General features: G+C 44.2%; 6 protein-coding genes and 1 non-coding gene across 11 annotated transcripts; 5 read left to right on the forward strand and 2 right to left on the reverse strand.

The window, feature by feature from the left end:
- The first annotated feature begins 19,011 nt into the window (after positions 1–19,011).
- Positions 19,012–25,543, forward strand: UXT (ubiquitously expressed prefoldin like chaperone). Its single transcript, XM_030851901.2, has 7 exons — positions 19,012–19,103; positions 19,281–19,387; positions 20,356–20,437; positions 20,573–20,640; positions 20,910–21,017; positions 25,147–25,210; positions 25,426–25,543. The coding sequence occupies exons 2-7, from the start codon at positions 19,290–19,292 to the stop codon at positions 25,474–25,476; spliced, it is 471 nt and encodes a 156-aa protein (XP_030707761.1). The 5' UTR covers positions 19,012–19,103; positions 19,281–19,289; the 3' UTR covers positions 25,477–25,543.
- A 1,113-nt stretch (positions 25,544–26,656) lies between these two features.
- Positions 26,657–40,797, forward strand: ELK1 (ETS transcription factor ELK1). Its single transcript, XM_030851902.3, has 6 exons — positions 26,657–26,826; positions 34,012–34,255; positions 36,917–37,366; positions 38,061–38,528; positions 39,211–39,312; positions 39,398–40,797. The coding sequence occupies exons 2-6, from the start codon at positions 34,046–34,048 to the stop codon at positions 39,494–39,496; spliced, it is 1,329 nt and encodes a 442-aa protein (XP_030707762.1). The 5' UTR covers positions 26,657–26,826; positions 34,012–34,045; the 3' UTR covers positions 39,497–40,797.
- Positions 40,798–44,980: 4,183 nt separating this feature from the next.
- CFP (complement factor properdin) lies at positions 44,981–51,786 on the forward strand. Of its 2 annotated transcripts, none has more exons than XM_070044652.1 (9): positions 44,981–46,424; positions 46,508–46,658; positions 47,841–48,016; positions 48,489–48,659; positions 48,797–48,988; positions 49,179–49,352; positions 49,586–49,795; positions 49,955–50,066; positions 51,482–51,786. In XM_070044652.1, exons 1-9 carry the CDS (start codon positions 46,349–46,351, stop codon positions 51,630–51,632), a joined length of 1,413 nt encoding a protein of 470 aa, XP_069900753.1. In that variant the 5' UTR covers positions 44,981–46,348; the 3' UTR covers positions 51,633–51,786. The 2 variants fall into 2 exon arrangements, with proteins under 2 accessions (XP_069900753.1, XP_030705682.1); XM_030849822.2 differs by having other exon boundaries at positions 49,604–49,795.
- A 3,930-nt stretch (positions 51,787–55,716) lies between these two features.
- On the forward strand, positions 55,717–98,995 carry SYN1 (synapsin I). Of its 2 annotated transcripts, none has more exons than XM_030849819.2 (13): positions 55,717–56,293; positions 67,193–67,250; positions 67,354–67,445; positions 69,336–69,492; positions 69,664–69,753; positions 92,985–93,047; positions 94,360–94,502; positions 94,600–94,674; positions 94,763–94,865; positions 96,180–96,326; positions 96,681–96,768; positions 96,867–97,458; positions 98,419–98,995. In XM_030849819.2, the coding sequence occupies exons 1-13, from the start codon at positions 55,917–55,919 to the stop codon at positions 98,552–98,554; spliced, it is 2,121 nt and encodes a 706-aa protein (XP_030705679.1). In that variant the 5' UTR covers positions 55,717–55,916; the 3' UTR covers positions 98,555–98,995. The 2 variants fall into 2 exon arrangements, with proteins under 2 accessions (XP_030705679.1, XP_060147860.1); XM_060291877.1 differs by having other exon boundaries at positions 55,718–56,293; positions 98,457–98,995.
- LOC115849013 (U6 spliceosomal RNA) lies at positions 70,039–70,145 on the forward strand. The gene has a single exon (XR_004037868.1). It is a non-coding gene; the product is annotated as a U6 spliceosomal RNA (small nuclear RNA).
- On the reverse strand, positions 85,078–88,688 carry TIMP1 (TIMP metallopeptidase inhibitor 1). Its single transcript, XM_030849818.3, has 6 exons — positions 88,530–88,688; positions 87,557–87,685; positions 86,725–86,804; positions 86,415–86,541; positions 86,041–86,165; positions 85,078–85,349 (listed from the first exon to the last, which is right to left on the reverse strand). Exons 1-6 carry the CDS (start codon positions 88,669–88,671, stop codon positions 85,179–85,181), a joined length of 774 nt encoding a protein of 257 aa, XP_030705678.1. The 5' UTR covers positions 88,672–88,688; the 3' UTR covers positions 85,078–85,178.
- A 478-nt stretch (positions 98,996–99,473) lies between the features above and the next one.
- Positions 99,474–109,896, reverse strand: ARAF (A-Raf proto-oncogene, serine/threonine kinase). Of its 3 annotated transcripts, none has more exons than XM_060291879.2 (16): positions 109,708–109,896; positions 108,217–108,371; positions 107,974–108,077; positions 107,110–107,212; positions 106,865–107,019; positions 106,654–106,752; positions 105,106–105,262; positions 104,974–105,001; positions 104,749–104,894; positions 104,452–104,654; positions 102,563–102,739; positions 102,414–102,460; positions 101,756–101,874; positions 101,386–101,517; positions 100,255–100,389; positions 99,474–100,049 (listed from the first exon to the last, which is right to left on the reverse strand). In XM_060291879.2, exons 2-16 carry the CDS (start codon positions 108,310–108,312, stop codon positions 99,915–99,917), a joined length of 1,836 nt encoding a protein of 611 aa, XP_060147862.1. In that variant the 5' UTR covers positions 108,313–108,371; positions 109,708–109,896; the 3' UTR covers positions 99,474–99,914. The 3 variants fall into 3 exon arrangements, with proteins under 3 accessions (XP_060147862.1, XP_030705675.1, XP_060147861.1); XM_030849815.2 differs by lacking the exon at positions 109,708–109,896 and adding an exon at positions 109,564–109,697 and having other exon boundaries at positions 105,106–105,247; XM_060291878.1 differs by lacking the exon at positions 109,708–109,896 and adding an exon at positions 109,564–109,697.
- Between the last annotated feature and the right edge of the window lie 32,539 nt (positions 109,897–142,435).

Below are 142,435 nucleotides of genomic sequence, written 5' to 3' on the forward strand. Positions count from 1 at the left end.
CCGCCTGAGATGTAAAGAGGCAGGGCAATGAGGGTCTAAAGAGTCCCCAAGCCAAAAATACGTTCTATTGTCATCCCTCTCTATATCCATACTAAAATCTAATCAAGATAAAAACATCAGACATATCCAGATTGGGGGACATTCTATAGAATACCTGGTCAATAGTCCTCAAGACTGTCAAGGTCATGAAAAACAAGGAGGGAGTGAGAAACTGTCATAGACTAGAAGAGATTGGAGAAACATGACAATTAAATGCAACGTGGTGCCTAGATTGGATTTTAGATCAGAAAAAGAACATTAATGGAAAAGACTGCTGAAATCCAAAAAAAGTTTGGAGTTTTACTTAACAGCAATGTATCACTGTTGGTTTATCTGTTTTTGACAAATAAACCATGGAAATGTAAAATCTTAATAATGGGGAAAATTGGGCGAGAGTTATACAGAAACTCTTCACACTATCTTTACAACCTTTCTGTAAATCTAAAATTATTCTGAATTAAAAGTTAAATTAAAAAAAACCCTCAGTTCAAATACTGGCAAAAGGTTGATACTTGTTGAAGCTGGGTGGTAAGTACAAGGTGAAGTCATTTTATTCTTTTCTTCACTTTAAAGTATGTATGAGAATATCCATAACAAAACTATTTTAGAGAAAAAAGCTCATTCTGATGCTTTGAAATATTTCATAAAGCAAACACGTCACAAAACGATTTAATAAAGAAAGGAGAGAAAAGGCATCCCAAATATAGACAACAGTCACTTTAAAAGACTTACAGAATATTGTAAACAATTATGCATTAATTCAAAACGTAGTTGATACTACCTGAATCTGCACACCAATCTTAGCATTATTAAAGGCAGGATGACAGACATTGTCAGTCAACAGGAGTATATGGCAATACAAAGTACACAACGTAGATAGCCTCATCCACCAGAGGGCACACAGCAAAAGCAAAAACTACAATCCTGCAGCCTGTGGAACAAAAACCACATTCACAGAAAGATAGACAAGATGAAAAGGCAGAGGGCTTTGTACCAGATGAAGGAACAAGATAAAACCCCAGAAAAACAACTAAATGAAGTGAAGATACTCAACCTTCCAGAAAAAAAATTCAGAATAATGATAGTGAAGATGATCCAGGACGTCAGAAAAAGAATGGTGGCAAAGATCGAGAAGATGCAAGAAATGTTTAAAAAGACCTAGAAGAATTAAAGAACAAACAAACAGAGATGGACAATACAATAACTGAAATGAAAAATACACTAGAAGGAATCAGTAGCAGAATAACTGAGGCAGAAGGATGGATAAGTGACCTGGAAGACAGAATGGTGGAATTCACTGCTGCAGAACAGAATAAAGAAAAAAGAATGAAAAGAAATGAAGACAGCCTAAGAGACCTCTGAGACAATATTAAATGCATTCGCATTATAGGGGTCTCAGAAGGAGAAGAGAGAGAGAAAGGACCCGAGAATATATTTGAAGAGATTATAGTCGAAAACTTACCTAACATGGGAAAGGAAATAGCCACCCAAGTCCAGGAATCACAGAGAGTCCCAGGCAGGATAAACCCAAGGAGAAACATTCAGAGACACATAGTAATCAAATTGACAAAAATTAAAGACAAAGAAAAATTATTGAAACCAAAAAGGGAAAAATGACAACATACAAGGGAACTCCCATAAGGTTAACAGCTGATTTCTCAGCAGAAACTCTACAAGACAGGAGGGAGTGGCATGATATACTTAAAGTGATGAAAGGGAAGAACCTACAACAAAGATTACTCTACCTGGCAAAGATCTCATTCAGATTCAATGGAGAAATCAAAAGCTTTACAGACAAGCAAAAGCTAAGAGAATTCAGCACCACCAAACCAGCTCCACAACAAATGCTAAAGGAACTTCTCTAAGTGGGAAACACAAGAGAAGAAAAGGACCTACAAAAACAAACCCATAACAATTAAGAAAATGGCAATAGGAACATACATATCGATAATTACCTTAAACATGAATGGATTAAATGCTCCAACCAAAAGACACAGGCTCATTGAATGGACACAAAAACAAGACCCATGTATATACTGTCAACAAGAGACCCACTTCAGACCTAGGGACACATACAGACTGAAAGTGAGGGGATGGAAAAAGATATTCCATACAAATGGAAATCAAAAGAAAGTTGGAGTAGCAATACTCATATCAGATAAAATAGACTTTAAAATAAAAAATGTTACAAGAGACGAGGAAGGACACTACATAATGATCAAGGGATCAATCCAAGAAGAAGATATAACAATTATAAATATATATGCACCCAACATAGGAGCACCTGAATATATAAGGCAACTGCTAACATCTATGAAAGAGGAAATCGACAGTAACACAATAACAGTGGGGGAATTTAACACCTCACTTACACCAATGGACAGATCATCCAAAGAGAAAATCAATAAGGAAACACAAGTTTTAAATGACACAATAGACCAGATAGATTAAATTGATATTTATAGGACATTCCATCCAAAAACAGCAGATTACACTTTCTTCTCAAGTGCGCATGGAACATTCTCCAGGATTGATCACATCTTGGGTCACAAATCAAGCCTTGGTAAATTTAAGAAAATTGAAATTGTATCAAGCATCTTTTCTAACCACAACGCTATGAGATTAGAAATCAATTACAGGGGAAAAAAACGTAAAAAACACAAACACATGGAGGCTAAACAATACGTTGCTAAATAACCAAGAGATCACTGAAGAAATCAAAGAGGAAATAAAAAAATACCTAGAGACAAATTCCAATGAAAACACAACAGTCCAAAACCTATGGGATGCAGCAAAAGCAGTTCTAAGAGGGAAGTTTATAGCAATACAATCCTACGTCAAGAAACAAGAAAAATCTCAAACAAACAATCTAACCTTACACCTAAAAGAACTAGAGAAAGAAGAACAAACAAAACCCGAAGTTAGTAGAAGGAAAGAAATCATAAAGTTCAGAGCAGAAATAAATGAAATAGAAACAAAGAAAACAATAGCAAAGATCAATAAAAGTAAAATCTGGCTCTTTGAGAAGATAAACAAAAATAGATAAACCATTAGCCAGACTCATCAAGAAAAAAAGGGAGAGGATATAAATCAATAAAATTAGAAATGAAAAAGGAGAAGTTACAACTGACACTGCAGAAATACAAAGCATCTTAAGAGACTACTACAAACAACTATATGCCAATAAAATGGACAACCACGAAGAAATGGACAAATTCTTAGAAAGGTATAACCTTCCAAGACTGAACCCGGAAGAAATAGAAAATATGAACAGACCAATCACAAGTAATGAAATTGAAACTGGATTAAAAATCTTCCAACAAACAAAAGTCCAGGACCAGATGGCTTCACAGGTGAATTCTACCAAACATTTAGAGAAGAGCTAACACCCATCCTTCTCAAACTCTTCCAAATAATTGCAGAGGAAGGAAGACTCCCAAACTCATTCTATGAGGCCACAATCACGTTGATACCAAAAACAGACAAAGACACTACAAAAAAAGAAAATTATAGACCAATATCACTGATTAATATAGATGCAAAAGTCCTCAAGAAAATACTAGCAATCAGAATCCAACAACACATTAAAAGGATCATACACAATGATCAAGTGGGATTTATCCCAGGGATGCAAGGATTCTTCAGTATACGCAAATCAATCAATAGGATACACCATATTAAAAATTGAAGGAGAAAATCCATATGATCATCTCAATAGATGCAGAAAAAGCTTTTGACAAAATTCAACACCCATTTATGATAAAAAACCTTCCAGAAAATGGGCATAGAGGGAACCTACCTCAACATAATAAAGTCCATACATGACAAACCCACAGCAAACATCACTCTCAATGGTGAAAAACTGAAAGCATTTCCTCTAAGATCAGGAACAAGACAAGGATGTCCACTCTCACTACTATTATTCAAAATAGTTTTGGAAGTCTTAGCCATGGTGATCAGAGAGAAAAAGAAATAACAGGAATATAAATTGGAAAAGAAGAAGTAAAACTGTCACTGTTTGCAGATGACATGATACTATACATAAAGAATCCTAAAGATGCTACCAGAAGACTACTAGAGTTAATCAATGAATTTGGTAAAGTTGCAGGATACAAAATTAATGCACAGAAATCTCTTGCATTCCTATACACTATGATGAAAAATCTGAAAGAGAAATTAAGGAAACACTCCCATTTACCATTGCAACAAAAAAAATTAAATACCTAGGAATAAACCTACCTAGAGAGACAAAAGACCTGTATGCAGAAAACTATAAGACACTGATGAAAGAAATTAAAGATGATACCAACAGATGGAGAGATATACCATGTTCTTGGATTGGAAGAATCAATATTGTGAAAATGACTATACTACTCAAAGCAATCTACAGGTCCAATGCAATCCCTATAAAATTACCAATGGCAGTTTTACAGAACTAGAACAAAAAATCTTAAAATTTGTATGGAGACACAAAAGACCCCGAATAGCCAAAGCAGTCTTGACAGGAAAAAATGGAGCTGGAGGAATCAGACTCCCTGACTTCATATTATGCTACAAAGTTACAGTAATCAAGATAATAGGGTACTGGCACAAAAACAGAAATATAGATCAATGGAAAAGGATAGAGAGCTTAGAGATAAACCCACACACCTATGGTCAACTAATCTATGACAAAGGAGGCAAGGATATACAATGGAGAAAAGACAGTCTCTTCAATAAGTGGTGGTGGGAAAACTGGACAGCTGCATGTAAAAGAATAAAATTAGAACACTCTCTAACACCATACACAAAAATAAAGTCAAAATAGATTAGAGACCTAAATGTAAGACTGGACACTATAAAACTCTTAGAGGAAAACGTAGGAAGAAGAACACTCTTTGACATAAATCACAGCAAGATCTTTTTTGATCCACCTCCTAGAGTAATGGAAATAAAAACAAAAATAAACAGATATGACTTAATGAAACTTAAAAGCTTTTACACAGCAAAGGAAACCATAAACAAGACAAAAAGACAACCCTCAGAATGGGAGAAAATATTTGCAAATGAATCAATGGAGAAAGGATGAATCTCCAAAATATATAAACAGCTCATGCAGCTCAATATTAAAGAAACAAACAACCCAATCCAAAAATGGGCAGAAGACCTAAATAGACATTTCTCCAAAGAAGACATACAGATGGCCAAGAAGCACATGAAAAGCTGCTCAACATCACTAATTATTAGAGAAATGCAAATCAAAACTACAATGAGGTATCACCCCACACCAGTTAGAATGGGCATCATCAGAAAATCTACAAACAACAAATGCTGGAGAGGGTGTGGAGAAAAGGGAACCCTCTTGCACTGTTGGTGGGAATGTATATTGATACAGTCACTATGGGGAAGAGTATGGAGGTTCCTTAAAAAACTAAAAATAAAATTACCATATGACCCAGCAATCCCACTACTGGGCATACCCAGAGAAAAGCATAATTCAAAAAGATACATGCACCCCGATGTTCATTGCAGCACTATTTACAATAGCCAGGTCATGGAAGCAACCTAAATGCCCATTGATAGACAAATGGATAAAGAAGATGTGGAAAAAAAAAAAAGATGTGGTACGTATATACAACGGTATATTACTCAGCCATAAAAAAGGAATGAAATTGGGTCATTTGTAGAGATGTGGATGAATCTAGAGCATATCATACAGAGTGAAATAAGTCAGAAAGAGAAAGATAAATATCATATATTAACGCATATATGTGGAACCTAGAAAAATGGTACAGATGAACCAGTTTGCTGGGCAGAAATAGAGACACAGATGTAGCGAACAAATGTATAGACACCAAGGGGGGAAGTGGCGGGGGGGTGTGATGAATGGGGAGATTGGGATTGACATATATACATCAATAAGTATAAAATAGATAACTAATAAGAACCTGCTGTATAAAAAAATAAATAGAAAAAGAAAGTACACAACACCCCTATGAAGCAAGACAAAAAAAAAAATTCAAGCTAAATCTAATCCAGCATCTAGATCTAGCTCATGTTTACAAGAAATACTACAAAGAATGGGAGAAAATTTAAAAGGCATTATGATGAAAATAGTCAGCTGAATCCAGGTTGTGAACCGTTGTACAGGGCAAATAATAATTCTCCACCAAATCGATTTCATTAAAGAAGTGAGAGGACTGCTATGACTTGAGACATAACAGCCAAATACAAGGTGTGAACCTTCTTCTATACCCCTGCCTTATTCCCTCCGGATTATTTTGAAGAAAATTGCAGACATACTATTATTTCTTCTTAAATATTTTTAATGTTACTTTCCTAAATAAGAATGCCTTTGAAAATAATTATTGTAATATCATTATCACATCTAAAAATCTGACAATTCCAGATTAATGGCAAGTATCCAGTGTTCAAATTTTCCCAGTTGTCTCATATATATTTTAATGAATTGTTTGAATCAGAAAGTACATATGGCTCATAGATTATAATTGGTTGATATATTTCTTAAATTTCTTCATCTATATGCTCTTCATTTACCTCTTTTATCCCTTCTTGCATGTATTTGTTGATTAAAAGAGATAGTCTTGAAGAAGTTCCAAATGAATGTATTTGGAATGAATTTCCAATTGCACTCCAGGGTGTTATTTTACATGTTCCTCTGTTCCCTATATTTCTGGTAAATCAGTGGTTAGGTCTAAAGTCATATCTTCAATATATCTTGAGTTCAGTTCCAGACCACCACAATAAAATGAATATCGCAATAAAGCGAGTCACCTGAATTTTTGGTTTCCCAGTGCATACAAAAATCATGTTTAGGGCTTCCCTGGTGGTGCAGTGGTTGAGAGTCCGCCTGCCGATGCAGGGGACACGGGTTCATGTCCCGGTCCGGGAAGACCCCACATGCCATGGAGCGGCTGGGCCCATGAGCCATGGCCGCTGAGCCTGCACATCCGGAGCCTGTGCTCCACAACGGGAGAGGCCACAACAGTGAGAGACCTGCATACCGCAAAAAAAAAAAAAAAAAAAAAAAAAAGAATATCCATGAAGAAAGATAATTATTTTTAAAGGTACCAAATGAAAATTTTGGAGTTGAAAAGTACAATAACTGAAATGAAAATTTCAGTATAGGATCTCAAAAGCAGATTTGACCTGGTAGAAAAAAGAATCAGTGAGTTGTAGATCAATAGAGGTTGTCTAACTTGAAGAACAGGAAAAAAAGAATGAAGAAAAATGAAGAGAGCCTCAGAGACCTATAGGACAACATTAAGTGTACAAACATACCTGTAATAGGAGTCTCAGAAAGAGAAGAGAATGAATAGGGAAAAAATATTTGAAAAATAATGTCCACTTACTTCCTAAATTTGATGAAAAACATTAACCTACTCATCCAACAAGCTCAACAAACTCTAAGAAGGGAAAACACAAACAGATCCACACCTAAACACACCATAGTTAAATTGTTGAAAGACAAAGAGAAAACCTAGAAACTGACAAGAAAAAAATCACACAAAAAAGGAATCACAATACAATTAAAGCTGACATGTCATCAGAAACAATGCAGGGCAGAAGGCAATAGAATAATATTTAAAGTGCTGAAAGAAAAACACTGTCAATCAATAACTCTATATCAAATATGTGCTTCAAAATGAAGGCAAACTATCTCTGCCCATTCATGTCATTGTAGTTTCAGAGGAGGCTGAATGGGAAGCCAAGATTTTCATTCTCACCCTGCAGTAATGAAGCTACACCCCTTGTGATGCCCCAGACACCTAGACACTCCATAAGGAACCTGGACTTCCACACCCAGCAGTAACAAAGATCTTACCCACTGGTGTCAATGGAGGCCATGTGGGAAGCAGCAATGAGACCCTGACCCCTTCCTAGCCAGGGCAGTGTCAGCAAAGGCCTAGTGGGTAGTATTAACTCCCACCTCTACCCAGCAATAATAAGGTACCCCCACCAGGGTATCAACAGAGGCTATGGGGGGAACTAGGACTTTGACCACTACCTGGCAGTAATGAGGCAATACTCCCTTTTTGCTGTCAGCACAGTACCTCATATCATAATACCCACAAGTGAAGGATGCAATGGAAAATCACTCGTAATACCAAGAATGAGGAAAATCCTATGTTGAATGAAAAAAACAAACAACAGATGCCAACACCAAGACAATACAGATGTTAGAATTATCTGACAAGGATTTTAAAGCAGCCATCATAAAAATGCTTCAGTTACGAACACACTTGAAACAAATGAAAAAACAGAGAATCTAAGCATAAGCAAAGAAACAAAAGATACAGAGAAAACCCAAACAGAAATTTTATAACTGAAAAATACAATAACTGAATTTAAAAAGCTCAATGGATGGGTTCAAAAACAGAATGGAGAGGACAGAGGAAAGAATCAGTGAACCCGAAAATAGAACAATAGAAAATACCTAATCTGAACATCAGAGAAAAAATAGATTGAAAACAATGAGTAGAGCCTCAGGGACCAGTAGAACATAAACTCCAACATTTGTGTCATCAAAGTCCTGGAAGGAGAGGCGAAAGAGGGCAGGGCTGGAAAAGTATTTGAAAAAGTAATGCCCGAAATTTTGCCATATTTGGTGAAAAATATAAACCTACAGATTCAAGAGGCTGAGCAAACTCTAAACAGAATAAATCTAAAGAAACCCATGCCTGGACATATCATTGTCAAACTTCTGAAAAACTAAACACAAAAATTCTTGAAAGCAAAGAGAGAGAAACAATACTTTATATGTGTGGGAAAACAATTTGGATGACAGTGAATCTCTCATCAGAAAACGTGGAGACCAGAAGGAATTGGCATAACATTTTTCAAGTGATGAAGTAAAAAAAATGTCAACCAAGAAGTCTTTAACCAGCAAAAATACGCTTTAGGAATAAAAGGGAAATCAAGGCATTCTCAGATGAAAATATCTTAGAGAATTTGTCACCTGCAGACCTACTTTGAAAGTATGGCTAAAGGAAATCCTTGTAACAGAAAAGTAATGAAAAAAGGAATCTTGGAGCACCAGAATGGAAGTCAGAACAACTGAAGGAGTAAAACAGGGGTAAATAAAATAGAGTTGATTTCTCTTGAGTTTTCTAAATCATGTTTGATGGTTGAAGCAAAAATTATAATATTGTTTGATGTGGTTTTCAATGTGTGTAGAGGAAATACTTAATATTATAAAAGGAGGAGGATAAAGGGACTTAAATGGATGTAAGGACTTTACATTTTACTCTACTGGCAAAATAGGGGAAAATGTGGTATATACACACAATGGAATATTATTCAGCCATAAAAAGGAATAAAATACAAATAAAATACAAATAAATGTTACATTAAAAGGAATAAAATACAAATAAATGTTAAATGAATGAACCTTGAAAACATCATGCTAAATGAAAGAAGCCAGATACAAAAGCTCGCATATTGTATGTTTCCATTTATATGAAATGTCTAGAATATGCATCTCTACAGAAACAGGAAATAAATTTGTGGTTGCTTAGGGCTGGAGTGGACTGAAGAATGGGCACATTCTTCGATTTGGGGTGATGAAAATGTTTGAAAATTAAATTGTGGTGATGTTGCACAACTCTGTGAATATACTAAAAACCATTGAATTGTACATTTCAAATGTGTGGATTTTATTGCATATGAATTATATCTCAATAAAGCTGTTTTTTAAAGCATCGTAAACTTAAGTGTAAAACATAACACTACAAAACTTTTAGAATAAAATATAGGAGAAAATCTTTGGGAGCTAGGCTTGTGAAGATATAACACCAAAAGCATGATCCAAAAAGAAAAATAATCAATAACTTAGACTCCAAAAATTAAAACCTTTTGCTCCACAGAAGACCCCATTAAGAGGACAAAAAGACAATTGGAGAAAATATTTGCAAACCATATGTATGACAAAGGATTTGTATCTAGAGTATGTAAAGAACTCTGAAAATTCAAAAGATTTTTTTAAAAAAAACAAAACCAAGCCAATTAGAAAATGAGCAAAGGATGTGAAAAGACATTTCACCAGAGAGAATATACGAATGACAAACAAGCACAGGAAAAGATGTTCCACATCTTCAGCTATCAGGGAAATGCAAACTAAGGCCACAATGAGATATCACTACACACCTATTAGAATGGCTAAAATTGTTAAAATAGTGACAACACCAAATGCTAGAGAGGATGCAGATAAACTGGGTCACTCATACATTGCTGGTGGGACTATAAAATATTACAGCCACTCTGGAAAATAGTTTGGCAGTTTCTTAAAGAAATTCAACATTACTACCATGCAACCCAACAATAGCATTCCTGGACATTTAACCTAGAGACATAAAAACTTAAATCCACACAAAAATATGTACACAATTGTTCATAGCAACCTTATTAGTAATAGCCAAAAATTGGACACAGATGTAAAGGACAAATGTATGGATACCGAGGGGGAAAGGGATGGGATGGGAGGAATTGGGAGACTGGGATTGACACATATACACTATTGATAATATGTATAAAATAGACAACTGAGGGGAACATACTGTATAGCACAGGGAACTCTACTTAATGCACTGTGGTGTCCTAAATAGGAGGGAAATCCAAAAGGGAGGGGATATATGTATATGTATATGTATGGCTGTGCAGTAGAAGCTAACACAACATTGTAAAGCAACTATACACCAATAAAAATTAATTTTAAAAAACAAAAACAAAAATTGGAAACAACCTAAATGTCCCTCAATAGGTGAATGGTTAAACACCCTGTAATACATCCATACCATGGAATACTACTCATCAACAAAAAGAAGGAGCTATTGATACCTGCAAAACTTGGATGGATCTCCAGGGCATTATGCTGAGAGAAAAAAAATAAAGCTCAAAAGGACACATACTGTATAATTCCATTTATAAAACATTCTCGAAATTATAGAAATGGAAAACAGATTAGTGGTTGCCAGGAGTTAAGAGATATTAGGGAGGGGTGGTGTGTGACTATGAAAGGGTAGCATGAGGCAGATAATTTCAGTGAGTGAATATTTTTGTATCCTGATTGTTGTAGAGGTTATTGAATCTGCACATGTAATAAAACAGCATAGAACTATCTATATACACACATCATACTGATGTCAGTTTCCTTTGTTCAATATTGTACTATAGTTATGTAAGATTTAACCATTGCAGGAAACTGGATAAACGTGCACAGGACCTCTCTGTGATATTTCTGCAAATTCTAGTGAAACTACAATTATTTTAAAATTTCAAAAATTTAATGAAGACAAAATACATTTCTAGAGAAACAAAGACTAAGAGAATTCTTTGCTGGGTGGTCTGTCTGGCTTACAAGAAATCGTAAAAGAAGTTTTAGCATTTTATTTGTAAACTTTATTATTTTGAGGCCATGTTGTTGGGTACATACAGGTCCTGGATTATAACTTTCTGGTGAATAGTTCATGTTCTCTTGTACAGATGTACCTTAATTAGACGCGTCCACCATTGATGGACATTTAGGTTGTTTCTAATATTTTGCTAATACACACGATGCTGCCATGCATGTTCTGGTTGTACTTCAATACATAATGGTGCTAATATACCTGTAGGATAAATTCCTAGAAGTGGAATTTCTGGATCAAAGAGTTAGGTGTACTTTAAACTAGTTAAAGATATTCTAGATGAAAAAGTTCTGGAAATGGATGGTGGTGATGGTTGCAGAACAGTGTGAATGTACTTAATGCTACTGAAGTACACTTAAAAATAGTTAAAATGGTAAATTTTATCTTAGGTATATTTTACAATAAACAAAATTTTAAAAATTCAAATATATATATATTCCTCTGTTTACGCCCCAAACAGCATGTAACAATATTTGCTTTCCCACATAGCTGTCAAGTGCGGCCAACGTGGAGATGAGCCTGTCAGACTCCTCTTCAAGAAAGGACTCATTGCCCAGCTTCAAGAGGTATGGTTACTTGAGAGTCTCCAGTTGTTAGCTCTGCTGCGGTTCACCTCAGCTTTAGTGCCAAGGTCCCACTATCCCCAGCCAATTACTGAGCAATGAGGTGGTTCAAAGTGTGAGGCAGGACTCCTCTAACAGGTAATCTTTGCTCTGGAGCTCCTCGTTCGGCTAGCTGCAAATTTGTCAGGCTGGCATCATGGTCTGACAGCTTCCAATCCTGCCCAATCTTCCTTCCCCCCTTTTTCTTTCACAGGTGTTACTGCCCAATAAACCTGCACTTCTAACTCCATCTCAGCATCTACTTCCCAGAGAACTTAAGCTGTGACACCAACAGTATATAGCTGACCCTTGAAGAACACAGGGTTTGGGGTGCTCCCCATAAGAATCCACGTATAACTTTTGACTTCCCTAAAACTTACCTACTAATAGCCTACTGTTGACCAGAAGCCTTACTGATAAGGCAAACAGTTGATAAACACATATTTTGTATGTTATATGTATTATATACTGTATCGTTACAATAAAGTAAGCTAGAGAAAAGAAAATGATATTAATAAAATCATAAGAAAGAGAAAATACATTTATAGTACTGTACTGTATTTATTGATAAGTTTAAATCATCTGTTTACAAGATGAATCGTCTGTCAGTACCTACATCAATATTGCCTTATATGATACAAAGCACTGTAGGGACTTCCCTGGTGGTCCAGTGGCTAAGACTGCACGCTCCCAATGCAGGGGGCCTGGGTTCGATCCCTAGTCAGGGAACTAGATCCCACGTGCTGCAACTAAAGATCCCGCACGCCACAACTAAGACCCGGTGCAGCCAAATAAATAAAGAAACATTAAAAACAGAACACTGTAGATGTTATCTGTATTACTAACACTAGACATCAAAAATGAAAAGATAATGTGAAAAAGATATTCATATTTATTTATAGTTATGTTTCATGCATTGATAGTGAAGAAGCACAATATGATTGCTTTATGATAGGCTAGTATAACTGATACAATTGTTTCACAGTAGCCTAGCCTATACACTAATAAATGAATCATTATAAAATTTTTATGGCATACAGTATTTGTCATATTCATAATACAATATTAGAAACACTGTTACTTTTTTATTTTTACTTTTTAAAAATTTTATAATTAATTTTTATTGGAGTATAGTTGATTTACAATGTTGTGTTAGTTTCTGCTGTACAGCAAAGTGAATCAGTTATACATATACATATATCCACTCTTTTTTAGATTCTATTCCCATATAGGCCATTACAGAGTATTGAGTAGAGTTCCCTGTGCTATACAGTAGGTTCTTATTAGTTATCTATTTTATATATAGTAGTGTGTATATGTCAATCCCAATCTCCCAATTTAGAAACAAGTTTACTGTTAAAAAACCAACAGTTACCTGTGATTATAGGCTGATACTCAGTTTCTCCAACTGAGAGAGAGAGAGAGAGGAGAGAGGAATACTGTATGGTAATGTTATTCTTTGAAAGCAAAGTTATAAAACAGTAAGAAAACTAACACTATTAATTTTATATTTATATCACTCATCTTATGCCTGTGTAGGGATAGACCAGTATCTACATATATTTTACACATTCATGATATACCTTTTTCTTAATTTTTTCAATATTTCTAGGCTACATGTTTCATCTGCAAGTTTTTTCAAATTGTCGCAAATCTCCAAAAAATTTTCCAATATATTTATTGGACCCATGCAGATCAAACCCTAATCCTGTCGTTCAAGGGTCAACTGTATTACAAATCTTTCTGGTCTTTTCCAACCTGATAGATGAAAAACAGCATTTCATATCTTTATCTTGCATTTCTCTTTTATGATTTAGGATGAACACATTTTCATGTATTTAAAAGTGATTTGTGGGACTTCCCTGGTGGTCTAGTGGCTAAGGCTCTGTGCTCCCAATTGCAGGGAGCTCAGGTTCAATCCCTGGTCAGGGAACTAGATCCCAAATGCATGCCGCAACTAAGAGTTTGCATGCCACAACTAAAGATCCTGCATGCTGCAACTAAAGGTCCCGCATGCTGCAACAAAGATTGAAGATCTCGTGTGCTGCAACTAAGACCCGGCACAGCCAAATAAATAAATAAATAAAATTATAAATAAATAAAAGTGATTTGTATATCTATGAATTGTCTCTGTCTAGTTCCTTTTAAATTATTGGCCTTTTATATTGATTTGTAAGAGCTCTTTATATATTAAGTAAACTAGCCATTGATTGTATCTCTTGCAAATTTTTCTTCACATTTGTCATTTGGCTTTAAGGCTTTTTAAGTTAATCATGCATACATTAATTTTATGCACACAATGTATCAATATATTCTCTCATGACTTGAGAATTTTATGTCATGATTAGAAAGGACTTCACTCTGAGAGAATAATAAAAGATTCTTCCATTTATTTCCTTCTAGCACACTCATAGTTTTATTTTTACATTTAAATCTTTAATCCATCTGGAATTCATTTTAGTGCAGGAAGTGAAGGAGAGTTCTAATTTTATAGTTTCCTGCTGAGTGCCATGAAATATTTCCTTCTGCTGATGAACTGGTATGCTTTTCCTTCATAAACAATACAAATCACATAACTGATGAAAGAAATTTTCACATTCTGACTTACTTCACTCTGTATGACAGACTCTAGGTCTATCCACCTCACTACAAATAACTCAATTTTGTTTCTTTTTATGGCCGAGTAATATTGCACTGTATATATGTGCCACATCTTCTTTATCCATTCATCTGTTGATGGACACTTAGTTTGCTTCCATGTCCTGGCTATTGTAAATAGTGCTGCAATGAACATTATGGTACACGTCTCTTTTTGAATTATGGTTTTAAGTCAGAAAGAGAAAAACAAATACCGTATGCTAACACATATATATGGAATCTAAAAAAAAAATGGTTCTGTTGAACCTAGGGGCAGGACAGGAATAAAGACGCAGAGGTAGAGAATGGACTTGAGGACACGGGGAGGGGGAAGGGTAAGCTGGGACAAAGTGAAAGAGTAGCATTGACATATATACACTACCAAATGTAAAATAGATAGCTAGTGGGAAGCAGCTGTATAGCACGGGGAGATCAGCTCCGTGCTTTCTGACCACCTAGAGGGGTGGGATAGGGAGTGTGGGAGGGAGACGCAAGAGGGAGGGGATGTGGGGATATATGTATACATATAGCTGATTCACTTTGTTATACAGCAGAAACTAACACAACATTGTAAAGCAATTATACTCCAATAAAGATGTTAAAAAAGAAAAAGAAATTTTCACATATTGAGGTATAGGGAAGTCATCCTGGCATATACATAAGTTAACTTGAATTTTATGCTAACTAAAACTGCCTGTGGCCTATCAAACTTATATTGTGCATCTGCTTTAATTATTAAGGAAAAGGGTGCATTGACCAGCAGTAAAAAATGTCCATGTTAAAGATAAAGATTAAATGCCTCCCCTCCTGGGTTGCCAATGGTTGTATTCCAATGTTTAAGACGCCCTTCCCAGGTGTCAAGGCTGTACTGACTCATTCTGTACGTGCTGATCTGTTTCTTTTTTTTTTAACTTTGAAGGAAGTATCCCTGACTTGTTTGATGTTCTTTCTTCTGACATGATATAAAACCAAGCTTCTCCGGAGCAGTTCCTCAGAGTTATCTGAGAGAGACTGCCTTCCGGGCTAGAGTCCTCAATTTGGCTCAAATAAAACTCTTTTCTATTCCTATTATATTTAGATTGTTTAATGATTATTTTCATCGACATAACTAACCCAATTTCCTTTTTGCTATGGCTGTGGGAAGATCAGAGAAAAATTCACAGCTATGCACAGATGTGAATTTCATACCTACTTCCCAATATTCTTTGATGTTAATCTTTTACTTGCTTTATATTTTCTGTGATCTTACCTTTACTTTTCAATTTAATGGGATGTATTTTTATCAGGTTCCAAATATCCAGTGGAAAATAAAGTAGGTAGTGAATGAACAAATGAGCTATAACTCACCTGGGCCTCAGTTATTTCTTACTCTTCTTGGGTAAAGGCAAAGGCAGAGATCTCTAAGTCAGAGCTGGGGGAGGTTAGGGAATAGGAGGTTGGACCGGAGGAAGAGAAAATATAAATAGAGATATAAGAGCCTCATATCTCCCAGAAGCCTTAAAACGCCCACCCATAAGCCAGTAAGAGGTCACAAGTTGAAGCCAGGGAGGCCCGTGTGCTTATTATAGTCCCAACCTATGTATTGGTGACTGACATGATTGTGTAGAGCTAGGATTGGCAAACTTTTTCTGTAACGGGCCAGATAGTAAATTCTTTAGAATTTTTAGGCCATATGGTCTCTTTGGCAACTACTCAACTCTGCCATTGTAGTGATGACAAATTGAAATTATAATGGAGTAATCACAGTTCAGACATACAAAAAATGGAGTCGGGCAGCTGTTGGGGATCTGGTCTCAGACACATCCCTGCACCACTGAGAACTTGAATTTTCTCTGAACTGTATCAAACTCAAGGACACCAGGGGCCCTTTTCAAAACAATATCTGCTAGCAGCTGCTAGTTGCAACCTTGTAGTTTCAAAGTCCCCCCTTGCCGAGTTTTATATCTTGTCAGAACAAAGAATATCAAACAGGTCAGGGTTACATTCCTTCAAAGTTAAAAAAAAAAAAAAACAGATCAGCACATGCAGAGCAAGTCAGTATGGCCTTAGCACCGGGAAAGGGAGTCCTATCACTGAAGGAGTACCAGCATTGGCATCCCAGGAAGGGAGGCATTTAATCTTTATCATTAACATGGATATTCTTTACTTCTGGTCAATGCGCCCTTTTCTTTAATAATTAAAACAGATGTACAGTGTAAGTTTGATAAGCCACAAACAGGCTGTTTTGTTTTAGTAAGCATAAAATTCAGGTTAACTCATGTATAAGCCAGAATGACTTCCCCATACCTCAATGTGTGAAAATTTCTTTCATCAAAGTAAATGAATGAGTGTGGCTATGTTTAAAACTTTACTACTGGACACTAAAATTTGAATTTCATATAATTTTCACATGTCACAAAATATTCTTCTTTTAACGTTTTTTCAAGCCTTTAAAAATTGTAAATAGTATTCTTAGCTTGCAGGAAGTAGGAAAACAAGGGTCAGCAAACTGGGGGCCACAGCGTGCTGACCTCGATGTAAAACTTGGATGAGGAAGTTTGTTATTGGGAGTAGGTGTACAATTGTCACTTAACACTTGCTTTACAATACAGTGACCTCCTTTAGATCAATAAATTACAGTCCTAGAAATTTGTCACAAGAAAATAAACATGGTTGCACACAAAATTTTGAAAGCAAAGACTGTTATCTTATCCTGGATTATAACAATGAAAAAAACTGGACACATCCAAACATCGAGGAACAGAAGACTGGATCAAAAATCTGAGGCCATCCAAAAGACAGAATGCTATGCAGCCATGTCAACAATTATTGCGTGGTCTGAAACGAGAGAAAGCAAATGCTATCAAATATTAACATTTGGTGAATCTAAGTGAAGGCTATATTGGTGTTCAGTGCCCACTTTTCTGTAGGTTTGAAATGTAAAAAATAAAGTTGGAAACATTTTTAAAAAGAAAAAAATGTTTTGGGGGGAATGTAAGTTAATAGACTTGCACAAACCCATCTCCAGCTCATCAGAACTCTGTGCTCTCCATGTTAAGTAAAGATAATAAATGTAACACCTTTTTTCACAAGAAAATGGTATAGCTTAACTCGATAATATTTGTCTAACTACCTAGTGTCTGTTTTGATCAAACTAAATGTAATTGTAACCATATGTAACATGAGAAGATTTACCAAAAAATTTTTTAACTCACAATACTTCCTTTGCAATCATCTTGTTCTAAGGGCAAAGAAAAGCTTGATTTGCTCAGGTTTTGAGTATTTGAAACAAAGCTTGCTTAAAAGACACGTAAACCCGCAAATTATCTGGGGAGACTTCCCTGATAGGGGTGGGTGCTCTAGGCCCTGAAGGTGGGAATATCATTTGGGGGATCCAGCATCCAGGTTCTCCTCCAGGCTCAGGCTTGGACTTACTGGGTTAGATGCTATTATTTGAAAATTTAACGTGGGAAATAAATCCATTCGGTAATTTGAGCGCTTAAAAATAAAGTAATAAAAAGCTTACACATTTAAATAAAAACATAGGAACTATTTCAGCTACAGGATAACCTGTCTTGGGCAGAGGACTTCAGCGACCCTCCATTTGACGCCCCTATTAAATGACGTGATTAGACATAGTGCATTGTCAATCTCTTCTTGAACCTCAGTTAGATTGCGGGCCATAGAGCTGGAGTCATCAAAGGTGCATTTTAGAAAAACTGTCTCCTTTTAAAAACGTTTTTTTAATGCTCACAGTCATTTCCATTATCGGGAGTCAAACCCAAACTTCCCGTGTGAAAAATCAAAATCCAGGGCGATACAAGGATGTACTTTCCTTTTTACAGACCAGATCCATGATCGATTCTAGCCCGTCTGCTTCTGAAGCTCGGACTTATTTATGTATTTATTTATTTATTTTCAACACCTTTATTGGAGTATAATTGCTTTACAATGGTGTGTTAGTTTCTGCTGTATAACAAAGTGAATCAGCTATAGATATACATATATCCCCATATCTCCTCCCTCTTGCGTCTCCCTCCCACCCCAATCCCACCCCTCTAGGTGGTCACAAAGCACCGAGTTGATCTCCCTGTGAAGCTCCTACTTTTAAATACTAAACGCTTTACTCTCTCTACTTCCACCTGTGCGTCCCGCTTCCTCTGGAACCCGCCAAATCCCATTAAACCTCACCCCCACCAACCACGCACTGTCCTCATAGGCTCCGCGCTCAGTCCCGGTTCCCACCCTCTGCGGCCTTCCTTAATCGCATCGGATTTTGTAAAGCCCCGCCCTTCTCTTCTCTCACGCGTTTTCTTCCGTTCAGGACCATCCCACACCACCTGGTTATTTGGTTGGCCAGCACCCTCGTTGTACGTCATTTACCCGCGCCACCCGGAAGCTAAGGTTCTTACCAACCCTTGTTTTTGCCGGCGGCTCTCAGGTAACGGCCGTGTTTGGGTGTGCCTGTGTGACCGGGTCCCAGAGTTGGGAGGGGCAGAAGGCTGAACCCCCAGTTTGAGCCGGATGACCCCACTCCTAACGTTGAGAGGGTGCAGATGTACTGTGCTTGAGAGCAAACTGAGTGGTTATCGTGGTCTTCCCCCTCCTCATTCCTCAGGAGCCCATCATGGCGACGCCCCCTAAACGGCGGGCGGTGGAGGCCACCGCGGAGAAAGTGCTGCGCTACGAGGCTTTCATCTCTGACGTACTGCAGCGGGACCTGAGGTGAGTGACAGAATAGGGGGCGGGGCGCTTGGAGCGGTGCACGTGGTGAGCGGGGCGTTCGAAGTCAGGGCGTATCCTTCTGATTGGTGGGTGAGGCGTTCGGAACCCGGCCCCGCGCGCCTTTCGAGGGGGTAGGAGGGGCGATATCCGGGGTGCGACGGTGGGCGGGAGAGGGAAGACATGGCGGTCTTAATGGAGGGTGTGTCCGCGCATGCGCGGGTTCAGATGGCGTTAAGGGTTACGAGCGAGTTTTCAGGTTCGAATCCTGACTTGGCCGTTTCGTTTTACGTGTGAACACGTTGTACCTCACCTCGAGTTTCTGTGCCTCAGTTTTCTCATCTGTGAAATGGGGAAGTTAATGCAACCTTCCTCATGTGGTGGTTTTGAGTTTTCAGCGTGTTCAGTCCTTGTAAAGGATTTAACTTGGATACTAGAGGCTCAATGAGTATGAAAAATTATTATTCCTATCATTATTAATCTGAGGAGGAAGTAGAGTTTTCAGGTCTAGGATTATGAGCATCCTAAAAGGGATGGAGGATTTTTTTCTAGGGTGAGAATAGGGTATCCTGATTGGAGGGAGGCATTGGGAGTAGAGTGAAATAATACTAATAAATAATAGCTAACACATATATAGAGCTTCTTGTTTGGCAGGCACTATTCTAAATGCTTTTTAGTAAACTCATTTAATCTTTCTAATGACTCTGTGAGGTAATACTCGTTATTCCTATTTTAAAGATGGGGAAATTGAGTTCCAAAAAGGTTACTCACTTGCCAAAGTCTCACAGCTAGTAAAATGGAAAGCCTGGATTCAAACCGAAGTAGTCTGACCCAGAGTTCAAATCTTGACTTCTGCACTAAAACACCTCTTTAGGACATGGTGACATGAGAGTCTCAGAGGGTCATGATATGAGGTATTCCAAGAGAGACAGGGTTTCCTCTTGGTCACCATTTTACTCTTGTCCCATTAGAAAGGTGCTGGACCATCGCGACAAGGTATATGAGCAGCTGGCCAAATACCTTCAACTGAGAAATGTCATTGAGCGACTCCAGGTAAAGGTGCCAGGGTTAGGTACCATCTTTTTGTGGGCAAAGGAGGGGGAAGAGAGGAGATACCCCAGACCAAAACCTGTCACCTAACCTAAAACTTGGCCACTGATCCCTACCTCTTTTTCCCCGGCCCCACAGGAAGCTAATCACTCGGAGTTATATATGCAGGTGGATTTGGGCTGTAACTTCTTCGTTGACACAGTGGTGTGAGTGTCTACCCACCCCTCTGAGCCCACAGGGTTCAGCTTCCCCTTTCCTTCATTCAACAAAAAAATTTTTTTGAGTATTTGCTATGTACCAGACACTGCTAGGTGCTGGAGATGTGACAGTAAATAAGATAGGACAAAATTCCTGCCCACCCAGAGCTTCAATTTGGGGAAGGTGGGGGAGAGGGGAGTAAAAAAAATCTCAAACTGTGTGGTGTGCTAAACAGTGATAAGAACTTCCCCGCTTCCTCTAACCACTGTTTCCTTAGCCCAGACACTTCACGGATCTATGTGGCCCTTGGATATGGTTTTTTCCTGGAGTTGACACTGGCAGAAGCTCTCAGGTTCATTGATCGTAAGAGCAGTCTCCTCACAGAGTAAGTCCATTGCATGAGGATAGTGCCTAAAAAGCACTACCATTTGCCACACCCTTCTTCCCCCTTTCCCCATGGCTGCCTGGGATGATACTTAGGAACCCATCTCCCCTCCCCCTCAGAGCTAGGGCTGAGGAAAGTGGGGATGCAAAGCTTAGTCCCAGGTGTAGAACATAATAAGCACTGATAAATGGTCTTTGTATTGTTCACTCACACAAAAATTTATTGGGCATCTGCTGTGTGCCAGGCTCTGTGCTTGGTGGTGGGGAGGCAGCAGGGAACAAGACAGAAGGGTTCCTTGAAGGCTTACCTTCTAGAAGGCTTACCTTCTAGAAGGACTAACTGTTACACATCAGCACAGTTTTGACCAGATCCTGGAGGTCTCAGCCTATAAATCAGAAACAATAAAACAAATTACCTCTGACTTCACCTGCTAATTTTCCTGCTCATCCACTGTGCTCTCACCACACTAACCTTCACAGGCTTCTTTAAACACCCTCAGAATGATCCCACCTCAGCGTGATTGCAGGGGCTCTTCTCTCTGCCTACAGCACTCTTTCCCCAGGTACCTGCATTGCTTCCTTTCTCCTTATTCAATTTAAGTCTTGCTTAAATGTCACTTCCTCAATGAGGCTTTCTATAACCTAACTTTAAAATTGCAACCCCTGGCACTCCTGATTCCCCTCCCTTGTTCTACTTTTTCTTTTTTTCCCTAGCACTTATGACCTCCTAATGTTTACTGTGTAATTTACTTCTTTACAATGTTCATTGCCTCCTCGCATTAGGATATAAGCTTTGCAAAGAGAGAGATTTTCTCTATATCCCAAGTCACTAGAATAGCACATAGCACATAGTAGGCACTCTGTTGAATGAATTTAAAAGCATATGCTGGAAATAGATTTAAGTGGGGATTGAAGCAGATCTCTGTTGGTGGTGATGGGGAGGTAATGTGGGGATAAAGGATGGGCTCCAGTTGAGTTTAAGGTTCTGTGCAGGGAACGGGAATTGGGAGTGTGGACGGGAGGTCTGAAATGTGGCTAGGGAAGGCCTCCCAGAGGAAGTGACATTTGAGTCACTTGGTTGAGTGAACAAGCCATAGGGCTCTCTGGGGAAGAGCATTCCTGGCAAGGCAACCAGTGTGCCTGCCATGTTAGGAGGAGCTGCCGAGAATGGTGAGCATTCACTCACTCAGAAGGAGTGAGTGAGGGGATGCTGAGCAAATACACTTAGATTAACAACATCTCACAAGTGTGAACCCCACCGATCTAAGATTCCTTCTAGGTTATATTTCTCTTTATTCCTACATTCATTTCTTCCAGAGTTGCCTCCCTTAGGTTTCAGTAATTCTTCTCTTTTCAAACCTTTTCAGGATTTCAGTGTCCGTAGACCCAAATGAGCCTCAGACCCACTGGGATTTCTAAGTCTTACTGATCAGGCCAGTTGGTGAATAGTTTGGTCGAGGGACCTGGTTTCATAGGCCAATGCAATTCTGAACTTGGTGGCCATTTAGACCAAATCCAATTTTTTATGACAAAGCTTTCCTTGTTATGACACAGGATTCCTGAGCCTTTCAAATAGGTTTTAATTTTATGAAACTTGATGTCTTTCCCCAAAATGAGGTATTTGTCATTGCCTGCCCCCTGTCTGGTCTTTCTGATTTACTGACCTGGTCTATTAGTGTGATGAGAAATGTGAATCTCTTACTACTTTATAATTAGTAGGACTCCATAGTAATTGAATCTTTCTAGGAGATGAAGATTTGAGTCTGTGTAGCTCGCTCTCTTCTTTAAAATACTTGGTTATTCTGGACACATTTTAAAGTAACTTTCTTTCAGGTTATTTTATGTAACCGAAATGGCCTATCAGTCCTTCCTGTTCTTAGTCTGTTTCTTTGAGGAGTGGGAGGATCAGGTCTCTGTGTACATTCTTTCTGATTACAGAGAAAGGAGTACACATCCATACCCATAAGCAGACATGATTATAGAAGAAACAGAATAACCATATGACTATTAACACTGCCTTATATACTAATCAGTAGCAATAAATTAAACATATCCCTTTTGTGTTACAACTAGCATTTGGTGAACTTTATACTTTTCTCCTCCTTTTTTATTTTAAGCATTGAAACCTTTCACAGACTAAGCTTGTACATTGAGTGCCTACTATGTGCCACATACTGTTTTTGTTCCTGAGGATACAGCGGGAAACAAGGCAGACCAAATCTCTGCCCTTACGCAGCTTACATTCTAGTCAGGGAAGACAGACAGTAAACAAATAAGTAAAGGATGTAGTATGTCACAGGTTGACAATGTTGCAGAGAACAACAAGGATTGGAGGTGAGAAACATTGCCTCCGAGGGAGCAGTTGCAATTTTAAATAGAATACTTGATTGGATGTGGGGTGTGAGAAAAAGAGAGGAGTCTAGGTTTTTGGCTGAGCAACTAGGAGGATGGAATTGCCATTTTATGAGATGGAGAAGATAAGGGAGGAGCAGATTTGGAGGGGAAGATCAGGAGTTCAGTCTAGGACCTGTTAAGTGTGAGGTGCTCGTTAAACACTGAAGTAGATTTTCTGAAGATGTAGTTAAAACTCCTCAACTCGGGAGAGAGGGCTGCATTGAAAATATAAATTTGGGAGATAGTGATATATAAATGGGTTCATACTATTTTTTCCCAATTTGACATCCTATGTTGTTGCCTTCTACTTTTCTTAACAGTATTTTGTTTCCTTAAAACACTCCTACACTGACAGATAGCTCAGCCAATAAAATCCACATTCCTATCATGATATCAAGACCCTGCATGATCTAGCCCCTTCCTACCTCTTGGATTTTATCCTGTGCTTCTTTCCTTCCACCATTCGCTTAATTTCTAACACTGGTCTCCTGACAGCTCCTCAAAAAGCTCTTTCCTGCCTCTTGGACTTTTTGTGGAAAAGACCGTCTTACTGTTTAACTCCTACTCATTCTTCAGAAAGGCCTTCCTTGATCCTTTGTATCAATTAGGATTCTTTTGGGTGAGACTGGTCCCAGTTGGCATAGATATAAGGAATTGACTAGTTCACATAACTCAACAGTCCAGAGCCAGAGTGGTTTCAGGCAGCTCCAGCTTCCCAGTTGCTTAGGCCTTGGTGTCTTTCTTAAGTCCTCTCTCTCATACCCAGCATCCTCCTTTGGTAAATCCTGTTGACTCTACCTTCAAAATATATCCCAAATCCAATCATTTCTCATCACCTCAACTGCTGCTGCTGTGGTGTGAGTCTGCATCTCTCACCTGGACTATTTCAATAGCCTCCTCACTGGGCTTCCTCTTCCACACTAGCTGTCCTTATCCCTAGTCAGTTCTCCGCACAGCAGCCAGATGGATCCTCTTAAACCCTAGTTGTTTCATATCCCTTCTCTGATCACAATCATCCCCTGGCTCCCATCTCACTTAGAGTAAAAGCCAGAGTCCTTACCATGGCCTGGCAGCTTTTACATGATCTGTCTCCCCCACTTCCCTCTGTGACCTTACCTCCTACACCCCACCTTCGCTTATTTTTCTCCACCCATGCTGGCCTCTTTGCTGTGCCTCAGACATGCCAGGTACACTCCCACCTCAGAGCCTCTGCATTTGCTGCCCCTTGTGTCTGGAACACTCATCCTCCGTGTATTCACATGATTCGCCTCTTCATTTTAAGTCTACTCAACTGCTTCTCAGTGAAGCCATCCCTAAGCACTCTAATTAGAATTACAGCCCCCATGCCTGCACTCCTTATCCTCTCTTATCATTTAATTTTTTTTATTGTACTTATAACCATCTGACATACTCCGTGTTTTATTCCATCACTGTCCTTCTTAATGAGAATTTGAGCTCCACGATGCTGAGATTTTTGTTTGTTGTGTTTGCTGCTGTCTCCCCAGTACCTAAAACGACCCGGCAGAGAGTAGACGTTCAATAAATGTCTCTGAATCTGTGCCGTCCAGATGGCAGCCAGGCATCTCTGCATAGGAGCAGGTCAGGTAATCGGATGTCCTACCACCTGCCGTGTGGAAGTCATCCATGATGTAGGTAGTTCCTGAAATGATGAGGAAGCATCATCCTCATGATCATAAGTGGGGCCCACTTTGCCCTTTCTTGTTTCTTTTCTCCAGGCTCAGCGACAGCCTCACCAAGGACTCCATGAATATCAAGGCCCATATCCACATGTTGCTAGAGGTGAGAGCAACTCACCCCATTCCCAGACACTATCTCCAAATGTTTAGGGCGGTGACCTGAGGAAGAGAGAGAGCCAGAGATGGGAAGTACCATCTTTCCCCCTAAACTGGAGTCAAATTGGAGCCAAGCTGGCTCGGAGGGAAGGGAGTTCTGAGCAAGCCTGGGGTGGGGCCTGGACCCAGGCTCCATTCAGTCTTTTCTGTTCTCTTTTTCAGGGGCTTAGAGAACTACAAGGCCTGCAGAATTTCCCGGAGCCTCACCATTGACTTCTTCCTACCTCCCCTGACATTAAAGAGCTTGAATGTCTTTGAGTCATATGGCCCTTCTTTCCCCCCTTAACCCTTGCTGTTTGCAAAAGTGCCCTGTTTCTAAAGCACAAAGTTACTAGGAGGCCCAGAGATCCAGTCTGTGTGGAACCTTTAAAAACCACTGAAGTCCCGTCTTCATCCTGTCCCCTGGCAGAATGTGCCACTTGACTTTCTGATTTGCCCTCTATACCATCGCCTTGACAATCTGGGCCCCCACCTGACCCTTCCATTTCTTTTCCTGTACAATACTCTCAATTACCTTAGAGAATGGGCCGATTCAGGGTGGAGGTTTGTTCCCCAAGGCAGCCTTTCACTCCTGGCCCTAGGGTTTACCCTTCTCCCACACCCCAATCGTTTCTCAGGTACCTTAAATTACACCCACACCCGTCTAGGCCCAACCTTGGCGTTGCCCCAGCTTCTAATTATCAATAGTTCCAGCTTCCAGCAATGGGCCTAGGGCTGGTCCAGCCCCTATTCTAGGTTGAGTCCAGCTTCCGCCAATCGATGCAGAGCCTGATTCCACTGCTTTATTACTGGCCGCAGCTCGACCCGCCCCCGTAGGCATTTAGTTTCCGCCACTCAACACTCCTTCGCTTGTCTGGCAGCTGCTCGGTTCTAAATTCGTCTTTTCTAGCCAATCACTACAGAGTTACCCTGCCCGCCTACGCAGAACCCTGGCCAGACCTCCTCCCTGCGGGCTGCTACGCCTGTGTACTTCTATACAAGTCCCGCTTCCGCTGAGCTGCGTAGAGTTTGGCACCTCCCCGTTAGGGGTTCTGGCAGCTAAGAGTCCCTCGGCCGCCAATCAGCAGAAAGCAGGGCCTAACCACCCCTATCCTCGGACGCTGGCTGTCTTCCATCAATCCTATATAGGCCAATCAGCGCGAGGCAGGCGTCCCCCGAACCTTGTCTGTCGCCCATGGCCTATCAATCTGTCTTGAACCAATCAGTGTGGAGCACCGGCGGGGCCGAGCACGCCCCCTCGGAACCCAGGCGGCCATCTGCGTTCCATCAGTTCCCCTCGGGCCAATCACAACATAGCTCTGTGGAGCAAGGCCCGCCTCCCCAGCCCTGGAAGCCGCACCGTTGATCCACGGTACTTTGGCCAATCAGCGAACAGCGGAACGTTCGGCTCCTCCTTCGTGGGCCCACGTGAGCAGTGGGGAAACGCAGGGGCGGCTTCTAGGTGCTGTCGCCGCCACCACCGCCACCACCGTCGCCTCGGAACCCGGGCCTGGGGGGCGGTGGGGCCGCGCATGGAGCCCCCGCCCCCCGGAGCTGCCAACACCGCCGCTGCGCTACACACAGGTGAGCCCGGGGCCTGGAGGGTGGAGGGCCCGGTCCGTGACCCTACGTATCCTTCCCGCCCCCGCACGGGGGGATGTGGCTTGGCCCGTGGCCTGCTGGTGTTCGACTCCCCACCACCACCACCTCGGCTGGTGGACCTACCTGTGCCATTGTCCCCTCCCTTTGGCCCTTTGCCCCGTAGCTTAACCCCCCTTCCTGTTTTATAATGGGTCGGTCTGCGTGCTTGAATTTCTCCCCACCCCACCTTACAGTAGACTCGGCCGTGGTCTTGCCCCAGATCCCCGCTTATAGGGAACCAGTCTCTGGCAATGTCCACCTCCTTGACAGTAGGTGCGTCTGAGTGTTTGTATTCTCCTGTCCTCAACTTTCAGGGGCCCCGTCTGTGGCCTTGTTTTTTCATCCCTACTGTTCCTGTAGTGAGTCAATCCGTAGCGTTGTACCCCCCCCGCAACAGTGAGTTAATCTGTGAATTTGTATTCCTGCCTCCAGTCCCCCAATGCATCAGTCTATGGCTTTATCAAACACACACACACACACACACACACACACACACACACCATTTTACAGTGGATCAGTCTAAATGCTTGTTTTCACGTCCTCCTGCTTATCAGCCCATTGCCCTGTCCTCCCTTTTTTGTAGACTGTCAGTCCAGTCCTTGGGCTTCTTCTCCCTTCCTTTTACTAGTGGGTCAGTTTAGTGCTTTATATCTCCCCATTTTCAGTAGCCCAGTCCATGGCCTTGTCCCCCTCTCCTTTTAATCAGTCTGTGGGGTGGCTTTTCTCCCTCTCCACTATTGTGCATGAGTCAATGTGCTTTTCTTCTCTCCTTGCCCCTAGTAAATAAGGTGAGCCTTTACACACACACACACACACACAACTTTGCAGTGGATCTGTTCATTGGCCTTCCTGCCACCCATGTGCTTGCATTCACACCCCTCCAGTATACCCTCCTGTGAGTCCAGTGCTTTGTAATCCCTCCAGGAGGGTCAGACTGTGCTTTTATTTCCCGCCTCCTTTCCTTGTGCTGCATCAGTCTGTGGCCTTCCCTGCCACCCTCCCTCCTTAATAGTGGATCAGCCTGTGTGCTTGTTGAACCCAGGACTTTTTTACTCTAGAACACACCCTCTCATATACACTCTTCACCACTAAGACATCTTGCCTCCCTCCAGTAAATGAATACATTAGTGATAGTGATAATGCCAATAGGAGCTAACACTTATTGAGCACCTACTGTGTACCAGGCAAAATACTGTATGTTAATGAGCTCATTTAATCCACCCTATGAGCTAGGTACTGAGGGAAGTTTGGCATAGGGAGGTTAAATACCTTACACAGAGGTGATCAGTAGGTACCAGGTTAGGTTACCCCTCAGAACATAGGATAACTTTTTTTTTTTTTTTTTGCGGTACGCGGGCCTCTCACTGTTGAGGCCTCTCCCGCTGCGGAGCACAGGCTCCGGCCGCGCAGGCTCAGTGACCATGGCTCACGGGCCCAGCCGCTCCACGGCATGTGGGATCTTCCAGGACCGGGGCACGAACCCGTGTCCCCTGCATCGGCAGGCGGACTCTCAACCACTGCGCCACCAGGGAAGCCCCCTAGGATAATTTTTGAGGCTTTCCTCTCTCACTACATCTCACCTCACGCGAGGCCCCACTCCTTAAAAACCAAATTAGTTCCCATCTCCATGCTTTTGTTTTTGCTGTTCCCTCTGCCTGCAGAGCTGTCTCCATTCCACACCTGTCTCAGCACCCATCCACCCCCGATCCCAGCAGCTATGTGACCTTAGTGGCTTAACCACTTTCTCTCTGCACCTCTCTCCTCACTGGTTAAATGGGGGAATCAGAACTAGAATACCCTCCAATGTAAATAAAGAATACCTGTGAGTTAATAAAACAAGTAACTTCTCTGGCCTTACCGCCTATGCGCCGCCCCCCCAACTCTGTTCCAGCCACACTGGCCTCCTAACTCATCCTCAAAAACACCAGGTGCGACCCAGCCTTGGGGCCTTTCCCTTGGCTATTTTTTCTGCCCAGAACACTCTACCCCCCTCTCTGTGTGGATCCTTTCAGGGCTCTGTTCAAATGTCAACCCGTCCCTGACCATCTGAACCTGCACAGCCAGCAGGACTTAGACCCCTTCTCTGCTTTAGTTGTGTCTTTGCCCTTTATCACTGTCAGGCACACTGTATATTTTACCAGTTTGTCATATTTATTGTCTTTCTCCGTTAGAATGGGAGTCCCATGAGGGACTCTTTTTGTCTGCTTATTTACTGCTGGGCCTCCAGCACCTAAAATTCTTATCCAGTACTTGATAAGAATTTATTGCATGAATGAATGGAAAAATATAATATCAGATAAATCAGGGTAGGGGGCAGATGGAGATGAAGAGGGCATAAGAGAGCTAGTTAAAAGAGGCTGGTTAGTTGGGACTATTCATTCAACAAACACTTACAGAGCACCTACAGAGCACCAGGCATTCTAGGTTCTGGGGATATGGGAGGGAACAAAACAGGCAGAAATTCCTGCCTTTGTGGAACAGACATTTGCTAAGAGTGCAGACTGTATAAATAAATAAGTCTAGTTAGTATGTTAGACAAGTGCTAAGGAGGAAAAGTGAAGTAGGGAAGGTAGGAATAGAGTATCAGGGTGGTTGAAATCTTAGGCACAGGGCAGGCCTCACTTAGAAGGTGCTTCTTGAATTAAGGCCTGAAGGAGTTCAGGAAGGGAGCCATAATGCCTAGGGAAAGAGTGTACCAGGCAGAAGGAACAGCCGGTGCAAAGGCCCTGAGGTGAGATTGTGCCTGGCATGTTCAAGGGCCATGAAGGAGGCCAGAGTGGAGGGAGAGGTAGGAGGCAAGGTCAGAAAGGTGGTGGGAGCCAGATGGTGAGGCCATGCTGATACATAAGATTGTGGGGGAGGGGCTGGGGAGGAAGAAGAGTGTCACGCCAGCTAATTGTAACATTTGAGTGTCTGCTATGTCCCAGAGATAACTTTTCTAAGTCCTTTACATACACTGACCTTTAATCCTCACAAAGGCCTTTGAGAGTAGGTGTATCTTGCAGATACTTTACTTTGAGGGTGACATATCCCCCATTTTACAGGTACAGAAGCAGAGCCAGAGAGGTTGAGTAACTCGCTCAAGGTCACACAGCTAGAACAGGACAGGAGTACGAGGCTGGAGACCCAGAGAGAAGAACACATTTGCAAGGACAGACAGGTTATTCGACACATTGGATCACACAGAGGAAGAATTAATTCTGCCTGGGAGATACCAGAACTTGATGATGTGTGTAATAAAGGGTTCATCATGTGTGGGGAAGGGGGAAGGGCACTCCTGGCAGGGAGAACAGCACATACATATTTTCAGAGATGGGAACTGGATTAACTCAGGGTGCCCATGCCAAGCTTGGGCCCACCTCAGAGCCTTTGTGCACACTGTTCCTGTGCTTGAAGCACCCTTCCCACAGATGTCAGCATGGCTTGCCATCTCCCCTCCTTCAGATCTCTGCTTAAATGTCACTTCCTCAGGGAAGCCCCCCCCCCCGCTCACCCTGTGTAAATTAGCATCCCTGTCCCCCTGTAGGACCTTACCCTTCTGTTTTGCTCTATAGAGAGCTGGTGGAGCAAGGTGTCCAGGATCACTGCCTAGTGCCAAACTGCCTGGGTTTGAACCCTGGCTCTGCTAAATTCCAGCTGTGTGACCTTAGCCAAGTTACTTTACTTCTCTGTGCCTCCATTTCCTCATCTGGAAAACGGGAGAGTAATAATAATGCCCACCCATAGTGTTGGTTTGAGGATTGAATGAGTTAAGTGACTAAAATGGTTTGCAGTACACAGTAAGGGCTCTGTGACTGGTTCCTATTTTTTAGATTAGTATTATTCCTGGCATACACGTAGGTATCTCACAGGGCCTCTGAGACTGACCATCTCCAAAACTGACCTCCTGATCTCCCCTCAAAACCTGCTCTCCCACAGTGCTGCCATCTCAGGTGATCAGGCCACAAACCTAGAATCACCTTTGGCACCTCTCTCACTCCATCCCACCCCCATCCTATCTGCCAACAAATCCTGTTCACTCTGTCTTCAGATTTTATCCAGAACTCAGCCACTTCTCACCAGTTCCACTGCTGCCACCACCATCTCTTACGTGGACTATTGCAGTGGCCTCTTCAGCCCGTACAGTTGGTTCTTCTTACAAGAGCCAGAGGGATCCTGTTAAAATCCAAATCACAGGCTGTCACCCCTCTATTCACAGCCTTCTCATGGCTCCTGTCTCACTCAGAGTCAATGTCAAAGCTCTTCCGGGGCCCGAAAAAGCCTTACTCAGTCTGGCCTCTGCTGCCCCTCTGTTCTCATCTCCTGCTACTTTCCCGTCACTGCCTTCTCTCCGACTACGCCAGACTCCTTTCCCTTCCTCTGACCTGACAGGCTCTCCAGCTTCAGGGCCTTTCACCCTGACTATTTCCTTTGCCTGGATGGCTGCTCCCCAGGTTGTCACAGACCTGACGCCTTCACCTCTCTTAGGTCTTTCCTCAAATATCACCTCCTCGTGACTACCCTCCCCTGACTACCCTTTCAAAAATAACAACTCCTTCCCTGCTTCGTTTTGTTTTTTTTTTCCCCCGGAGCTCTTATCACCATCTGACATATTCTTGTTTATCTTGTTTCTTGTCTGTCTTCCCCACTAAAATGTGAATTCCGCCAGAGCAGGGATTTTTGACTGTTGTATTCACTGCTGTATCCCCAGCACCTGGCCCACAGTAGGCCCTCCAAAAATGCTTGCTAAATGAATGAAATAAAGAGAAGTAAACACATCTGAGTGAGGCATATGACTAGAACTCTTATTAGGGGTCACATGGGAGATGTGATAATAAACAAAATACAAAACCCCATGTGCTGCTGAGGCTTGAAGCCAACCGTCAGGTTTCACCTTAAGTAAAAGATTCTGTGGCTGCTGAAAGAGGAACTGGTAAAATTGCCTGTTGTCGCCACCAGGAGTCACACTGGTCTCTTTGTGCCTCTGAAACAAACAGGCCTTCCAAATAAAAACCCAGCAAGGTCTCTGATGATGGGACTCTGATCTGGACACTTCGTGGCCTTGTGACTTACATAATTGCCTAAAATTGTGTCTGCAGAATGAACTTCAGAATGAATAGCTCAGACATAAGAGGATCAGACTGTATTTCATTACAGATTAAAGACTCAAGCTATAAATAATAGAGGGAGGTTCTTTGAAACCTTCCGATTTGGAAGGTCTTATTCTTAACCCAACAGTCCCAACAGCTGGGTGAACAGTTGATTGATGAAAGCTCATTCCTTAAGGAAAAGGAACTTCATGTTTATTTCCAATTCACACTCAGCAAAGGGAGCAGTTATGGGGTGGGTGGGGGCGCCAGGAGGGTCCTGTTCTCTGCTCGACATGCTGAGGGAGCAGTCAGTGCAAGGGGCAGTTTAGTCTAATGGTTGAAAAGATCAGACACCTGGAACTTGGCTGCCTGCGTCCAAATCCTGGCTCTGCCACTTAGGGCTGTGTGGCCTGTACATGTCATTTAGACATTTTGTGCCTCCGCTTCCTCATCTGTAAATTAGAGATAATAAGAGTACCTATTTCCCAAAGTTGTGATGAGAGAGAAATGAGTCAATAGCTATAAAAATAGCAATCCAGGTCTACATGCCCTTATCTAAAACCCTTGGGGCCAGATGTGTTTCACAATTTTGAATTTTTCAGATTTTAAAAAGGTGACAAGGTATACATACAAGATGTTACATAACACCCTTAGTGGGCTCTGTAATCAGCCACATTCAGATTTCTGCAGCAAGATAGATGTATGAACAGTCACACCAAGTGAGGATCAGTGAAGACCACAAAAGGCCTTATTTTGTTTCAGATCAGGTTTTGGCATAGCAGATAAGGAATTATGAACAAATTAGAAACTAATATTTCATAAGAGCTTATCATACCCCAGGCATAGTATATTTAATCTGTACGATAACCCTACGAGCTAGGTGGTATTATTATTATCCCTATTTTACAGATGGGAAAATTGAGCACAAGAGGTTAAAGAACATGCCCAGTGTCACACTGCTAATAAGTAGCAGAACCAGGATTCCAGCCCTGGCGGTCTGGCTCTGGAGGGGCTGATTGTCCAGTAGGCCATATTGCCTCTGATTGGTACAATGCCTGGCATGTATTTAGCACTCAGTAAATGTTCATTATTGCTGTTGTCAAGAAGGAGAACACAGAGGGACAGAGACAGGTCAGAGGAGCGTGGGATAGAGAGACAGAAGAGAGCAGACATTCAGTGTCAGGAATTTTCATAAAGGCAAGGCCCTTGGGGCTGGTAACTGAACAATGGAGAAGACTTCTAGGCAGAGGAAGGGAACCCAGCATGAAGTTAACAGCCTTTGCGAGGAGCTGGCAGAAGGAACCTCCTGGAAAACTTAATATTTGATGTGGTAGAAGATGCAAATGAAAATGTTCAGGTGAGGGGCCTTATTCTAGTTTTCTATTCGTGCTGTAACAAATTATAACAAACTTTTAACTGCTTAAAACACAAATTATTCTCTTAGAGTTCTGGAGGTCAGAAGGCCAGCACAGGTCTCACCAGGCTAAAATGCAGGTGTTGGCAGGGCTGTATTCCTTTCCAGAAGCTCCAGGGGATGATTCATTTCCTGTTCGTTTAGGTTGTTGGCAGAATTCAATTCCTTGAGGTTGTAGGATTTGTATAAAATAAATAGGCAACAAGGGTATATTGTAACCACAAAAAAAAGTTCATGTGATGAGATTGAGCTCACCCAAATAGTCTCTAGGTTAAGGCCCATAACCTTAAATTCACCTGTAAAGTTCTTTTTGCCAGGTAACATAATATACTCACAGGTTCCAGAAATTAGGATGTGGACATCTTTGGGTGAGGGGCATTATTCTGCGTATCACAGTCTGCCCTCTGGACCCCAGAGGTTCACATTTGTCCCACACGCAGAAGACATTCACGCTATCCTAGTATCCCCAGAAGTCTCATCGCATTACAGGAGTCGTCCAAAGCCAGGCTGAGGGCGTTCAGGGAATGGTGGTGGCAGTTGGAGACAGAGGTGGAGGCAAGATGGCAAGAAAGGAATCCACCTCCTGCTGACCTCTTCCCCTTCCTGTGTCTGCAACCTCTCAGCTCTGAGCTTTCTGCCCTCCAGGTACCCCTGGGATGGCGTGAGCGCTTGCGCAGCAATGGACCCTTCTGTGACGCTGTGGCAGTTTCTGCTGCAGCTGTTGAGAGAGCAAGGCAATGGCCACATTATCTCCTGGACCTCCCGGGATGGCGGTGAGTTCAAGCTGGTGGATGCTGAGGAGGTGGCCCGGCTCTGGGGGCTGCGCAAGAATAAGACCAACATGAATTATGACAAGCTCAGCCGGGCCTTGCGGTACTACTATGATAAGGTAAGGTGTTTGAGACTAGGGCCAGGAACCCCACCCACTCGCCTGTGCCAAACATTTAAATCAGTTATGTCATTTTCTTGCCTAAATTGATAGAGCTCTAACTTTGAAAACGATATTAAAATTTACCATTTCTTACCCCATCCTCTGGTACTCTTACACGAACATGGGGGCCCCTAAGCATTTATCTCAGTTGTTTTATTGTATTTTATTTTAGCTTCGACTAGAACCTTCATAGCACCATTAACACTGACCCCCTACTCACTCCACTCTCTCTGAGATACCCAAAGTCCTGCTGTCGCACTGTGCCCCACACGACATTTCATCTTCTCGCCTTATTCCTCTGGCCAAAACTTTTGAAAACTCTATTACTAATGACTCTTCCTCATCCTGGGCCAGTCCTGGGTTCCCCCAGTTATTTCATAATCTGCTCTTATCCCAGAATAAGAATTCTAGAATATCCTTATTCTTAGAATCAAAGCCTCCATGACAGCATTATACTAACCTTTCCTTACCTTATACTCCAGGACCCTCAACATTTTTATCAATTCTTTTTATCTCTCACTCTGTTAGCCAAGACCTCCAAAACAACATGTATAATGCCTGCTCCACACCCCATCCTCTTGTATTCCCAGAGCAACACTGGTCCACTCCAATATTTATATCAATTATTTTATCACCTTATTCCTATAGCTAAAATTATACATTTTCCTTATCTTATCCTTTCAGACTCCCAAACCAGTGCTAGATACCCCCCATATTTATACCAGTTATTTCAGTTTCTTATTTCTTTTTTAAAAAAATATTTGTTTATTTATTTCTTTTTAATAAACCTGCACCGGGTCTTAGTTGTGGCATGCAGGATCTTCGTTGCTGCGTGCAGGATCTTTAGCTGCAGCATGTGGGATCTTTAGTTGTGGCATGCGGGCTCTTAGTTGCGGCATGCGGGATCTAGTTCCCTGACCAGGGGTCGAACCTGGGCTCCCTGCATTGGGAGCGCGGAGTCTTAACCACTGGACCACCAGGGAAGTCCCGTCAGTTTCTTATTTCTTTACCTGAAACTTCCAAAACAGTATTTTTCATCTTCCAGTTTTATTGTGATATAATTGACATGCAGCACTGTATAAGTTTAAGGTGACAGCATAGTGATTTGACTTATATACAGCAAGAAATGTTCATCATGATAAGTTTAGTGAACGTCCATCATCTCATATAGATACAAAATAAAAGAAAAAGGAAGAAAAAATCTTGTGATGAGAACTCTTAGGATTTACCCTCTTAACAACTTTCATATGTAACATACAGCAGTGTGGATCATATTTATCATGTTGTACATTACATCCCTAGTACTTATTTTTCTTATAACTGAAAGTGTGTACCTTTTGACTGCCTTCATCCAATTCCCCTTCCTTTCAACCCCCTTTGAAACTTCCAAAACAATATTAATGAACTTCCCTTTTCATTCCTTTTCTGAGAAACACAAACCCACCCTGTGATATACATGAACAACACTTAAGATGTTCCCAGGGTGCTCTAGTGCCCTCCAGATACCTCTTGTCCCCCAGAACAGCCCTGGACCTGTGCTGCACACCCTTAACTCATTTATAGCATTTATTCCATTTTTATATTTTAATCCTTTAGCTCAAACCTCCAAAACAATATTAATAATGAGGCTGCCCCACTCTGTACTCTGAGACCACCAGAATATCCCTGAGACCCTCCAGACCTGTCCTGAAATACCCCAAACGTGCTCTGTGACCCACCCAAGCCAGCCTTAAGATTCTCCCAATATTTATACCAGTATTTTAAATTCTTGTTAGTTGCCATCAGTGACTTCATTTTCCAATTGCCTCAGCTTAAACCTCCCCAATAGCATTAAGAATGAGGCTCCTCATCCTGTCCTCCCTGATGACCTTGCCCTGTTCCACGTCTGTGTCAAGAGCTTTAAATAATCCTGTAATAATTCATGTTTATTAACAATTCATCACCACATTCTTCTACATTCATTTAGTCTCTTCCAACATTTATTATCAGTGACTTCATTTTCCTGTCTTACTGCATAAACTAGACTCCAAAACTGTCCTGGCAGCCAGCCCCAGGGCCTGGCCCTGTTAGCCCACAGACACTCCTGGTTTCTGGAGCCAGGAGGAAAGCCTGCTCCTGGATCTACTCCCCTACGTGGGCCCCAGTGTGGAGAGGAGCCTTGTGGGTGTGGCTTTGTGTATCTGAGGTGGGGGTGGGGGAATTGGACAGATAGAGATGAAGAGAGTGTGACAGAGGGAGACTTGGAGGGGGATGGACAGGAAGGAGATGTGGAGGGGAGAAGGGCATTAGACTAAAGGAAGGATTATGGGTGGGGGGGGACAGAAAAGGAGGAGAAGCTGGGGGAGAATACAGAGAGGGGAATCAGGTTGGGGGAGAGTGGTAGAAACTGGAAGAGAAGGGAGGAGACCCCAAATTAGATGAGTGAGCTGTGAAAGAAGCTGGGAGGGGGAACCTATGGGGAGGCAGACACTGAGGTGGGACGGTGTATATGTAAAAGGACAGGAGAGGGGCACGAGGAAAGAAAGGCACTATAGGAGACACACCCCTTCACCCCCTCACCATCCACACCCTCCCTGGCCCTTTCTTCTAAGACCCTCTATCCTGTCTCCCCCTTCCCAGAACATCATCCGCAAAGTGAGTGGCCAGAAGTTCGTCTACAAATTTGTGTCCTACCCCGAGGTCGCGGGGTGCTCCACTGAGGACTGCCCGCCCCAGCCTGAGGTGTCTGTCACCTCCACTGTGGCAAATGTGGGCACCACAGCTGTACACGCCATCCCCGGGGACACTGCCTCTGGGAAGCCAGGCACACCCAGGGGTGCAGGAGTGGCAGGCCCAGGCGGTTTGGCACGCAGCAGCCGGAATGATTACATGCGCTCGGGCCTCTATTCCACCTTCACCATCCAGTCCCTGCAGCCGCAGCCACAGCCACCCTCTCATCCTCGGCCTTCCACAGTGCTCCCCAACACCGCCCCTGCAGGAGCAGCAGTGCCCCCCTCGGGGGGTAGGAGCACCAGTCCAAGCCCCTTGGAGGCCTGCCTGGAGGCTGAGGAGGCTGGCCTGCCTCTGCAGGTAAGGACTAGAGTATGGAAAGTCAGCAAGAGGAGGGAGGTACAATTCCCAAGTGAGGAGGGGGCTGGGAGGAGGGGAGACATAAACGTCCTATTAAAGGAGATATAGTGGAAGGAGGGACACAGAAGTCCCCTTGGAGAAAGGGATGGGGAGGAAAGCTATGCAAAGCCTTGGAAGGAAGAAGGAAATTAAGCACACGACAATTAGTAGTACACCCAACATGTAGCAGGTGTCCTGAATGTGTCTGCTTAATGCACTGGTTCTCACACTTTTAGCACTCATCAGAAAGCACCTGGAGGGCTTTTTAAGCCACAGATTTCGGGGGGCCACCCCCCAGAATGTCTGTTTATGTGGGTCTGTGGATGGGTCTGAGAGTTTGCACTTTTAACAAGTTTCCAGATGAGGCGTATGCTGCTGGTCCATAAAGCAAATTTCTGAGAATTTCTGCTTTCGTGAATGGGGGCAGTATCTCCTGGTGTCCCGCCCCTAAGCTGTGCCGCTGTCAAGTGTCTCACCCCTCCCCTGCCCCCAGATAGGAGGACCTACTCCAGAAGGAGCCCCACTTCCTTGGCAAAGTCCCACGTCTTGTTGGAGGACCTGCTCCCACTACCAGGTCCTGCTTTCCAAGGGAAATAATTGGCTTCACTACCCCAGCAATCTTTAGGCACCCCCTCTGCACTTGTTCCTCTTCCAGGTCATCCTGACCCCACCCGAGGCCCCAAACCTTAAATCCGAAGAGCCAAATATGGAGCCTGGGTTGGGCCGACCACTGCCCCCAGAAGTCAAAGTGGAAGAGCCCAAGGAAGAGTTAGAAGCTGCAGCCACTGGGGAGGCGGGGTTTGTCCTGGAAGCCGTCAAGGCGGAGCCCTTTGAGCCCAAGGCCGAGCCAGAAGCCCCTCCCGCGGAGGGCGTGCCAGCCCGGCTGCCTGCGGTCGTTATGGAAACTGCGGCGCCGGTGGGCGGCCTTGCGGCTTCCACAACTTCCAGCACGGAGAACGCCCAGCCTCAGAAGGGTCGGAAGCCCCGGGACCTGGAGCTTCCACTCAGCCCGAGCTTGCTGGGTGGGCCGGGACCCGAACGGACTCCAGGATCGGGAACTGGTTCCGGTCTGCAGGCGCCAGGCCCAGCGCTGACGCCTTCCCTGCTACCTACGCACACATTGGTGAGAGCCTTTGAAGGGGCGGGGCTGGCACCTGGAATGAATGGGATTGGGGCCGGGTGGTGGTGGGAGGAGTTAGACTGCGAGGGCCAATACGGTTACCTCTGAGTGAGTGGGAGGGTGGAGCCTTCGAGTGGGGTTGGCTGCGCGGAGAGACGGGGCTTGATTGCTACAAGGCGAACGAGCCTGCAATGCCGAGGGGTCGGGTCCCCAAAAGAAGGCAGATCTGGGGAGTTCTGTGGTCAGGGACTGGGGGGCCCGAGAGGCTTTCTGCAGGAACTGTTTCTGGGTTGGAACATAGCTTGAGGAACCTAAGCGGGGCTTTGGGGTCTGGGATTTGCTTAGCGGGTTTCCTGTGAGGTATGCAGGTGGGGGATAAGAGTTGGAAGTTGACCCTGAGCTACTGGGATGGTGAGGTTTGAAAGCGGCATGTGGGTGGGGTCTTGTAGGTGGTCTTGCCCAATGAGGCTGGGATGGGCCCTCAGGAGTTAGGAGGGGTTGTCTGTGTAAAGCTGGAGAGCTGTCACGGGCATGGCCTTGGTAGTTATGGTCTAGGCCTGTGCTCTTCTGAGGAGTGATCTCATAAGTATGAGTGGGAAATCTGGCGGGGCTGGAACCAAGTTCCTTTGGTTTTCCCACACCTGCCCTCTTGCTCACTTGCGCCCTGACCACCCCTTCCCCACAGACCCCGGTGCTGCTGACGCCCAGCTCGCTGCCCCCCAGCATTCATTTCTGGAGCACCCTGAGTCCCATTGCACCCCGTAGCCCGGCCAAGCTCTCCTTCCAGGTAGGATCAGCTCCCCCCATCTCGGAAAGGGTGAGAGACCCTAGCACGGTCCCAATCCATGACCTCTCCCTATTTTTGTCCCCAGTTTCCGTCCAGTGGCAGCGCCCAGGTGCACATCCCTTCCATCAGCGTGGATGGCCTCTCAACCCCCGTGGTGCTCTCCCCAGGGCCCCAGAAGCCATGACTATCACCACCACCACCACCACCCCTTTCTGGGGTCACTCCATCCATGCCCTGAACTTCTCTCCAGCCAGCCGTCTCAAGGAGAAACGTAGTTCAGCTGACAGACTCGTGCTGTGGTCGTGGTTGGGTGGGGATTCTTAGGAAAAAGGATCTCTCAGTAACCCTTCCACAGAAAACATACAACTTCTCTTTTCTTGGTCAGTCCCCCAGTGGCCGCTCTTACACGTCTCCTACTGCAGTGGTGGGGACGGTTTATTTATTTATTTTTTGAAGGCCACTGGGAAGAGCCTGGCCCAACTCTTTTGTTGGGGGGGGGCGGTTGGCGAGGGCATCTCCCCCATCTCCACATTTTTTCCCCAAGGTGAGATAGTCAGGGTCTGGCTTGAGAAGGAACTTTCTTTATTTATTTCTCAGGCTGCCCTTGGGGAGCTGAGGGAGCCCTGTCTCCATTTTGGGGTGTGGGTAGAAGAGCTAGATTGCTGTAGTTTATTATTCCTGGCCCTCCCCAAGGGTCCAGGAAGAATTTTTGCTGTTTAACATTTTGGGAGTTTTGGCCAAGGAAGACTCACACCCTTGGGAATGGGAATTTCCACCTCCCCGGCCTTTCTCAGACAGCTTGTCCTTTTTCAGCCACCTTTTTTGGCCGGGGAGGAATGCCCCTTTTGTTGTTCTTCCCCTGAGAAGCCATTCCTGTGTCTGCCAAACTCCTGGGGTCCTGCCTGTTACCTCCCAATGGAGGGTTTTTTTGGGGAGTGGTTCCCGTCTGGGGGGCCCCCTCCAACCAGTACTCCAGGTCTCCCTGTCCCCCACCCCCTGCCATTTTGATAGTATAATCTATTTTTAAACAGGGCTTTTCAATAGGGGAGAGGGAGGCATCTCTTCCTATATCTGAGATAGGGTGGGTGGGAAGGAAGGGATTTGGGGGGGGTCTTCCTGCCACCCCCAAGTGTTTATTTTTGATACCAAACATGTATTTTCAGCTCCCTCCCAGCCCCCCAATTTCCTGCGGGCGGGTACAAAGGACCCTTTAAGTGTCCCTGGAGTTGGGAGGGAGGAATGAGGGACATAAAGCCTGTCCTGTGTGAATTCCAGGCTGGAGAAGGGCGGGTTCAAAGGACTCCTGGGTTCACTTCCCGTCAGCACCGGCCCAGCCTGGGCCTGGGGACCTGGGGGTTGGTGATTTGGGGGACGGTGCTACACCTGTCTCCACTGTTTGTTTTACTTCCCCAAAAATGGATCTTTTTTTCTAAGAGTCCCAGAGAATGGGGAATTGTTCCTGTAAATATATATTTTTAAAGGTGATGCTGGAGACTGCTAGCATTTTTTTTTCCCCTAAAGCCGTTGGGAGTAACTGTGTGCAAAGGCGTGACTATGTGAAAGGCGGTGAGGGTGTGAGATTGATCGTGAGAGCGAGAGAGCATAGTGGTGTGTGTCCGAAACAGTGGTAGAGACTGTAGATTGGCAACCAGGTGTGTGAAAAAGAGAAAACTCTGGAAAGCTGTGATTGCGCACGTTCGTTTGTGAAGCCATGTGTTGAGAGAGTGGAAGTTGTAACCACAAACTTGACATTGTGCCTATGTGAGAAATCATGGCTGGGTGGCAGAAAACCACTGTAAGACTGAATGTGAGTGATTAAGGTACTATACGAGAAACTGGTGGTGTGTGTGAAATAATGTTTATGAGAAGGAAGTGGGGACTGCGCATCAGTCACTGTTGAACAGGCTGATGGTGAGCAAAACAGACTGAGTAACCAAAACGTGTGAGAGCCGGTATGAGCACGAAAGTGCCATAGAGATCTTCAGGGACCGTGCCGTAGGTAAGGAACTTCACTGTAAGTAAGCGGGTGACTCAGCGTTTGGGAGATGGCTTGTGCATGAAACTGTTCATGCAAGGCTGTTGGATCAACTAAAGTAATGGAAGTGCATGTGTGAGAGGCTGATGGTATGAGAGAAAATGTCTGTGAGGCCAGATGGGTGCCTGAGATGAAAGACACCAGAATACGCAATTGTGTGTATGAAAACCATTCCTGTGAGACTAAACTAGCAAAGACTGCGTGAGAGACTGAGAAAATGTGGCTGCGACTGGAAGAGCGTGAGAGGCTGTAATTTGTGTGTGTGTGTGTACGTGTGTGGGTGTATACCTGAGCCTAGTGGCAGATTGATTTGCAGTTACTACTCCAGTCTAGCCCACAGGTTCAGGGACTCTGTAAGAGAAAATGATGGTGAGACTGAGTGAGTGAAAGTAAGCTAGAGACCACCTCACTGTGAGTGAGAGGCGATGAGTAAAAAAGAAGGAAGTCAGTGCCGCTGGAGAGAAAACTGATGACTGAGCAGCATGTGAGAGTGTGAAAGGTTTCATGAGAGACTGTAAACCAGAGACTACATGCTGGTGAAAGAGAGAAAATGGAACAGTAAATGAGACATAGAGACCATGTGATCAGTATGTGTGGGAAACCGATGAGGCTGTAATTGTGTCTGAGGGTACACAATACGCTGGCTGGATGCAGCAGATGATGGTGTAAACGACTAAGACGGGCCATGAAAGGCTCTGTGTGTGAGACTTACCGAGAGCCTAGTAACATTGGTGAATTAGTGACAACAGGATGTCAGAGGCTGAGTGAGGGCAAGTGACCGTGACACTGATTAGGTGACTGAGAGTGAGAAAACGAGTGACTGAGAGTGTCTGAGAAACTGTGTGGGTCTATAAAACTGCAAGAGACTTTATTAAAGGATGTAGAGCAAGGACTGGACATGTTGGAAGCTGCTTGCAAAGAAATGTGAGACGAGGCGACTAAGACAGTGTCTGAGACGCTGTGCGATTGTGTATGTGTGTGAAACTCTTACCATAGTGACTCTGGGTGTGCAGAATGGGTGTGAGTGTGAAGAGGGGAGAAAGAGTGATTGTGGGTGTGGGTGTGTGCACGAGAAACTTCCAGAGAGACCAGTGGTGGCTATAAATCACTAACCATTTGTGTATGTGAGAAAATGACGGCCCGAGTGAGCGGTGGAAACATCCTATCAAAAGGCGTGACTCCGGGGGCTTCCCTGGTGGCGCAGTGGTTGAGAGTCTGCCTGCCGATGCAGGGGACACGGGTTCGTGCCCCAGTCCGGGAAGATCCCCCATGCCGCGGAGCGGCTGGGCCCGTGAGCCATGGCCGCTGAGCCTGCGCGTCTGGAGCCTGTGCTCCGCAACGGGAGAGGCCTGCATACCGCAAAAAAAAAAAAAAAAAGGCGTGACTCTGTGTGGATGTGCAAAACTGACCCGTAAGGGTAACTGTGGTCTTGGCCGAAGGAGATCATAGTAAGACTGGGGGCCAATGACAGTAAACAACTCCCTGAGTGGCTGGGAGAGGCTGTGCATTTGAGTATGTATGTAAGCTTGTTCGTAAGAGACTATAGTAGAGAGAGACTGTAAATTCAGAAGTGTGTGTGTAAATATGTAAAAAAAAGAAAAAGAGAAAATGACTGAGGCTGAATTCGTGTGTGAGAGCCCATGGATGGAATGTGCCAGGCCTAGGGGAAAGCCCTCTTCCATCTGTCCTCTTCCTCCTCAGGCCCCTGGGCTGGCTTCTCCCAGTTCTCCAAAACGTGAAATGCTGGAGTTTGCCGGGGCTTTGCCTGGGCTTCCCTTCCTTCTCACAAGCCAAGCCCTCTCCAGGTGGTCTGGTCCAGTCCCGGCACTTGAGACACTACTTCTCCCTGCCGTGATGCTCGCATTTTTACCTCCAATCCAGATTATTCATCTTCACGCTTATCAGAATCTCTAAAGCTCTGTTTATTGCATTTATTTACTCATTCAGCAGAGGTTTATTGAGCACTTACTGTTTGCTGGTGCCCATCCAGGACCTCCAGACACAGCAGTTAACAAAACCAAACACAAATCCCTGCCTTTGTGGAGCTGGCATTTTAGTGAGGACAACAGACAAACAAATACATCATATTAGGTGGTGTTGCAATGATTACATGAGATACGACTCAGTCTTTGTTTAAATAAGAACTCTGCAGTGATTTTATTGCCCAAACGTGTAGGAGAAGATGAAAGTGGTGACAGTCCTCTTCCCAAGGGAATCCAGTGAGTAGGTATACAGTTTAGGAACAAAGGAAGTATCGATTATAACATTATTACCAGGGCAACAGGTGATTAGATAAAGCAGCCAACCAGAATTACAGGTTTCTTGGGGAGTTTGTTTTCATAGGATAACCACTGATGTCTGAAGTCCTAGAAGCATAACAAGACCCCTTTGTTCAAAGCACACTTTCAAAGACAGGCTCATGTTATCAGGAAACAGTACATCTGTAACGGATACGAATGTCAACACACCTTATCACCCATGAAGCAAGACCAGTATTCTTTTTTTTTTTTTTTTTGTATTTTATTTTATTTTTTATTTTTTTTAACATCTTTATTGGAGTATAATTGCTTTACAATGCTATGTTAGTTTCAGCTTCACAACAAAATGAATCAGTTATATATATACATATATTCCCATCTCTCTTCCCGCTTGCGTCTCCCTCCCTCCCACCCTCCCTATCCCACCCCTCCAGGCGGTCACAAAGCACCGAGCTGATCTCCCTGTGCTATGCGGCTGCTTCCCACTAGCTATCTACCTTACGTTTGGTAGTGTATATATGTCCATGCCTCTTTATCGCTTTGTCACCGTTTACCCTTCCCCCTCCCCATAGCCTCAAGTCCATTCTCTAGTAAGTCTGTGTCTTTATTCCTGTTTCACCCCTAGGTTTTTCATGTCATTTTTTTTTTTAAATTCCATATATATGTGTTAGCATACGGTATTTGTCTCTCTCTTTCTGACTTACTTCACTCTGTATGACAGACTCTAGGTCTATCCACCTCATTACAAATAGCTCAATTTCGTTTCTTTTTATGGCTGAGTAATATTCCATTGTATATATGTGCCACATCTTCTTTATCCATTCATCTGATGATGGACACTTAGGTTGTTTCCATCTCTGGGCTATTCTTGAGAAAGTTCTGTTTTAACGCCTGACCAAATCAAATCCTTCAACCTTGTTTTAATTTGCAGAATGGTGTTCCTCCTTGGATGCAGGGGAAATGAGACATTGCCTTCCTAATTCTTAGACTCCTTTTTGTTGATTAAAAAGATTCCTGTTTTTATTTTATTTTATTTTATTTGCGGTACGCAGGCCTCTCACTGTTGTGGCCTCTCCCGTTGCGGAGCACAGGCTCTGGACACGCAGGCTCAGCGGCCATGGCTCACGGGCCCAGCCGCTCTGCGGCACGTGGGATCCTCCCAGACCAGGGCACGAACCCGTGTCCCCTGCATCGGCAGGCGGACTCTCAACCACTGCGCCACCAGGGAAGCCCAAGATTCCTGTTTTTAAAGCAGGCTCTGGAATTTCACTCATTAGGCCTTACTTAAAAAAAACAAAAAAGGCTCTGTGGAGCATGGAAAATGGGCTGCATTGGAATTAATTATTAAGAGAAGGATTATGAAGAATAATTTTTCTACATGAGATCCACAAAGAAAAGTAAAGGGTCAGGAACTAGAATGATGGATCTTAAAGTGTGGTCCCCGACCAGCAGGATCAGTGTCACCTGGGACGTTGTTAGAAATTCACATTCTTGAGCCCCACCCCGGACCTACAGAATCAGAAACTGGGGTGGGGCCTGGCAATCTGGATTCAACAAACCTTCCAGATGATTCTGATACACATATAGGTTTGAGAGCCACTGGCATAGAGAATGAGAGGTGCCCTACAAAAAGCTGAGGAAGGCTTCTGTGAGGGAGGTGACATTTATTGTCTGCCTCTTTTAGAGCATAAATCCCTTGAGGGCCAGGATTTTGGGCTGTCTTGTTGTCTGTTCCAGCCAACGCCCAGAACAACTGGCACCCAATAGTTGCTCAGTAGATGTTGCATCAGTGTATTTAACAAACAGCACCTGCTGTATGCCAGGCACTGGGCTAAGGACTTTTAAAAATCTTAACTCCCAGTCTTCGCAACATACCCTAACATGCCCTGTGTATGGGGTGGGGCAGGGTGGCAGGTATTACCTACCCAAGATACTTGATGGAACATGGCCAAGCCAACCATCCCCTTCCTCGGGCCCTGAGGGTGTCCCCAGCTGGCCCCTGGGGCAGTGGATATACCCAGTTCAGTCCCTCTGAATTCTCCACCCCATACTCTTGCCACTTCCCCTTCTCACTTCCCTTGTGCTGACCTCCCCTCCACATTGCTGACCACAAAGAACCTCACTTTTAGGAAAGAGGAGGGTGGTGGTGAAGTCAGGATGGAGGATGAAGTAGTTACCTCGATGCCCACTCCACCCCATGAGGAGGGACACGCTAAGCATGCCACGCTCACTTCACCCTTGTTCAACACCCCCGTGAGGTTGGCCCTGTCATTGTGGTAGAGGGCGTGCATTTTACAGGTGGAGAAACTGAGGCTCAGAGGTTCAAGTGACTTGCTCAAGGTCACACAGCGAGGGAGTTCAATCTTGCTTCCAACTTCCAGGCTCCACTTCCCCCTCAGTAAGAATTTGTCCAAAGAGCATTGATTGAGTGCCACTGGGCTGCTGGGCGGGGCCTGGGGTGCTGGGGACACAGTGACAAACAAAACAGACCAAGCATGAGGCAGGAAGTAGGGAGGGGAGAGGAGAGGAGGAAGCTCAGGGACAGGTAGCAAGGGAGAGGTCGGAGCTGAAGAGACCTGCACGATACCCTCCCCTCCCCGCCATCCCCCATCACCACCACTGCCCTTCACCCTCCTAGTTCCTCCTGCCCCTGGTTCCTCTTTCCCACTGACTCTAGGATCAGATAAGCCCACATAAAGCCGGACCTCCTTTCTGGCGAGGCTGCAGGAGTACAGTGCCCAACATGCCCACCCGAGCGCAGGCCCATCGGTTACTGCTGCTACCGCTGCCGCTGCTGTTGCTCACCCTGCCAGCCACAGGTGAGTGGGTGGGGGCCCAGCTGGCCCCCAGGGGTGCCTGGGCCCTCCCACACTCCTGACCGTGCTCCCCCAACCCGTTACAGGCTCAGACCCTGTACTCTGCTTCACCCAGTATGAAGAATCCACGGGCAAGTGCAAGGGCCTCCTTGGGGGAGGTGTCAGCACGGAAGACTGCTGTCTCAATGCTGACTACGCCTTCCAGGAGCTCGGCAGCAAGCTCTGTATGGCGTGCAGGTTAGGGGGAGTCTGGGGTTTGAGGGGGGCAGAAAGGACTGTCTGCAGGGCGACCCAGAACTTGGGCTCTGGCCTTCTCGGAGATTCTCAAGCGTGGCTCCAAGGCCCTGATTGTGACCATGGCTCCGGGTCTCTCAGCCTTGGCTCTGTTGACATTTGGGGCCAGAAAATTCTTTGTTGTGAGGGCTGACCTGTGCGTTGCAGGATGTTTTGTAGCATCCCTGACCTCCCACTAGATGCCAGTAGCAACTTGCAACAACTAAAATGTCTCCAGACAGGTAAAAATCATCCCGAGTTGAGAACTGCCATGGCTTACATGTATTGAGCGCTTCCTGCATACCAGAAGCATTGTGGGTGGGGTGCAGCTCAGGTATTTCTGAAGGTAGCTCAAGTCCCCAGATGGTGATGACAGCTCATACGGAGCATTTACTGTATACAGACACATTGCTGGAGGGGGAGAGTTTGGGCAATTCTGAGGGCAGCTGCAGCTCCCTAATTATAACGACACTTCATATTCATTGAGCACTTCCAGCATACCAGATGCATTGCAGAGGTTGGGGGTAGCCAGAGGATTTCTGAGGGTAACTCTAGTCTCCTAATCGTGATGCCAGCTTACGTGTACTGAGCCCTCTCTGTATGTCAGACATATTTTCTAACTCTTTACTGTATATATCCCAGGTACACCATGGGGATGGGGAGCTTGGGGATTTTTGAAGGCAGCTCTGGGCTCCTGGTTGTCAACAGGTCCCATCTGTCTAGCATTATGCCGTGCAGGGACTTGGACCTGGGGTATTTCTGATGGGGTCTCTGAGCTCATTGGGATGATGGCTCCTATTTATTATGCACTTCCTGTTTGCCTGCTACCGTGCATGGCTGTGGCCTGGTAGGCTTCTGACAGCAGTTCTGGGCCCTTAGTCCTTGTACTTGTTTACTGCGTGCCTGGCACTGTCCTTGGGGGACTTCAAAGGGTAACTCCAGGTTCCTGATCATGAAGGTAAATGATATTTAAGTATTTGCTGTGTGCCCACCTCCTCCCCAACATCACGAAGAGGTAGATACTCTCATCACTCCATTCCACATACGTTTATCCCGCACCCCTGTCTGTGCCTACCCACCCTCTGTGGTCCCATACACCATCCTTGTCAGAGCGTGCCAGGATGGGACATGTGCTTCTCTCTGCAGGCTCCCACAATGGTCACCGTGGTCCGAGTGGGCCCCCTGCTCAGTGACCTGCACGGAGGGCTCCCAGCTGCGGCACCGGCGCTGCATAGGCTGGGGTGGGCAATGCCCCCAGAAGGTGGAGCCTGGGACCCTCCAGTGGCAGCTGCAGGCGTGTGAGGACAAGCCGTGCTGTCCTGGTGAGAAGGAGCAGCAAGGCGGGCGAGCGCTGTCAGTTACCCGGCACTGGGAACTATCAGGGCAGAAGCCCTGAGGGTGGGAGTGTGCTTCATGTTTGTGAGGTCGAGGAGGAGGCTGGCGTGGCTGAAGGAGAGTGGTGGCAGGTGAGGTCAGAGGGGGACTTATCCCTGTGGGCCACAGTGAGGATGTTGGCTTTTACTCTGAGTGATGTAGTGATGGTGGAAAAACATGATCTGACTTGAGTTGTGACAGATCCCTCTCACTGTCAGGACGACAGACTGTATGTGGTGAGTAGTGAAGCAAAGGGACCACTGTGAAGGCTACTGCAATAGTCCAGATGAGCAATGATGGTGGGCCAGGTGTGGCAGAAACAATGGGCGCAGGATTAGCTGATGTGGGATACATGAGGAAGCCTGGACCCCTGAATGACACCACCACCTCCATCTTGTCCCCCTCTTTTCTCTCCTACAGAGATGGGCGGTTGGTCCGACTGGGGGCCCTGGGCATCTTGCTCTGTCACCTGCTCTAAAGGGACCCGGATTCGTCGTCGAGCATGTGATCGCCCCACCCCCAAGTGTGGGGGCCACTGCCCAGGAGAGGCACAGGAGTCAGAGGCCTGTGACACCGAACAGGTCTGCCCCAGTGAGTGAGGGCAACCACAGAGCAATGATGTGGGCACCCAGGGTGGGTCTGGGGGTTACAGCAGAGAACTTCCAGGGTGGGAGGACTTCAGCATGCATGACCACACTTGGCATCTCCCCACCCCCACCCCATCACAGCACACGGGGCCTGGGCTGCTTGGGGCCCCTGGGGCCCCTGCTCAGGCACCTGCCACAATGGACCCAAGGCATCTGAGGAGAGACGAAGCCGCACATGCTCTGCACCTGAGCCCTCCACGCAGCCTCCTGGGAATCCCTGCCCAGGGTCATCCTCTGAGCAGCGGGCCTGCACCGGCCTGCCACCCTGCCCAGGTACTCGGGGATGAGGCCTCTGACACTCTGCTCTTGATTTAGGCACAGATGCTCTGCCATTTCAAGGGACAGCGATCTGAGACCATGTGACCATGGAGCTCTTCGTTTGGGGGCAGTCCGTCTCAAGGGTCTAGGGGCTGAGGGGGGAGATTGAGGTGGCCTTTCTCCTCACTCCTGTCTCCCCCAACAGTGGCTGGTGGCTGGGGGCCATGGGGTGCTGTGAGCCCCTGCCCTGTGACCTGCGGCCTGGGTCAGACCCGGGAACGACGGACATGTGATCACCCTGTGCCCCAGCACGGGGGCCCCTTCTGTGTCGGTGATGCCACCCGGACCCACATCTGCAACACGGCCGTGCACTGCCCTGGTCAGTACCCCAAGATGCACCATTTCTGTGCCTAAGCCCCCCACCCGTCTCTGCTGCCCTGTTCCCGCTGTTAATACCTTGTTCCTGTCTCTAATTCCTCCATTCCTGGCTCCGATGCCTTGGTTCCAATTCTGATCCCCCTTTCCCACATCTGATCATTCCCACCCCGTCTCCCAGCCCCCATTCCTTCCTCTGAACACCCTTGCTGGCTCCTTTCTTTGGTGCAAGCCCAGCTGCCCCCGTCTCTGCAGTGAACGGAGAGTGGGAGCTCTGGGGGGAGTGGAGCACCTGCATCCGCCGGAGCATAAAACACATCAGCTGCCAGGAGATCCCAGGCCAGCAGACCCGCTCCAGGCTCTGCAAGGGCCGCAAGTTTAATGGACAGCGATGTAGCGGGGAACAACAGGATATCCGGCACTGCTACAACATCCAGCGCTGCCCCTGTGAGTGCCCCCAGAGACCATGCTGTGAGCGTGCGGCAGCCCGTGCAGGGACAGGGGCTTTCTGACTCTCTGCCACAGACCGCATGTCCCTGCAGCCTCTCTCTCATCACCCCACCAAGACCTCTAATTCTGACTCGGGAACCCCTCCCCTCCTGGCAGGGAAAGGCTCCTGGTCGGAGTGGAGTACCTGGGGGCTGTGCATGCCTCCGTGTGGACCCAACCCCAACCGCACCCGCCAGCGCCTCTGCAAGGCCACGCTCCCCGAATTCTCGTGAGTGAGGGGGCAGTGTGCCTTGGAAGGGGTCTTGATATTGATATGTCAGCAGTCAGGGTGGGAGAGTTGGCCACCCCCAACCAGGGCTTCCACCACTGGGTCCATAGGTGCCTTGTCTGGCCGAGTGCCATCTCCCAGCTGTAGGAAGAGGGGAGAAACTAAAGAAGAAGCTGAGAAAGAGGATGTTGAGGGGAGAATCAGTAGCCTCCGTGCTCTTCAGTGACTCATTCAGTCACTCAGCCATTCTCCCATTCACTCCGTCCTTCCTGTGTCCATGTGCTCTGCCCCCTCAATTACCCAAGCTTTGACTTGCTCGTTCAGTCACTCATGCCTCCATTCACTTTCTCATTCCCTCAGTCACCCGTGCCCCAAAGCACTCTAAGGCCTTTTGGGTAACAACAGTTGCAGACACACAGAACCCAGATCCCATGGATTCCCCCACGGGATCCAGGTCTGCTGGGCCCTGAAAGAAGGCATCTGAGAAATGGTTGGTGTGTGGAAAAGGGACTGCCACCTCAGTCTGGGTCCAGGAAGCTGACTGGGCCTCCCCTGGCAGGAGGCGGTTGGGGAAGGCTTTCCCACCATCAAAACTGTGTGAGCAGAGTCCTGGACACAGGTGATCAGCCGCCCGAAGTGTTTCCAGGTGGCCAGGGTGGCCCAGGTGTTGGAGAGGGTTAAAACACTGACTTATCCCTTCCCTATTTCCACATGCATCAAACTACTAGATTAAGTGGCCTCTTCCCAACTCGTGGAAAGCCTGCCATCTGGTCTCTGGGTGTGGGGTGTAGAGTGGGTCCAGAAGATGAGTTAGGGGTGTTGAATGGAGGCATGAAGGGCTTGACAGAGGGAGGGAATGAATGGAGAAAGGACTGATGGAGAGAATCGGAATGGGAGTGAGTGGAGAGCTTGCCTAGTGGGACAGATAACCCAGGCAAAGACCATTTTGGACATGCGGCTTTGAATAAAGTGGAAGAGAGAACTAGAGATTGACTTGGGGGCAGGGATTTGTGCCTAACAGCAAGGCTTGAATGCCAGGGCAAGGCATTTGGGATTTTTCCAGTGGGCAATGGGGAAATAAGTAAAAGGTTTTAGAGGTGAGAGAAGGTAGCTCATATCAACAAATAATTACCAGCATTTATTGAGCACTTATTGTGTACCCGACATGACTCTGAGCACTTTACCTGAATCAACTCATTTATACTTACTCAGCCCAGTGAGGTGGGTATTACAAGTATTCCCATTTTTCAGATGAAGAAAACTGGGGTACAGGGGAGATAAAGAAATTGCCCAATATCTCACAGCTTAAAAATAAATAGTGTTGGGCACACAGTAGGCACTCAATAAGAGTTTGTTGAATGCATTCTTGCCTTCCCTGAGCTTCTCGCCTTCATCCCCCGCCCCTAACGCACCAGGCCCACCGTTACCACGGTCGAAGGTCAGGGTGAGAAGAATGTGACCTTCTGGGGGAAACCGTCGGCAGTGTGTGATGTGCTGCAAGGGCAGAAGGTGGTGGTGGAGGAGAAACGGCCATGTCTACACGTGCCTCCCTGCAAAGAACCCTGAGGATGAGAAGCTCTAACATCTCTCTCTTCCACTCTGACCCCCTGACCTCTCAGACTTCAATAAACCAGCCTCTTCCCCAGGAGTGGGGCCATGGCATCTTCTAGGCCAAAGAGCGCAGCACAGGCAAAGTCGCAGTGGCCTGTGGTGGAAAACAGTATTTTCCACGGTGTGACAGGAGTGAAGGCGAGTGTCCGTTCCTGCTGTAGCCCTGATATCTGCCCCTCTTCCCCGCAGTGCCCCGGGTCACCCAGCACGTCCCTCTGCAGAGTCCCGATTTACGAATTACGGGCTTCCTGATTGGCTACCCTCCCTGGCAGGCACTTTCTGATTGGTCGGAGTGCTTGTTTTCCATCTCCCCGCTCCTAAAGCTCCCTCCGCTGGCGGATTCCGCGTCATTTGGCAATGAGGCCTGGCAGGGGTTGGCGCCCAACTGAGCGGAACACCTGCACCCACCCACTCCCAACAGCCCAGCTCCAACGCTGCAATTAGCGGCGACAAATAGCTCCCGCGAGGCGGGGGGCGGACCGAGGAAGTGCCTACGAGGTGCTTTGAGCTGGGACAGGGGCAAGGAGAAGCTAGAGTCAGCATCTGCCAGGAGGAGCCCCCCAAGACACTCAGACACATTCCTTTAGCATTTGTTCATTCATTCAACACTTATTAGCATCTACTGTATACTAGAGCTAAGTCTGGGCATCGGGTGGAGGAGGGCTGGTAGAAGGGGAGGACATCTAAGCAAGGGAACAGACTAGAATGGGTGATCCTTTCATTCGAACATTTTATTCAACACTTACCAACGCCTACTGTATACTAACAATAGCGCTGGACATCATGGGGGATGGGGAAGAAGAGTCAGAGCCGTATGTGTCTCCACAGTGAAGGGAACAAACCCAGGCTGCGTGCCTGGTAGTGTTTTAAGACTTTCCATAGCATGAATTCATTTAATCCACAATGAACATATGAGGTCAATATTATTATCCTCATTTTACCAAGGAGGAAACAGGCACAGATAGGTAGTGGGCTGGACGTTTTTGAAACACCATGTCAGGAGCAGAGTTTAGGACTTTGTCCTATGAGTGGAGGGGCACCTCTGTGTGGGGGGCTTCAGATGGGAAATCTGTGACACCTGGAGTCTGTCAGGGCGCTCACTTCTCTGGGTCGATTTTCCCTCGTGTAAAATGGGTCAACTGATGGATTGGGGTGAAGATGAAATCGATGGATATTCGGTTATCTTGGAAGGAATGAGCCTAAGTGAGGGGTTCCGGTGCTACTGCCAGGGTATGAGAAAAATATGTGTTTATAAGAACGTGGAAATTTGGCTCTATGTGTGCTTTATGAGGCACATATCTCTGTGAATGTGTGATATGCAGACCTATGGGTCTGTGCAGGAATTAAGTGTATGTGGAGTGCGTGTGAAGTTACAACCGTGTGCACATAACAATGTGTAAGTTATAGGAGTGTGGGTGTGTGTGCATGCTCATTAAAGTGGCATGAATATGTATGTGTGAGTTATAAACATGGGTACAATACTGATTACGAACATATGTCAAGTGTGTGTGTTTCAGAGTCATTGCTCACCAATGCTCAACAAAGAAACACATTCTTGGAGCCCCTTCTGTATGTGCCTTCCTGTTGGAGAAGATGAAGCCAGTACAGAGGAGCCTTACCTCTGCCTCAGGGAGTTGAGACACTCCTTGGGTGGGGGTCGGGGGAATCTTCGTTCTTCTGCGAAACAGTCTACAAAAAAATTAATTTCTGGAAAATGAGCCACCTGGAGAAAGGGAATGACACTGGGGGACATGAGTACTAGGAACCTGGCAATGGGGCTACTGGGAAGAGGCAGACTGGAGACAGATTCCTAAGGAGCCCAACTTCTCACTCCCAGAGGAGCCAGAAAGATCTGTAGACCTGCAGCTGCTCCCATCCCCCAGAGAGGGCACCACGGGCCCAGCAGAGCTTGTTTGCTTGTGTTACTGAGCAAAAACTGGGGAGCACATACTTCAAAATGTTGGGAGATACCCAGTTTCTGGAGAGCTCCCCATTTGGGGAACACTGGGATATGGGATGCCAGAGAGGGTATCCATGAGAGGGGGAAGGAATGGCCAAAGCAGAGGCCTGCAGGTGGACTGAAGCTGGCTGCGATGGAGGAGGGAACAGAGACAGTGGACGGTGAGAGCCTAAGGGAAGAGGGGACTTCCTGGAGACCTAGGCAAAAGATGATCCTTGAGAGAGAGAAGGAAAGGACATTCCTGGCAGAGGTCACAGCACTCCCCCACCCCCACCCTCTTAGAGTTGGGTCGGGTGATCATTTTTACAGATGAGGAAGCCAAGTTTCAGAGGCCGGTAAGTTACTTTCTTAAGAGTATAGTGGAGGCCCAGTTTGAACCCAGGCTCTCCGACTCCAGACCTCACACCATGACCTTGTTTAAACAGGCCAAAGCTTTAATGAATGAAGAATGTATAAATGAATAAGTGGATGATTCACTTGAAAATCCTGATGGCACAAGGGACTCTAAATCTGCCTACTTCTTGCCATATCTTCTTCCGCCTCACTTGGTCCACCATTATCGCTCACCAGGGCCCACAAGGCCCTGCTCCATCTGGTCCCTGCTAACCTCTCTGACCCCATCTCCTGCCACAATCTCCCTCACTCACTTTGTTCCAGCCACACTGACACCTCTTTCTGGCACATTCTTAAAAGAAAATAACAAATGTATGGATCACAAAGTGAGCATGACCCTTTGGGAATGAATTGGAGTTTGTGGATTCCATCTGTAAAATGGAAATCATATTACCCGCCGCATAGTATTGTAGTGAGGGTTGGGTACAATCGGTCAACAAATGATTATTTTTAAATGGATTTGTGTTTTCATTGTAGTCAGGATCTTACAGGAGCTTCCACAGCCCACCTCTGCCCAACCTACAAGGATCATTTGCTCACGTGGCAAACACTATTTGGCACCTACAGTTTGCATACCCTAGGATGGGTCTGCTTCTGTCTGTGGAAAGTTCTCTGGTGCAGAGGAAGATGGCCTTGGGCACTGACAATGCCAGATGGTTATTATCGTGGTTTTTGACTGTGTCCAGGGCAAATGGATGGGGACCTATAGGCCAAGTGTGTGTGTAGGGGGGTGAGGTGGGGAGGTGAACACACATCAAGGCTAGAGCTTCAGGAAATGTGCCTGTGTGGAGATCTAGGTTTGTCCATGATTGTCTGTGGGTGTGTTTTGTCTCGGTGTGCGTGCTCATGTGAGTTTCCCTGGGTCTCCGTGTGTCCGAGTGGTGCCTGTGTGCGTGTTTAGGCATATTTGCATGCATGTATGCATGCATGTCCATGACTGTTACCCTGGGCTTGTGTGTCTGTATAGATACCTAGATCGGTGTGTTCTCTCTCTGCACATGCCTCCGTATGTTTCCTTACTTTTGTGTGTGTCTATGTTTCTCCACATATGTGGCATTCCCTGTATGCCTCCAGCCCCTCGCCCAGCGCAAGCGTATGTACTCCCCACAAGTGTCCACGTCCCCCTGTCTGATGCTGTCTACACCACCCCCGCATACATCTCTCTGCCTAGCTGAGCCTATGTGGACGTGGGAAACTGATCTCGCGGAGTACTGCATGTGACCCCCAACCCTCGCCGTGAGGGGGTTATTTCTCTACTTTTGAGTCTCCGGGTCTTCCCACCCCGCCAAATGCCTCCTGTGGTGAATATCAACACTGGAAACCGAGTATCTGCGGAGGGTCCTGTGTGTGACTGCGAGTGCGTGTGAAGACCAGGATGAGGCGGGGTGGGGGCATGCCTGACGCACCCACCCGGACCCTCCGGACAAACACCCACCCCGCCCCCACTCCCCAAATTGCGCATCCCCAATCAGAGGCGGGGGAGGGGAGACAGGATGCGGCGTGGCGCTTGCGCAATGACGCCTTCAGCACCACGGACAGTGCCTTCGCCCCCGCCTGCCGGCGCGCGCCACCGCCACCCCAGCCCTGAAGGCGCGCTGACGTCACTCGCCGCTCCTCCGCAAACTCCCCTTCCCAGTCGCCTTGGTCGCGTCCGCGCCGCCACCGGCCCAGCCGGACTGCACCACGCGGGGCGCGAAAGAGGGGGTCACGGGCGCGACCATCCGCGCTGCGGCGGCGGCGGCGACTCAGCTCTGCCTCAGTCTGCAGCGGGCAGCGGAAGAGTCGCGTCGTGCCTGAGAGCACAGCTGTGCTCCTGGGCCCCGCGCGGTCCGCCCCCGCGGTCCTGACCAGACTGCTCCTAGGACCCCCTGCCCCGCGTCGCAGCCATGAACTACCTGCGGCGCCGCCTGTCGGACAGCAACTTCATGGCCAATCTGCCAAATGGGTACATGACAGACCTGCAGCGCCCGCAGCCGCCCCCGCCGCCGCCCGCTGCCCCCAGCCCGGGAGCCACGCCCGGTCCTGCGACCGCCACTGCTGAGAGGGCCTCATCGGCAGCCCCCGTGGCCTCTCCGGCTGCCCCTAGCCCCGGGTCCTCTGGGGGCGGTGGCTTCTTCTCGTCACTGTCCAATGCGGTCAAGCAGACCACGGCGGCCGCGGCCGCCACCTTCAGCGAGCAAGTGGGCGGCGGCTCTGGGGGCGCAGGCCGTGGGGGCGCTGCCGCCAGGGTGCTGCTGGTAATCGACGAGCCCCACACCGACTGGTAAGCCACTGCTGTGGACGTCCCCCCGCGGTTCTGGGTCCCCAGATCATTCCATCATGAGCAATTATCGAGCGCCGCTTGTGTGCCCCGTGCCTGGCCCCCTCGCCCAAACCCTTTTCCTTTAAATTATTATGCGAAGCGCTTCATGTGTGCCCCGCCCTTGCCTCCCCCCTCCCCCCACCCAGACCTTCTAGATCTATACAGGGAGCAGTTATCGGGCGCCTGCTGTGTGCCTCCTTCCCAAAAGCCTTGACTTCAGTATATCCTGTGAGCAATCAAGAGCCCGATGTGCCCTGCACCCCGAACCCGTGCCCAAAGGTCTTGTCCTCTAATGGATCTTGTGAGCATTTATCAAGTACCTGGAGTGTGCCTCAGTGGGAGCCCTTCCTCAAGGCCTTTGGCTTACGTGAATTTTGTGAACATTCGTTGAGAGCTTGATATGTGTCTTGTCCCCCTCGGTCCTTGCCCTAAGGCCTTCTCTGATCTTGTGAGCATGTATCCAGAGTGCGCTATGTGCCCGCAACCCAGCCCTCACCTCAAAAACCTTTTAAACTATTCACTAAACACTGATTGAGTGCCTGCTGTGTATCCCATCCCAGATTCTCGCCCAAAGCGTTGCCTTTAATGGATCCTGTGAGCCTTTATTGAATGCCTTCTGTGTGCCCCAACTCAGTCCCCCTCTCTAAGAGCCTATTTCTCCAAAGGATCTAGGAAGCATGTATTAAGTGCCTGGTGTATGCCCCACCCCAAGCCCCTTCCTCAAACATATTTTCCTCAAATGAGTTCTATGAGCATTTTTGAACCTTCTGTGTGGGGCTAATCTTCAGACTCTCTGCTCCAAATCCTTTTCCTACAACGGATCTAGAAAGCATTCATTTGAGTGCCTCCCTTATCCCCTGTTCTCAAGCTACTTCTTCAAAGACCTTTCCTTTGGTGGACCCACTTAGCATTTATCAACTGCCTGATCTAAAGGTGTGAGCCTTCTCTAAAGGCTCTTTCCTTCATTGTATTCAGCAAGCAATTATTGAGTGCCTGCTGTTTACCTCACCCCAGACCCTTTTCCCAATGCCTTTTCCTCCAGTGGCTTCAGTCTGTATATATTGAGCACCATCTGCATGACCCAACCTTAGACCTTCTCCATAAAGGTCTTTGCCTCCAATTAATAGTGATCATATATCTGCACTTACTGCGTGCACCGTTTCAATCTTTCTTTCCAAAGACCTTTTTAAAAAATCACTCCTGGAGCATCTGTGGCACACCCACTGTGTGCCTGATTCTGTGCCTTCTCCATAAAAGCCTTTCCTCCCAAGAATGGAGAATCAAGCTTACATAAATCAAGTTACTGTATCCCCATTCCCCTTCCCCCAAAGACTTTTCCTCCAATGGATCCAATGATGATATGCCCATCTCTAGCCACCCCCCTTCCCCAAAGACCTTTTCTTTTAATGGATCCAGTGAGCATTTAGTCATTGTCTGCCAGGTGCTCGATTCTAAATCACCTTCCCCCAAAGGCCTTTTCTTCTAATAGCTCCTGTGAGCATTGATGGAGTGCCTTCTGTGTGTTCTATAGTCACACCTCCTCCCCAAAGTGCCTTTCTTCCAGTGGGTCCAGTGAGCACGTATGCAGTACCTGTCGTGCGTAGGAAGTAGATTCCCCTTCTTTACTCCTAGGATAACCTGTGCCAATCATAAAGCCTCTCCCCAGGGTCCTTTCCTTCAATAAATCTAGAACCAAATTTAGAAGGGTTACCCTTTTCCCACTCCCTTCAGTATCGCTAGGATTCCCTCTCCCAATCTTAAGTCTATACCCCAAAGGGCCTTTTTTTCTATTTAAGCCAGTAAACACTTACTGAGCACCTACTATATAAGAGCCATTCACAACTTCCTCTTGCCAAGCTTGGAAGTTCCTTCCCTTGTCTCAAGAGCTCTCTCTCCAGGGGTCTCTTTCAGCCTGAATTTATTGAGTACCACCTCTTTACTGGTTAGTCACCCCTCTCCCCAGGAGCCCTTACCCAGAAGCCTTTGGCTCTATTCAGAGCTCTCTCTATTTATTCATTCTACAGATATTTATTGCATACTTTCCATGTGTAGGAGTATGGGAGGCATTTACTAAGCACTACTATATACTAGGATGAACCCTCCTCAGTTCCCTTTCCTTCTAATCCCAACCACCAGCTGTATTCTCCATACTTTCTCCTCCACTCAGCCCCAACAATCTTTTAATGAACACTTACTGTATACTACTGAGAACCCCATATTCAGTGCCTCTTCTCCCCCTCCTGTAGCCCTAACTCCCCCTTCGACAATCTCCATCCTGCCTTTCACACGACACAACCGAAAGCTCATGATGTGTACCTACTATTTTCTGGCTAGGTTCCCTCCCCCACATAGTAGCCATCTTCCCAACTGCCCTTTTCCCCCAATTAATCCAAAAAGCATTTATCACTCTTTTACTGTGTCCCGTTCAAACAACGACATTCCTCTCCCTGCAGCAGACTCCTCCACTCTCTTCTCCCTCAATCCATAAAGCATTTATTGAACACGTGTTGTAATTCCTTCACTAACACCCACTCACACAGATGCCATCTTCCTGGCTAAATTTGCTCTATTGAAGTCAACAAACCTTAATGAAGCCCCTGCTGTATATTGGTAACCACCCTCCTTTTGACTTCCCTTCTTCACTTCGACCCTCCAGGCAGGTCCTTTGCTGCCTTTTCCTTCGTTCCATCAAACAACTCCAGTGTTTTCCACTTTTTTCTTCTAACTTGTCTAGCGAGCATTTATTGAGCATCTGCTGAATTCTGTGAACAATTCTTCCCTTCCACTTCTGTATCCCAAAAGCCCTCCTTTATCCCAGCAGCCACTCCAGTCTTTTCTTCCAGTCAACCTAGCAACCATTTATTTAGTGTCTGCTATAGGTGGGGTGGGATGGGCAAAGGGAGAGAGCCTGTGTACGCCAGGTTCAGTGTGAGGAACAGAGACCTCTGCATCACCAACTTGCAGACATTCAGAACCACGCAAGCTTAGGGATTTCAGCCTGGAATAAAGGAGGAGTTGTGCAAACTCTGTAATGGATTGTACACCTAAGTACAGTCTGATGCCTTTCCCACCAAACCTCACCACTCTCATTCCTTCCTGGGTCTTGAGTCCTGTGTGGTTTAAAGTTGCAGACTCAGTTGAGACTTGTCACCTCTTTTTACAGATAATTTAGTCCAGTGTTTTTTCGGCTGTGGGTCACCTCTTGGCTTGTGACCAGCATTTCATTTTCTTCATGAAATGAAAGTAGAACTATGATAAATAATAATATTGATACATGAAAATAGTAAGAGTATATTGCACATAGTAAGCACAATTAATATTTAGTGAAACTGAAACTGTTACTCCAATAAGAAATGTAATCAATAATGTATACCATATATATTATGTATATTCTCTAATACATTTGTTATATAATGAGTTTATAGTATATAATACATATATATGTGTATGTTTTTCTTCATGAAATGGAATAGAATAGGAAATATCAGACTCCATTGCAAATACTAAAGGTAATTATTTACTGAAACTTTCATTCTAATATATGCATATTTATACACATTCTAGGTAATGTAACACATAATATATAATATGCAATATGTTATATAAGACATCCTATATTAAATTTTCTGTACATTATATGTCTTATATAATATATATTACATATATAGGATGGGTTATTATGTAAATATGTATATGGTGGGTTATATATTTCTTCTTGTGGCTTCTTTTCTTAGACTTTCCTGGAAGCAGACCCTGAGACTCTGATATTTGTGTGCAGATTGATCGGAGAGAGCTCTTGGGAATAACACCTGTTGCAGGGGAGGAGTGGGGGAAGCAGGATTTGGCAGAAGGAAAGGCTGAGCTCTGATGCTTCACAACAGTTGTCCCAGCTGATCATCTGGGGAGCTCTGGAGCTGGGATGACACTTCAGAGTTGTCCCAGTTGAGATGGGGTGGCCAGGCTTTTGTAGTCCTGCATCAGTCAGTCATTGGCTGCAGGCTGCCCTCTGGGAGGAGGCATAATCTTGCGGAAGGTGAGTCCCTGCTGCAGAGGGCAGTTCCCAGGGACAGACAGCACTGTGAGCCTTCAGCAGCAGGTATTCCCAGAAGCTGGGGGACAGATGTGACAAGAAGGAGGAGTGTGAAGATCTGGGTGGAGCGCACAGCCTACCCCCTGGACTGCTCAGATTCACTTGCTTTTTAGAAGTAAGTTCACCCATCTGGGAACAGCGTTTCCAGGATTCTAATTGATCTTGTTTTCTGGGGGACACTTGAAAGAGCACAGTTAGTTGGACAAACTACAGCCTCCACTGCCATAGTTGATAAATGTGGCATAAGTAAATGATGCATTGTTTCCTTCCTCTACCTCACATTCTAGATTCCCCTCACCCTCGGCTAGCACCCCTCCTTGGTCTCAGTGGCTTATCTGGTGAGTGATCCATTCCCTCATCCTTGAGGGATCCCTGAGCTCTTGCTCCCCATCCCCTCAGGCTGTGGCTGCTGTACTCGTCCATTTGCCATCAGTGTTAAGCAAGGAGTACTGACAGATGCCCAAGCAGATCACCTGGGGGCCAAACGTGTTCCTCCCTGCCCCCACTGTGTAACAGCAGCCCTATCTCCTCCTGATGATTAGGGTCACGTGCCCCTGCCAAGACAGTGACTCGTGTTCCGTTCCGTTGGCATGAGAAGCCTGAAGTGTCCAGGTAGCAGTCAAGGCTTAGAAGGTAATGGGATTCTTGCTGTGTCCCCTGGTAGCAGTGTTCCCCCTTGGAAAACCAGGACCTCTAACCTTGCAGAACCCTGAGTGAACAGGAAGCACACATTCCAAAAGTGGATCACTGGAATTGATGGTAAGCTGGGCCACTCCTACTTTCACCTCCAAGCCCCCAGACCGGTGTATTCTACCTCTAAAGAGCACAGCACAAACAACAGATTTAGCGTGTACACTGTGTTTTGGAGGATGGTATCCCATTCCTGCACGGTATCACCTGCAAGCTTAGGTCTTAGCTGTGGCTACACCAGGTTGTTCTTTCACTCTATCAGGCCAGCAGCTTCTGGGTGGTGTGGTATATAATGTCATCAGTTGATTCCATGGTCGTGGGCTTACTTTTGCACCTCCTTTGCTGTAAAGTGAGTCCTTCAGTTTGATGCAATGTTATGCGGGATCCCATACTGGTGGATCAAATATTATGTAAGCCCTTGGACAGGGATGCTGGCTAAGGTCCTGTAGTCAGGAAGGGCAAACCCATATACAGAATATTCCAGTCAAAATCAGTCATTACTCTTTCCCGAGTGGAAGGAGCCCAGTGTAGTCAGTTCGCCATGGAGTGGCCGGTTGGTCTTCTTGAGGGATGGTGCTGTGTCAGGGACTCAATATTGGTCTCTGGTGCTCAGAGGTTGGTCATTCAGCAATAATGCCATAGGCCTCACATGCTGCCTCTATCTCTGTTACCCTTGCCACTTCATACGTGTGCCCATCTGCCAGCACTGGCTGATTCTAGAAGCTGGCTGACGTCATTTGGCTGAGTCATTCTGTCTACCTGGTTGCTTAGTGCCACTTCCAGGGTGGATGCTATCTGGTGGGTGTTAACACACAATACAAAGATCTTCAATCCTCACTCTGTTTCATCTCCACTCCCGTACGTCCACCCACATTTCGGTGTCCCAGACCTCCTCTTCCTGATCTTCCAATATTGTTCATTCAAGGCCTCTGTCTAATCAGCCAAGCCATTTACCACTGCCCATCAGTGAATATGTATTCGAATCTTGGGTCACTTCTCTTTCCCCACAAAATAGATGACCAGGTGCACAGCCCAAAGCTCTGCCCATTGGGAGCTTTGCCACTGTTTTTCAAGACCACTCCGAGTGGGGCTATAGCATCGTCACTGTCCATTTTTGGCTTCCACCCACGTACCAAGCCAACCCATTTGTGAACCAAGCTTAGGCTTTTTCTTCCTTCATCTGCTGGTTGTAAGATGTTCCCTTAGTGAGCTGAGGGAGGCACTAACACAACAGTGTGGATGACACGGGCATCCGGGTTACTTGCTCAGGCAGCTTGCATGGTCCTGCTGGGGTCGATCCTGGCTCCTGGGCCCATCTGACTTCATTACTTGGTGGGCCTGGCAGGACCCAGCTCATAATAGGCACCAGGATACGTGGTTCCTTGGTACCCCACGGTCAAGCATTCTGTCTCTCTCAGGGCCCAGTACTGCACCAGGATTTGTTTCTCAAAAGCGGTGTAATTCTCTGCTGCAGATGGCATGGCCTTGCTCCAGAACCCCAGGGGCCTCCCACTCAGGCATCCCATAAGCTCCACACTACATTTTCCTCACTATCCAGTATTGTAGGATCTGTCAGATCATATGCCCTGAGTGGCAAGACTGCTCACACTACAGCCTGGACCTGCTCAGGGCTGGCAGCCTTACGTGTCACCTGAAATATGGATCGGAACAGCATTTCCAGGTGTGGAATACGCTGCCTCCAAAACCTAAAGAGACCTCTCCTTTGGACCTGAAGAGGCCTTCCTCATGGTGGAAGGTGCAAGATACAATGCTTTGCGCGATTATTTGGAGGGGCTGTCCTGGCATACCTTGGCCCACTGAATCCCTAAAAATCGCACTAATGTGGCAGGACCCTGAGTCTTTTCAGGGTTTATCTCCCACCCTCTGGAGTGCATGTGTCTTATCAAGGCAATGTGCTAACCATCTCTTGCTCATCTTGGCCAATCAATATGATGTAATCGATATAGTAGTCCAGTGTGATATTCTCTGGGATGTACAGGTGGTCCATGTCCTCTTGGACTATATGATGACATAGGGTGAGAAAGATAACATAGCCCTATGGCAAGACCATCAATATATATTGTGGTCAGTCCCATATGAGTGTGAAATGTCTCTGATCCTCTCTTCTGATCAGGATAGAAAAGCAGTCATTCACTAAATCAGTGCCCACCTGCTGTACCTGAGATCCTTTAATTTGCTCCAGCAATGACAGCATGACCAGTACAGCAGCTTCAATCAAGGCTACTACTTGGTTGAGCTCACAGTAGTCTACATTCTTTAGGATCCATCCAGCCTCCTCAGGGCCCAAACTGGTTAATTCAGTGGAGATATTATGGGACTAACACCCCTGCGTCCTTTAGCTCTTTCAGAGGAGCACTAATTTCCACCATCACCCCTAGGATAGACACAATATTGTCTTTGATTTACAGTTTTGATCAGGGGAGGTGGGTATAATTTCCGAGGCATCCATTTGAACTTCCCTGCTACCATAGCTCTGCCCCGGCAGGCCAAGGAACTCGTGTAGGGGTTCTGAAAACTACAGATATGTCCATTCCAATTATGTATTTGTGAGCTGGGGAAGTGACCACTAGGTGGACCTGTGGACCCAACGTACCCACTGTGAGCAGGACCTGGGCCAGGACTTCATTTATGACCTTATGTCCACTGTGCTTCTCAACATGCCTGGTGCCACTCTCACCAACATATTCCTCACTTTGTAAGTTGGGTATATCCTCTGGGCCCTCCCATAGAATAGAGTCAGCTGGTTGGTCTTCCAGACTTAAGTAGTGTATCTACTCTAACACATCTGCTCCTCTGAGCCCTTTGATCCTTTCCTCCACAATCTGCCATGGAAGTCTGGTATTTCTGCTTCACTTGGTGTGGGCCACTGTTTTTTCCAAGCTACCACAAGTCATCCAAAATTGTATCAGCAACATTTCCTGGAGTCGTTGCCACGGTTTTAAGTTCTGTGTCCTGGGAGAGTGCTCCAAGTTCATGCTTCACTCCCTTGGTCCACTGTCCTCAGCATCCAGTCCCAGGCATGCTTTCCCAGCTCCTGCTGATACATGTTAGCCAGATTCTTCAGCTTCTGTGTATCATTCCTTTCCTTCCTTTGCAAGCTTAGAACCTCTCCAGTCAGGTTGTGCTAGGATTTGACCCTGTTTGTTGATCTGGTTGCCGAGAGGGGAAGGGAAGTTGATTCTGAAAGGGGTAAGAATTGTTTTATAAGACACATGCTTCGTTCGAGGCCTCTGCATTATTGTCAAGCAAAGGGAAGTTTCTGTATTCTAACAAGGAATGGGCTACTCCAGCAGACCCAGTGGGTTCAGGTGAATCTGTAAGTTCAAGGTGTTACACGCATCTTCCCAGATATCCCCATCACAATCTCAGGGCTCCACTCCTGTCCTTTTAGGGCCCTGAGCATGGCATAGGAGATGTACTGGGCCTGAGAATTCAACCTTCTCTGAAGTTCGACTACACTTACAGTTAAGTCCTAAGTCTGATCTTCTCCTCTGTCTGCCCTCTGGTTGCAGAACATTGGGGTTTCCTTAAGTACAGCCAAGGAGGTCTTCTGCCTTTTACATTTTGCTTTGAATTGGTGATTATTCACACTGAGCATGTCATATCTTTCTTCAGCTAATCAAGGGTGTTTAGCGAATAGTCACCCAAGTCTGGTTACCATTTCCCTCACACCTCTCTAGTACCAGGAATATTTCACCAGCTAGTGCATTCCCTTCCACTAGTATCTCATTACAGTCCACCATCAGTTAAAGTTACTTCTGCTTCAAAACCCCATAGGCCTGCACTATAATTCTCCCACTCAGGAGAATCAACTCCACACTGCATCTTTTCTCACTACAGACATCTCCAGTATCATAGGGTTTGCCAGATCATATGGTTCAAGTGGCATCCTGCTTGCACCACAGCGCAGACATGTCACAGGGCGCTTTGTGTTGCTACAGCACATCAGGGACTATTGTGCTCCACCCCCACAAATGATGCTTCGTTATTGCCTGCTGGCTGCTGGGTGGCCCGGCTCCAGAAAGGCAGTAGAGTCTTCTTTGTAGTTTGACTTCTCTGGCCCACTGTTTTAGATTGGGGTCTCTGAAAACAGATTTTGAGACAGAGAATTGCACGCACAGGCTTATCGGGGAGTGCCTTTGGAATCAGCACCTGTAAGGAGGGCAAGGTTGAGCAGAGGGAGAAGTGGGTCCCCAATGCGGTTGCATCCAAGGCCTCAGCTGATCCTAAGGGGGAGCTCTAGAGCTAGGATGGTCCTTCAGAGTCAGCCTATATTGAGGCAAAGAGGCTGGCCTTTGTACTCACTCATAGACCACATATCAGCCATGGGCTGCCAGTACATAAGTATAACCTTGGCCAAGGAAGTTCCCTGTGACAGAAGACAATTCCCAAGGGGACACAGCTGTGATCTTTCAACAGCTGATATTCAGGGTGCATTGACCCTGAAGAGGAGATCTGAGCAGAACACCACAGTATCCACTACATTTATGGTCAAAAAAGTTAAAAAAGTTTTTTAAAAAAGTGATATATATATCATATATATATACCACAGTATCCACTACATATATGGTCAAAAAGTGATATATGTATATCACTTTTATTTATTTATTTTTCCATTCATCTAATTTTTAAATTTTTTTAAAAAAATTTTTATTGGAGTATAGTTGATTTACAATGTTGTGTTCGTTTCAGGTGTACAGCAAAGTGAATCAGTTTTACATATACATATATCCACTCTTTTTTAGATTCTTTTCCCATATAGGTCATTACAGAGTACTGAGTAGAGTTCCTTGTGCTATACAGTAGGTCCTTACTAGTTATCTATTTTATATATAGTAGCGTGTATATGTCAATCCCAAATTCCCAATTTATCCCTCCCCCCTTTCCCCCTGGTAACCATAAGTTTGTTTTCTACATCTGTGAGTCTATTTCTGTTTTGTAAATAAGTTCATTTGTACTATTTTTTTAGATTCCACATATAAGCGATATCATATGATCGTCATCATTTTCTAAATGAAAAATGCACAGGTCTAAGAGATTCTCTTCTAACATCTGTGAGGGGACAGTGTCAGTGATGGAGTAGGGGGTAGGAGGGAAGAGGGAGAGAGAGGAGAAAATAGCTGTGCTTGGGGTCTTAGGGCTATGTCAGTGAAATCACTAGGGCCGGTTGTGCTGTGTATATCAGAGATCCTGATTGTGTGCATGTAGGCAATCCCAGGAGTGGCTCCTCCCCTCAGCCTTCTTCTATGGGAAACCTGATTGGGGATGAGCTTCTGTCTGTGGAGAAGTCTGTCAGGAAGGAATCCTGGGCCTGGGGGAGAAGCCCATATGGGAATGGGCCCAGGGACAGTGACTTAGCAGTTCGTGATGTATCTACTGCTGTTCCTACGCCTCTCCGATCCTGTGGCTTCCCCTCATCCTCAGCTGCATTCCTCCTCACCCTCATCATGGCTGACTCTGGCTTCTGTAGAACCCCCACCAGCCTGCACCCTTCAATCTGCTCCTCCTTTTCTAGTGCAGCTGCCCACTCATGGCTGCTGTGTCCCTCTCAGTGCACAACCACACGTGGTGAATGTGTTCTTCCTTGGGAAAGGGCTAGAGAGCAGAGAGATGCTTCAGGCCACACAAGCAGACATAGGTGTTGACACATACCTGGGCACACTCCATATATATATACCCCCTAAGGTTCTTTACCATTTACAAACCTCCATGCAATTTCAAAGTATGTTACACTTTACAAAGCACTCCTTGTTTTGCAAAGCTTTTCAGATAGCAGTGTGACAAGCAGACCATACTTTGGGAAATGCCTGCTCTCTGTGTTGTAAGAACTTGTTTTATAGTTTGCAATCTCCTTTGACGTTTACATACCTCCACAAGGATTACAACAGACTTCATTGTTCACAAAGAACTGTTAGGTTTTTCAAAGTATTTCAACAATTATAAATCACATTATAGTTTCTCTAGTGGCACTGGAGGGGCAAAGGGGTCAAAGGACCAGCCTGGGTTTCGTCTTCCTGAGATTGGAGCATTGACGGATGTGCTCTGCTTTTCCTCTTCAGGGCGAAATACTTCAAAGGGAAAAAGATCCATGGAGAAATTGACATTAAAGTAGAACAGGTTAGTTGGGGCAGGTGGACATGGGGGTCAACTGTCCAGACTGCAAACTGAGTGGTCTTTTTTGTGTGATGTGCATGAATCCCTGATTTTTTTTCCTTCCCAGGCTGAATTCTCTGATCTCAACCTCGTGGCTCATGCCAATGGTGGATTCTCTGTGGACATGGAAGTCCTTCGGAATGGGGTGAAGGTTGTGCGGTGAGTATAAAAAGGTTACCTTGGTATTATGGGGGAGGCAAAAGGGCTCCCTTAGAGCTGAGGGAGAGTCCCTACCTCCCCTCCCATCCTTCTGTGAGCAAGAACTTAGGCACATTGCAATAGCCAACCTAAGTATCCATCAACAGATGAATGGATAAAGAAGTGGTACACACACACACATGCACACACACACACACACACACACACACAATGGGATGTTATTCAGCCATGAGAAAGAAGGAAATCCTGCCATTTGTGACAACATGGATGGATCTTGAGGACATTATGCTAAGTGAGATAAATCAGACAGAGAAAGAGGAATACTGTATGCTATCACTTATATGTGGAATCTGAAAGAGCCAAACTAATAGAGACAGAGAGTAGAAAGGTGATTGCCAGAGGCTGGTGGGTGGGGTGGAAGAATAGGAGAGATGTTGTTTAAGAGTACAAACTTGCAACTGATAGATAAATAAATCCTAGAGATCTAATCCACAGTACGGTGGATACAGACAACAATATTGTATCATAATCAGCAAACCTGCTAAAAGACCAGATCTTAATTATTCCCACCATGAAAAAAGAAATAATTATGTGACATGGTAGAGGTACTAACTAATGCTACAATGGCAATCATATTATAATATATAAATGTATCAAATCAACATGTTATACACCTTAAACTTATAGAAGAATTGACATATAACGTGCCAATTATATTCCAATTTTTAGAAAAAGAACTTAGGCACAGAATGTAAGGAGATAGCTTCTCTTGTGGAGAAGAGCCAAGGATCCCAGAAGACCACAAGCCAAACTTTTCAGTTATTGGATTGGCCAAAATGTTCGTTCGTGTTCTTCCATAACATCTTACAGAAAAATCCAAACGAACTTTTTGGCCAACCAAATATTAATTCAACAAACATTTCTTGAGCATCTACTGCATGCCAGGTGCTGCTCTCAGCATTTTACATTCAACAAATATTTATTGAGTATCTATTGTGTGCCAGGAGCTGTTGTACATACTGAGGTCCTGGCAGTGAACAAAACAGACCCCAAAAAAGACAAAATAAAAACCCTCTGCTCGGGGCTTCCCTGTTGGCGCAGTGGTTGAGAGTCCGCCTGCCGATGCAGGGGACACGGGTTCGTGCCCCAGTCTGGGAAGATCCCACATGCCGCGGAGCGGCTGGGCCCGTGAGCCATGGCCGCTGAGCCTGCACGTCCGGAGCCTGTGCTCCGCAACGGGAGAGGCCGCAACAGTGAGAGGACCGCGTACCGCAAAAAAAAACAAACAAAAAAACCCCTCTGCTCTCGTGAAGCTTACATTCTACTGTGGGATACACACAATAAACAAATAAAGAAGGAAATGTCAAAGTGCTCAGAAAAAATATCAGCAAAGGGATATAGGGATTGGTGAAGGGATTGGGGCAGGGTCTGCAGTTTGGTTGGGGGTAGACCAGTAGTGTGAGAGACATTTGAGGAAAGACTTGAAGGAGGTGGAGGAGTGGGGCATGTAGAAATCTAGGGAGGAAGCGTTTCAGGCAGAGGGAATAGCCCATGTAGAGGCCCTGAGGCTGGAATTTATTCTGGGCAGCATCCTTCGTGGACAGAAGTAGTCTGAGAGATTGTGACTGGGAGCTGTGAGAGCTGAGCGGGCAAGTTGCAAGCTCACCTTGGTGAGGAGAGGAGCAGGCAGGAAAGGCTTAAGAGGGCCACCAGATGAGGAAAGGGTAGGAAGGGCACATGTGGTGGAGGGAATAGTTTGTGTATGTGGCTGAGGTGAGAAACCACTGTGTAGTTTCTAGGAGCTGTGGAGATTTCAAGACTTGACCTTTATTCTAAAGGTGGTGGGGAGCTTCTGGGAGGACCATCTACACTCTACCCTTGCCACCCCAGGTCTCTGAAACCAGACTTCGTGCTGATCCGCCAGCATGCCTTCAGCATGGCACGGAATGGAGACTACCGCAGTTTGGTCATTGGGCTGCAGTATGCCGGAATCCCCAGCGTTAACTCTTTGCATTCTGTCTACAACTTCTGTGACAAGCCCTGGGTGGTAAGTGACAGAAGGGTGCTACTGGCAGAGGGAACAGCTCATACATGCATGCGGGAGCTTGAAACCACTGTGATCTGGGGGAACGGAGGAAGTTTGGAAGCTTGGAGTCGCAGCTTGGAGACTCCCTCCAGGTAAAGGGACTTGCTGACCCGTCTCTCCTGCCTCTCATAGTTCGCTCAGATGGTTCGACTGCACAAGAAACTGGGGACAGAGGAATTCCCTCTAATCGATCAGACCTTCTACCCCAATCACAAAGAGATGGTGAGTCTGGGGAAAGGGAGTGAGCTGGAGGGAAAAGCATCATGCCTATTGCAATAGTATTGCCAATGGATGTATTACCAGTGGTATGCTATCAGAGAGTGCAGCCGGCACATGCACATGGAGGGTGACGTTGCTTCGTGATACGGTTTATTACTACCAGGAATTTACTGTGTAGTTACAAGTGTGATTAAATCATTGATCCTGTTATAGTATCTATTCTCACCAGTATTAAAAAACTGATTTCTAGTGTGAATTAACAGAATTAATGTAATGATTCAGATTATGGTGCTCACTTCGGCAGCACATATACTAAAATTGGAACAATACAGAGAAGATTAGCATGGCCCCTGCGCAAGGATGACACGCAAATTCATGAAGCGTTCCGTAATTCTAAGATCCCACATGCCTCACGGCCAAAATACCAAAACATAAAACAGAAGCAATATTGTAACAAATTCAATAAAGACAAAAAAAATGATGCACATCAGATTATGTTACATATACAAATCAAGTCATTGTTACTAACGTTACCAAATATTCCTCCTGATAGAAATGTTAATAGTGTTTCAAATTAGGATTGCCAATAAAAATTATCAGTAGCAATGTTAAAAATTAGATTGTATACAAATAGAAAATTGGATTGTTGGCTACTTTTACCACAAATATAATCACTAATATTATAAATTATAACCAGTATTACAAATCACTGTTACTGATAAAAAATTGTGAGTGCCAATGTTATGAATTAAATTATAGTTCCTAATAGAATTTGAGTAATTATTACTAGTATCATTGAAGATTATAACTATTATTACAAATTATTATCAATATTATAAATTATGCTCTAATATAAATTATAAGTCCCTGTTTTGAATTATATTATACTTAATAATAAAAATTGTATTACCATTACTAATATCATCAAATATTACAACTAAGATTACAGTTTATTACAGTGTTACAAATTAAGATCATCAATATAAATGATTAGTGCCTATGTTGTGAATTAAGTTATAATTACTAAAAGAAATTAAACTATTAGTACAAACATTGTAAAGTACTGTTACAAATTACTGCCAATGTTACAAATTAAGATTACTAATATAAATTATGAGTACCTATGTTTTGAGCTATCCTACAGTTACTAACAGAAATCATTATTAATATGGTTAACATCCAATTGATATCATAAATAATTACTAATATTAAAGTTATGTTTACTAGTATAAGTTATGAGTACCACAGTTATGAATCAGGTTTTAGTTACAAATAGAAATTGGAAAAAAAAAGAAATTGAATCACCATTACCAATGCCATCAAGTTTTATAACTAATTTGACAAGGTTTTTACAATGTTACAAATTATGTTTACTTATATAAATAAACATCACCAGTTTTATGAATTAAATTACAATTAAATATCAATATTGACCCAGCTTTACCAACTTAAATAAACATTGGTACTAATGTTAAAAATTCTTACAAGTATTACAAATTATGGTCATTGATATAAGTCAACAGTACTATGAATTAAGTTTACTAACAGATGAAGATCAAATCATTAGTTCTTAGGAAACCAAGTTTGTTTATCATTATTATTATTTTACATTCACTGAGAGACAGTATAGCTGACTATGGTTAAGAACATGGACACTGTAGTCAGAATTTCTGTATTGTAATCCTAGCTCCACAACTTATTAGCTTCCGAACATAAGAAATGTTAGTTAAATGCTCTGTGCCTCAGTTTTCCCATCTGTAAAATATGGCTAATAATAGTTCCTGCCTTACAGAGTTAATGTGAGAATTAAATTATTTAATGAACATAAAGTGGTTACAACAGTGCATCTGACATTTATTAACTGCTACCTAAGTGTTGATGAAGTTCTCTTCTATTCTTTATTTGTTGAAGTGTTTTTATCATGGAAGGATGCTGGACTCTGTCAAATGCTTTTTCTATGTTTATTGATATGATATGGCTTTTTGTCCTTTATTCTATGAATATGGTATATTACATTAATTGATTTTCATGCAAATTGAGTCACACTTGCATTCTTCGGCCAGATCCCACTTAGTCTGACATATAATCCTTTTTATATGCTATGGGATTCAGTTAGTATTTTGTTGAAAATTATGGTATCAATAATCATAAGGGATATTGATCTGTAGTTTTCTTATGATGTCTTTGTCTGGTTTTGGTATCAGGGTGATAGTAGCCTCATAGAATGAAATGGACAGTGTTCCCTCCTCTTCTATTTGTAGGAAGAGTTAATGAAAGATTAGTGTTTATTTTTAATTTTTTAATTTTTTTTATTTTTTTGCTGTGCCGTGCTCATGTGGGATCTTAATTCCCTGACCAGGGATCAAACCCGTGGCCCCTGCAGTGGAAGCATGGAGTCTTAACCACTGGACCTCCAGGAAAGTCCCTAGTGTTAATTTTATTTTAAATGTTCGGCATACTTCACTGGTGAAGACATCTGGTCCTGGGTATTTCTTTGTAGGAAGTTCTTTTGTTTTTTTAAATACTAATTCAATCTCTTCACTTGTTGTAGGTCTATTCAGATTTTCCATTTCTTCTTGAATTAGTTTTGGAAGTTTGTGTCTTCCTAGAAATTTGTCCATTTCAACTAGGTTTTCTAATTTGTTGGCATAGAATTGTTCATAGTGTTCTCTTATAATCCTTTTTATTTCTTTAAGGTCAGTAGTTATGTCTCTTTCATTCCTGATTTTAGTAATTAGTTTTCTCTGTTTTAAAATCTTAGTTTAAAAAATAAATAAATAAATAAATAAAATAAAATCTTAGTCTAAAAGTTTGCTTATTTTGTTGATCTTCTCAAAGAACCAACTTTTGGTTTCATTGATTTTCTCTATTGTTTTTCTATTCTCAACTTCATTTATTTCCACTCTAATCTTTATTACTTCTTTCCTTCTGCTTTCTCTGGTGTTTGTTTTTGTTTTTTGTATAGTTTCTTAAGAAGATTAGGTTATTGATTTGATATCTTTCTTATTTTTAAATGTAGATGTTTACAGCTAAAATTTCCCTCTAAGCAATTTTTGTATGTTGTCTTCATTTTCATTCATCTCAAAGTAGCTTCTAATTTTCATGGTGAGTTCTTCTTTGACCCATTGGTTATTTAGGAGTGTGTTGTTTACTTTCCACATATTTGTGAATTTCCCAAATTTCCTTCTGTTATTGGTTTCTAATTTCATTCAGTTGTGGTCAGAGAACATACTTTGTATGTTTCAGCTCTTTTACATTATTGAGATTTGTTTTGTGGCTTAACATATAGTCTGTCCTCGAGAATGTTCTATGTACACTTGAGAAGAATATTTATGCTGCTGTTGTAGGATGGAATGTTCTATAGATGTCTGTTAGGTCTAGTTGGTTTATAGTGTTGTTTGGGTCTTCTCTTTCCTTGTTTATCCTCTGTCTAGTTGTTTTATCCATTATTTAAAGTGAAGTATTGAAATCTCCAACAATTATTGTTTTTTTGCGCTTTTTTTTGGCTACATTGGGTCTTTGTTGCTGTGCATGGGCTTTCTCTAGTTGCAGCGAGCGGGAGCTACTCTTCATTGTGGTGCGTGGGCTTCTCATTGCAGTGGCTTCTCTTGTTGCAGAACACGGGCTCTAGGCACACGGGCTTCAGTAGTTGCAGTGCATGTGCTTAGTAGTTGTGGCTCATGGGCTCTAGAGTGCAGGCTCAGTAGTCGTGGTGCACGAGCTTAGTTGCTCCATGGCACGTGGGATCTTCCTGGACCAGGGATTGAACCTGTGTCCCCTGTATTGGCAGGCAGATTCTTAACCACTGTGCCACCAGGAGAGTCCCAACAATTATTATTGAACTGTCTATTTCTTCCCTTCAGTTCTGCCTGTTTTTTTTGTTTCATGTATTTGGGGCTTTGTTGTTAGCATATATGTTGACAATTGTTATATCTTCTTGATGAAATGACCCTTTTATCAGTATAAAATGTCCTTTTTTATCTCTAGTAACAATTTTTGTTTTAAAGTCTATTTTATCTGATGTTAGTATAGCCATTCCAGCTTTCTTTGGGTTACTATTTGCATGGTAAATCTTTTTCCATTCATTTACCTTCAACTTATTTGTATCTTTGAATCTAAAGTGTGTCTCCTATAGACAGCATATAATTATGTCATGTTTTTCATCTATTTTGCCTATCTCTGCCTATTAATTGGAGTGTTTAATTAATTTACACTTAATGTAATTACTGATAAGGTAGAATTTATGCTTGTAATTTTGCTATTTGTTTTCTATATTTCTTATGCCTTTTGTGTTCCTGTATTCCTCCATTAATGCATACTTTTGTGTTAAATAGATATTTTCTTGTGTGCCATTTTAATTCTCTTGTTGTTTCTTTTTCCATGTTTTTTAAAAAATTATTTTCTTTGTAGTTTCCCTGGGGATTACAATTAACATTTTAATTTATACCACTCTCATTTTAATTAAAACCAATTTAATTTCAATAGTATTAAAAAAATCTTTGCCTTTTTATAGCTCTATTCCCTCACTCTGCCTTTGTGCTATTATTGTCATACAAATTACATCTTTACACATCATATGCCCATGAATATAGACTTATAATTATTGCTTGATGCAGTTATCTTTTAAATCAGATAGGAGGAAAAAAGCATTACAAATAAAAAATGCATTCACACTGTCTTTTATATTTATCTATGTAGTTACCTTTACAGGTGCTCTTTATTTCTTCATGTGTATGTGAGTTACTGTTTAGTGTCATTTCATTTCAGCCTGAAGGATTCTCTTAGTATTTCTTGTAGGAGAAGTGTGCTAGTGACAGATTATCTAAGTTTTTGCTTATCTGTGAATGTCTTAACTTTTCCTTCATTTTTGAAATATAGTTTTGAAGGATATAGAATTCTTAGTTGACAGTCTTTTTCTTTCAGTGCTTTGAATAAGTTGTCCCACTGCCTTCTGGCCTCCAAGGTTTCTGATGAGAAATCAGCTGTCAGTCCTACTGAAGATCCTTTGTATGTGAAAAGTCACTTCTCTCTTACTACTTTCAAGATTCTCTCTTTGTCTTTCACTTTTATAGGTTTGTTTATGATGCGCCTAGATGTAGATCTCTATGAGTTTATCCTATTTGAAGTTCAGTGAGCTTCTTGGATGTACAGATTAATCTTTTTCTTCAGATTTGGGAGGTTTTCAGCCATTATTCCTTCAAATATTCTTTATTTCACTTTTCTCTTTTCTCTCTCCTTTTAGGACTCCCAATATGTGTGTGTTGACATGCTTGTGGTGTTTCACAGGCCCCTGAGGCTCCAGTCATTTTGGTTATTGTTTTCTTTCTGCTCCTCAGATTGGATAATCTCAGTCGGCCTATCTTCAAATTCACTGATTCTTTCCTCTGCCAGCTCAAATCTACTGTTGAGCCCCTGTAATGAATTTTTCATTTCAGTTATTGTGTTTTTCAATTCCAGAATTTCTATTATTTTATAATTTTTATCTCTTTATTGATAGTTTCTGTTTGTTAGAACACCATTCTTATACTTTCATTTAGATATTTAGACATGGTTTCCTTTAGTTCTTTGAAAATCTTCCAAGTAGTTGATTTATAGTCTATTAATTCCAACATCTGGACTTCCTCAGGGACAGTGTCTACTGACTGCTTTATTTTTCTGTGTTTGGGTCATACTTTATTGTTTCTTCGCATGTCTTATAAATTTTAGTTGAAAACTGAATATCTTAAATAATATAATGCGACAACTCTGGAAATCAGATTCCCCCTCCTCCCCAAGGTTTGCTTTTGTTTTTCTTTGGGGGTTTTTTTAGGGACTTTCTTGAACTAATTCTGTAAAGTCTATATTCTTTGTCATATATGGTCATTGAAGTCTCTACTTTATTAGCTTAGTGGTCAACTAATGATTGGACAGATATTTCTTTAAACACTTGGATCTAGTAAGTCTCCCAGCCTTTGCTGATGAGCTCTGAGGGCACGTTGGGGCATGCCTTCAATGTTCAGGCAGGCTGTTTACAACTTTGCCTTAACCTTTACTTCCTGCTTGTGCAGAGCCTCAAGGTCAGCCAGAGATCCTAGGCATGCACACAGCATTATGCATATTTATGGCTTTCTAGATTCCTAGGAATATGTCAGAACTTTTCAAAACCTCCTATGAACATCTTATTACTCAGATTTTTCTGTTAAGTTTTGGCCAGCTTGTTGATTGTCTTAACTGTAGTCGTTGCCTCAAACAGCTGCTGTGTTAAACAATTGCTGCTGATTATTTTTGAAAAGCACCCCCAAGAAAAACTGTTCACACCAGGTGAATTCTGAGTCAGGTCAAATAGACAAGTCCTGTGAATGGAGTTTTCTGGGGAAGTGCCATACAGGTCAAATAAAGATAGTTTCTGGGAATGGGGCTTTGGAGGAACTCCTACCCTGTTCTGCTTCCTCCATTGGCTGCTAGCCAGCCTGCTGTGTTTTCATCAGAATTGCAAGGGTGTTGATTTTAAAATCTGTTGTGGAAGTGGGAAGAAGAGAATGGGAACAGGAAAAGTTCAAATGCCACAAAACTTACTGTTCTTAGTGAGATTCAGCCTTTTTCTTCAATAAATGCTTCCTGAATTATTGTAAACCTCTGGTCAGTTTCCAGAGTTCTGATAAAGTTGATTGTGGCAATTTTTACCAATATTCTCATTGCTTTTATGGAGGAGAGTATTTTTATAGGCCCTTACTTGGCATTTCGGCCAACGTCACCTCCAGGCATATCTTGTTCTTTCACAACCCTAGGATAACGGTATTTCAAAGCCAGGATCTGGGAGCTAGATGTACTCATTGCTACTGGAATGTCCTTGCTTCTAGATCCTCTCATTGTGCAGAGCTTAGGAAATTTCATTATATATATATGAAATATATATAATGAAATTTTATATATACATATATATGAAATTATATGCAATGTGTTCATACTGATACTTTTTGGGGTTTTTTTGGCTACACCATACAGCTTGTGGGATCTTAGTTCCCCAACCGGGGATCAAACCTGGGCCCCCAGCAGTGAAAGCGCCAAGTCCTAACCACTGAACTGCCAGGGAATTCCCCTGATACTTTCTTTTTTTTTTTTAGAATTAAATTGTTTTATTTCTTTATAATAAACTTATCAACAGTAGTGTGAGCAGTGACTGCCTTCTTTTCATGGCATACCTGATGACAGGGAGCCTACATTATTTCTATGCTTTGTAAATTGTCATCCTCCTTGCCAAGTTTGGATCAGCCTTCCACATTGGATCCTTTGTGTTTCCAATGTCATGAAATTCCCCCAGAGTTTTGTTAGTCTGAAATTTCCTGGCTGTGTCACTTCATCTGGGACTTCTTCAGAGTTTACTTCACACACTTTCCTCCTTCCTGCATCTCTGGGAGACGGGGGGATGTGAGCCTGAGAGGAACAGAAGTCATGGAGAGAGGGTCGCCCTTGACTGGTTCAAGATCACACGCAGGAAAATGGAGGGAGAAGGGTCTGGATTTACACGCCTTTTATCCACAGGAGGTGCCTCACCACATTGTCTCACCGTGCAGGTTGGCTCCACTGAAGGAGAAAGGGCGCAGATCAGCAAGTCACTGGAACAGCAGGAGGGAAGCATTCCTACCAGTATTAGTGTGGTGTATCTGATGAAAACTGTTTTTTTCATTCTGGGCAGAAACTCACAGGATCCTGGTGATCAGCAATCAGTTGGACCAGGGAATTGGGAGGAGTTTCTTCTCTTTGAGCTGGGATCCCCGATACTTTCAATTCTAATCCGACACAACATAGGGTTCCTTCTAGCCTTCCCCCTTTCTATATTTATATTTCTCTTCTCTAACATTGAGAACCCTAGCTTCCAGCATCATCAATATATTTACTCATTTGCTCAATCCTACAATACACAGAAAGTATTTTTAGAATTTCAACACCTGTACCACTGTGAAAAACAACTGTAGTAAGGTATAGCTTGAGATTTGTTTGCCCTTTTTATGTCTTTAGATGAGGATATACAAAGTACTGTATTCAAATGTTACATGGTCTAGTTCATTTTGTCATTCAACATGGTTATATTACTCATGTTATTTCAAATATAGTTTGTTTCCCTTTATATTAAATTTTAGGTTTTTTCCCATCTATACTGACTTAATTTTATGCATTTAAATGTAATATGTTAGCATGATTCCAAAAGTTAAAATAAAAGGCATACACAGATAAAATTTTAAACCTGCAGGAAATGGATAATTTTCTAGGGAAACACAGTTTACCAAAATCGACCCCATTTGAGCTTAACAGGTCAATTTCCATAAAAGCAATAAAGTTATTAAGGAACTACCCCCTAAAAAAGCATCAGGCCCAGATGGTTTCACAGGGGAATTCTACCAAACTGTTAGAAACCAGTTAATCCCAATGCCACATAAATTGTTACAAAGAACAGAAAATGAAGAGAAACTTCCACATTATTTTTCTAAAGCAATTATAACATTGATAACACAAAAAGAAAAGCATAGACCATTTTCAATCATAAATATCAATGCAAAAATCCTAAATAAAATATTAGCAAACAAATCCAGAACTAAATTAAGAAAATAAGATAGCATAACTGTGTAAGTAAGTTTCCTTCTTGGAATGCGAGGATGGTTTGTTATAGGTAATGTATTAATATAATACAACATATTAATAGATCTGAGGAGAAAGTCATATGATCATTTCCATAGATATTTTAAAAGCCTTTAACAAAGTTCAGCACCCATTATGATAAAATCATTCAAAAATAGAAATCAACTCATGCCTTCTTAACATAATCAAATTTGTATACTTCAATCTGAAAGTTATTATCAACTTAATAGGACAACATTGAAAGCATTTCCACTAAGGTGAGGAACAAAGCAAGGTGCCCACTGTCTCCATTCCTTTTCAACATTGTACAATACTTAGAGGTATTAGACCAATGCAGTTAGACTAGGCAAAGCAATTATAGATGCAAGAATGGGTAAAGAGGATGTAAAAATGTCTCTGTTAATAGATGATATGATAGTATATCTGGAAATCCCCCAGAGAACCAATAACAAATTCAAACAATAAAATAACTTAATAACATAGCAGAATATAAAGTCAACATACAGAAATCAGTAGTTTTCATATACACAAACAACCAGATAGAAGAGAAAACCCCATTTAAGGTAACAACAAAAAAGATGATAAAGTATTTCAGGATAAATTTAGCAAGGGGTGTGCAAACTTATATGAGGAAAAGTTTAAAACACTCCTGAAAGACTCAAAGGTAGACTTACACAACTGGAAAGGCATTCCTTATTTGTGGATAGGATTAATTAACATCATACAGATGTCAGTTCCCCTTCTTAGGTCTCTATTTTTAATTTATAAATATAATGTGATCCCCCAAAATATACCTATAAGCTGTTATCTGGAGCTGGACAAGTTGATAGTAGAGTTCATATGGAAAAGAAAACATGCAAGAATAGCCAGGAAAACCTTGAAAAAGAAGAGCTATGAGAGGGGACTAGCCCTACCAGCCTACAAGGAGTTTAATGCATTTGCCAGCAAACATTTTATGAAGCTTTTCTAATTTAAACAATATGATGCTGACACATGAATAGATAGACTAACAGAGTAAAAGAAGAAAAATTAAAAACCCAGATTTAGATCCATGTACATATGGAAATTTAGTAGATGATAAAAGTGGCAAGCTTTGTTTTTGACATTTAAGTTCTTCATCCATCTGAAGTTGATTTTCTTTTTCTGTTTCTTTTTAGCATTCTTACAAACATCTTTATTACATGTTTTCTTTAACGCTTCTCTACATGCATTACAGAGGGGTCATCACATCCATTCACTTACATTACACTGTTCTCAATGTAGCAATCAAGTAGCACTCTTCCAAACATCTTTATTACATGTGTTCCTTGAAATTGATTTTCACATACAGTGTGAGATAGGTAGGGATCCAGTTTCATCTTTTTCCTTATAGGCAACGCTTTTTTCCCCACTGATCTGGTATGCCACCTCCGTCATATCCTAAAATCCTATATATGTGTGGGGCAAGTTCAGGACTCTCTGTTCTACTCCGTCAGTCACTTTCTCTATACCTGTTCCAGTGCAGTACTGTCTTAATAACTATATTTTCTCATTAATTCCTGATATCTAGTAGGGCAGATGCACCTCCTGGCTGTCTGTAGCTGTGCAGAGGCTATTTTTGTCAAGGGACAGAAAGAACAGGACTTCAGAGGCCAGGAAGAAGACAAAGTTAATGGTGGGTAATGGTGGCGAGTGGTGGCAGAAGCATTAGACTTCCCACAGGCCAGCTTGCCTCCCCTGTTTCCTCTTTTGTCCCCAACCCCACTGTGCAGCATGGAGGGGCAAAAGCTAGGCCTGTATTTGTGGGAGCAGTCTTGCGCCACCCCGTACTTTGAAGCTGGAAGACACATATCAGGACTCTGGCCCCCCTACCCCATCTACTCCCATCCAGTTTGGAGACCACCAGGAATCCTCAGGGATACTCAGCTCAATGTGTCTAAATAGTCACCAGTCAGGGGTGGGGCACAGGGAAGATCTTGTGAAGCACAGTTTGACTTCTTTTCACCCCGACTTTCCTAGCCTGGTGATCTACTTACATCAACTTGGTCATGCAGACCTAGAGGGTGGGGTGCTATGGGAATAAGGACTTCCCTTCCCTTGCTACCTACACTCCGGGTGATTTGTGGCTCAGCAAATATTTGCAGAGGGTTCATGATGCGAGGGGTGGAGTCCAACACCAAGGTCTCTCTGGATCCAGTCCCCTCTCTGGGCCCAGGATTCATGGTCCCTGTGCTATGAGGAAAGAGAGGGTGCCTTGGGGTGAGAATCAACAGGGTCAGGGATGTGGGGATTGTGTGAAAAGAGAGAGAGCAGGAGTGAGGGAGCAATTGAAGTAAAGAGCGAGGGAGATATGTCAAGAGGGTGGGGGTTTCTTTTTCTTTCCTTTCTTTTTTTTAACTTATTATTTTGTTATTGAAGTATAGTTGACTTACAATATTATATTAGTTTCAGGTGTGGAACATAGTGATTCACAATTTTTATTGATTATACTCCATTTACAGTTATTATAAAATATTGGCTATATTCTCTGTGCTGTACAGTATATTCTTGTAGCTTATGGGGTTTTGTTTTGAGGGGCCAATTTCATTGAGGTATAACAAGTTTGGAAAAGGGGACATATCATAAGTGTACAGCTCATTGAATTTTCACAAAGTGAACACACTCCTGTCTTCTGCACCCAGATCAAGAAACACAACATAAACCAGATAGATCCCTAGCACAGTTAGAAGCTGGTGGTCTTTGGGAGGCTTGAGGGGGTGGTGGGGGGAGGTTGATGGGCTTAGATTTGTTTGTGATGTTGAAGGAGGTGAAGCGTCCCCAGCCCACTGTGGCTGAAGAGAAGTCTGGGTCCAAGGCCAGAGGCTGTTGTACAGGAAGATTCAATAGCAGATATCAGGTCACCAGGGAAGGCAGCCAAGTTCATGGCTTCATGTTCTTCTTGCCAGTGCTCAGATAAACAGAGGTCCCTCCACGGACACTGTGCAAGGTTGGGACTCAGGTATGTGGCTTTGCGGGGGTGGCAGGGAGGCACCTGGGGGTGGTTGGGCAGGGCACTCCTCCACTCGCTTCTCCTCATAGCTTCTGCTCCTGGAAGAGAAGGGCCACAGACGCTAAGGATAGGCAGGGGAGCCAGGGACCCATGAAAGGGAATAGCAAACAGCGAGGAAACAAAGAGGAGTGGGGAGCAGAGAGGAAAGAAGAGAGCGAGAAGAGGGCACAGCAGCAGGGGGAGGGATAGAACACAGAGAAGGAGCAGGGGAAGGAGATCAGGAGAGGAAGTAGGGACCAGCAAACAGGAACAGGGAGCAGAAAGAACAGGGTGGAGCTGTGGCTGCAGGCATACCTGAGGGGCACACTCAAGGCCCGGGCATCCTTACCTGTAGATATTCAAGATACCTTCCTGATATACTCCTCCCCGAGCCCCTTCCAAGGCTACACAACTCAGTGCAGGTTCCCAACCCTCAAAGAGCCTAGAGGGGATGGATGCCATATCCTGATGGTCAGTAAAGTGTGGACCAGATGTCATTTGGCTGAGACAGATTGTGATCCCCAGGTGGTCAGTCCCAAAGATCCAGGGCATTATGGGTCAGGGACAGAATTTGCTGTGGTTGGCTGAAATCAGGAGCACAGTATCCTGAGGTTGGGTGTATTTGGTGGAAGAATGCCCCAGGGAGGGACACTTTGTTCCAGGACTGGGACAGAGCCAGAAGTCTGAGGATGAGGAGTCCACGCAGGCTGGCTGACCTGAGATAGAAGAAAACTTCTCCCCATGGATGTCACCACCACTGTTCTTGGTGGGTGTGTAGATAGATACAACCACATTGCTCTTTATATTTGGGTACTTTCATGACCCAGAGTTTCAGGACCCCTTTCAGAATGTTGATTGTCTGTGAGGGGGGAAAAGAGAGGGACACTGGGACTGAGGAGCATTTATGGGGTGAGGGGCTGGGTCTTAGTATCGCATCCTTAGATTTTGGATCTCAAAGACCCACCCTATTCCCTCAGTCAGAGCAAGGTAGGGGCTTGTATTTTGGTGGGGAGGTGGGTACAGGGAAGAGGTGAGCAGGGAGCCCTGGTTACTTGAACTCATAATGCCTCATGGTCTCAGTGAGAAGACCCAGGAATTAAGCCACAAGGACTAAGGGTGGGAGAAATGTGTCAGGGGACCCCTTGGGGTTCAAACATTCAAGATTTTCCCTGTCCCCAAGACTCTTGGGAAAAAAGGGTTTGCAGAGCAGCTACCATCCAGGTTCAACCACCTCAAGGGGCTTTATCCACCCTTCTGGAACCTCACTGTGAGTCCCTGCGTCGGAGGCTTCTCTGAGGTCTACCCAGACTTACCCACGTCTGAGTTACAATAAACAGTATGAGGGCCAGCCCAAGGGTGGTCAGGGACAGAGCCAGGAGCAAAGCAGGGACCAGCAGGAAGTCGGAACTCATGGCAAGGACCTGGAGACACAGTAGGGGTGGGGGGAGTTGAAGCATGACTTTTCCCTGGCCCAGCTCACCCCCAATCAAGAGAAGATTCAGGGAACATTTAATTAACACTACTACTTTCCAGGGGCCTGGGGTCAGGGGAGGCCCCATGGTGTGGTGGCGGGGAAAGGACACTGAGACTGGGCCTCTGGTACCAATGGCCCCACGTCCATTCATCAGAGCTGTAGCTCTCCACAGAGGTTCAGCAGGAGGCCCAAGCTCAGTGGTGGATAAATAGTCAACAACAGGGAGGTGCGGCCTGGGCATTCCTGCCCATTTGAACCCTCTATTTTACTCTTATAAGAGATCATGTCTTCAGCCTTCTATTGGAGTGGGGATTGGTATTTGGGGTGTGTCTGGGGTTCTCACAGCTTCTCATGCAGACTTTCAACTAATCTCTTTTTTAAACTCCACCTTCACCCCTACATCCAGAGAGAACTTGTGCCCTAATCATTTCCTTTGGTGGGCGCTCTACAGTATAACTGGGGTTGGTCCTCAGATTTCACCACTACTGGCATAGTAAGTGTCCAAGGCTGGAGAGTGAGACGTAGGTGTCAGTACTGATAAAAAGGAAGGGTTGTTCGTATAGAAATCTACCTCTTCATCTGTCATTGGGGGGTGTGGAGAGATGTTTCAACATATAGGGTAATATATTGGGAGCTGTTCCAGCAGGGAGATTTTCCAACTAGAGATATCTAAGGATGGGGAAATGTGTCAATGGGGGGAGTCAATCAAGAGGAGCTATATGGATGGATGGGATTTTATGAATGGAAAGGTTTTAAAGTGGGCTTATCAATGAGGTAGATATCAATGGTGGGTATTGCTGAATAGGAAGATTGACAATGAGAGCATTTTGATGGGCATGTCTGAATGGGGAGATATGCCAGTAGAATACATGGGAAGATTTGTCAATAGAGGTTGTCAATGAGAATTATGTCATAGAAAGGAATTTATGAATAGAGAGATTTGTCAACTGAGTGGTCATAGGAGATATGCCAATGGATTAGGTAATGGTGAAGAGAGATATTTGTCACTGGGGTCCATGAGTGGGTGATAGATTACTGCTGGGTATTTGTGAATGGGGATATTTGTCAATGGGGGGGTCTTCAATGGAGATATGTCAATGGGATATTTATGAATAAAGAGGGTAGCTCAACAGAGGTATTTGTTAGTGGGGTATTTGTGAAAGAGGTATTTGTACAATGAAGAGAGGGGACTTTTCAAAGGAAACATTTACCAAGGGCTTAGAGATTTGTCACCTGTAGTTTTGGCAACAATAGAGATTTATAAATGTGGTGATATGTCCACAGTGAGGACTTTATAGTGGGGAATGTTATCACTGGGGAAGGGGTTGTCCTCAGAAGTCTTTTTAAATGTTGGTATTTTTAAGTGGGGTGAGTTGCACACTGGGAAGCAGTGTAAAAGTTTCATAGTAATAAGAAAAAACAAATGAGCATATTAAATATTTGTAACATCTGTGGGGGAGATTATCAGGATCACGAGTTAAACTAAAGTTTCCAGGGTGCATTCAATTATTACTACTGATATTATACATCATTTCCAATATTGTAAATTATCATTCCTGACATTTAATGTAATTTTCAATATTGTAAATAATCATTAGTGAGAAGAATGATCACTACTAAAGTTACACATTAAATTACATTTATCTTACTACTACTAACTAATACTTGTAAGTGCTATGTGCCTAACACAGTTCCAGGCACTTTACAGATAAAGTTACATTGTCCCTAGGAGTTAGGCATTCGTTTTATACCAACTTTACAGATATGGAAACTGAGGCATAAAGAGGTAATATGATCTCCCCAAGGTCTCAGAGCTAGTATATGGAAGGGGCAGGATTTGACTGCAAATGACCTGGCTCTAGTGTTTAGGCTCTTAACCACTACACTACACTGCCAGTCTAGAAATTAAAATCACTGTTAGTAATCTTACACAGGAAGTTATTGTTATGAGAGTTTCATGTGTTTTGACCCCCCCCAAATACCCAATGAATGAATGCACCCATTAATCATCCTCCAACCCTAGCACAGACCTCGGAAGGATTCTGGGTAGGGACCGTGAGACCCATTTTTCAGGGAGAAGTACTGAAGGTTGGGTGAGGGTAGGGCCAGCCCCCAGGCTACCCATGGAGCTGGACCCCATGCCACACCCCCTCAGCATTGGTCCCAGGGTGCTCCCACCAGGTCGTCTGACATAGGTTTGCTCCCAGACACTACACAGGGACACTGCCTGCTGAGTGGTAGTTCTTTATTGCATTGTCTTGGAGAAAGAAAGGCGGGAGTGGGAATGGGGGTGAACACTGTGCAGGCTTCAGCTTCTGCTGGGGGCAGGATTCAGGCCATCCGGGGCCGCAAGGACTGCCAGGTGCACAACCCTGGCTCCCGGGGCAGGCAGGCAAGGTGGCGGCTCTGGAAGCCCTTGTCAGAGCCTGTGAGGAGCTGGTCCGTCCACAAGCAATGATTGTCACTCTGCAGTTTGCAGGGGATGGATGAACAGGGAAACACCTGGAGGAGGGGAGGGAGACACATCTCTGAGGGCTTCTCCTCCTGCCCCTACCTCCCCTCCAGAGGATAACTTTCTGCTCCTCAGATTTTAACTTGGAGCTGCTGGGGAGACCTGGTGTCACCCCACCTGGGTACAGACTCAAGAACACTCCCTCCCATTGTGGGGAACAGTCACTGGGCTTGAGGAGGTGACAACAATCCAGGGAAATGATCAGCTTCCCGGAATGGTGTTGCGGGAACAGTCAGGCAGGTCTCCTGGGGACCTGTCCCATTGGATAGGGAACAGCTGGCAGTAGCAGGGAACAATCGGTGGGCAGGAAACTTAAGCATAAGGAGACGTGGGGCTCAGAGATAGTCACTGGGGTCAGAGGACATTCAGGGCCATCAGGGAGCAGTCTTGGAACAGAGTGGCCGAGCAGTCACAAGGGGGAGTCAGAGGGACAGGAAGCAGCCAGAAAGTCCAGGAAACAGCGGATTCCCAGGTATCAGACACAGGGCAAAGGAACAAGCAGAATGTCCAGGGGAACAGTCTCAGATTTGAGGGAACAGCAAGAGAGATCAAGGACATCCCTAGGGTTTGGGAAGCAGCCATAGGGACAAGGAATAGTCAGAGGGAACCAAAAACAAGCCGTGGTTTGGGGAAGACCCCAAGGACTGCTCTCCAGGCGGCGGGCAATGTCCAGGGACTCACTGTGCATTCCTTACAGCCAGCAGCATAGGTCTTGGTGAAGCCCCGGCTCTGAGCGGAGCTCAGACTGTTCCAAGGAGCCACGAAACTGCACGTGGTGATGTACAGGTTCCCGTTCAACAGTTGTCCTGCGTGGGTGGGGGCGGGGGGGGTCAACAGGCAGATTCTGATTGGCTGGGCCAGGGACAGAGTGGCGCCAGATTGGTGTCCCAGGACCACAGACCCCGCTGGGCAAAGCCCCAGCCTTCTGATAGGCTGAAATTGGGGCGGTCCCCATTTCAACTGGGACCATTCCCACAGAGCCTCCCCTCCCTCTTGCAGTTGCCAGGCAGCAGCGGAGGGGTGGCGTGGCACAGGGCGATGGGGCGGGGCCTCACCAGCTATGAGAAACTCCTCACTGCGGTTCTGGGACCTGTGGGAGTATCCGCAGACGCTCTCTGTGGCGGCGGTGTAGATGAACCGGATGTCAGAGGCATCCCCCAAGGCGTTGAACCCTTTGAACATCTGTCAATGGATGAGGGGAAGAATCTTTTACTGACATAATCCTCCCACTCCACATTCTTCCCTGAAGTCGTATAGCACTCTGATATCACAGCTAATTTCCTCGCCAAACCAGTGGCCAAAGGCTTTTATTTTGACAGGGAGGAAGATTTTAGGAACTGCTGGGGGAAGGGGCAGGAGGGATACCTTGGTCATCTTGATCTCGTAACGCTGGTATGAGGTGGTCTGGTTGACTTCTGCAGTCCCCACAAACTTGGCCCTGATGACTGCAGGAGAACAGGGGAAAAAAACGAGTAAAAGGGACTGCATGAGCCAATAAGAATAATCACAATGATAATACTAGCAAAGCACATACTTAAATAGGGATTGCTGAATGCCGGACAGCACCCTAGTGACTTATGCATTTGTTAATTGCTTCATCTGTATGTTGGTGCCTACTGTTAGCCAAGCACTGCTTCAAGCCTTTTTTCACATATTCATCATGTGTTCGTTCACTCAACAAATATTTTGGAGTGCCTGCTCTGTGCCAGGCACTGTTCTTGGTGTCAGGGACATAACAGTGAACAAAACACAGAAATCCGTTCCTTGTGGAGCTCACATTCTAGCCAGGAGAAGAGAGACTAAACACAAGCAAAATAATTAAGTATATAGGAAGTTAGATGGTATTGTGATGGGGAACTTCAGAGCTGGGTGAGGGGATCAGGAGTAGTAGGGGACAGGGGCTCAAGTTTTGAACAGGGTGGTCAGGGAAGGCCACCCTGAGAGGGTGACATTTGGATATCCCCATGTGGATACCTGGGGGGACGGGTATACCAGGCAGAGGAAGTAGACAGTACAAAGGCCCTGAGGTGGGATTGGGCCTTGAGTAATCAAGAAAGTGTGGGGGTGGCAGAGCGGCTAAAGCAGAGTCAGTGTGGGGCTGAGTGGAATTGTTCTAGAGGTAGGCACCATTGTGAACCCCACTGGACTGAGAGGGAAACCGAAGCCCAGAGTGTGTGGGTAGGGCGGATACACTCACCGAGGTCGGAGTTGCAGAAGGCCATCTGTGGGTGGGATGGGACGCAGGTACAGGCTCGGCTGGGGGCTGTCAGCCACAGCAGCAACAGGATGCCAGAGGTCAGGGGTGCAAAGGGGGCCATGGTGCGTTCTGTGGGGGTGGGGAGGAGGGTTCAGAGGGCCCCCAGCTCAGCCGATCCATGTACCTGGGCAGGCCTCCCACCCCATTCTACCCACACACACACCGGGTTGGGGAGTTTGGGGATTTTAAGGGGCTTGGGGATTTGAGAGCCCAGGGGAGTCTAGGGGGGTAGGGAGTCAGAAGAGTTTAGGAGTTGTGGAGTTTGAGGGATTTAGGGGACTAGGTGAGTGGGGGAGTTATGGGGCTGTAGCGTTTGGGGAATAAGGGGGCTGGGGAGTTTGAGAATTTAAGAGTGTTGAAGAAGTCGGAAAGTGGGGGGCTGAGGAATTTGGGCTTTGGGGAGCTGGAGGAGTTTTCGGGGAGGCTGGGAGTTTGGGGGTTGCGCATATTGAGAGGTGGAAGAGGTGGGGGAGTTGAGGGAAGTTGAGGAATTTGGAGGAGGTTGGGGATTTAAGGAGTTGACGGAGTTTGGGGGCTTAAGGGAGTGGGAGTGTCTGAGGGATTTGGGTTCAGAGGAAGCTTTGAGTTTAGAGATTTGGGAGGCTGGGGGAGTTTAGGGAGCATCAGGGGTTTGGGTTGCTGGGGGACAGGGAGGGAATTTAGAGGAGTTGGCAGCTTGGGAGGCATCTGATGTTAGGGGCTCATGGCTTTCGGGGAGCTGAGGATGGATGTCAAGGGTTCAAAGGAATTTGGAGTGTCGGGATTGGGGGAGCAGTTCCAGGCCCCCACCCTCTTCCCCTGGACCAGCCTAGGCTCCCGGTACCCGCTGGCCAGGCTGAGCAGCCGAGTATCATCAGGCAGGAAAGCTCCAGCCCAGTTCCAGGCCCTGCGGGCCGCCCAAGCCCCTGCCTACCTCTGGTGTAGCCTCTCTGGGCGCTGGGTCTTCGGCGATGGCGGCAGGGCCGGAGCAGCGGAGGATAAATATCCAAGCGAGGGGCGGGGTGGCAGCTGGTAGGAAACCACAGGCCTCCAGGCTTCCTGGATGCATTACTCATCCGCCCACCATCCGTGGAGGCCAAGGGGCGGGCCCTGGGCTGCCGAAAAGGAGATGCACCCTCCTCCTCTCCCTCCCCCTGAGCCTCGCCCTGACCATCCCCCTCCCCCATCTCCACGTCAGGCACCAGTCCCTCCAGGCGGTCTCACGGAGGGCTTACAGGCCGGATTCCACCCAGTGCAATTCCCTAAAGACTCCAAAATCTATCCGATCACCCACATTCCCGAAAATCCCCATGGCTAAAGCCCAAATTAGTTCATTCCTTCAATAAGAATTTCTTGTGCACCTACTGTTTTGGCGGGGGGGCGGTGAGCGGCAGAGCAAACAAGTAGAAGCAGTGAAGGGAGATAGGGCAGGTGAATGGAGGAAGGATACAAGGTGGGGAAACTGAGGCACAGAGAGGTTAAGTGATTTATCCAAGGTCACAGTTAATAAGTGGCAGAACTGGGATTGGAATTCAGGAGGCCTGGATGGAGCCAGAGCCTGGGTCTTACCCCTTCTCAAAAAAAAAAAACAAAACACAGGCAAATAGTCCGCATTTATATAGCACCAACTGTGTACCGGGCGGCACTCGGCATAATTTATCTCACTTAAAGCTTACGATAAGCCTCTGAGATGGTTATCGGTATTATTCCCATTTCCCAGATGAGGCATAGAGGAATTGAAGAACTTTCCCAGGACCACAGGGCATGGCTGAGATTTGAACCTAGGCTAACTGGCACCAGGATCTTAACCCAGGCTGGGCACAGTCCTGGCAAGCCGGGAGGTTGCTGGTGAATGAATGAGCATTGGGGTGGGGGAGTTGAATGGTGGTGAAAGAGGCCAGTGAGTCAGTAGAAAACTGATCCCCTCCCATCCTGCCCTGCCCCTTCCCCACCAACCCTCCCACGCCCCTGGTGGGGGTCAGCCGTGAGGCAATCTCTGTCCATCAGCTTCCAGATGCTGCCTGAATCTTCCCTGGGGTCCTGGGAAAGGGCTCTGAGGGCCGATTAACATCCTTGGTTAGGTCAGGGAGGACAGGCCAATAATAATAATGATGACGGTAGTGATGATAGGAGCCACTTATGGAGCGCTTACTGTGTACTGTGCCCTGAAGCCTTTGTGTAGTTCTCTCATCCAATCCCCATTACCCCCTTGCTAATTAAGCTTGATTAACTCAGAATGGTTAGCACAACCATCACCACCAACACTACCACCACAACAGAAACTACCGCCAGCACTATGAAGTGCTTACTATTACTATGCATCAAACACAGCTCTAAAATCTTTGGAAGTACTTTATCTGTCAGTCAATCCCGATTACCTCCTTGTTAATTAATATTGGCTAACCTAGGGATATTAAACCAATAATAATAATAGTACCCAACACCTTTTGAGGATGGAGGATTCCTGTGTGCCAGATACTGTGCTAAGCATTTTGCCCAAAATAACTAATGTGTTCCTCACAACATCTGTGAGTTAGAGACTGTTCATGTTCTCATTATACCAATGAGGAAAATGAGATACACAAAGGGGTCAAGTGATCTGCCCAGGAAGGAGAGTGAAGAAGTGACTCTTTTGGGGGGGCGGGCAGGACCAGGTAAGGGGGAAGAGAAGTAAACCAGGAATCTGGAGAAGCTGATTGTGAAAGTGGGGAATGAGAGTGAATGAGACGGGGGCTAAGTTGGTGGTGGGTGCAAAGGGGAAGTCCTGCTGCAGCATCATGACTTTGAAACCTGAGTCAGCACAGAGTTTTGCCCACTGTCTACATGTGAGGGGTTATGTGGACCCGGGTTATTGTGCAGGTTTTGAAACTGGTGGGGTTTCATGGATGGGTGTCCGGCTGTATGGCCACCTGGCGAGCTGGATGGGTTTGGGGGGCGTGGGGTCCAGCTGGGTGTGCACAGCAGACACCTGGCAGTCCCCACACACACCAAGTGCTTGGGCCTGATTGTACCCTTTATACAGATCAGGAAACTGAGGCCCAGAGAGGGTTAAGTGACCTGCCTTGGGTTGAACATGGCCTTAGGAAGAGGAGAGGCCAAGATTCAAACCTCGGGTTGGCCAGGGGATCCCAGTATTCAGAGCTCACTGCATGCACACATGTGTGGGCACACGCATACACATATACACAGTGTTGTGTTCAGGCTCAGGTCCAGAGAAAACAAGGAAGGTTTGTGAAAAGAGCCTAAAAACCTTGGGGCGGGGGGCGGTGTGCATGTGTGCTTGCACACAGTTTCCTGCTGTGTCTCTGCCTCTGAGGGTTGCGTGTGTGCCTTTAGGTGGTGTGTGCCCCTCTGTGGTGTGTGTGTGTGTACTTGAGTGTACCTGAGCCCAGTATGGTTTTTTTGTTAGTGTTTTTTTTTTAATTGTATTATTTATTTATTATTTTTCGCTGCATTGGGTCTTCGCTGCTGCGCGCGGGCTTTCTCTAGTTGCAGCGAGCGGGGGCTACACTTCGTTGCGGTGCATGGGGCTTCTCATTGTGGTAGCTTCTCTTGTTGCGGAGCATGGGCTCTAGGCGCACGGGCTTCAGTAGTTGTGGACGCAGGCTCAGTAGTTGTGGCACACGGGCTCAGTAGTTGTGGCACACGGGACTTAGTTGCTCCGCGGCAATGTGGGATCTTCCCGGAACAGGGCTTGAACCCGTGTCCCCTGCATTGGCAGGCGGATGACTAACCACTGCGGCACCGGGGAAGTCCCAAACCCAGTATGTTTTGTGCTGCTTCTGGAGTTGTGCCTGCCCATGTAAAACAGGTCTGGGTTGCGAATGGAATTGAGGATGTGCTGTCACCTCTGTGAGCTGTGTGTGTGCCTGTGTTACGTCACCTGCCATTTCAGCCTGGTTTCCCTGGAATGCTAATCAGAGCATCCCGGTAACAACTCAGTGCCTCTCAGCGCCCCATCCTGACGCCAGTCATTTGGGAAATGAGGAGGGTGGGGGGGCGTGCAGAGGGAGGGTGAGGCCTGAAGGCCAATTGGTCACCCTGACCCTGCAGGCTTCCTGTGCCTGTCGGGAACTGGGAACCGCCCCCGCCCCCAGCAGCCCCTCTGGGGATGCCATCCTCTACCCTGTCACCCCTGTCCGCACAGAGGAGGGAGGGTGAAGCCCTGCATGTTCATCCGTGTATGGTGGCGCTGGGGTCGGCCAACTAGGCCCCCTCTACTCCACCCAGGGTTGGGGGAGACGAGGTATCCCCATGCCTGAATGTGAGTGTGTGTGCATGTACACACCCCGGGGTGTTGTCCATGTAATTAGGAGGCTGTGGGTGTCTCTGGTCGTGTGCACGCCTCTCCATCTGTATATATGGCAAGGCACGTTTTTTGTGTGTGCGTCCCTACGTACACTTTGCGTGTGCCCAGGAGTATGAGTCTCTGTGTTGTGGGTCTCGGTGGTTTTGTGAATACCTAGAAGTGTGAATACCTGGAAGTGTGTATACCTGTCCATGTGCTGTGGGTCCTTCTGTTTGTTGTGTGTATGCCTAGGAGCATTGCATGTGTATCTGTCAGTGCTGAATATGTGCCCATTTCTGTTGTGTGTGCCTGTCAGAGTTGTGTGTGCCTCTGCATTCTGTGGTTATGCCTCTGAGGGTTGTTCGTCTCTGTGTTGCATGGATAACCTTCGTGTTGTGTGTCCCTCTGTTACGTGGATTTGGGTGAGAGGAGGAGGGCTGTGTGTATGTCTCTGCCCAAAAGTGTTGATTGCGCGTCTACGAGTGTTGAGTGTGTGCTGCTGGGCTGGATGGCTGGCTGTGAGGGTCTCCGTGCAGCCACACAGCAAGGCATGCTCCGGAACCGGTGTCGGTGGTGGATCTTTCCATCGCGTGGGTCTCAGCATGTGTGGGAAGCTCTGGGTTTGGCTGTGTAGATCTGAGTTCTGAGGGTTTGTGTGTCTCTGGGTTGTGTATGTGTGTGGAGGAGACACACACAAGGCCTGGCTGAGGGGTCCAGTTGCTACATGCTCGCCACTACACCCCCACGCACGCACATGCACACACTCACTTCTCTGTCATCCATTCACTGTAAAAACAAACTTTCCCTTTTCTGGAAAAGTCCCCCACCCCTATCCCACGCCTCTTCCCAGGAAAGCAGAGGCGGGAAGTCTGGGACTTGTGGGTGGTGGAGGGAGGGATAGGCAGGCAGGGCTCTGGGTTTAATTCTGGGCTCCGGGGTATTGTGGGACCCCCAGCTGGTGGCTGGCTGTCTCTGACCCACCTCTTCTGGGAAAATCGCTCTCAGTGTGGCTCCCACTGGATGGGCTCCCCTCAGCACCACCCCCAGCCATGGCTGTCAGCCCTCCTGCCCTGACCATGCTCTCCCTTTCCACCCTACCAGCTCAGCAGCACAACGTACCCTGTGGTTGTGAAGATGGGGCACGCACACTCTGGGATGGGTAAGGTAAGTCCCCGGGTGGGCTTTGTATGTGCGTGCTTGTAAATGATGCATGTTCCTGGCATCGTGCGGATATAAGTACAGGCATACCTCGTTTTATAGCACTTCGCTTTATTGCGCTTCACAGATACTACATTTTTTTTTTTTTTTTTTTTTTTTTTGCTGTACGCGGGCCTCTCACTGTTGTGGCCTCTCCCGGTGCGGAGCACAGGCTCTGGATGAGCAGGCCCAGCGGCCATGGCTCACGGGCCCAGCCACTCCACGGCATGTGGGATCTTCCCGGACCGGGACACGAACCCGTGTCCCCTGCATCGGCAGGCAGACTCTCAACCACTGCGCCACCAGGGAAGCCCGATACTACATTTTTTTTTTTTTTTACAAATTGAAGGTTCGTGACAACCCTGCGTTGTCAGATGATGGTTAGCATCTTTTAGCAATAAAGTATTTTTAAATTAAGGTATGTACATTGTTTTTCTTAGACACTTAGATCTATTGCACACTTAACAGATTACAGTATAAACATAACTTTTATACGCACTGGGAAACCAAAAAATTTGTGTGACTTGCTTTATTGTGACCTTCGCTTTATTGCGGTGGTCTGGAACTGAACCCACAGTATCTCCGAGAAGGTATGCCTGTTAGAAGTATATTGTGTATTCAGTGCACACAATAATTCTGTATAATTGTGTGTCCTTTATCTATTTGTATTTTTCCTCATATTCTTACATTTTGGTGGCCCAATTTTCTATCATGTGTTCAGCCAGTTTTGTGTGTCCTGTTATTTTGTTAGTGTATCCAGCACTGTGTCTGTATATAGGCAGGCCTCTGTGTTGAACACACACTACGTCATCTTTTACATTCAAGGGTCTTGGGGTCCTGTATGCTGTCCATCCGATTTTGTCTGTATGTCCATAGAAAGAAGACTTGTAATTTGTATGTTTGAGTGTGTCCATGCTTCTGTATGTTTATATATTGTGTGTACAATTGATTTTGTATGGGTGCCCACATGCATATACTGTATATACACACAATTTTTCCCACAGCTTTATTGAGATATAATTCACATACCATACAACTTAACCATTTAAAGTAAACAAGTCTAAAAATCGGGTTTTGTGTGTTCACAGAGTTGTAGACACCCAATTTGGTGTCTGTGTGTACATGTAAAAACCAGGAGACCCAGAATTAATGCGTGCTTGAGTGCCTTGGGGTGTCCACCGAATTTCTGTGCACTCACCTCACCTGTGTCATTTGCCCTAAGGCACCCCAACTGCCGCCCCCTCCTGACCGGGCCCTGCTCCCCACCCCACTCCCACAGGTCAAGGTGGACAACCAGCACGACTTCCAGGACATCGCAAGTGTCGTGGCACTGACCAAGACATATGCCACTGCCGAGCCCTTCATTGATGCCAAATACGATGTGCGCGTCCAGAAGATTGGGCAGAACTACAAGGCCTACATGTGCGTAAGGAGACCAAGGCCTGGGTAGGGGTCCCCTGCCCTGCCTTGTGCAGCCCAGGCCCCCCAAGCCTCTCTCCTGTCTCCTCTTACTCTCCAGGAGGACGTCAGTGTCAGGAAACTGGAAGACCAACACCGGCTCTGCGATGCTTGAGCAGATTGCCATGTCTGACAGGTGGGCGGCCTGAACTCGGGGGTGGGGGGTAGAAGTGTGGCCGCCCAGACCAGGCACTGACGGGCTGCCTTGCCTTGTGTCTTGGCAGGTACAAGCTGTGGGTGGACACGTGCTCAGAGATCTTTGGGGGACTGGACATCTGCGCAGTGGAAGCACTGCATGGCAAGGACGGAAGGGATCACATCATTGAGGTAGGAGCACCCCAGAATTTTGTGGGGGCACAGAGGGGGGAGCAGGTGCAGGGCAGCAACACTGTGAAGCACGCCAGGGCCTAGAAAGCCCTCAGCGAATGGCAAAACGTAAAACTGTAAAGTGCCTTGTGAACCAGGACATCCCTGGCAAATGGCAAAATACTTACTAAATTCTAAACTGCTCTGTGAACTTGGACATCTTTAGTGAAGGACAAGACACTTGTTAAGGTATAATGTCCTCTGTGAACTGAGACACTCTGGTGAATGACCAAGCACTTAGTAATCTTTAAAGTGTTCTGTGAATTTGAACTTGGCCAACAGCAAAGTACTTTGTAAGCTATAAAGAACTTTATAGAGAGTGGCGGTTGATACTAAAGCATTCTGTAAACTGTAAAGTACCTTAGGAAGGTACTGCTTGGTGAACAGCAAAGTACTTTATAAAATTATTTTAAAGAGGAGCTCTGTAAACTGGGAAATCCTCGTTATTGAAGCAAAGCGCTTTCAAAATTCTAAAGCTCTTTATAAGCAGCAGTGTCCCCGGTAAACAGTAAAGCAATTTGCGAACTGTAAAATACCTTAAAACTTCTGAGTGCATGGTAAATGGTAGCACTTTATACATGGTAAAGCATCTTGTAAACAGTGGTGCCCTTTGCAAAGCACTTTCCAAAGTCTAAACACACCATATATGTAACAGTCCTTTGTAAAGGGCAAGGAGCTTTGTAAACTGTAAAGTACCACGTAAACCACAGAGTTCTTTGTAAAACACAGAGCACCTAGCAAACTATAAAGCAGGGATTGGCAAACGTTTTCTGTCGAGGCCAGACGGTGCGTATTTTAGGCTTTGTGGGCCATACAGTCTCTACTGCAGCTCCTCAATCTGCAAGAGCAGCCACAGACAATATGGCAAGAAAGTAAGGGTGGCTGTGTTCCCATGAAACTTGGTTTATGGACAATGAAATTTAAATTTCATATAATTTTCACGTCATGAAATCTTTTGATTTTTTTTTTTTCAATCATTAAAAAATGTAAAACCCATCCTTAGCTCCAGGGCCTGGGGCTGCACAGAAACAGGTGCTGGGCCGGATTTGGCCGGTAGGCCTTCATTAGCTCACCCCTACTAGTATGTCCTAAGCTGTAAGGTATCTTGTAAAAGACAAGCCTTCCCCACACTGCGTAATAGGTGCTTCTCATACTGAAGCTGGTTTCCTGGGCAGCCGCCAGTCATACCTTTTCCCAACTTACAGCACTTCGTCATCGTCACCCTCCCGTGCACTTCCTGCTTCTCTCCTCACTGGATCCCTTCTCCTCCCCCAGGTGGTGGGCTCCTCCATGCCGCTCATCGGTGACCACCAGGATGAAGACAAGCAACTCATCGTAGAGCTTGTGGTCAACAAGATGGCCCAGGTCCTGCCCCGGCAGCGGCAGCGGGATGCCTCTCCCGGCAGGGGCTCCCACAGCCAGGTCAGGCCCCTGGCTCTGGCCCTTGGAGGCTAGTGGTGGGCAGGCCAGCCCTTGGTCATACTGTGTCACAGAGCTGATAATCAGAAGGCTAAGGGCATCGCCATGACGCACCCGTGTCGCAGCAGTTACCAACTATTTTAAAAAATGATAAATAGCTGCTACCGTGACTTCCCTGAGTGCCTCCTGACCCCTCCCCTGGGAATGAGTCCCGCACCCCACAACCTGCCATCCCCTCAGCTCAGCCACAAATGCGGCAACACCCAGCACACAGGGAACCCATGTCATTCTGATTGGCTGATGCTCCACCGGCTGGTAACTATTTTTAACCTCTCCTGCTCCACTCCTCTGCCGCAGACTCCATCCCCAGGGGCCCTGCCCTTGGGCCGCCAGACCTCCCAGCAGCCCGCGGGGCCCCCAGCTCAGCAACGACCCCCGCCACAGGGTAAGTGAGGGGCCAGCTTCCTCGGCCCCGACCCCGCCGGCAGCCCCCCACCTCTCACTTGCTTGCTCTCACGTGTGCACTTTCTCTCTGTCCCTCAGGCGGCCCTCCACAGCCGGGCCCAGGCCCCCAACGCCAGGGACCCCCGTTGCAGCAGCGCCCGACCCCGCAGGGCCAACAGCACCTTTCGGGCCTTGGACCCCCAGCTGGCAGCCCCCTGCCCCAGCGCCTTCCGAGTCCCACATCAGCGCCCCAGCAGCCTGCGTCCCAGGCCACACCGCTGCCCCAGGGTCAAGGCCGCCAATCCCGGCCAGTGGCGGGAGGCCCCGGGGCACCTCCAGCAGCCCGCCCACCCGCCTCCCCCTCTCCCCAGCGCCAGGCAGGCCCCCCACAGGCTACTCGTCAGACATCGGCCTCTGGTCAGGCTCCGCCAAAGGCCTCAGGGGCTCCACCGGGTGGTCAGCAGCGCCAGGGCCCACCCCAGAAGCCCCCAGGCCCTGCCGGCCCCACACGCCAGGCCAGCCAGGCGGGTCCCATGCCCCGCACTGGGCCACCCACCACGCAGCAGCCGCGACCCAGTGCCTCCGGCCCTGCTGGACGTCCCACCAAGCCACAACTGGCCCAGAAACCCAGCCAGGATGTGCCACCACCTGCCACTGCCGCTGCCGGGGGACCCCCACACCCCCAGCTCAAGTAAGGGGACCCCACAGCAGCCCTCGCCTTGCTGCTCACAGAATGCGCTCCTGCACCTGGAGGGCAGCCCCAGCTCCCAGGCTCCTCAGACCCAGGTCCTGTACACGGCTCCTGAGAGCTCTCTCTCCAGTTCCAGTCTGGGCCAGACCCCTCCCAGTTCACAGAGGCTCCTGCCCTCCATCCCAGAGAAACCCCCTCTGAAGTGCAGAATCCTCCCAGTAGGCCCTGGGAAAGACCCCCAGCCCAGCTCCTCTCGGCCCACCCCAGGCGCCTTGCTGACCCTCCTTCAGTACTTCCCTGCCAAACCCATCCTCCTTGTGCCCCACCTGATTCCCCCCAGCCGAACCCACAAACTCCTCCCGGCCCAATCCACAGTCCTCCTATGTTACTTCACTCTTCCCAGTCGTCCTCATGCTTTTCCTACAGTCTAGGCTCCCTTCTAGCCCATCTCAGTCTCCTCCCAAATCACACCATCCTCTCTGCCTCTTCTGGTCCATTCCAGACCTCCTCTCTTAGCTCAGAAGTCTGTCCTGCCCCACCCAACTGCTCCCCCTTAGATTTGCCCCTTCCAGCCTGTCCTTGGTCCAAGCACCACCACCCCCTTTTCTGGACTCCTCACCCTTACACTGGAAACCTCCCTGCCCATCGTCACCTTTATATCAAACTCCTCCCAATCTAGGCTAGAATTATAAGAGAAGATTCAGCCCAGAACTCTTCCCATCAATCCCAGGCTTCTTCACCTTGGATCCAAGTCCTCCCAGCCTGGCCCAGGGCTCCTCCATTCGTCCTGAGAATCCCTCCAGGGTCCAGGCCCGTGCTGGGGGGTGGGAGGGTCACAGGCACAGCCCCAGGACCAGAGGGGCAGGGCTGGGGCCGGGCCTGGGGTAACGTTGTGTTTCTCTCCCCCTCCTCCCTTCCTCTCCCCCCTTCCTCCCACGCCTCCACCTTGTTTCTCTCTAGCAAATCCCAGTCTCTGACCAATGCCTTCAACCTTCCAGAGCCAGCCCCGCCCAGGCCCAGCCTTAGCCAGGACGAGGTGAAAGCTGAGACCATCCGCAGCCTGAGGAAGTCTTTCGCCAGCCTCTTCTCCGACTGACACCCCACCCTGAGAGCCCCCAAATCCCTGGGCAACCCCTGTCTGGGCCCTGAATCTATTTCTCACTTTTGGAATCTCATCCCTTGAGAAGCCCTCTCCTGGATCGCCAAGATCCCTCTTCTCACTCCTCAGAATGCCCAAGTCCCTGGGGAAACCTCACTCCCGGTCCTAAATCCAGTTCTCATGTTTAGAATTCCCAAGTCCTTTCAAAAACTGAGACCTACTTCTCAGTTCTAGAACCTCCAAATCCCTGAAGACCTCCACTCCTGGTGCCCTCAGAGTGCATTTTCCTTTCTGGAAGCTCTCCCAAACACCAGGCAACCCCTCCCGGAGCCCTGAAATTCCTGGAAAACCCCACTCCTGGTACCAGAGCTCTCAAGCACACCTTGTTCCCCATCAAAATTTCCCAAATCCTTAAGAAACCCCTACCTTTGAGACCCTTTCTATGGATCTCCCATCTCTGGAGATCCACCTCTTCAACTGCCCCCACCCAGCTCCCCAAGGATTTCCCTTCACCCCCCCCCCAACCAACCCCACTCAACACACTGGGAGCTCCTCCCACTGCTAGGACCCCTCAGTTCCCCAGGGACCCCTGCCCCACTCTCCTGCCTCTGACAGCTGTCTTAAATATGCAAACTCCACCCATCCTCCCAGAATCCTTTGCACACAGGCCAGTGGTCCCCCACTTCCCCACCTTTGCAGTGATGTCTGTGTCTGTGACTGACGTGGCCTCCTCTCGTGCCGTGCTTGGCATATGTGGTCCTCGTTCATCGTGCCGCCTGTGGTGATGCGTGCAGTGGCGCTGTTTGTGTGGTCCGCACCTCCCCCCAACCTCCAACCCTTGCCTGGACTCACCCTCACCCCTCAGCGGCTCTGAACCCCATGAGAAGAGTCGGGAAGAAAAATAAACAAGCAAAGGCCCAGCAGAATTCTGTGCTTCTTGGTGAAGAAAGAGGGGAGTCCTTGAATGGTGGGAGACAGAGGGGACCCCCCAAATCCACATGGGGTGCTGGGGACCCCAAAATCCAGTGGAAGGCACATCAGGCACAAATTCCAGAGAGGTTCTGAGTGGAATCCCTGCCACAAATCCCAGCCGTTGGAGATGGAGGAGCTCCCGAATTTAGAAGTATCGCCAAAGCCAAGAGGAAACCGAATTATGGAGGAGGCAGGGGTCTCGGTCTTCGAGGGTCCCCCAATTCCAGAGGAACTTGAAAAGTACATGGGCACCCCCTCATCTCCCAGGGCAGGGATGGGGGATCCTGAGGCAGTAACGGGGCAGAGACAGACATTGATTGGTTGGTGGGCAGGGCTCCTTGGCGTGGCAGGTTGAGATTGGCTCCCTGGTGGCTGGGGGTGGGACCTAAGGCACAAGGCGGGCTGCGCTGAGTAGGCAGGCAGGCAACTCATCAGCCTGGGTACGGTGCAAGGAGGGTTCGGAGGCACTCCGCTCAATCTTGGGGAGTGACCGCTGCAGCAGCTCAATCGTGGCCAGGATCTGGGGGCAGGGGCGGGTGAGGAAGGGTGTCCAGATCCGCGTGGGCACCCCGACACCCCCAGACCCCAGCCTAATGGGGAAGCACACACTCACACACATTGTACACCTCGGAGCCTTGAACACAACACAGTTCACATTCACACCTCAGAGTCCTTCTCCTCAGAGGCTCCCTCCCCAGGGTGTCCAGCCCTCCTCCTCGGCCCACCTGGGGGAAGAGGGGCCGCTCCTCCCGCTGGAACTTGAGGCAGTCAGACAGCAGGCGCCTCATGGCCTTGGGGCAGTTGCTGGAGATTTTGCTGAGGTCCGGGGACAGATAGCCACGGCCCACCATAAAGATAATCTGGGAGGGGGGACAGGAATGGGGTGATCTGGGGGTCTGGGCTGGGAAGCCCAGGGAATTCTGGGTCTTGAGGGACCTGGAGGGCTCCTTTTAGGAGAACTGGGGTATTCTGGGTATTGGGGCCCAGGAGATTGTGGGTATCTTGTGGATCTAAAGATTCTGGGTCTCTGAGGACTTAGAAGGATTCTTTGCTTACAAAACAGAAGGATTTAAGCTTGGGGGAAGTCAAGGACTGTAGGTGTCCGGGGCCCAGATGATTATGGGTCCACAGGTTTCTAGGGGGCTTAGGGGCCTAGAAAGTACTGAGTCTGGGGGAAACATGAAGTTCTGCGTCTGGAGGAAGCTAAAGGATTCTAGCTCTCAGTAGTCTGTATTTCTGTAGAGGTCTGGGGCCTACAGGACTATGGGTCCACGTGGTCTGTACGACTGTGAGTGCTCAAGACCCAAAGACTATTGGTACGTGAAGCCTACAGGATCCTGGGTTTCTGAGGGTCTGGGAGATCCCAGGCCTTGAACCTGGAGAAATGTCTGGGGCCTAGAGTACTGTGGATGCAAGGGCCCTGAAGTCTGACAGATACCTAAGGCCTGAATGGTTGTAGGTATCTGTGAGGATTCCAGAAGTACAAAGGGATTGTTTCTGGGAGAAATGGGATTCTGGGCTTTGGGAACTTTGGAGTGTTTGAGTAACCAGGCCAGAGGACTGTGTGTGTCTAGGGATCCAGAGGGCTTCTGGGCTTTTGGGGGCCTAGGGGGATTCTGGGTATAAGGGATTCAGGAGATTCTGGACTTTGAGGACCCAGAGGAGTAGATGTGGGTGAAGGAGGGAATTCTGGGTACGGAAGACCCAGAGGAATCTGGGAATCCTCAGCTCAGAAAACTTGGGGTTTCTGGGGGAAGTGTGGTGTTCTTGGTCTATGCAAAGGTGGAGATCTGAGGTTTGGAGGCTGAGGGGATCCCTTGGCCTGGGAGATAGCAGGTGTAAGGCATGGGGCTCACCTGGTCACGGCTGCCAATGTGGCTGTAAGGCAGCGAGCCGGTCATGAGCTCGTAGAGCACAACCCCATAGGCGTAGACATCCGACTGGAAGCTGTAGGGGTTCGGGTCCTGCATACGGATCACCTCAGCTGCCTTCAGTAGGCCGGACCGGGCAGGAGGAATGTGGAGGTCAGCAAATGACTGGCCCATAGGCCCAGGGCCCACCAGCCACACTGGGTGTAACTCAGAGCCACCCACACGGGGTAAAGCATGAGCAGTCCAGACACCCACACCTCGGCGCGCAGGCATCCCCGGCCCCACTCGGCCTCCCACATCCTAGCCCAGCAGCCCATGTCCCTATATGCCCCCAGTCCAGCCTGGCCCAACTCACCATCCATAGCACAGAGCCCGAGGGCTGCTCCAAAGGCTGGGCCCCACTCCACCGCGTCTTCACTGTGGCCAGGCCGAAGTCCCCGATCTTCACCGTGAGCCCCTCGTGTAGGAAGATGTCCGCCAGGGTCAAGGGCCACTACAGGGACTCCCAATAGCCAGGCTTCTCGCCCTGACTGGGAGGCTCTCGTTGACACCTCCACGCCAGTCATGCCTCTAACCCTGACCAGAAGCCCTGCAATGTCACACAAACTAGCCACAACCTTGACTTGGGTGGGGAGCTCCAATGAATGCCCCCTACACTTGGCCCTCCTGTGACTCCTGACTAGGAAGCTCCTCTAATGGCACCCACACTCACCATGCCTGTGACACTGGTCAGGAGCTCCCCCTAACGCCCTCCACAGCTGCCGCTCCTCAGACCCTGACCAGAGTCCCGAAGAACAGCACCTGAACCAGTCAAAACCCTGACTCCTGACCAAGAGACTCCCATTGAAGGCCCCTCACCAGCCACAGCTCTGGCACCTGGCAAAGGGAAATGCCACATGTGCCCCTCCCTGTTTGCCCCCAGAAAGCCTCCCACAAGAGCCATCCCTCTAAGCTCTCATCCTGTTTGATGCCCCCCACCCAAGCCCAGCCCTCAGAGAGGGACATGTAGATACTGTTAGACTTGAGATCTCGGTGGATGATGTTCTTGGCATGGAGGTAGCTGTTGGGGTACAAGCAGGTGTCAGACTGTCTGGGGGCTACCTCATCTCCCCACCCCCAGATCCCCCAGCCCCCTCCCTAGTCCCCGGGCCAGGACGCTCACTCCATGCCCTGGGCAGTCTGCCGGGCCACATCAATGAGCTGGACCATGTCGAAGCGTGTGTCGGCCACGTGCAGGTGGTGGTAGAGACTGGAGCCCTCGCACCACTGTGTGATGATAGCAAATCCCGGCCGGGTCATGAAGCCCATGAACAGCAAGATGTTGACGTGACGTGTCTTCCTGCAGGCAGGGCAGAAGGTATCAGGGCAGGGAGGGTAAACAGCAACTTCCTGAGCATTGGGAATGGCGCTGTTCACTGCTGCCTTCTGCCATCATTCCCACCCTGGCTTTCAGGAGGCTCAGGGCCAGACTATGGCCAGATTCAATGAAGTTGTGAGACATGTTTGCTGGGCTATGATTCCACGCTGGGCGCTTATGTCCTGGGCTTCCTCATCCATGTCTCCCAACAAAAGCAGGAGGGAGAGATTACCCCTCACCCTCTACTGACCAGGAGTGTCTTAATCATCAATACCTGCCATACCTCTGACCCTGGCCATGACCTGAGCCTGTGACCATTTGAGATGAGAAATGGTCATCAGTGATATATCAACATAATATTGATAAATGCTGGGTAAAAATATCAGTGATGTGTGACTATATCCTGTTAACCATGAGAGGCTTAGAGGTAAAGAGCTTGGGATTTGGACTCAAATTAGATCCTAAGTTCCAATCCAGGCTTCCCTGGGTACTCACTGTACAATCTCAGGGAAGACACTTAACTTCTCTGTGCCTCATTTTCCTCAACTGAAAAACTGTGATAATTCTGTGAGCTACCTGACAGGGGTGTTGGGAGGAATATGTGAGTAAATAACCTGTAAGGTGCTTATTAGAACAGCTGAACACAAGCAAGCACCCTGAAAATATCACTGTCCTTGCTGTTATCACTACTGGGTACCTAGGTTACCTGACAGAAACTCTGTCCTGTATGAATGGAGCCACCCTCATTTAGAAGAAAACTTTCATTCCTTATAGAAGTATTAACTGCAGTTACAATGGTAACTTACACGCAAAGAACATCAACAACGCTCTGCAATTTTGCTCACAGCGCGTTAGTATTCTTCACAGCAGTTAGGTTATAGTTTCAATACGAACACAACGCAAATTCACAGCCCACTCAAATCATTGCCATTTCATAGAGAGGAGCAGAGACTGAAAATTTCCTTACTGTGGCATCCATTATGAGGATGAGTATTAAAATAGCACAAGGAATTATGATAACATCAACTCTGCAACATAATTGTGCCCACTTGTCAGAGGGGAAAGCCCACACTGGCAACCCCAGGAGTGGTAGGAACTAGGGTAGCAAAAAGGGAGCGCCAGGGTTTCTTAGCACAAATGAGTTAATATAGTATGAATGATATATTAGGTAGAGCAACCACAATCATTAATCAAACAATGATTAAATTATGGTTCTGATTATAGTTCTAATACTGTTCTTTAAAGTACAGTATTGTTATAATTAATAACAAGAAGGCAACACAATAAACATATACTAATGATGCAGAACAAGCAGACGAGAGGCAAGGACGCCAGGCTGCCTGGTGATGCAGTTAACTCACATTATGCTATTGATGTAAGTACCACAGTAACACTGGTGATACCCATTTCACAGCAGACAACTGAAAAGACCCACATTTTGGAGGCAGAGCCATTAATTAATATCAGTATTTACACAAACACAAACACCAATGTGACTAGAGGTCCTCCAAACATACCCCTTCCCAGAGGGGAAAGGGGCTTCTCTGATAGAGAAGAAACTTACCATTATGGTTATAACACCACACAAACACAGGGGATGTGCAGGAAGTGCCTTCAGTACGGCCTTTACCCAGAGAGGCACCAAGGCGGTGCCCACCGCCCCTGCCCCCATCCCTGCGCGCGAGCAATCTCACCTGAGCACCTGCATCTCGTTCTTGAAGGCCTGGGCCTGCTCAGCTGTGGGTTGGGCCACCTTGAGCACCTTCACGGCCACATCGCCGTGCCACCGCCCACGAAACACGGTCCCAAACGAGCCCGTCCCGATCCTCTTCAGCAGCTGCACCTCACTGGGTGGCACCTCCCAGTAATAGCCCGAGTCCCGGTACCCCAGATTCTTCTGCGGGCCACAAGGGCGGCATCTCAGGGGCCTGCCCACACCCCTCATCACTCGGCCTGCAGTGCCCCCACCAAAGGTGCCCCCTGGAGCTCACCACTTTCTTCTTGTCATCGGCCAAGGACTTCCGCTCCCGCTGCTCTGACGGGGACTTGGAATGTGGGGACTTCCTCCCCGAGGACATGCTGGCTGGGCTGGGGCTCCCCCGGGGGGTTCCATCGCCACCACCTCTATTCCCGGCAGCTGCAGTTGCGGAGAGGATGTGAGTGGAGCCGGGTGGGGTGGGGTGGGGGACTCAGGGTGCAGGTAGCGGGGGGCTCACCGTCAGTGTTGAAACTCTGGGCAGGGAGCTGGAAGAAGAGGGCTGGGCGTCAGAGAGAGGACATGGAAGACAACAGGAATGGCCCTCCCCTCTGCCCGGTGCTCCCCTGTGACCTCCCGCCTCGACACCAACCTGGATGAGGCCGGAGTCCATGGGGGCCGTGGTGCTGACCATGTGGACGTTGGGGGTGGATGTGGAGCGGATGCGCTGGAGGGGGGCGTTGGCCGGGGCAGGGAAGGGGAAGTGCTTGGGGTCGCGGTGCTGGGTGCAGGAGCTGGCAGGAGAAAGGCTGTGAAATCACTGTCGAGTGAATGAGAAAACCAGTAGAGCTGCCACCACCGCCCATGCCCCGCCCCGTCCTAAGTGTGTGTTTAGCTCACACAGAGTAAACGTCCACTGTCATTACTATTATGCATTTGTTCAAGAAGCATTGACTGAGTGCCTGCCATGTGCCAGATACCACTCTAGGTAGTGGAAATAAAACTGTGGACGAAACAAATAAAGGTTCTACATGCATGCTGATTTGAACTGTACTAAAATTTTAAAATTAAAAAAAAACCAAAGAAACAAAAAACAAATAAAGGTTCTTGCCCTCATGGGGCTGACTGCAGCAGGAAAAAAGAGAAATAAAAAACAAAGAATATTTAATATGTCCAATGGTGACAGGTGCAATAAAGCAAAAACTAAAGCAACATAAGGAGACAGGAAGTGTCCCTGGTGATGTCAGGAAAGGCTTCTCTGAGCAAGTGACATTTGAGCAAAGACTTAAAGGAAGGACAGCAAGCCATGCAGATAGTGGGGGAAGAGCAATATATAATATTGTATAACTATATGTACTATTCAAATATATTATGTATTATATAACATACAGTATGTTATCTATATTAAAATTACAATGCTTTACACATATTATAATAATGTTATATGTTATACATACACATCTGTTATACATGATATATACTAAATATATTATAATGTTACAAAAATATTTCTTAATGGTCCCTTCACTATCCTGAAATGCTATTCATAGATAATTTATTCACATATACCCATAATTAAAAATAATATAATGCTCTAACTTTACTATTTCATACATTACATAAAAATGTTTGATGTTCTACATTATATGAAAATATTATCAACATAACACATAATACAATAGCAAAAATATATCATATAAATATTGACATTATAAAATATAGATATATAAAATGCATATCATATGAACATGATATATTAGAGCAATAATATATTTCAACATTGAAATTGAAAGGGAATTTACGATAAAATAATATGTATTTCAAAGTGGACAGGCTTGAGTATGGTTATAATGGTAGAATTAACTAAGTAGTTAGATGCATATATACAGATATATATTATAATTAATAAGAACTTATCTTATACCAGATCTTGTTCTAAGCATTGGACATGTCTTAACTCATTTAATCCTCACCAGAACCCTATGTGGTCATTATCTGCTCTTTACAGATGAGAAAACTAAGGCCCAGAGAGATCAGGGGAATCACCCAAGGCCCCAGAGCTTCATGCCCTTACTCACACTTGTAGGTGCTAAATAAATGTTCATGGAGTAAACAAATGAATTAAGTATGGCTTGTACTCTACAGAGGCCTCCAGATCTTTTTCTTCTGACAGCAGCCCTTCAGCTAAGGCGTTCCCTACCTGGGACCCTGAGGGGTGAGTGGCTCATTCAGGGGGCGGTTCGAGGGAGCCTCATGCTGTCTGGAGCCTCCGGACAAATCCTGGACACTGTGGTAGAACCTTGAGGGCATTCAGGGTGTAAAGCAAGGGAACATGGGTCAGCTGTCTGTAAGAGCCTTGTGGCTGGGCCTCTGTCCTCCCCATCCCCCTGCCCACCCCAGGCCAGGCTCACTGTCGGCGGTTGGTACTCATGTCAACACAGACTGTGGGGACCTTGGAGGAACAATGCTGGTGGAACTTGTATCCACAGGTTTGGCAGCGGAAGCCATGGAACAGAAACTTAAGGCAGAAGTCACAAAAGGCCAGGCTGAAGAACGTCTTCCGTACCTGCTGTCACAGAGTAGAGAAGACTGAGGCCTGGTCAGGGACCCTCCCGCCACACCCACGGTCTGCCCCCACTTTCTACCCTGCACTCACAAAATTGTGCATGGTCAGGGGGACGTCTTCGAGGACCTCCACAATGAGCTCCTCGCCATCCAGGGGTGCAATGGCTGTGTCCCAGGCGGTGACTGTCTTTCGACTGCAGAAGGCATGGAAGGGAGTGAGTGGGAGGGTGGATGGGGCCATGGGGAAGAAGGGAACCCCCCAAAAGTCCCTCCAAGCTTGCCATCCATGCAATAATAGATGGCATGTTTCATTCTCAGTACAGCAACTCTAGGAACTAGTACTATCCTTGTCCCCATTTTACATATGGGGAAACTGAGGCTCAGGGGGATGAAATGACTTGTCCAGAGCCACAAGGGATTGTAAGTGGCAGGACAGTGCAAAGAGTCCATGCTCTTAGCCACAAGACGAGGAGCAAATGAGACTGAAGAAACAACTAAATCTTAGAAGTCCTGAGCAAGCCCCCAACAAAGCAGCTGGTGAGGCACTGAAATAACAAATAAAAAGCAATGCGTGAATTGAATACAAAAAAGTTAAGGAACTCTAAAACAGAGGAATAAATGGAAGGTCAGCAAGGCCCACACAGCAGACAGAGAACAAGGAAACGGAGGAAGGAGAGGGCTGACAAATTGATAAAACAGTGAAAGATGAAACAGATGAATTCCGGGAGGACATGACGGAGCACGGTGAGGATTTGGGGTGCAAGAAGAAAATGAGCTGCTGACCTTACAGGCCAATAAACTAATGAAGTAATGAGACAAAAGCTGGATGCACTCACGGAGTCACCGAATGAAGGGAAGACTAACGGAGACTGCACAGCAGAGTGGAGAGTCCCATGACTCTGAGGAGGGGCTGGAAGGCTGCGCGCCCAGTTGGAGGTGGCAGTGCCACACTTACCCCTTGATGAGCCGGTAGACCACACAGCAATCCTGATTGAGTCCCCGCACCTTGAGGGCCTTGTCTAATGAGTCGTAAACACTCATGCCATCCCGGACAGTCACCTGTGTGTGTGTAGATGTGAGGAGTCAGCTCTCAGTGGAGTCCCCAGCTGACTCTCCCAGCCCTTGTCACCTTTCTGATCCAAGATTTACAACCGGGTCCATGCCTACCCCTTGCCAGTTTTGCTCCCGTCAGACTCACCACCGTGCGTTGCTTGTTGGGCAGGTACACTTTGACGGTGCCCACCGCCCGGGATGGCTCGGCCCCGTTGGCAGGGGGGCCCCGTGGTGGCTCCATGGAGCCTAGGACTTTGTCAAGACGGGCTAAGGTGGGGCTGGGCAGGTGCCATGGGGCTCCTAGAAGACAGAGGTAAAATTCAGAGGTCCCATAATGATGGTCTGGAAGCAAAGTGGCAGGGGACAAAAATTCAATCTCCCAGCTCCACGTCACCCCTTGTAGCCTAATTTCCACACAGCCCAAGGGATCCAGTTCCTCCTCTGCTCAGCCGCTCCTGTTGTCTGTCTCACACTTAAGTGCCAAGGTCTCGGATTCACTGCGTAGGGCGGGGTGGGGTGGGGGGTAGGACATAGTGAGAGGTACACACACTGTCCCGGAGGGCACAGGAGCACGTAAGTCTCCGTGCTAGGGACTAACGGGGAAGTCAGCACGCACTGCACTGGGGCCTGTCAGGTACGTAATGGACATGAACAGGCTGCCCTGGCTTTCTAATGGAGAAGGGGGTTCAGATGCTGTGGTGTGGGGTGAGTCACAGATAGGGTGATGGGGAACTAACAGAGGATCATCAGATACTGCCCTTAGTTTGAGGGAAATGGGAATTGCACCAAACAGTGTTCGTAAGGGCACTGTGGGCATCCCAAAGCCCTGAACTGTAATGATGGTAGGTTCATGGATACTGTGTTAGGTGGCTAATGGGAGTCACCAGACTATGATGGGGAGTTCATAGAGGCTCAGCAGACACTACGCTGCGGGGAGATGTAACAGGGGTCACTAGGGACTGTAATGGGTAGAAGAGTGGATAACGGGTGTCACCAGACACTGTCATGGGGGAAAGGAGGGTAATGGAGCATCACCAGACATGGTTGAGGTGAGATAAATGGGGGTAAAGCGCGGGTGGGGCGGAGGGCGCTCCAAAATTCTCCCTGACAACTAATGAAAGGGTCGCAGTTATATTACTGGTGATAATGGAAGGAGGCTGGGGAGGGTTAAAGAGGAGGAATGGGGGAATCCTCAAACATTCTCCTAGTGAGCTAGACATTGATCCAGAATAAGAAAAGCGAGAAGTGAGCTTCATCTTCACGCATTCCCCGTTGTCGGTAAGCAAGGGTCATCAGATACCTTAAGGAGGTTAAGAGGGACTGCACATGACAAGACACCACAACCCAAGCCCCATTCGGCCTGACCCCGCCCACCGAGGGCCTTCCAGCTCTGCGCAGGCGCGCTGCCACACGCGACGGGCGAAACCATCCCCCGCAGCCTTGCACCCCTATTCCAGTCTACCCCCCCCCGCGTTGTCGAAGATGGTCTCACCCCGGGTCAAACCACTCCTCCGGTTCCGGGCGGGGGGCATCGGGGCCCAGGCGCAGCCATCCTGGAGCTGAGCTTTCGGTCCCGGCTCCCTACCCGAGCCCAGCAGTCTCTCCAGAAACCTAACCCTGCCGGGCCTGCCCTCACCTGTCACGCCGCTACAGCCGCCGCCGCCTCCATCTTGGGCCTGTCTTCTTGTTTCCTTACAGAGTCCGCCTCCACCGCCCCTCGGGCTTTGGCTATTGGCTCCGGAGGACTCAGCCCTCCATTCTTATTGGATTAGGGTCACGCCTGTCAAGGCAGGACCGGCGGAATGTGGGTCGTGTTCCGCATTAGGAGGGGCTGCCTGAAACGTCAGGGTCCAGGGCAAATTCGCACGTCCTGACTCGCGCAGGCGCAGTCGGGAGGAGACCAGCGTTCCATGGGCTTTAACCCCAATCGTGCCGTAGTGGAATCAAGCAGGGTGTTTTTTTTTGTTTTTTTTTTTTTGGTCACCTGGGGCTGACTTTAGGGATCCCCGAATTTGGGCGGAGGATCCTTAAGCGTCCTTTTTGCTCCAGTGTGACCCAGCGCCCTAAGTACCCATTTGGGATTTTCCTATGTCTCAGTTTTACCGTCTTTGAAATGGGTTAGAATCAGACCAAATATCTGCAAAGTTTTCCAATTCTAAGAGACTGTAGTCATAGCCCTTGATAACAGCGAGTCTCTAGTGTGGCCGTGGCTGTGGCTCTAGGAGTAGCGGCCTGCTGTTTGGGGAGGCTTCCTTTAGGAATGGAGTTGATAAGGATTTTGAAAGACTAATAGTAGAAGGTCAGGGGAAATTGTGGACCTGGAGTAGGGCATAACTCAGGGAAGAGGGTGGAAGTATCGTAGGGTAGACACAAAGTTTTTAAAAGTTGAAGTTTTCCTGGTGTCACAAGTGAAAGAGACTTTCCATCCTCCCTTTTCTTGGAGTATTTCCTTCAGAAAACGTGTAAATTTTTTCTCCGTACCTTCAAGATATATGTAACTCTTAAAAAAAAAAGCTAAATAGGCCTCCTGCCAGTTTTACAACTCAGGAATGTTGTTCTTGAGGGCCTGGGAGCCATCTCTTTGAAATGTAAACGTCAGCAGAGATAGTGCCCTATCTCCACGACCCTAGGAATTTGACCTAGGAGGCTGGTTCCAAGTCGTCACCTGCTTGTCAAAGAGATATGTGTTTTATTCTTCCTTTGCCTAAAGGCAGATAGCTACACCGATTACCAGGGAATTTGAGATGACCTGTGTGTAGTAAATGGTGCTGTCAAGTTCTCTTGAGGGCAAGTTATCATCTGTCTTAAGAACATGTATGCAATGGGTTGTATCTGCCTGGCTATATAAAAGGATGAGGTTTCTTTCCTTCTCTGAAATCTGTTCAGTGAACTGCTTGTGATGCACATCACGAGCTGGTTTAATGCTTATTCGACAATAAAACTATTTCGTTCTTTTCTACCTTTGTTGAGCGAATTCACTGGGTTGGCACAAGATTTTATTTTTAATTATTCCCCAACAGTATGAACGCGGCCTGTTGTGCTTGAAGTGACTACCTTCTCCCATTAGGAGCCTCAGCATTCCTCTGCGATGAAATGGGAAAGATCAGGGAAAGGGCATTATGTGAGGGGATCTCAACATGCTTCAACTTGTATTTACTGAGGACTTTCTCTGTCTATAAGGAGAGAGACAAATGTACAGCTTACTGGGCTGCCATATAACCTCCATTTCCCATCACCCCTCTTCTATTCAGATCTTCATTAAATGGCTAAAATTAAAAAGACTGACAATACCACGTATTCATGAGAATGTGGAGCAACTGGAACTTTCATATGTTGCTACTGGGAGTGTAAAATGTTACACCACTTTGAAAACAGTTTGGCAGCTTCATATAAAGTAAACAGACATATCATGCAATCCAGCAATCTCACTCCTAGGTATTTACTCCAAAAAAAAAAAATAAGAAAACGTATGTCCAATGGTGTGCTGGTAAATGTTTACCAACCAGCTCTCGGGGGGGGGGAGCTCTAATTTGTAGTGATTGTCAACTATGGTGTAAATACTCCCATCATGGCTTATTTCAAACTGTGTACTAATATGACGTCAGAGAACCAGAGTTGAGAAGAGATTTGCAAAATTGGCTCTGGTGAGCCAGCCACAGCATGCTACCGCAATATGTCCACACAAAAAACTTGTGCTCAAATGTTCACATTAGCTTTCTTCATGATAGCAAAAAAACTGGAAACATCCCAGGAGTCCAACAACATAAGAATTGACAAAGAAACACAACAATGGGATCATGGAATACTACTTAGCAAATGAAAGGGACAAACTACTTCATATGTTTGTGAAGTTCATAAGCACAAGGTTGAGTGAAAGAAGCCAGACACAAAATAGAAATACTGTAATTATTCCATTTGTATGAAATTCTAAGCCAGGAAAAATAATCTGTAGTGAAGGAAATCAAACTAGTTGTTGTCTTGGGGGAGAATGACTGGGATGAGCATGAAGGAATTTTGGAGGTTGATTGGGCCGTTCTCTATGCATTTGTCAAGATTCATTGAAGTCTATACTGAAAATGGGCATATTTTATTGTATGTAAAATGTACCCTGATTTTTTAAATGCATGGCAAAAAATGGCTTCAAACGTAATTCTGAATACTTGATTTCTTATGAATTCTTATTGATTAGAGGATTTAAAAAACAAATTATCTATTCTGAAATTGGATCCCTGGACCAGGCATGCCTGTCTCCCAGTGCAGGAGCCCTGGCGGCCACCTTAGCGCCACGTGGGGTAAGGAACAACTCCAGCTGGAGCTCAGTGAGGGGCTCCAAAATGCTCACCAGGAGAAACAATAATTTCATGGATGGGGATAGTGTATTTTAAATTTCAATTCATTTAAATATTATTTAATTTGATTAAAAACTTTAATTTCTAGGCAGTATTTGAAGACAGATTTCTGACTCCTTTGCACAACGTTTATAAAAAGATGAGCAAAATCTCAGGGTAAGCTCACTGCACAGTGCTGTGTGGAGAAGAGGAAGGATGGGGCGGGGGGATGGGGGATTGGGGGGGGGGCGAGGCTCACTCAAAGGCAATCCGTTCTCTCCAAAGACTCATAGACTCACTCAAAACCCATCCCAACTAACACGACTTCAGCCATGTACCTCACAGGTACCTGACAAGCCATGAAGGCCATTAAAGGGATTTGGGTTTTTAATCATCATCATCACATTAAATCATCACATTTAATCATCACATCACATCACATTTAATCACATCATCACATCATCATCACAATCATATCACATCACATCATCACAGAAGCACCATGTATTAAAACAAAAATTAAAACCCAAACTAGCTGATTATGGTTTTCAGACATCACCCTCGAAATTATCCACCTAAAACTTTTAAAAGATTTTAAACTCGTTGTTGATTTTTGTTAGTGTTGATTTTAAATTCTGAGAAACATTCAAAACCTGAAGTGTTCACCGACTGCTGTTGTAAGGCTACCCATTTTACAGCTGAGCAAATTGAGGTTCAGGCTGCCCTTACTGGAGAGAGGTGAGGGAGCCCCAGGAATAAACGTTTGGTTAACAAAAAATGTTGAACAAGGATGAAAGCCAGGGACACCTCCTTAAGGAATCTTGGATCTACCTCAGCAGTCCTGCGTGCCTGAGGCTCCCCTCTGAAACCCGCCACTCCCATTTCCCAAGGCCACTGCTCGCCCCCGTGGCCGCCAGGTTAACGCCACCTCTGAAACCCCATCACCCTGCCTCCCGCTCAGCAACCCATTACAAGAGAGATGACTGCGGGAGGGGACTGCGTATACACATTTTGCTGAGTGACAAACCAAGACTTAGCCGGGAGTCCCACAGTCCTGGCTCAGCGCCCTCAATTATCGGCTCCTCTAGGCCACTGCAGTGGTCTGCAGGGAGTCACTCTGAGCCCAGGTGGTCTTTGGGCCGTCCCAGCCAATGAGAGGTGGTGCAGGCCTGAGACTTGCTGCAAACCAGCTTTAATGTTGCTCTTAGATGAGTGCCAGTGCAACTGTAATTGTTCCATCTAAAGCAGAGTGTAGAAGTTTCCATTTCTGAATATTTCTTGAAGACATTTTTAATATACAACCCAGGGGTCAGAAGTGTGGGAAATTTGCAAGTGAACCGAAACACTACCTGTAACTATTAAAAAGTCTGTCCTACAAGATGCATTGAGTGGTAATTTGAATTTGCTATCCCTGTGATCCAAATGGATGAAAAGCATACCATTAAACCAACAGACAGGGTTCTTTTGTTTTAAATTAATTTTTTTAAGTTCCTTATATGTTAAATATGATACTTCCATGTTTTCATAAAACGCGCGGTTTTGTATATTTTCAGTTTCCAAACTCAAGGACCAGATGAGTTAAAAAAAAAAAAGAAAAAGTCAACTATTTCTCAATAAAGCTGGGGGAAAAAAGAAAAAAAAATTAAACCAAATAACAGGTCCTGTAATTCTGTTATTAAAGTTTACTCTGATGAGGAAATCCTTCGGTGGCTATGTTTATTTCTTAGAAATAAAGCAAAACTTGAATATGAAAATATTTAATAGTCAAACAAAGGGATCAATATAAACCTACAAACTGATCAGTGGAACCATCTTTGAAATGCCATGAACAGTGACACACACCTCTGGCCCTCCCTGGGCCAGCTCCTTTGGTAGGGATTGCAATTCAATATGTTCAGCAATTATTTTAAAATTTTTAATTAAACAAACAAAAAGCAATTTCCCCAAAGGAAGTGATTCTGAAATGTTTGCTTTTGGTTTTGATCAGAAATGCATTTGGTAAAAAATTTCTCAAGGTTAACATATTTATTCCAAGCACATGTACACTGACCCACAGGTCCATCAAAGGTGAAAAAAAAAAGTTTAAAATCTGTTGGTTTACTTCACACATATTCAATAAATTTTTATTCAATTTGTAAAACCATTGTAAATGAGATTTCAGACAAATATGCTCCAAATAAATTTTCATTATTTCTGGATAAATGACCCACATGTGGTCTTTGCTATATCATTCTTCATATTATATATGTATTATATTTAGTCCTTTGTATATATAAAAATTCCTCATAGTTTTTGGGCCGCCCACATACATGTTGTGTACCATCATGTAGTATGAGAAAATCAATTCTGAAGTTACCCAGAATGTCTTAAGAGTTGACCTTTTGTCTAGTTAGAGTGTGTGAGTATCCCCATGTCCTGCTATGTAACTGTGTGACCTTGGACGAATTGTTTCCTTTCTCTGTGTCTCGGTTTCCTTATCTTTAATACATATATTTTTAAATACTTCCATCATAGGGTGGTTGTAAGATTCTGTGAACTAATCTATATCAAACTTTACACAGTGCCTGATGCACAGTGGCCGTGCAGTAACTGTTAGCTATTCCTATTATCACTATCATCACCACTGATATTAATAAAGTATCAAAGCAAAGATCTATGTCCCTTGGCAGAACTTGATGTATGATCCAAGTTCAAGCACACTGACAGGATTACGAGAGATTAAACATCTCAAAGAATCCAATGCGAAGGCTAGTTTCATTTCAGAAGGCTCATTCCCAGCATTGACAGATGTTTTAGCAATCCTGGTGGCCTGCAGGTACCCAGCTTCGCCAGCCAGGGCTATGGCCTTGAGGAACTCTGCTCCTTTTTTTCCCTTTCCTTTCCCTTTCCCAGATACCCTATGAAGTTCCCTGTTATCCTAATTTTCTGGGGGTTTTGTCAAAATGAGTATCAGATTTTGTGAAATGCTTTTCTGCATCTATTTAGATGATCATATGGTTTTCTTTTTTACTTTGTCATTGTGGTAATTGTGGTGAATCACACTAATTGCTTTTCAAATGTTAAACCAATTCTGCATTACTGGGATAAATCCCACTTGGTCACAATGTATTATCATGTTAATATATTATGGAATTCGATTTGCCAAAAATTTGTTTAGAAATTTTATATCTATATTACTGAGGGATATTGGTCTGTAGTTTTCTGGTAATGTCATTGTCTGATTTTGGTATGAGGATAATGCTGGCTTCATAGGATGAGTTGGGAGGTATTGCCACCTCTCCAATTTTGGGGAAGAGTTTGTGTAGAATTGTTATTATTTCCTCCTTAATATTTGGTAGATTCACCAGTGAAGCCACAGCCTGAAGTTTTTTGTTTTTTGTTTTTCTGTAGAAACATTTTAAACTACAATTTCAATTTCTTTAAGGCTAATCAGATTATCTTCTGGAGTGAGCCTTGGTAATTTGTGTCTTTCAAGGAATTTGCCCAGTTCATCCATGTTGTCAAATTTATTACCATAAAGTGGTTCATAATATTCCCTAATTATCTTTTTTAATGTCTGTAGAATCTGTAGTCATGTCACCTCTTTCATTCCTGATTTTGGTAAGTGGTGCCTTTTTTTCCTCATCCTCATTTTTTCCTCATTTTCCTCATTTTATTGATCTCAAAAAGACAGCTTTTGATTTCATTGATTTTCTCTATTGTTTTTCAGTTTTCTCTTTCATTGAGTTTTGCTTTGATCTTTATTAATTCCTTCTGTCTGCTTACTTTGGATTTAATTTTCTCCTCTTTTTCTAGTTGCTTAATGTGGAAGCTAAGCTCATCGATTTGAGATCTTCTTTCCTAATATAGATATTTCCTCCTAAATACTGCTTTAGCAGCATTCCACAAATTCTAAGATTTTTAAATATTTCTCTTGATTTCTCTTTGATCCATGGGTTATTTAGTTTCCAAATAATTGGGGATTTTCCAAGGATCTTTTTGTTATTGGTTTCTGCCTGCTGCATCTGTCCATTTATGAGAGAAAGGTGTTGAAGACTCCAACTACAATAGTGGATTCATCTGTTATTGGTTTCTAATTCAATTTCATTTTGGTCAGAGTACATACTTTGTATGACTTTAATCTTTATAAATTTATTGAAATTTGTTTTATGGCCCCAAATATGGTCTATATTGGTAAATGTTCCATGTGCACTTGAGAAGAATATATTCTGCTGTTATTGGGTGGATTGTTCTATAAGTGTCAGTCTGGTCAAGCTGGTTAGTAGTGTTGTTATAAACTGAATTGTGTTCCCCACAATCATATGTTGAAGCCCTAACCCCCAACATGACTATATCTGGTGACAGGGCCTTTAAAGAGATAATTAAAGTTCAATGAGGTCATAAGAGTTCGTCTTAATCCAGTATGACTGATGTCCTTTTAAGAAGAGGGAGAGTCACCAGGAGCACACACACACACACACAGAAAAGACCATGTCAGGACACAGTGAGTAGGTGGCCATCTGCAGCCAAGGAGAGAGGCCTCAGGAGAAACCAAATCTGCCAACACCTTGATCTTGGACTTCCAGCTCCCAGGACTGTGAGAAAATAAATTTCTGTTGTTTAAGCCACCCAGTCTTTTTTGTTATGGCAGTCTGAACAGAATAATACAGTGTTGTTCACATCTATTATATCCCTGTTAATTTTCTGCCTACTTGTTCCATCAGCTTTTGAAAGAAGGGTATTGAAATCTCTATTTCTTCTTGCAGTCCAATCAGTTTTTGCTTCATGTATCTTGATCCACTGTTATTAGGTGCATAAATGTTTAGGATTGTTATGTCCTCTTGATTAATGGGCTACTTTATCATTATGAAATGACCTTTTCTGTGATATATTCTTTGCTCTGGAATCAACATTGTGTGATATTTATATAGTCACTCCACTAGTGTTCACTAGTATTAGCACAGTGTATCTGTTCCCACTCTTTTACTTTTAACCTATTTCTGTTTTTATATTTAAAGCGTTTCTTGTAGGAAGCATATAGTAGTGTCTTGCCTTTTTATCCAATCTGACAATCTGTGCCTTTTAATTTGGATGTTTAGACCATTTATGTTCAGTGTGATTATTGATATGGTTAGGTTTGAGCCTATCATCCTGCTATTCATTTTCTGTTTGTCCCGTCTGTTCTTTGTGCCCTTTTATCTCTTTTTCTACCATCTTTTGGATTGATATTTTTATGATGATTCCATGTTATCTCCTTTGTGGACTTATGAGCTATAACTGTTATTTTAGTGGTTGCTTTAGGTTTCATAGTAAGCATATTTAACTTATCATAGTCTACATTCAAGTTACGATATACCACTTCATATATGGTATAAGAACCTTACAATAGCATACTTCCATTTCTACCCTCCTGAAACTTATACTATTGTTGTCATGCATTATATTTTTACATGTTATAAACCCCATAATGCATTATTATTATTTTTGTTTAAACAGGCAATTTTTTTAAAGAGATTAAATATACAAAATCTTATATATTTACATATGTAGTTTCCAAGGCCAGTGTTCATCATTCCTTTGGGGTTTTTAAAATATTTAATTTATTTATTTGTTTTTTGGCTGCATCAGGTCTTAGTTGCGGCACACGGGATCTTTCATTGCTGCGTGCAGGCTTCTCTCTAGTTATGGCATGTGGGCTCAGTAGTTGTGGCATGAGGGCCTAGTTGCCCCGTGGCATGTGGCATCTTAATTCCCCAACCAGGGATTGAACCGGCATCCCCTGCATTGGAAGGCGGACTCTTAACCAGTGGACCACCAGGGAAGTCCCTCATCATTCCTTTGTGTAGGTCATGATTTCCATCTGTTATCATTTGCTTTCTGCCTGAAGGACATGCTTTAACATTTCTCATGCTGCAGGTCTACTAGTGATTAATTCTTTCAGCTTTTCTATATCTGAAAGCACCTTTATTTCTCTTATTTTTAAAGTTAAGGTTTTTTAAAACTTCATCTTGACATAATTGTAGACTCACAGGCAGTTGTAGGAAATAATACAGAGAAGTCCATGTACCCTTTTCCAAATTTCCCCCAATGGTAACATCTCGCAGAACTGTAGTACACTATCACAACCAGGAGATCTTCTCAACTCAAGGAGTCTACTGGGCTTCATCTCATTCTCTGACGCTTTGCTGGGCATGGAAACTCTCTCAAGGCAGTAAGCTGGGGCAATCACAGGTCTCATCTTGTTTATGTTCCATATCTCAGGGATCATTGTCCTTCATTGCCTGATATCCAGTGTCTTAAAAAACCATTGTTTCATTTATATTGTCCACTGTCATTTATATTGTTTAATTTATTTTGGTTCTTTCAGATGGGAGGTTATATCTGTTACCTGTTACTTCATCTTGGCTGGAAGCAGAAGTGCCTGCTCCTTTTCTTAATGACTCCACGCAATCCCCCAAACCAAGACCTTGGGTGCTTTTTCCAAAATAATGATATAACTCTGGCTAAAGTCTCTTTAAAAGCTGCTGTTTCCCTGAAACTTTTGGGGTTTGTTTGTTTTTTTCACAGTGGCAGACGTTTTGCTACACACAGCATCCTTCCTCTTGAAAAGGCCTGTCTGTTATTCCTGGATTTAATTCTAGGTTAGCAGTTAAATGCTTAATATAGAAATAGTCTAGGTATACAATATGCTTCAGCACAATATTTCTGTCAATCAGATATTTTATAGGAAACATAAATACCTTCAGGCATAGAGAGAATATTCTCTGAGCCTTCTGAAAAAATTTTACTATGCTGTGGAATTCCATCTTTAGCTTTAATATTTAAAGAGATTTTACCAATATATTTATGGGGAACAAGTACATCCAGTACATTCAGCTCGTTATTTATGGAAGAGAATGAAGGCATCTTCACCATATGTTATGGAGTGAATGTTGCGTCCCCTCAAAATTCACATGTGTGGCTAACCCCCCAGTGTGGCTATACTTAGAGATGTGGCCTCTAAGGAAGTAATTATGGTTAAGTGAGGTCATAAGGGTGGAGCCCTGATCTGATGGATTAGTGTCCTTAAAAGAAGAGACATCAAAAAGTGCTCACGAGCTTTCTCTCTCCCTCTCTCCATCTCCCTCTCTCTCTTTCTCTCTATCCCTCTCTCTCTCTTCTCTCTCCCTCTTTCCCTCTCTTCCTCCCTCTCTCCTTCTCACTTCCCTCCCCTTCACAAAGAAGAGGTCAGGTGAGCACACAGTGAGATGGCAGCTGCCTACAAATCAAGAGAAGAGGTCTCAGAATGAAATTTACTTTGGGAGCAGCTTGATCTTGGACTTCCAGCCTCCAGAACTGTGAGAATTAAATTTCTGTTGTTTAAGCCACCCAGTCTGTGGTATTTTGTTATGGCAACTCCAAAAGCTAAATACACCATATTTCTCATTCAAGGATAAGGATCTGGGAACATTTCTTTCCTCTAGATTACACAACATTTTTGTCTCAGTTTCATGTTCTCAACAACTATGTGAGCAAAGATGATGTTAGCAAAGGGCATGGAAGGAAAATATTCAAAACATCTTCTTATCAGCGTTCCCTTGAGAAATCACTGAAAAATAACAATTCTTGGCATTCAGAAATGCACACTCACTTGAAAATATTTACAATTTTATAGATAATGCCTAACTTTCCAGTCTAAAGGTCATTCTGTCTCATGCGAAACCTCTTCCAATGCAAAAGGAAAAAGAGATGTCTTAAGGCATTAATGTAGAGTGAGGTGCCCAAAGGTTGAGACAGTCTAGGCAGAGGCTGGTAAACATGAAGTTGGAACAAGTAAGGAGAATAAGACTCCCTTTCTTCCCTCCCTGGTCCTAAGGATGAGGGGGCTAAAATTGCCAGGGACAGAATGAGGGGGCCTAGACCCACCCTTCCCAGCAGGGCCTAGCCTAGCTCTCTAAACCTGTGTCCACTCCTTTATTCCCAATCTTGCTCCTAAAACAATGTAATTTGCATTGTAATACTAGAAGAAATTTAATTGATGCTAAAAACGGTGCCAAAGCTTTTAAGAATGCCATAGAAGGGTGAGTTTCTTTTAACCTTTTTTCTTTAAAAGTTCAGGCTCCCATGAGAAATGGTACTTCTTAATCCTGAAGAGCAGTATTGGCCCTGTTAGGCCCTAGGACATCTAAGATTCTTCCTGTAACCCATCAACACCTAATGCTTTGTTGTCACTGTCTACCTCTCTCTCTCTGTCTCCCTCTTTCTCATTTTCTTCGCGCAAGTTATTTTCTATCTTAAAGTTTTTAAGGCTCTTAAAACCAGCAATTGCTAAACCTAGCAACCTCTGTTATACCAAGTGTTTCCTAAGGTGCAGGCTCTCTAGTGGCACTGCTGAAAGATTTCAACAGAGACTTAGTCATTTATACTGCACTAAAAATGTCTATTTCAAAAAGATGCAGGGCGGGGAGGTATAAATTAAGGGTTTGGGATCAACAGATACACACTACTATATATAAAATAAACGACAAGGACCTGCTGTATAGCACAGGGAACTATATTCTATATCTTGTAATAACCTATAATGGAAAATAATCTGAAAAAGAATATATATATGAATATATGTGTGTATATATATATACATATATATGTATATATGTATAACTGAATCACTTTGCTATACATCTGAAACTAACACAAGGTTGTAAAAGGATGCAAATATTTTGCTCTGAGTTCAAATATTTCTGTTCAGATTAATCTTAAAATTTATGTCACACTAAAGTATAAGAAACAAAAAAAGCTAAGATGGTAAAAAAACATTTCATCCTCAATATGAAGTTTTAATTCAGATAAAATTCTTACATTTCTAGATCACCAGATTTTTTCTTTTCTTTTTCTTTCTTTCTTCTTCTTCTTCTTTTTTTTTTCCAATTAATGGGCAGGTTTTCAGGTTTAATCCAAGAATCTGAGTGCCTTAGTATTCGTACAAACTAGTTGAAATCTAAGATGAGTTAAAGGATTTTTTTCCATTTATATCTTCAAAATGCACATGTTTCACAGTAGGCCGAAGCTTTGCAACTTGAGGTGTAGTCTAGCTGTATAATATTAGCTATGTTATATATAAAAGTTTGTTGAAACCATATGCCTTGAAGCCAAAGACTCATCCATCTGACCTGGTAGTTGCAATGTTTGTCATTTCCTTTAAAACCTGACAGCATAGGCAGCAAGATAGGAAGGTGGTATTGCAGGTGGGGCTCTTTAACAAGCAGACCCCACGATGGAGTTTAGTGTTCAGACTGTTTGTTCTGGAATGTTCTTGGTATCGGTGCATGTGGAGGGGAGGTGCAGAGGCCAGACTGGACAGAGGGACATGTCGAGTTGTTACGTGCAGTCCCTAAGATAGCCTTAGCTGATTACACAGGAAAGCTCTGGAGATAGGTTGGCCCATCAGAGATTTCCCAAGCTGGGCTGAAGGTAGCCAGGCCTTTGTGCCCCCATCCCCATCCTGCATTGGTCAATGACTGGGTGGGGACCACCATGGGAGGGCATGGCCTTGTGCAAGGAGCCTCTCTGAAGGGACTGATGGCTGAGGACTGCGCTCCCAGTGCTCCCAGCAGCTGGGTCCACAAGTCCTTGCTTGAAGGGGGATCTAGGTACCACACCAGAGTGTCTACCATTGGTGGGTTGGTTTTTTCTCCCCTAGCTTTATTGAAGCATAATGGACAAAATAAAAATTATATGTATTTAAGATGTACAACCTGATGATTCGATATACCTATACATTACAAAATGATTACCACAACCAAGCTATTTAACACAGGTATCACCTCACAGAGTTGGCATTTTTTTTAATAGTGAGAACATTTAAGATTTACTCTCTTAGGAAATTTCAGGTATATAATACAGTATTATTAACATAGTCACTATGCTGTTCATTAGATTCTCAGAATTTATTCATAACTGTAAGTATGTACCTTTTGACCAACATAGGTGGGTTGATTTTAATTGACACCTAGGACAACAAGTTGTTCTAACTGAGAGTTCCCACAGCAAGGACAGTGAGCTAGCATTTGTTCGGAAAGGCCTCACTCTGGTTGTTCATCTATATTATCTCTGATCAACACTTGAAGCTTTGCTAATTTGTATAATGAACATTTAAAATGTCTTTTCAATTGCAAAATTAGTGATTGTTATTAGCTTGTGAATGTTAAAAATGGGCTTTCAATGGTCAGATTACTGCGGTTCAGGATATATACACCAACTGAACTATTTAGGGAAATCCCTGCACTGGCATAGATTAAGCTGCAGCCAGCCTATCCTGAGGGATGGCTCAGACAGACATGTATTTGCACCTCTGTGTCATAGAGAGTACATATCCTTAATGTCATTAGATAATGCCAAGCTGTTTCCTATAAATGTGCACCTTTTACAGTTCCATCACACTTTAAAATACTTGACAATCTGTTGGGTGTGTAGTAACATCTTATTGTGGTTTTAATTGACAATTTCCCTACTACTAGTAAAATAGAACCCTTTTTCATATGTTTATATACCATCTAAATTTCCTCAATTATGAGATGCTTGTATAGACCCTTTTCATTTGGGTTGCCCGTTTTTATATTGATTTGCAAAAACTCTTTTCACCTTCTGGATAAGAGAACTTTCATAGCTATGTTACAAATACTTTCTCTCATTCTGTGGCTTGTCTCTTTATTTTAATTATAGTATAATTTGATGAACAAATTTCTTAATTTAATAGAGTAAAATAAATCACACTTTTCATTTTAAGTTTTGTGATTTGAAGTTTTTGTTTAAAAAGAAATTCCTTACCACCAAGTCATGAAGCTATCCCCATGTCTTATCTATTAAAGGATTTATAGTTCTGCCTTTCTTATTTAGCTATAATGCCCTGTTAGTTGATGTTTAGTGGATAGTGTGAAATAGGGAACCAATTTCAGCCTTTTTCCATGTAGATAGACAATTGGCCCAGAGCCACTTATTGAAAAGGCCTACCTTCCCCATTGCTCTGTAATAACACCTTGATCATAGGTCAAGGGTCTGTATTGGACATACTGTTATACTTTCTATTCAACTTCATTTATTTGCTTGCCTATCCCTGCACTATTACCACATTGCCCTAATTTATATACATTCTGACATCTGGTGGAACAAGTCTTCCAAACTTGCTTTTCTTCAAAATGATCATCTACACAATCTAAGCCCACCTCCAGCAGGTCCTAAAGCAAGAATGCATACACACACACACACACACACACACACACACACACACACACACGTATACATATATATACACACATATATATATTCATATATATACATATATGTATATATATTTAAAAGTTATAAATCAAACTAAACATTTAAATAAACATGTTGTCTCTTCCAATCTTGACAAATAAACTTCATAATGACCAACTACAGGTTTTTTACTTTTAAAAAATTAGTTTTAAATTTACAGAATAGTTGAGCATGGAGTTTCATATACCCATGGCCTCCACATCCCTACTGGCACTGGTACAAGTTTCCCCTATTACTAACATCTTGCATTAATGTGGTACATTTGTTACAAGTAATAAATCAATATTGATACATAGGTATAACTAAAAGTTATAGCTTACATTAAGGTTCACTCTTTGTATTATATAACTTTATGGGTTTTGACAAATGCATAATGATATGTATCTAGCATTATAGCATCATACTTGGTAATTTCACCACCCTAAAAATCCCCATGTGTCACCTATTTATCCCTTTCCTCCCTTACCCTGAACCCTAGGCAACCACTGATCTTTTATTGTCTCTATAGTAGTTTTGCCTTTTCCAAAATATCACATACTGGGTATCATACAGTAGCCTTTCAGACTGGCTTCTTTCACTTGGCAATGTGTGTTTAAAATTCATCTATGTCTTTTCATGGCTTAATAGCTCAGTTATTCTTATCACTGAATCATATTCTATTATATGAATGTACTATGGTTTGTTTGCCTATTCACCTAGAGAAAGTTTGATTCCTTTTAGTTTTTGGCAGTTATGAATTACAGATGCTAAAAACATCCACGTGCAGGTTTTTTTGTCTGTGGACATAAGTTTTCAACTCAATTGGGTAGTATGGTAAATCTATGTTTACCTTTGTAAGAAACTGCCAAACTGTCTTCCAAAGTGACACCATTTTGCATTCCCACTAGCAATGAATGAGCATTCCTGTTGTTCTGCATTCTCACCAGTATTTGATGGTGTCAGTTTCTGGATTTTAGCCATTCTAATAGGTATGTAGTGGTGTCTCACTATTGTTTTAATTTGCAATTCCCTAATAACATATGATGTTGGGTATCTTCTCATATGCTTATTTGTCAACTATGTATTTTCTTTGTTCTTTATTCTGCTCAGGTATTTTGCCCATTTTTAACTGAGGTGTTTGTTTTCTTATTGTTGAGGTTTAAGAGTTGTTAGTATATTTTAGATACAAGTCTTTTATCAGATATGTGTTTTTTAAATATTTTCTCTGAGTCTGTGGCTTGTCTCTTCATTCTCTTAACAGTGTCTTTTGCAAAGCAGAAGTTTTAAATTTTAATGAAGCCCAACAACAATTTTTTCTTTCTTTTTTAAAATATTTTATTTATTATTTATTATTTATTTATTCATTTATTTATTTATTTTTGGCTGTGCCCAGTCTTCGTTGTGGCACATGGTATCTTTAGTTGTGGCATGTGGGCTTCTTAATTGTGGCATGCATGTGGGATCTATTTCCCTGACCAGGGATCAAACCTGGGCACCCTGCATTGGGAGTGTGGAGTCTTACCCACTGGACTACCAGGGAAGTCCTCCATTTTTTCTTTCATGGATTGTGCTTTCAGTATTATATTTTAAAGCTCACTGCTAGGCCCAAGGTCACTTAGATTTTTCTCCCATGTTATCTTCTCGAGGTTTTATAGTTTTGCATTTTACACTTAGGTCTAAGATCCATTTTGAGTTAATTTTTGTGAAAGGTATAAGGACTGTATCTAGATTTTTTTTTTCTTATTGATGTCCAATTGTTCTGGCACTATTTGTTGCAAAGACTATCCTTTCTCCATTGAATTGCCTTTATTCCTTTTCCAAAGATCAATTGACTATATTTGTATGGGTTTATTTCTGGAATCTCTATCTATTCTGTTCCATTGACCAATTTGCCTATGCTTTCACCAATACCACACTATCTTAATTAATGTAGCTTTATATTAAGTCTTAAAGTTTGGGAGTCAGTCTTTGACTTTGTTCTTCTTCAGTATTGTGTTGGCTATTCTGGGTCTTTTGCCTCTCCATATAAACTTTCGAATCAGTTTGTCAATATCCACAAAATAACTTGCAGGGATTTTGATTAAAATTGTGTTGAATCTATAAATCAAGTTGCAGAGAATTGACATCTTAACAACATTGATTCTTCCAATCCATGAACACAGAATATCTCTTCATCTATTTATATTTTCTTTGATTTTTTCATCAGAGTTTTGTAGTTTTCCTCATATACATTCTGTCTGTATATTGTTAGGTTTATGCCTAAGTACTTTTTGATGTTAATGTAAATGGTATTGTGTTTCTAATTTCAAATACCAATTGTTCATTGCTGGTACATAGAAAAGCAATTGACTTTTATATATTAATTTTATATTCTGTGACCTTGTTTAACTGCTTATGAGTTCCAGGGTTTTTTTGTTGATTCTTTGGGATTTTCTACATAGACAATCATGTCATCTGTGAACAAAGAGTTTATTTCATTTTTCCCAATCAGTATAACTTTTACTTCCTTTCCTTACTGCATTAGCTAGGACTTCCAGTACAAAGTTGAAAAAGAGTAGTGAGAGGGGACATCCTTGCCTTGTTCTTGATCTTAGTGGGAAAGTTCTAGTTTCTCACTCTTAAGTATGATGTTATCTGTAGGTTTTTGTAGATGTCCTTTATCAAGTTGAAGAAATACCCCTCTGTTCCTATCCTGCTGAGAGCTTTTATCATGAATGAGTGTTGGGTTTTGTCAAATGCTTTTTCTGCATCTAGCAATATGGTCATATGATTTTTCCTCTTAGGCTGTTGATGTGATGAATTACATTAATTGATTTTCAAATACTGAACCAGCCTTACATACCTGACATAAATCCTACTTGGTCATGGTGTATAATTCTTTCCTGGATTCAATTTGCTAATATTTTGTTGAGGGTATTAGCATGTATGTTTATGAGAGACATTGGTCTATAGTTTTCTTTTATTGTAATGTTTTTATTTGATTTGGGTATTAGGGTACTGATGACCTCGCTGAATGAATTAGGAAGTATTCCCTCTGCTTCTATTTTCCCGAAGAGATGATAGAGAATTGATGTCATTTCTTCTTTAAATGTTTGGTGGAATTTGCCAGGGAAACTATTTGGGCCTGCTGCTTTCTGTTTTGGAGGGTTATTAATTATTGACTCAATTTCTTTAATAGAAAGAGCCTATTCAGATTATCTCACTTAGTGTGAGTTTTGGTAGATTGTGAGTTATTTTGTTTGTTTGTTTGTTTTGTGGTACACGGGCCTCTCACTGTTGTGGCCTCTCCCGCTACAGAGCACAGGCTCTGGACGTGCAGACTCAGCGGCCATGGCTCACGGGCCCAGCCGCTCCGCGGCATGTGGGATCTTCCTGGACCGGGTCACGAACCCGTGTCCCCTGCATCGGCAGGCGGACTCTCAACCACTGCGCCACCAGGGAAGCGCGGTATACCGATTGTGTTTTTTAAGGGATTTGTCCGTTTCATCTAAGTTATCAAATTTGTGGGCATAGAGTGATTCATAACATTCCTTTATTACCCTTTTAATGTCCATGGGGTTGGTAGTGATGGTCCCTCTTTCATTCCTAATATTAGTAATTTGTTTCTTTTATTCTTTTTTTCTTAGTCTGGCTAGAGATGTATCCATTTTATTGATCTTTTCAAAGAACAAGCTTTTGGTTTTGTCATTTTTCTCTATTGCCTTACTGTTTTCAATCTCATTGAATTCTGCTCTAATTTTTATTATTCCTTTTCTTTTACTTGCTTTAGGTTTATATTGCTTTTCTTTCTCTAGTTTTTAAAAGATGGAAGCTTAGATTATTGATTTTAGATCTTTATTCTTCTCTAATATATTCATTTAATGTTATAAATTTCTCTCTATGCACTGATTTTAAAGCATCCCATAAATTTTGATAAGGTGTTTTTTCATTTTCATTTAATTCAAAATATTTTAAAATTTCTCTTGAGAATTCTTTTTTTTGACCCATGTGTTATGTAGAAGTGTGTTTTTTAATTTGCAAATATTTTGTCATTTTCTAGCTATCTCTGTTATTTGCTTCTATTTTAATCTGCTGTAGCCTGAGAGTATACTTTATATGATTTCTGTTCTTTTAAATTTGGTCAGGTGTGTTTTGTAGCTCAGAACATGGTCTATCTTGGTGAATGTTCTATGTGAGCTTGAGAAGAATGTATATTCTCCTGTAGCTTGATGAAGTAGTCTAAGATGTCAATTAGATCCAGTTGATTAATGATGTTCAACTATGTCCTTACTGATTTTCTGCCTGCTGGATCAATTACTGGTAAAAGGGTATTAAAGTCTCAACTATAATAGTGGATTTGTCTATTTCTCGTTGCAGTTCTATCAGTTTTTACCTCATGTATCTTGATGCTCTGTTCTTAGGAGCATTCACAGTAAGGATATCTTCTCACAGAATTGACTCCTTTATCATTATGTAATGTCTCTCTTTGTCCCTGATAACTTTTTGTGCTCTGAAGTCAGTTTTGACTGAAATTAATATAGCTTCTTCACCTTTCTTTTGAATAGTGTTAGTTTGATTTATCTTTCTCCATCCCTTTACTTTTATTCGTATGTATCTTTATATTTAAAATGAGTTTCTTTTAGACAACATATGGTGGAGTCTTGGATTTTTTCATCCATTCTGACATTCTTTTAATTGGTATATTTAGACCATTCACCTAAAAGTGATTATTGAAGTAGTTGGACTAATACCTACCATGTTTGTAATTTTTGTATATGTTGCACTTGTTCTTTGTTTCTTTTTTAAAAATATTCCCCTCTTTTTTCTGCCTTCTCTGGTTTTAGTTGGGCATTTTATATGATTCCATTCTCTCTCTTTCTTCACATTATCAATTATGCATCTTTTTAAAATTTTATTTTAGTGGTTACCTTACAGTTTTCAATATACACTTATAACTAGTCCAAGTCCACTTTCAAATAAAGCTACAGTGCTTCACAGGTAGTGCAGGTACCTTATAAGAGTATTTCCAATTTTTCCTTCCCATCCTTTATAGCATTGCTGCCATTCCTTTCACTTATTATTCATGCTTTAATCACCTAATACACTGTTGCTATTATCACTTTGAATAGTTATCTATTAGATAAGAATAAGAAAAATATTTTCTTTTGACTTCATTTATTCTTTCTCTGATGCTCTTCATTTCTTTATGTATATCCAAATTTGTGACCTATATAATTTTCCATCTCTCTGAAGAATTTCTTTTGACATTTCTTGCAAGTCAAGTCTACTGGCAACAAATTCCCTCTGTTTTTGTTTACCTGATAAAGTTTATTTTTCCTTCACTTTTGAAGGACAATTTCATTGGATACAGAATTCTAGGTTAATGGGTTTTTTCTTTTGAGGGTTTGAATATTTCACTCCACTCTCTTCTTGATGGCATGGTTGATGATATGCCTAGGTATAAATGTTTGGGAGTATTTATCCTGCTTGGTAGCCTCTGAACTTCCTGGATTTGTGGTCTGGTTCATATCAATAAATTTGGGAAATTCTCAGCCATTATTATCTCAAATATTTCTTCAGCTTCTTTATTCTCCTTCTGATATTCCCATTACATTTATCTTACATCTTTCATAATCAACCTACAGTTATTGCATATTCTGTTCTGTTTTTCTCACTCTTTTTTTTCTCTTTGCATTTCAGTTTGGGAAGTTTCTATGGACATATCTTCAAGCTCACTGCTTCTTTCCTTGGTCCTGTCCAGTCTACTGATCAGTATGTCAAAGGAATTCATTTCTATTACAATGTTTTTGATTTCTAACATTTCCTTTTGAGTCCTTCTACAGTTTTTATCTCTCTGATTACATTACCTATCTGTCCTTGCATGTTGTCCACTTTTTCCATTAGAGTCCTTAGCATGTTATCAGAGCTATTTTAAATTCTTGGTCTGATCATTCCAAATCTATGCCATATTTGAGTCTAGTTCTGTTGCATGTTTTGTCTCTTCAGACCATGTTTCTTCTTGTCTTTTAGCATGACTTGTAATTTTTTTGCTAAAAGCCATACAGATATAATGCGTAATTATACTCAGGAACTGAGTTAGACACATCTTTAATGTGAGGTTTTATGTTGCTCTGGCTAGGAAGTAAGCTGTGTTTACAGTTTGTTGTAGCTTCAGGTTTCAGTGTCTTCAATTTCCTCTAGTGTCCTTGTTTTACCTCTCCTGCTGCCTTTGGGTTTCCCTAGAAACTTCTTCTTAAATGGAGACTAAGACTCGAAGTTCTTCCAGCTTAATTCACTATTATTAAACAGGAATGCTGTTCATGTGGTGGTTAGGTGTGGGAGGAAGAGAAACATTCTATGATCATATGATTAGGTCTCTGTCTTTTAGTGCCCCTGTGCCCCTGACCTATGACATACACAAGTGTTTCTCAGCTCTCCCCCACAACCCTTAGTTGTGACACAAAGCCTGGATGGGACTAAAGTTGGGTAATTTCCCTTCCTCCAAGTTGGATAAGCCTCTGGCAAAGACTTTTCCATTGTGGGGTAGTTCTTCACTATGGGATTAACATTATGGGAGAACATTCATGGGAGAACATTCTGGGGTTATTTCTGAATGGTTGCTTTTTGCCCTCCCCTGGCCAAACACAAATTATTTATTTGCTCCAGTGGCTTCTGCTTCAGGTAAACTGACTTGAATTCTCTGTATTCATGGGTCTCTCCAGTTTGGGGGGTGGAAGTTTGTCCTGTGACTTCAGTTCTCTGATGGATCTAAGAAAAGTCATTGATTTTCAGTTTGATCAACTTTTTTCTTGTTGTATGAGAGAGATGTCTTCCAGTTCTTACAGGTTGGAACAGCTGTAGTTTTATTATGACTGAAATTCAGCAAAATATTATAGGTGACTAGATGTAATTATCATTGCCCATATGTATTCTGTTGATGGATAGCTGATATTTGGATGAATACTAAAATATGAATTCACATAAAATGTTTAAATTATTACATGTACCTTCCATATAATTTATCTTCCTTCATTTTAGCAAAAATACTAAAATCAAGATTTTGTGAAATTTTGGTTGTATTGATAGTAATGAACGAAAGGAATAAAAATAAAATGCAATTGAAATAAGTGTACAAAATTTTATGTATATTCCATCACAATATAAATTAAATGAAATAGGAAAAAGAAAACTTTTTTTACATTTAAAATTATTTGCTTCAAAAATACTCAATATTAACTGTTAAAAGGAAAATGTAAATTATAACTGACAAATTATAAATAAAGGGCTTTAATGTGCATACAAATCTTGATTTCTAAATTTCATTCCCCATTAAAAGGAACCCGGGGAAGGGGAAACAAATGAAGTTGAAACATCTTGTTGTGCAATTAAGTAAGGATGTGCTCAAACAATGATGAAGACATGTCAAAAGGACACAAAAGCCAGCTTGCAGAGGCTCCCATGGGCCAAATATGGGATCATTTGAGCAAATATGGGATCATATGAGCATCAAAATAGATGCTCATCGTAATAGATTATAACCATTTAAATAAAATAAGAATCCATGAATCCATACTATATATATAATCCATGAATCCATACTATATAACATATATATTATGTGTGTATATATATATATATATATGTTATCTTAGTCTGTTTGGGCTGCTAAAGCAAAATACCACAGACTGGGTGGCTTACAAATAACAGAAATTTATCTCACACCATTCTGGAGACTAGAAGTCCAAGCATGGGTGCCAGCATGGTTGGGTTCTGGTAAAGGCCTTCTTCTGAGTTACAGACTGCCAACTTGTCTCTGTGTCTTCACTCGGTGGAAATGAAGAGGGAGCTCTCCAGGGTCTCTTTTATTCCATTCATGAGGGCTCCACCCTCATGACCTAATCATCTCCTAAAGGCTCCATTTCCTAAAACAATCACATTGGGTGTTAGGTTTTCAACATATGAATTTAGGGGTATGCAAACATTCAATCTATACCAGGTGCCTTACATTAGAAAGCAATTATTAAATATAGAAAAATAATGACAGTTAGAAAATCATCGTTTTCAACCATTCTTGATTTAGGCAAGAGTAATCAATGAATACTAAATGGGAGGGGAGGACTTTGAGTCTACAAAATATCCTATTCATCATCAAAGTGTCTCCCTACAAGATGTTTATTAATTAGGAAGAGACAAACAGTAACTTTATAATAGAGAAACCTGGCAATCATCACCTTACCCATGTGATCAAAGCTAATATTGCAACAAATATATTGTTCCAGATTAAAAGTAGCTAAAGGGCTTCCCTAGTGGCGCAGTGGTTGAGAGTCCGCCTGCCGATGCAGGGGACATGGGTTCGTGCCCTGGTTTGGGAAGATCCCACATGCCGCGGAGCGGCTGGGCCCGTGAGCCATGGCCACTGAGCCTGCGCGTCCAGAGCCTGTGCTCCGTAGCAGGAGAGGCCACAACAGTGAGAGGCCCGCATACCGCAAAAAAAAAAAAAAAAAAAGTAGCTAAAAAGAATTTGACAATTAATGCAATGTGTGATTCTGGATTGTATCCTGAACCAGGGAAAAATTGCTTTAAAAGGCATTATTAGGAAAATTGGCAAAGTTTGAATAAGGACTGAAGATTAGATAATATTTGTATCAATGTTAAATTTCCTGAATTTAATAATAGAATTGTGATTTTTGTAAGAAAATGCCCTTGTTAATAGGATATACACTCTGAAGTATTTGATAAAATTTTAATATTTGTATTTATTCGTATTATACTGAAAGTAAATATAAGATTTCAGGCAGGTTATTATTACTTACAAGAATAACTACATCACTTTCCCTTTGCCCCATTCCTTCCCCCTTCTGGGGCAATGCATTCAGAGCCAGATGGACAGACCTGCAACACAGGGATTGGACTCTAAGGGAGGTGCACCAAAATTAGGAATCTTGGAGCTTATATAGGAATAAGACAGCTGCCCAGCCACTTCCTTTCTAAGAGAGACAGAGAGAACCCATTGCACCATAGTCCCAGTCTTTCAGAATCCTCTGGAACGTAAACAATTGGCTCTGGGTTTCATCTCACTTTGAAATGTAAACACATACCTTTGGGATGCCAAATTTCTCCCTATGATTTCCTATTATCTATTCACCCTTTAGCTTCCAAGTCTTGTCTTTTAGCCCAAATTTCTTTTCTCAGAAAATCCTAACTACGCAGAAACATGAAAATATTTTCTTTACAGTCCCACAGAATTTAAGGGTAAATGGAAATCATGCCGAAATATTATATGTACAATTGGAGGGGGTGGAAAGAGAGAAGGATAAAGCAAATGGGACAAAATGTTAACAAGTGAAGTGTCTGGATGAAGGGTATACAAGAGTTCTTTGTACTATTCTCACAAGTTTTCTGTTAAGTTTGAAATAATTTCAAAATAAACATTTAAAAATGTAAAATAGAAAGCAAACTTATGGTTACAAAAAGGGAAAGGGAGAAGAGGAGGGATAAATTAGGAGGTATGGGTTAATGGATGTAAACTACAATACGTAAAGTAGATAAGCAAGAAGGATTTACTGTATAGCACAGGGAACTATATTCAATACCTTGTAATCACCTATAATGGAAAATAATCTGAAATATTTATATCTATATCTATATGTATATAACTGAATCATTTTACTGTACACCTGATTTACATGTTGTAAATCAACTATACTTTGATTTTTAAAAAGTAAAATAAAATATAGTGGGAAAGAGAAGAAAGACCCCATATCAGAACTAGAGAATGCTTACAAACCTACTTATTCTATAAGTACAGTTCACTTACACATACATGGGACTTCCACGTCAGCAGGTTTGGCTCAAGGGTTTCCTGGTCCTTCCTTCCTGGTGCCCACAGTTCAGCAAATGACCTGGTGGTATCTGCAAGGAGTTTGATAAGGGCACGCATCCAAGAATACTGAGGAAGCCAATGTCCAGAGGGCAGAAGCCAGTTGCAGTGGGGGGAAGAAGATCTCCCTGAAGAATAGTTAAACAGTGAAATCTAAAAAATAAAACAAACAAATGAATACAGCAAAAGAGAAACAAACTCACAGATATAGAGAACAAACTAGTGGTTACCAGTGGGGAGAGGGAAGGGGGGGAGGGACAAGATAGGGGTAGGGGATTAAGAGGTACAAACTACTATGTATAAAATGAATAAGCAACAAAGATATATTGTACAGCACAGGGAAATATAGCCATTATTTTACAATAACTTTAAAGGGAGTATAATCTATAAAAATATTGAATCACTATTGTACACCTGAAACTAATAAAATATTGCAAATCAACTATACTTCAATTTAAAAAAAAAAGAATAGTTGGAGAACTTAAGAATGAAGGAGGCCTAGCTAAGTCACAGTTGGAGTTGGGGAGATAGGGGACCTACCTAGAGGGGATAAGATAGTAACAGTTCTAGTTTCCTGATAACAAGGGCTTGTGATCTAGATTAGTGAGGCAAACCTTTTTTGTGGGTTTGATGGGGGAGCCGTTCAGGGTGTGAAAAGTGCTTGGCACATAAAAGGAATCTAAATATTTGTGGAATAAAAGAGTAAATGATCCTTTAATTCAAAATATACTTTAATGACAGAAAGTCATCAGACAGGGTTTTCCCCCCTCCTTGAAATCGAGATAAAAACAACAGCAGTTTTTAAACTTTGTTTCTGGAAAAGAGATCCATTCCTTCTTCAAATAAGTATATTCTTCTACTTTTTTTCGCTAAAAGGATAAAAATGACCAATTAGATAAAGGCTAAATGAATCACTTTCATGTACACCACTTTATACTGTTCTAAAAACTCTTTCAGTAAAGATTGCTTAAAGTTGCTCCAGATGGTTTTGTTTTGTTTTGTTTTGTGGGTTTTTTTGTTTTGTTTTTTTGGCCGCATGGTGGGATCTTAGCTCCCCAACCAGGGACTGAACCTAGGCCCCTGCAGTGAAAGCACTGAGTCCTAACCACTGGCCTGCCAGGGAATTCCCAAAGTTGCTCCAAATGTTTAGAATCTTTTTGATAAACATTATTTACTTCCTATCTCTTGCTTTTTCATTCTTCTATATTTTCCCGTTTTGAAAATGGAGTATTCAAAACAAAAGAACTGCACAAACTGTAAAATCCAGGGAAAAAAAGAATGTAGCAAAATCGTCCATAATCTCTTCGTTAATAACCATTGTTTACCACAGTGATGTATTTCTTTTTAATGTATTTTTCCTGAGCGTTTATGTTATATGTCTGTATATCTTTCAAATACATTTTTAAATTAAAATAGGAATCTTAGGGGAATAAAAGCTGCAATATAAAACACTTGCATGGCAATTCACATAATAGGGATACTTTTCTGAGCTGCTAGTTATTCTTAGAAACCATTTCTTCTGCCTCCTTGGTCAAATAAGGAAGTGCAGACACCATCTGTTGTTCGCTGAACAGCTGTAACTGGAAGCTGGTAGTCCCGTGGGTGGCGTGTGGGAGGTAGGAGCCCTCATTCCTGATTCCCTAACTGGTGTCTGCAGCGTCTTCTATGTATGCCTGATTGTGGCTCAGAACACAGAGCCCTCTGCTGGGCTATGTGCAAAATTCCATCCAGGGAACTTTCTGGAAGGAAAAAAGCCAAGGAGAAGGTAGGGAAAAATTTTTCTGAGAACCAAAGAAAACAACTAAGTATACATTTGATTTTGTATACAATTTGGAAACTGCTTGGAAGATACAATATTTATATCATGAAATTAGAAATCTAATTTTTCCTCTCCTTTTTGTTAGCAACACCTGAGATGTATTGGTGTGTTAAGTTTATTTATTTTTTAACATCTTTATTGGAGTATAATTGCTTTACAATGGTGTGTTAGTTTCTGCTTTATAACAAAGTGAATCATATGCATATATCCCCATATCTCCTCCCTCTTGCGTCTCCCTCCCACCCTCCCTATCCCACCCCTCTAGGTGGTCACAAAGCACCAAGCTGATCTCCCTGTGCTATGCGGCTGCTTCCCACTAGCTGTCTGTTTTACATTTGGTAGTATATATAAGTCCATGTCACTCTCTCACTTCATCCCAGCTTACCCTTCTCCCTCCCCGTTTAAAAGTTAACTACTAACATGGTGCATTTTATCATCACTCTGAAAAGCAAAACTATGTAATTTTCAACATCTATAACTTTATAGTCTTCAGAATCTGAATTACTTTTTAAAAATATTAAACTTCATATCCACCTGTGGGTGGTGTAAAAAACTTATGCTCCATGACTCAGCAGTTTTCTTTTCAGAATCACTTATCTCCAGCCACTTGCTGGAGTAGAGGAAGTCATGAAAGCATTGGATTAGGTGCTTTGAAACCCTTTGATAAGAATCTCTAGGCGTTATAAGTGTTGGTATAGGCTTACTCTTTGTTCCTCCTATAACCTAGTTAGTTAAGATATTAACAAAAGAGAAGAATACAAAAGAGAATACATTATAGATTTCCATATAATGAGATACTTACACATTCATTAAAACAAAGGCATTGATTTGGAAAGATGCCTTTATTTTATTGCCTAGTGAATAAAAATAAGTTGCAGAGCAATAATTATTCACTGATCTCATTTTTTGTTAAAAAAATTACGTTGGTATAAGAATAGCAAGATGTCCAGAAGCACACACAAATAATTATATTTTTAGGAGGCTTAATTTATCAATATTTTTTCTTTCATGACATCTGATATGTCAATTATAAAAATATTCAGCCTTGTTTTAATTTATCACTTTCAAAGACTTTTTCTTTCCTTTAGTTTTCTTTTTTTTTTCTTTAACATTTAAAGCTTCAAACCAGATGGAATTTCTTTTCTGGTACAAGGAGAAGATAGATCTCAAGTTTTCATTTTTTTTCCCCAAATAACTACCAGATACCCTAGAAGTATTGGAAATATTTCATTTATTTTTTATTTTAAAATCTGCAGTTTTATAAGTAGTGAGATACAGAGAAAGAAAATGCCATAGAACAGGTAATTAAAATAATCACTACCAAAAATAGAACCCTGTCAGGACATTACTTGAATAGGGAAAAGTCACAGCGCCTGGAAATCATGATACATGCTATTTTGACATCAAAATCTCCAAGTTGGTAGGGAAGGAAAAGGTTTTCATTGCCTTCATCTTAAGTTTATAAGAGAAGAGTTGTTTAAAATATTAGTAGTACAAGTAAATTTTGCTCTCTGGCTTTGAGCCAACAGAATGTAAGACAGCTAACTGAAATATGTGTTTCCTTTATCCATTTGTTGGGTAAAACAATATTGCTGAACATACACCACTCACAAAAAATGGACTCAAAATGGATTAAAGACTTAATTTAAGACCTGAAACCATAAAACTCCTAGAAGAAAAGATGGGGGAAAAGCTCCTTGACATTGTTCTTGGCAGCAATTTCCTGGATATGTCAGCACAAGCAACAAAGGTAAAAATAAATAAGTGGGACTATATCACAGAGAGGAAACCATCAACAGAATGAAAAAGCAACCTATGGAATGGGAGATGATATTTGCAAATCATTTATATGATAAGGGGTTAATATCCAAAATATACTAAAAACTTAAACAGCCATGAGTAAGAAGGACTTTTTGTGATGACTTGGATGGACCTTGAGGGCATTATGTTAAATGAAATAAGCCAGACAGAGAAAGACAAATACTGAATGATATCACTTATATGTAGAATGTAAAAAAGCCAAGCTCAGAAACAGAGAGTAGAGTGGTGGTTATCCAGAGTTGGGGGTAGGAAAATGGAGAGGTAGTGGTCAAGGAAGCACAAACTTCAAGCTTTAAGATGAACAAGTTCTGGGGGTTCTAATATACAGCATGATGAATATAGCTAATGATACTGTTTCATATACTTGAATGTTGCCTAGAAAGTTGATCTTAAATGTTCTCACCACAAAAAAGAAATGGTAACTATGCAACAGGATGGAGGTGGTACCTAACACTATGTTATGTGCCGGTTGTTGAATGAAGAAAAAAGCACAACCTGAAAGTTATGAGTTATGTGTTATTCAGGGACCTTACTGAGGACTATAGCCTGGGACGCAGCCTCTCAGATAGCTCAGAGGAACTGCCCCAAAGAGGTAAGGGAGGAGCCAGGATATATAGGAGTTTTTTGTTAGGGGGGAAGAAAACATATAATCAAACATCAAAAGATTATGATTAACCAGAAAAACAGACATCTCAAGTTAATTATTTTAGTGCTTTTCTATGTATGGGAAGATGCAAGAATCTAGATTCATTGAAATTATTCCTTAGATATGCATCTTAACTATATAGGGCCACTGTCCTGTTTTTCTCCATCCTGAATTCCCCTCAAGGCGCCCCCGTGGTGGTGGATGCAGTGGCTGAGGCTAGATGGCAGGCAACATTTATTGTTTCCTGGAATGCCAGGCAACATTTTTTGCCTGCACAATTATATCTCAATAAAGCTGTTAAATTAATTAATTAATTAATTAACTAATTTAAAAATATTGCTGAACAGGTTTGAATCACTATGAAGATTAAACTGTGGACTGTATTCTCAGACACTTTAGCTACATTTACTCATATGATATTGAATATACTAGTTACAAATCATTTTTATATGTATAATAAGGAAAAGAATCCTTTTCTCATTAAATGGGTTTCACAGTATTGGAAAATCTCCAGTATTGGATTAATAGCACAATGATACCACCTCTGGTTCTTTATGAGGTTTTATTCATGAGGCTGAGCATCTTTTATGTGATTATTTGCCTCTTTTCTCAATTGCCTGCTTAAATTTCTTACTCTTTTTTCTATGTAGTTGTCCATCTTTTTTCTTAAGGATACTTTATATTCTGGATACTAATCCTTTGTCCATTATATGCATAGAAAATATCTTTTCCTGGTCTGTGTCTTTTCTTTTCACTTTTTTTTTCTTTTCACTTTTTGATGGCGTGTGTCAGTGAGAAATTAATCGGTCGATCTAAGAAAGAAATGGAAATTTTTGTTCGAGCCAAATTTGAGGTTATAACCCAGGAAGAGCATCTCAGAAAGCCCTGAGAACTGTTCTGCCAGTTCAAAGTCAAGGCACAGTTATATAAGTTTTTTGAGACAGAGGGTTGTACATCAAATGACGTATTACTGACAGTTTACATAATCCAGATCTAAGCAGCATCGTGGTGGGTCATGTACCCCTTACAAGATCAAGAAGGAATGTTACCTTTTTTTTTTTTTGCGGTACGCGGGCCTCTCACTGTTGTGGCCTCTCTCGTTGCGGAGCACAGGCTCAGGATGCGCAGGCTCAGCGGCCATGGCTCACGGGCCCAGCCGCTCCGTGGCATGTGGGATCTTCCCGGACCGGGGCACGAACCCGTGTCCCCTGCATCGGCAGGCGGACTCTCAACCACTGCGTCACCAGGGAAGCCCAGGAATGTTATCTCTTAAGGAGTTGTCTTGTTGGTGCTAGGAGAATATTGCTCTTTATGGTTGAGCAGGTACTCCTGCTGATGGGGCAGATCTGGTAGATGCATAATGCAGGTACACAATGCACAGTGGGGGAAGTGAGGAGGCCAAAGGGCAGAGAAGATTTTTTTGTTTAAATCTCTCTTGTCTTGCCATAAAAATATGGCTTTTATTTCATATGTGTTTAGATGAATAATTTTATTTTGCTTTGTTTTAATAGTTTTTATGTGAAACTATCTCAAGCATACAGAAAAGTTCCAAGTAAATAAAAGTAACTTTTTTCTGAACTGCTTGAAAGTATGTTCCAACCTGATACCCCATCATCCCCGAATACTTCAGTGTTTTCTACAAACAAGGACCATCTCCTACATAACCATAGGACAACCAACAAAATCAAGAAATTAACATCCCTACCATCTAATCCTCAGACCCCATTCAGGTTTCACCTATTGTCCCAACAGTGTTCATTATAGCAAAAGAATCCAATTGGGGATTATGTTTAGCCTTTAGTTTTCATATCTCTTTAGTATTCTGCGATCGGGAATAGTTCCTCAGTCTTTCTTTATCTTTCATAACCTTTTGAACATTACAGGGCAGTTATTTTGTAGAATGTCCCTCAATTTGGATTTGTCTGATGTTTTCTCATGATTAGACTCAGGTAATGAATCCGTCAGGGATAGCACAGAAGTGATGCTGTGTCCTGAGTGCATCCAATCAGATGGCACATAATGTAAATTTGCCCTGTAACCAATGATACTCACTATGATCACTTGATTAAGGAGGGTCTGCCAGCCTTCTCTACTGTAAAGTTACTCTTTTCCCCTTTGTAATTAACACGCAATTTATGGAGAGGCACTTTGAGATCATGTAAATATCCTGTTCCTCATCAAATTTTCAATGTATTCATTTATATCAGTATGGACTCATAATTCCCTATTTTATTCTATGGGTTATAATCTTACTGTTATTTATTTTTGTTTTAAAAATTTATATTATTTTTATTATACAAATTAGGATAAATATGGAGAAGAATGAAGTAATAAAAAAAAGCAAATCTGAAGTCATTCAAATGATTACATAGATGTTAGTTATCCCCAGAGCATAAATAGTGAAATTCTCATGAGTTAAATATTCATGTGATATGATTTTATGGAATTATTTTAAGATGTCAACCTAGTATTTCTTTAGCAATGTCAGAAGTTGAGCATATCCTTCCTAGAATAAAAATAATAACAAACCTTTGGGTGCTAACTATGTGTCAGTTGCTGTTCTAAGTGATTTGTGCATATTAATTCATCCACATTTTACAGTGAGGAAACTGAGGCACAGAGGAAGTGAGTAACTTAGACAGGGCTGTAGATCTAGTATGTGGAAGAGTCAAGATTCTAGCCCAGGTAGTGTGGCTCTCGCCACCAAGTGCTTGCTTGTTCTTCTCTTCTGCCTCCAGAAAATTTCCTCCTTCTTTGCCTTATTCTCACTGCCCTCTGTCATTACATTAGATCATTACTACTTTGTCGCCATAATCTAAACCAGAGATACACAGCTATCATGTGTGAGCTGTGCATTTTTAAAAATGAAACTTTTTTAACTTCGAGATCACTGTAGAATCGCATGCAATTGTAAGAAATAATACACGGAGAACCTATATACCCTTTATCCAGTTTCACCTAATGGTAACACCTCCCAAAATGACAGTACAATATCATAACCAGGGAATGAACATTGATACAATCCACAGGATCTCTCCTGCTACCCTTTTACAACCACACCCACTGCCCTTTCACCCTCCATCCCTTCCTCCATGACCCTAACCCCTAACATTAATTTGTTCTCTATCTCTATCATTTTGTCATTTCAGGACTGTTATATAAATGGAATCATATACTATATGACTTTTGGATATGGCTTTTTTCACTCAGCACAATTCCCTGGAGATTCATTCAAGTTGTTGTGTGTATCAACATTTTGTTCCTTTTTATTGCTGAATAGTATTCTAGAGTATGGATATACCACAGTTTGTTTTCCCATTTACCTGTTGAAGGACATCTGGATTGTTTCCAGGTTTTCACTATAACTAATAAGGCTGCTATGAACATTCATGTACAGGTTTTTGTATGAACAGAAATTTTCATTTGTCTGGGATAAATGCCCAAGAGTACAACTGTTGGGTCATTTGGCAATTGCATGTTTAGTTTATATGAAACTGCCAAACTTTTTCGGAGTGCTTGTAGCATTTTACATTCCCACTTGCAATGTATGAGTAATGCAGTTTCTCTGCATACTCGCCAGCATTTGGCATTATGATTCTGCATTTTAGCCATTCTGAGTGTGTAGTGATAGCTCATTGTGATTTTAGTTTTCATTTCCTTAATGGTTAATAATGTTGAATATCTTCTCATGTGGTTATTTGCCATTGTGTATCCTGTTCAGCAAAATGTCTCTTTATACCCTTTGCCCATTTTCTAAAGAAATTGTTTGTTTCTTTAATGCTGAGTTTTAAGAGTTCTTTATTCTAGCATATTATTGGATCGTGTTTTTTAATCCACTCTGCCAATCTCTTTTAATTGATGACTTTAGACCATTTATATTTGAGGTAACTATTCATATGTTAGAGTTTGTTTGCCATTTTAATATTTATTTCCTGCTTGTTTCCTCTGTTTCTCATTCTCTTTTCTTACCTTCCTGTGGGTTACTTGAGCATGTTTTGGATTCCATCTTGATTTATTTATAGTGTTTTGAGTGTACTGCTTTGTATAGATTTCTTTGAGTATATCTCTTTGTATAGATTTCTTAGTGGTTGCTCTAGGTAACCAGTAGGTATGTAACTTATCTACTGGTATCAATGTTTACCACTCTGAACGAAGTGCAGAAACCTTATTTACTTTACCCTCCCCACTTTAAAAATATAATTGTCTTGGGCTTCCCTGGTGGCGCAGTGGTTGGGAGTCCTCCTGCCGATGCAGGGGACATGGGTTCGTGCCCCGGTCCGGGAAGATCCCACATGCCGCAGAGAGGCTGGGCCCGTGAGCCATGGCCACTGAGCCTGCGCATCCGGAGCCTGTGCTCCGCAACGGGAGAGGTCACAGCAGTGAGAGGCCTGCGTACTGCAATATATATATATATATATATATATATATATATATATATATAATTGTCTTAAATATCCCCTCTACATAAATGAGGACCACATCAGATCCTACAAGAAACTCACTTCAAATACAATGGCATAAGTAGATTGAATATTAATCTTTAAAAAGGCAGCAGTGGCTCTATTAATATCAGATAAAGTAGACTTCAGAGTAAAACAAACAAACAAACAAAAAATAACCTTACTAGAAACAAAGAGG

Source organism: Globicephala melas, chromosome X (genome assembly GCF_963455315.2).
Source record: "Globicephala melas chromosome X, mGloMel1.2, whole genome shotgun sequence".
NCBI classification, from domain to species: domain Eukaryota; kingdom Metazoa; phylum Chordata; class Mammalia; order Artiodactyla; family Delphinidae; genus Globicephala; species Globicephala melas.

Bases quoted from the DNA above. Each gene is read 5' to 3' on its own strand.
- UXT (XM_030851901.2), top strand. From the start codon at position 19,290: ATGGCGACGCCCCCTAAACGGCGGGCGGTGGAGGCCACCGCGGAGAAA. The intron at 20,438-20,572 runs GTAAAGGTGCCA...CCGGCCCCACAG, and splicing joins ATGTCATTGAGCGACTCCAG to GAAGCTAATCACTCGGAGTT. The intron at 20,641-20,909 runs GTGAGTGTCTAC...CTGTTTCCTTAG, and splicing joins TTCTTCGTTGACACAGTGGT to CCCAGACACTTCACGGATCT.
- ELK1 (XM_030851902.3), top strand. From the start codon at position 34,046: ATGGACCCTTCTGTGACGCTGTGGCAGTTTCTGCTGCAGCTGTTGAGA. The intron at 37,367-38,060 runs GTAAGGACTAGA...TTCCTCTTCCAG, and splicing joins AGGCTGGCCTGCCTCTGCAG to GTCATCCTGACCCCACCCGA. The intron at 38,529-39,210 runs GTGAGAGCCTTT...CCTTCCCCACAG, and splicing joins TGCTACCTACGCACACATTG to ACCCCGGTGCTGCTGACGCC.
- CFP (XM_070044652.1), top strand. From the start codon at position 46,349: ATGCCCACCCGAGCGCAGGCCCATCGGTTACTGCTGCTACCGCTGCCG. The intron at 46,425-46,507 runs GTGAGTGGGTGG...AACCCGTTACAG, and splicing joins GCTCACCCTGCCAGCCACAG to GCTCAGACCCTGTACTCTGC. The intron at 46,659-47,840 runs GTTAGGGGGAGT...TTCTCTCTGCAG, and splicing joins AAGCTCTGTATGGCGTGCAG to GCTCCCACAATGGTCACCGT.
- SYN1 (XM_030849819.2), top strand. From the start codon at position 55,917: ATGAACTACCTGCGGCGCCGCCTGTCGGACAGCAACTTCATGGCCAAT. The intron at 93,048-94,359 runs GTAAGTCCCCGG...CCACTCCCACAG, and splicing joins CACACTCTGGGATGGGTAAG to GTCAAGGTGGACAACCAGCA. The intron at 97,459-98,418 runs GTAAGGGGACCC...GTTTCTCTCTAG, and splicing joins CCCCCACACCCCCAGCTCAA to CAAATCCCAGTCTCTGACCA.
- TIMP1 (XM_030849818.3), bottom strand. From the start codon at position 88,671: ATGAGTAATGCATCCAGGAAGCCTGGAGGCCTGTGGTTTCCTACCAGC. The intron at 86,542-86,724 runs GTATCCCTCCTG...ATCCATTGACAG, and splicing joins ACGAGATCAAGATGACCAAG to ATGTTCAAAGGGTTCAACGC. The intron at 85,350-86,040 runs GTGAGTCCCTGG...CCCCTCCTCCAG, and splicing joins CTGGCTGTAAGGAATGCACA to GTGTTTCCCTGTTCATCCAT.
- ARAF (XM_060291878.1), bottom strand. From the start codon at position 109,603: ATGCCCCCCGCCCGGAACCGGAGGAGTGGTTTGACCCGGG. The intron at 108,372-109,563 runs GTGAGACCATCT...TCTGTCTTCTAG, and splicing joins GAGGAGTGGTTTGACCCGGG to GAGCCCCATGGCACCTGCCC. The intron at 104,655-104,748 runs GTGAGCTCCAGG...TGTGGCCCGCAG, and splicing joins CCGATGACAAGAAGAAAGTG to AAGAATCTGGGGTACCGGGA.